At 40.1% G+C, this 134,981-nt stretch overlaps 6 protein-coding genes across 10 annotated transcripts; 3 read left to right on the forward strand and 3 right to left on the reverse strand.

The window, feature by feature from the left end:
* The first annotated feature begins 5,385 nt into the window (after nucleotides 1–5,385).
* On the forward strand, nucleotides 5,386–18,651 carry LOC125905546 (aquaporin-3-like). Its single transcript, XM_049603563.1, has 6 exons — nucleotides 5,386–5,493; nucleotides 8,546–8,672; nucleotides 11,216–11,353; nucleotides 14,143–14,261; nucleotides 17,432–17,649; nucleotides 18,245–18,651. The coding sequence occupies exons 1-6, from the start codon at nucleotides 5,386–5,388 to the stop codon at nucleotides 18,420–18,422; spliced, it is 888 nt and encodes a 295-aa protein (XP_049459520.1). The 3' UTR covers nucleotides 18,423–18,651.
* Nucleotides 18,652–45,421: 26,770 nt separating this feature from the next.
* On the forward strand, nucleotides 45,422–51,378 carry arid6 (AT-rich interaction domain 6). The gene is made up of 6 exons (XM_049603562.1): nucleotides 45,422–45,610; nucleotides 46,464–46,620; nucleotides 47,092–47,144; nucleotides 47,368–47,465; nucleotides 47,549–47,705; nucleotides 49,694–51,378. The coding sequence occupies exons 1-6, from the start codon at nucleotides 45,599–45,601 to the stop codon at nucleotides 51,047–51,049; spliced, it is 1,833 nt and encodes a 610-aa protein (XP_049459519.1). The 5' UTR covers nucleotides 45,422–45,598; the 3' UTR covers nucleotides 51,050–51,378.
* Nucleotides 51,379–55,432: 4,054 nt separating this feature from the next.
* On the reverse strand, nucleotides 55,433–74,509 carry rtknb (rhotekin b). The gene is made up of 12 exons (XM_049603564.1): nucleotides 74,334–74,509; nucleotides 73,880–73,926; nucleotides 73,739–73,792; nucleotides 72,604–72,721; nucleotides 72,264–72,503; nucleotides 72,075–72,169; nucleotides 71,861–71,967; nucleotides 71,640–71,768; nucleotides 70,247–70,409; nucleotides 63,091–63,189; nucleotides 60,149–60,236; nucleotides 55,433–55,839 (listed from the first exon to the last, which is right to left on the reverse strand). The coding sequence occupies exons 1-12, from the start codon at nucleotides 74,492–74,494 to the stop codon at nucleotides 55,833–55,835; spliced, it is 1,308 nt and encodes a 435-aa protein (XP_049459521.1). The 5' UTR covers nucleotides 74,495–74,509; the 3' UTR covers nucleotides 55,433–55,832.
* A 4,926-nt stretch (nucleotides 74,510–79,435) lies between these two features.
* Nucleotides 79,436–97,753, reverse strand: zgc:162472 (uncharacterized protein LOC553495 homolog). Of its 3 annotated transcripts, none has more exons than XM_049604235.1 (29): nucleotides 97,642–97,753; nucleotides 95,607–95,809; nucleotides 94,880–95,528; nucleotides 94,651–94,754; nucleotides 94,433–94,498; nucleotides 93,872–94,039; nucleotides 93,472–93,605; nucleotides 93,265–93,359; nucleotides 93,088–93,142; nucleotides 92,835–92,969; nucleotides 92,438–92,674; nucleotides 90,342–90,405; nucleotides 90,053–90,254; nucleotides 89,869–89,966; nucleotides 89,356–89,740; nucleotides 89,024–89,158; nucleotides 88,480–88,516; nucleotides 88,263–88,376; nucleotides 84,188–88,166; nucleotides 83,942–84,096; nucleotides 83,560–83,795; nucleotides 82,139–82,202; nucleotides 81,887–82,040; nucleotides 81,651–81,786; nucleotides 81,531–81,564; nucleotides 81,335–81,436; nucleotides 80,955–81,249; nucleotides 80,545–80,842; nucleotides 79,436–80,449 (listed from the first exon to the last, which is right to left on the reverse strand). In XM_049604235.1, exons 2-29 carry the CDS (start codon nucleotides 95,801–95,803, stop codon nucleotides 80,342–80,344), a joined length of 8,436 nt encoding a protein of 2,811 aa, XP_049460192.1. In that variant the 5' UTR covers nucleotides 95,804–95,809; nucleotides 97,642–97,753; the 3' UTR covers nucleotides 79,436–80,341. The 3 variants fall into 3 exon arrangements, with proteins under 3 accessions (XP_049460192.1, XP_049460191.1, XP_049460193.1); XM_049604234.1 differs by having other exon boundaries at nucleotides 84,188–88,172; XM_049604236.1 differs by lacking the exon at nucleotides 89,024–89,158 and having other exon boundaries at nucleotides 84,188–88,172.
* Nucleotides 97,754–99,318: 1,565 nt separating this feature from the next.
* LOC125905573 (disabled homolog 2-like) lies at nucleotides 99,319–111,400 on the reverse strand. Of its 3 annotated transcripts, none has more exons than XM_049603611.1 (15): nucleotides 111,152–111,400; nucleotides 107,322–107,594; nucleotides 107,071–107,210; nucleotides 106,764–106,862; nucleotides 106,539–106,670; nucleotides 105,346–105,429; nucleotides 105,029–105,055; nucleotides 104,910–104,951; nucleotides 104,739–104,801; nucleotides 102,494–103,117; nucleotides 100,890–101,019; nucleotides 100,178–100,780; nucleotides 99,926–100,071; nucleotides 99,742–99,834; nucleotides 99,319–99,649 (listed from the first exon to the last, which is right to left on the reverse strand). In XM_049603611.1, the coding sequence occupies exons 2-14, from the start codon at nucleotides 107,461–107,463 to the stop codon at nucleotides 99,760–99,762; spliced, it is 2,307 nt and encodes a 768-aa protein (XP_049459568.1). In that variant the 5' UTR covers nucleotides 107,464–107,594; nucleotides 111,152–111,400; the 3' UTR covers nucleotides 99,319–99,649; nucleotides 99,742–99,759. The 3 variants fall into 3 exon arrangements, with proteins under 3 accessions (XP_049459568.1, XP_049459569.1, XP_049459570.1); XM_049603612.1 differs by lacking the exon at nucleotides 111,152–111,400 and adding an exon at nucleotides 109,392–109,460; XM_049603613.1 differs by lacking the exon at nucleotides 102,494–103,117 and having other exon boundaries at nucleotides 111,152–111,398.
* An 8,956-nt stretch (nucleotides 111,401–120,356) lies between these two features.
* On the forward strand, nucleotides 120,357–128,992 carry c9 (complement component 9). Its single transcript, XM_049603614.1, has 11 exons — nucleotides 120,357–120,466; nucleotides 120,579–120,669; nucleotides 122,038–122,188; nucleotides 122,274–122,415; nucleotides 124,287–124,425; nucleotides 124,567–124,788; nucleotides 124,958–125,198; nucleotides 125,325–125,450; nucleotides 126,650–126,825; nucleotides 128,165–128,399; nucleotides 128,506–128,992. The coding sequence occupies exons 1-11, from the start codon at nucleotides 120,393–120,395 to the stop codon at nucleotides 128,661–128,663; spliced, it is 1,755 nt and encodes a 584-aa protein (XP_049459571.1). The 5' UTR covers nucleotides 120,357–120,392; the 3' UTR covers nucleotides 128,664–128,992.
* The last annotated feature ends 5,989 nt before the right edge of the window (nucleotides 128,993–134,981 follow it).

Consider the following 134,981-nt stretch of genomic DNA (forward strand, 5'->3'; position numbering starts at 1 on the left):
GAAATATGCAATAAGCAAGTCCTTTGTGGCAGTATATCAGAGCAAATCAGCAGCTCAGTTCCCGTTCTCAGCCAGAATCTGATGGCTGGCCACAGAAACGTAAGGGACAGTGTGTAAGATTTAGGGGGATTTAGTGGCATCTAGAGGTGAGGATTGCAGATTGCCACCAGCTGAAACTTCTGGTGGTTCTTTCAGTGCTCATTGTTCAGGAGGTAAAATATCAGCAGAGGTCTCCTCCTCTCCAAAACAATGACGAACAGCTAGCCTAACAGCTACTAATGTGTGCTCACCTTTTTCTCTGATAACTTAAGATCCTAATGTTCAGATGGTTTTAACCAGGAGCTGAATTATTGAATATGCCAAAATACAAATTGCTCTATCTGGAGCTAGTGCTTGGTTTGTCCATTTTGGGTTAATGTAGAAACATGGTGGTGCAACATGGCAGATGAGGATCTGCTCCCTATGCAGATATAAACACTAAAGAAAACATACTGATCATGTTATACAATATTTCTGCCAATATATACCCCTAAATCCTACACACCGAACCTTTGAGCCTGATTTTTGTGATATATTAAAAAAAGAAAGAAAAAAGAAACACTTTTGGATGTATGGGGGGAGGGACAAAAACTGGAATTTGGTTCTTTGGGTGTATATCAGCCATTTACTGACATTAATATTCGACCCCTTTTCCGTATGAAACGCATGAAAGAAGATGGCAGCAAAATAATAGCCCCTTCAATCACCACCACCACCACCACCTGCAATCACACTTGTGCTGTACTAGAACATGTTGCTGGAGCTCTTACATGATACACTACAAGATACATAACCACTGTACTACTCGCAACAACAGAGATAAAATGCACTCTCATTACAGTACATCCCCTTTTCCAGCCTTTGCTCATTTGTAATTAACCCTTGTGGACAGCAAGAGATGCGTTTTCATATTTCCCTAAAATTCCATTCGAGTGTGACTGCAGCATATATATACATGGCTGATTGGTGATATTACCAGATACCTGTATATTTTAGATTCTGAGTGCCACACTAATATGACAGTAGGAATACTGATTAGCTCGATTCAGGGGTGTATGCTCGACATTGATGTTATGCTAATGTGGTGCCACTCTCTCGACTGTGTCCACACACACTGAGCACCTTTAGCCATGAATTTTCATACAATTCACCGATAATGGAAACTAATTTTATTCAGAGGAAGCAGTGGAGGACACTATGCATAATCATGTCAATGTAAATAATAAGCATATACCCATTCATCTTTGTCTCTTACCATTTGCCTCTTCTAACTCATCCACATAAACATGCAGCGGTAGTTCCCCTGAAGCACATTACACGTTGTTTTACAGAGAGCAATGTATGATCTTTGATTTTGTACACAGAATGCAACTCAGTGCATTATGAAACCAGCTCAGGGGTATAAAATATAAATCAGCATGTGTGTTTAATTTTTAAAGTGCAAAGACAAGATTAACCCTGGCCTCACTGTGGTTGGTAGTGGAAGGTCAATATCGCAGAGTCAAACAATTGTAATCAGTGTGACAGAAGCCTCGCTGGGGTGAGCTGAGTGAGCATCACTGTGATTTTTATTTTAAAAATCAATTTATCTTGCACGCATGAGGCTCCAGCTAAACAAACCCAGCGTTTTAGTAGAAGTGACAGCCTGCTGGTTGGGACATGCTGCGTCTTATATGTTCTCATAGAGTGTCGTGTGTGTGTGTTTGTGTGTGTTTGACTGTATGCTTCTGTAAGTGAGCTCTTGTCTACTCTAGAATAGAGGATGCTATTCCATGATAATGACTTGCACTTTGAGTTTAAACTATTTATTTGATGCAAGTAACCAAACTTTAATCCACTTATGGATTTAATAATCTTTTATAAAGATTATATGTAAAAGTCATTAGAATGAAATATCATCCTGCCTAACATGCAACGTGCAAAGACATTTTGAAGGGCTGTGCACAAGCCCCCCCCCCCCCCCCCTCCCCCCATTTGCCTATCATCCATCAGCATGCGCAAAATACTGAACTAACCAAAAATCGATTTAAGTTGTTTTGAATTTTTGAGCTTAATGAAAAAAAAAAAGAAATGCACACTGTCATAGTCCATTTTTATTGCATTGATGCAGTGTTTCTAACTTAAGTGTTTTATCCCCTGCAAATGCAGGACCTTTTTTTTTTTTTTTTTTTTTTTTTTTTTTTTAAATGCTCTGTCAAGTGTTCATACCTGAATAAATTCTTCAAAGAACAACCACTAACACTCAATAACTGCTGGCAAAGCTCAGGAATTAGACTGATGTAGCTATATGCAGTTTTGTATGTAAAAATATGGGTAACACTTTACTTGAAGGTATCTACATAAGATTGACATGACACTGTCATGAACTTGTCATAAACATCATGTACATGTCATAAACATTTATGACTGCTGTCATTAAGTGTCATTCGGTTTTTGTAATGACAAGTTGACATTGTTTGACTTGTCTTGATTAGGACATCAAATCTGGGATGTCCTTATTATGACAACTTGACATTAACTAGGATGACATTACAAGAAGATTTGTTTGTATCAATCATTATGTCAGCTTGTCATAGACACAAAGAGAGGTGCATTTCTTGTTAATGTCAAGTTGTTATGACAAACACATCTTCTGGTAATGTCATCCTGGTTAATGTCAAGTTGTCATAATAAGGACATCCCAAACAAATTTAATGTCAACTTGTCATGACAAAGACATCTTCTGGTAATGTCACTTTGATTAATGTCAAATTGTCATAATCAAGACAACCCAAACAATGTTACCTTCTCATTACAAAAACCGAATGACACTTAATGACAGCAGTCATAAACGTTTATGACATGTACATAATGTTCATGACAGGTTCATGACCGTGTCATGTCATAGTTATGACAGTGTCATGTCACTCTTATGTGCATACCTTCAACTAAAGTGTTACCAAATATGTACTAGAATACAGAACCATTACAAAATGTCATGTAGGATTTCATCATATTTACTGGCCTTACCATCCCATATTTCACTATATCTATTAGATTACTTTATTAAAAAAATAAAAATTGGCCCATTTCCCATTCGATGAATTACACAGAATATGGTTGTTTGTTGACATTTTTACTCACCTGCTTGTAGTCTGAATCCAGCTCTCCCTTTAGCTGCCTCCCTCAGCTCTTTCTCTCTTTCCTAGTTAGCTAAGATTGGCTCATGTGAAAGTATAATATAAGGCAATACTGTGCAAAGTGATGCAAATGTGATGAGCTGCGCATTGTTTCGAAGCATATGGAGATTTTTATTCTCTTCTATTTATTTAAGGTTTCAGGTCTCATCAATTTTAGGAAAATATTCATATGCCACCTTTTACCTTCCATTCTCAGCAAGCTGGGTGTAGAACACAAGATACACACAAAGCAAAAATAAAGGCAGCAGCCTCATGAGAGGACATGCTGCGGTCGGGGAAAATCTTCGATAAATAGCCTGATCTGTAGCCTAAATGAATCAGTATATGAAAAACATGTTAATTGGGGTTATCATGAAGGTTGCTTTCTGCATTGTGCCAAAACAGCAAGTCAGTTTGATTTTAACTAACCTCCAAGATAAACCATCAAAGTTCTCTCCCCTGGCCATTCCCATCGCACTAATACGCTGAACCAAGCATGAGATGTGAACGTCTTAATTGTTGTGCACAGAGATAATGATACCACTTGCATTAGCCTGCTTGACACACACAAACACACACAAACACACACACACACACACACACACACACACTGGTGAATGGTTGAATGTTACAGCAAGGTGAAAACACCTTTGAGTAAACACCTCTTTGTGCTTTATTCCTGCTTTCTCCCCAGATTAACACTAACAAGGTAATTTGATAACTGAAGGTTCAACACTTTACTAATGAGTAGCCAGATCAACCTTCACCACCACTTGATTTTCTCCACTGATAACCTGACTGATATACATGACTGAATTATTTGCTATTGGGCTCTTATTGCTCTTATTTTAACTCCGATGACTTGTGACGTCCTCCAGTCCCAAAGATGAAAAAGTATGTTATTTAAAAAGTGTGCCGCGGATCAATTAATATCCTTCATTTCCTGAATCAACATTAACACTATTCTTTTCTAGCAAGGCAATGAATCCAATCAAGTTGCAGGAGACAACAGTGAACATCTAACATTTTATTATTGACATCCAACACGTACACGTATGGTGGTCAACAAAAACCAAATTGCGGTATGCAAAACATGTGGGTTTAAAATGGCAGACAAAGGCGCAACAACTTTTAAATAAACAACCATTTAAATGAAAATAAATGAATACAAATTTTAAAAGGCATTAAAGATTTTTTTAAAATCAGTATATTCTTATGTACTTAAAATGGTGTTAAACTTGGTGAGGAGCACACAGTGAATTGTTTTGGACTCGAAACTCAAAGTTTAAGACTTGGGTCCTGACTCATTCAAGACTTACCTCTAACTTGCGAAACAATGACTTTGTCCTCCCTCTGCATCATAGCACATTGTCAGTGTTTTGAAGATGTTTGTATTTACAGTGAAACAATGACTGGGCAAAATACACACTCATCTTTCTTGTCCAAAGAACTGGTTCTGCCTCATGAGGACACACAAAACAGTGAAACAGTCTCCTTTAAACTAACTTAATGCTTTAAGCCCACATTGGCTCTAAACGTCGTTAGCTGGAGAGGAATTAGTTCATTTAAAGTGAAACATTACACGATAGAGCTCTAACAGCTGCTGGAGCACACCATCTATCAGTATCCATGGTGACAAATGTTTCCTGTTCATGGTGGATAGTGTTATGTGCATCTTACAGTTTACTTGTTTGTTTTATACATTCCTCTATAATGTGAGGCATCTTCCATAGCTGTGAGTATGAGTTGTGATGTGTAGTAAGGCAGGATTGGTTTGAGAAAGGGTCTCCATCATGTCATGTCCCTCAGGATTAAGTCCTTTGCTTGATGGATGTGCGCAATTATGTACAAAAAGACTGTATTTTAATTGAGTATAATTTTAATGTAGGATGAAAGACCTTGAAACAACAACCATCAGTTAGCTTCTAGAGTAAATGGGCAACTTTATGGCTTTATTTGCATATTTGGCTGTGCTGCACAGAGAGAAATGCTAAAAGTAAGTCAGAGCACAAGTTCTGCAGCCACAGAAACTGTGAGGATGAGATGGGTGGAAATGTGTTTAGGAGTGGCAGGCAGTCCAAAGGGAGGGATCCTGTGGAGACCCCTAAAAGCTGATGCGCAGCTACTGACTCACATTCGATGTTAGACCACTGAGCCTACCTCAAGATAATCTTATAATAACTGCATCATGGGAAAACAGAGAGACATTTTGGAGAAACTGGCAGGGACCTTTCAAATTCGGCATGTGCTCCTCCGCCAGGCCCTGGCAGAGTGCCTGGGAACTCTTATTCTGGTGGTGAGTGAAGATTATTTTGCATCCCTCCTGCAGCGTACTGAGTGGATCATTTTGTTCAAGTAAACACGGATAATAAACTAAATTGCTAGATGTTTACTGTACTCAGTATAAACTAGTTTACTACATTTAAAACTGAAGGCATGAATTTCAGATTATCATCTGCTGCCATTCAGTAAATTCATGCTAAATTAAATGTACTTTTGGTTGTGCTTAAATAAGAATCTGAAATGGTTGGCTGTCATGACAAATCTCATGCCCCATATTTTTCTGTTTGCCATTTACTTTTTCTTTTGCTATTTCTTACTTAAATACTGTAGTGCCTTGAAATTTACCTTTTCATCACAGCTGAACATGCAGCTTTGTGTGGCTAGTTTTTGATATTCTGTATCCATAAATGTAAAACACTACCACCACAAAAAAAATCTTAACAAAATGTATGCATTTGTAGACAAACGAAGAGTAAATTTGAGTTGGGTTAAGTCTATTTTTAATTTTCACAGGTATGTAATAAAGTGTAAAATAGATTATTTCAATGTGTGAGCATGTTCAATGTTTTGTATATCTATGGGTTGGGGGGGTTATGATTTAAAGCTTTTTATAACTGTTCATTTCAGCGCCAAAACAGGGCTGTGCAAAACTGCAAATACCAAAAAAAAAAAAAAAAAAAAAAAAGAGCAAGGTATCTAAAAACCATGTAATCTATTTATTTTGTAACTTTCTCGCTTCATATTTCAAGCAGTCTGTTACTTCTAATTGGCCTGGGTGAAATGCTGTGATAATATAATAATAGTCCCAATGTCCTCAAATGAGTACTTCCTAATTAACAGCATCTTAGAGCCTTACTATTGCTAAAATCAGTCACAACTGTATGCCATATCAAACTACAAATGTTATTAAGTATAAATCAACAAGTTCGACCTTAAAATTTGATTTAGTAAAATTTTGTTTCCATAGCTACCTTGTCCACTGTTGTCAGTATCGGCTGTAGACTGACTTTGCAGAGATGACTGTGATCTTGTTTTTACATAGATTACTGTATTGTGCTTTTGCTTCCACTAAATGTGTGGACAAAAAATGACCAAAAACAAGGACTACAGGTCTAAGTTAAGAAGTATAAAGTGCAGCAATCCTAAAATGTAATGTCCTGACATGAGGACGCAGGGTTGTAGTAGGTTAAAATAACCATTTCACAAATCCGAAATGAAGCATCGGTTTTCTTATCTCCCTAACAAAGCACAGAACCCCAGCCAATGCCCAGAATGCTCTGAAAACCTATTCACTGTCTGATAGTAAGCATGTTCAACCTTCAGACAAGCAGCCACCAGTCCATTCATGACCTACACCATCTGTACATCCTGCACCCTTAACCTTATTTTTCCTGGATATCAAGATAGCGGCTGCAAACATGAAATTCGGAAGAGTACAGATGTGCCTTTTCCTCACCAGACATTTAGGACCATACATAAATAGATCAACAGAAGTGTTCTCCCAAACCCACAGTGACTCTAAAGACTTGAGCAAACCAGCTAACCTCGGACACTCAGTAAATAAATGTTCCAATAATTCTCCTGTGAACAGAACAGACAGCCCACCCCATGGCTAGGATCCAGGTGCGCTATCTGTCTGTTTGTAGTCATTACTCTATGTATTATCCCCCACTGGAGGTCAGTTTTCCACTTTTCAGTGGGCAGCAAATGTGTAGTACAGTGTAGCCTGTGGCATGGAGAGATGTGACAAAATGAAAATGAAAACTTTCCCACTGAATATGCCTAAGATCATGTCACAAATCTAAAAAAAGAATGTATATCATGTAAGTGCATGACAGCTGACAAAGATGCGAAAGAAGAGATGCGAGATGGTGAGCAAAACACATTATAATAAATGGTTAACAGGTTGCAAGATTTTCTGACTAAGAACATCTCCTGGAGCTTTCCACCAGCACTTTATTCAGCATGAAGTTCAACAGAAAAGAAAGACCTTTGAGATGATTCCCCCAAGAGATTCTGTCTCTTTCTCGTCCAACATGTTTGTGTAGAGAGAGAGGTGAGGGTGCGACCGTGTCTGGCAAGAGTTTAGTTGTTTGATGACAAAACAGCTGATAATTTGGTTTTTTGTTAGGGCCTCTAGGTGTCTTCTTTAAGACTGACTTGATGTTCAAAGGCGACTTTTACAGTCGTGCTAAAAGGTAAAGAACGTTTAACTGCTGCTCTACTTCTCATTAAATTGCTGCTTTCTTAGATGTCTATGAAGCAAAGAAACACTGAATAATTTCAACTGTTTTCACCGAGGAGTGCTGCTTTAATTATCCCCTGTCACGTCCTTCTTTGTATTTAAATTACACACACAAAACCACATTATTTCATATCCATATTCTTTGCTAATGGTAGAAGACAGCATGTGCAGTTCCCACTGTAAACTGTTTCAACACACTAGGAAGCCACAAGATTCTTTTAAATTAAAACAAAATGTTTTTTAGGCGGTACAAAACAACCTGGAATCCCTCTGTTTCTCATGGTAACCCACAGGCAACACAAATATCAGGAGAGGGCACCAACGGTGAAACGGCAGGCCATTTGTTATTCTGGTGCCCAGCTGTGACTGATCTGTTAATTCCAGGAGACCTTTCACTCTGCTGGCAGTCTGGTCCCCTTGGTGGTCACAGCTGGCCCTCCGCAGAGGAAGGCTCTGCAGGTGGACTCAGATTGTTGCTGGCATCAATAGTCCCACACAAAGCCCGACCATAACATACTCCTGACCTCTGAGGTCAGAGAGACACACCCTAGATATGACAAAAAGCAAGACTCAGCCAGACACCTGACTCGAGGTCAGACCACTGTGGAGCTTTATTATTCTCTTTGAAGTTTTTCTACTACTGTCTGTCTACAAAAATAACTTCATTTCAGGGTTTGTCTTTTTCAACTTCACTGCATATTTTTCACTGGTTGGATCTCAAATAAAGTGTGTGGTTAGGAAATGATAAAAAAGGCATAAAAAGGTAGATGTGTTCAGTAAATAACAGATTGTCTTAAGTATCTCCACCTCCTCTTTCCAGATGTTTGGTTGTGGAGCAGTAGCACAGGTGGTGCTAAGCAGAGGCTCCCATGGCACGTTCCTCACTGTCAACTTTGCTTTTGGTTTTGCTGTAACATTGGGCCTTCTTGTGAGTGGACAAATCTCAGGTAAGAACGCTGTACAGTATCTCAAAAGGTACAGGTGCTTCCCGGTCTCCCGGATGTTTTGTTTTGAGGTCCTGGTGACCCCAGGCCCTCTTTAGAGGCTAATAAAACATACTTAAACTTGTTTTATCACTTTTATACCTCACTTTACTTTATAATTGCCTATAAGCGCAGCATTAAAGTGATGACATGTTTCAGAAGTCCGTTACAGAAAATGACACATCATTGGAATCTCAAAAACTCCCGCGATAAAACATGGTTTAATATGATACATCCATATCTGTGATTGTGTTAACAGCGTTTTTAATGCAGCATTACTCATCCCAAATTCCAAATAAGTCTATTTTGTTGTCTCTTCTGGGAGTTTCATTGGAGTCTCTCTCAGTGAATGACTTTTCAGCACACAAAAGAAATATATTTTTGTTCTTACATAGCCTATAAAACCATAACAAATAAGAAATATTTCTTTATGTGCTTTGTGGTCAATTCTGTATTTTGTCACCTTCATTAAAGGGGACCTATTATGCTTTTCCTTATTATCTGTCTTGAATATAATGTAACAGCGCTGGATGTCCATGTTAAACATGGTTAGATAAATTCAAATAATTCAAATAATGAGGTAAACATATGTAAGAGTAAACGGTGACAGCAAAAACCTCAGGCTTCAGACCGTTCTAAATTCAGTGTTTCCAACATTTTTTCTAGTTTTGAGACAAGCTGACCACAGCTCTTGATGGATGATCATCTGCTGCATGCACACAGATGTTTACATTACATAGCCTACAATGCTAAATGTAGCTACATGCTAACATGTCCTCTTGGTTGCCAGTGTTGTTCATATGTCCCCAGTTTTGGATCATATTCCTGCTGGAACAAGTCGGGTTGAGAAAATTTTGGTTTACAAGTGGTTGGTAGAAAGTGCCACTTTAAACAGTTACAGTCATTCCTTGGCTGCAAATATGTAGGTGTAGATGTACTTACATGATAATATCAGGGAAAGTTGTCATTTTGGTTGATGATTTCAGACCATATTCCCGCTGAGACATGTCAAGTTGTGAAGATTTGGGTCTGAAAGCTTTTATTGGTGATTTTTCACAAAAGAAAGTGCCACTATAGACTGTAATATACATTCCCTGGGTACAAGTACATTGCTACATGTAGCAACATGCTAACATCAGGAAAACATTTCATCTTGTTTGCCGATGTTTCTTTTCTCCCAGATTTTGGTTAAGAGGCTTTTATTCGTTATTGTCAATGGTAGAAAGTGCTGCTATTCTCAGTTACAATCATTACCCCAGCTGACCCAGAAATGCTGACCAATCAGAGCAGAGCAGGCTTGTTTGAGAGGGGGTTTAAAGAACCCTGATGTTATTACACTGCATGAGGAAAATAAGGTGTTGGAACACTGAAGCATGTAATATTTTTTTTGTAGAAACTCAAAATACAAATATGAATAGGAAAATGAGCATAATAGGTCCCCTGCAAAACCAGTTTGTTTGCCTTTCTATATATTTTTAGTGAGGTTAGGTGAAAAAAAGGCTATTTAAAGGAAAAATGGTTGGTTTTGCAACTGACATTATTATTATATATTTAGACATACAGCAACAACAATGAGGCAGTAAAGCCACTGTCAACAAAGGATGGATTTAGTAAACTTTTTTATCATCAGAAAAATCACATTTAGTTGAGCTACAGTCATTTGCATCACCGTCATGAAGTACCTGTCATTCAAAGAGTGTTTCCACAAGACTCAGCTTTTTCTCTCCAAATTCCATCATAACAGGGATTCATTATTATTGATGGCTTGACAGACACTAAATATCAGCAAAGGGTAAACTGGCAGTCATCTGAAGTGCAGTATTTACCACACTGATGTGTTTTGCCAGACGAATGACAGCTAGAGGCAGCAGGGGAAGCAGAACAGGAAGCAGTGGACAGAGGAATGCAAAATTTAAAAGAGACACACACAGACGGACAGAGCACTTACCCCTGAACTGAAAAACTATGTGGTCTGTAATTGAAAGGAAAGTGAGAGAGTCAATCCTCAATCCCTGTATCCTCTGTCAAAAGCAGCGACACTACAAAGGGTTCTGCAGTTCACTCATACTCACTTCTTCAATGCCTTTATAATGAGGCTGTCCCCCTCTAACACTCGTTGCAGCTGAGAAAATAAGCTCTTATAATTAGATAGCTCCTACCCTGACACGATTAAGGTGTGAATAGAAGCGAGGCACCCACACAAGTGTGCCATCAGAGCAGTTATTTCCCCCCTTCAAGGTTAGAAAAAAGGATACTTTTCTAAATCTTTTCATCCCTCCAATTTAATTTGTGTCGCTGAGACCTTCCATCCCAACAAGACTTTACTGAGACCACAATTACTGAATATACAGTTGGCTTACAACTCTCTTCTGTCTCACTGAGGAAAGGGGTGGGGGAATAAGGCAGCCTCCATGTGTTTGTTTACCTGTGTGTGAATCAGATAGAATGTGATAGTGGATATGATGTATGAAAATAAACCAAAGTTTCTATATTTTTTTCATCTTTAGGTGGTCATCTGAACCCAGCTGTGACCCTCTCACTGTGTTTACTCGGGAGGGAGCCATGGAGGAAGTTCCCATTGTTCTTTTTCTTCCAGACTCTCGGAGCCTTCCTGGGTGCAGCGATTGTATTTGGCATGTATTTTGGTATGTGAAACTGAAAAAGGACTAATCAGATTAATAACAGTGTTAAAGTTGAACAGGCCACACACCTGTAATAATTACACAAATCAAGATTGTTGTCGTCTATTCAGAGGTACACTTGGTTGTTTATACAAGTTGTAGGAGGGGACACAAGATGGATGGACCCCAAGGACAAGAACAATTTTGAACCTTTGATTTCCTTCAGTATACTGCAGCATAGTGGTGACAATACAAAAATAACTACCTGTTGTAAACTGCCTGCCTGACAGTTTGAACAAAACCAGATGGTTGCTTTCTCTATGTGCACACGTTCGTAAACAAATGAGCATCTACTGTTGCACCTTAGCTCTTGACAAATTTTGTGGCTGTCTCCCACTGAATCTCTCACCAAAGGAGTCAATTAACACACTTACAGGTTACCTTCCATGAGTTGTCTTTTCAAAGACTTTATGTTCTATTGCCTGGTGTATCTAACTGCATAAGATACTCCACGTGTCCAGGAAAGTTGCTGGACAGCAGCAAAATTGCATGATGATAACCTGTGAGAGAAGTGCAGGTGATTACTAAAGAGGTTTAACATACATTATTTAGTTTATACAAGCAGTAAACATCAGGCTGACAGTAAAGGGTGCCATCCTAAATCATTTGTGCTGGCCAGTATTGTACTGTTGAACAAACTGTAAAACAAAAACCGAATCTTTGTGTGACATGCTGCACCTTATTATATGTAGAGTACTTTAAAGGCATACTTCACCCCCCAAATGACTACCTGTATATCAGTTCCTCTTCCCAGTTTACGCTGTACATCTGTTAAGAAAACTTTTTATTTGTTTGTTTGTGTGCCTCCAGTAAATGAAGAATCCAAAAACAGAGACTTTTTTTTTTTTGATGAATTGAAGTCATAGGGGTCAACAGAAAAACTATATCAAAACATCTGTTTACAAATTCTGACACAACTTGTGCAGTATAATCCAAGGCTTATTTATCTAGTTGTATACCCAGTGCTTCCAAAACAGACAACCTTTTGTGACGGGGAGCTAAACTTAAGTTCATAGTAGTTTTATGTTATGGGATTGCTGACCTACCACTGCTTCAAGCAGAAGTTAGTCTGTGTTTCTGTGTTACTTTGGTGTTTTCAAGGGTTAGTTCAGATTCACCAAAGTCACACAATGACAAAAACAAACTACCAATCAAGCCAGTGGTATACCAGCAGCTTCTGTTGTCAGTGAGGTAAAGTTACTATGTTTGTCCATAGAGTATAGCTCTGAAAAGAGCATAGATAAAGTTTCACTATCTGTTCAGTTCCTCAAAGAAAGAGCTGTCTGTTTGGGAAGTATTGAGTGTATGACTAGATAGATTAGACAGGAGATGAGAGGGTTATACTGCACGAGTTGTGTGATAGTTTGTAAACAGATGTTTGATATAGTTTTGCTGTTGTAAAAGACGGACCCCTATAACATAAATTTGTCATGGATTTCCTTAGTTTCTAGATGCTTACTTCACGAGAGACATGCAAAACAAAGTTTCTTTACAAATTCAACATAACACAGGGTCGGTAATTGATACACAAATGTTCATTTTGGGGGTAAAGTATTGCTTTAGGGTAATCAGTATCAATTGGCAAGTACCCAAAACCAATTTTAGCTATTATGAGAAGAACAAACCAATTCACTGCATTTTAGAAAGATAGATAAATAAGAATTTCGAGGTAACATGAATGTCTATAACAAATTTCATGATAATTTGTCCAGTAGTTGTTGAGACATGTTGCTCAGTACTGTAAAAGCAGTGGGCTTGTAGTTTGAGAGGCTGATCAGGGGCTGCAGTCTCAGTGTTTCAGGTCAAACTGAGGATCTTTGTTGTTGTGTGAGCTGTGCAACAGTGAGTTTAATTGTATGAAAACTTACAGTTTGTGCATGTTGTGTTGTGTGCTTGCTTTGTATGCTTTCGATGTTATTCTGCATGCTTGAATGCAGCCATAGTTATCTATATGATTGTGCATCCTCAGCCCACATTCAGTGAGTGATTACATTTATGTAAGCAAGCAGAAAGTAAAAATGAAACTGAAATGCCAAGTGCACTTGTGTTTGCAGTTGCTGTCATCAGCTCTATCTCTGAAACGTACATCATTTCACCAATTTAACGGAAAATTTGCAGGCTATTTAAAGGTCCAGTGTGTAAGATTTAGGGGATATATTGGCAGATATTAGACAGAATAATCATAATTAACCTGTCTTTAGTGTATAATCATCTGAATATAAGAATTATGTTTTTGTTAGCTTAAAATGAGCCCTTCATATCTACATAAAGAGTAGGCTCTCTTCCATGGAGCCAGTCATGTTGCACTGCCATGTTTCCACTGTAGCCCAGAACAAACCAATCAAATGCTGGCTGTAAAGAGGGCCTTTCACATATTTATGTTGAAGTGTTTGCTTGAATTTGACGGAACAAATGCAACTAAGTAAGTACAGACGTACGCGATTTGAGACACAGCATAGGTTTTCCTCGAACTTGGAGAGAGGAGGGGCAGTCGGTTGGTTGCAGTCTGCAACCTCACCACTAGATGGCACAAAATCCCACAAACTGCTCCTTTAAATAATAAATTGATTTGAATATAAACTTTTAGTCAGTTTGGCAGAAAATAGAATGTCATATCCTCCTAAATCACCTGCAGTCCAGAAAAACAAAACAAAGTTTTCTTGAAATACATAAATAAATTTAAAATTTTAAAAATGGGTTTTATATTTTCTTAAAAAAGAAAATGTAATATGATTTGTATATTCTTCCACCAGATGCACTGTGGGACTTTAGCCAGGGGGAGCTGGTTGTGGTGGGGAAGAATGCCACGGCTGGGATTTTTGCCACATATCCATCCAAATATCTCTCACTGGTTAATGGATTCTTTGACCAGGTAGGAGTGACTTGGTTTCTGAAGTATTTCACTCTGAAATGGTGGATCCATCTAAAGCAGCATGCTACCTCTCACACTCCAGCCAAAGTACTGCACAAGTACTGTAGTACGTGTCATTTTCCGTCAGTGTGTATTGTATTGTTGTGTTAGGCAACAGCCTCAATTTCACATATTTAGGTAAAGAAAAAAACACTTGATGTCATAGTGACGCATGTTTGTTGGAGCTGAGACTGCAGTATTAACTCAAATTAAAGTTTCTCTTCCAAGAGACAGATGATTGAAAATGATGGCTGAGTCACATCAATTGTAGACATAGTATGGTGTAGGACATTTGTGGCTTCACTGCTGGAGTCCCAAATTTTTATTGTTCAGAAGTATTGCATGGAAATCTGGCACTCCAGTAATAGCTTAATAGCCAATCACATCACATCAGCTCCTCTCATCCTCTTTAACCTTTTAAAAGCAACAGACGGTGTAATGAGCAGGACAGTGTCACTATTCATTTGATCTGATTGTCTAAACTTGGGATCTATGTGGAACAGCTTGTAAGTGTGTGGAAAAGGAAGGTCAATTAGATCCCGCTTTGTCGGAAGAGTCGAATAATTAATGAAGGTACCCTGTGCGTAAAAATTACGCACTGTGCATAAAAAATCTGGACACTGCAGATACAGTGCCGCTGCTCATGTCTACATGTATTTATCTCAGGAAGAGCTTACATTCCTACAACAGGTGTGAGTGACATATTTTGGATTCTACTCTCAGTAGTTGTGTGAAAAAGCAGGCAAACAAAATCTATTGACAAAAGGAAAGATGCTTTTGCCTCCAGAGGCAAGTACAATGTGTTGAGAGGGCCATTATTAGCTATATGCTAGCCATGCCTAACAGTCATCAGCAAATAAGATAATATTAAATATCTGGCAATATACATTTTTAAATTTTCATAAACACTCACATATTTTCATTGAGACAACTGCACAACAAAACTGGTTGCTCTTTAGTAAGACATCAGAGATATTTCCAGCAGTGATAGTGCCACCAAAACTTGGTGATCTTAGCAAGACATCAGAGGCATTCCCAGCAGCCATTGTGCTAACAAAAGCAGGTATTTTAAGCCAAAACATGATATTTTCCAAACCAACCAAGTGGTCTTTGTGTCTAAACCATACCACGTTAACTGCAGCATTGTTGAAATGTAAAGTTTCAACATATCCGCTACATAATAAAATGTTACATATTCGTAGTCTACAGATACAATATATTCAATCATTTATTCTGACATTCATGTTTTATTTAGGCTCAGACATACTTACATCTGTGGTTCCCTTTGTCCAAAGAATGTGCGTCCACTCGCCTTAGACGTAGTTTCTCTCTAGACTACATGTACCAATAATTCTAAAGTCTTTTTTTTGTTGGTGTCAGACTTCCAGTGGTCTGTTTACTGAAGCCACTCATGTCCCCTGGGCAACTTATAGCGTTATGTCTGCTACAAACTCAATCCCGATGGCTTTATCCCCACAGTGGAAGTCCTTCATGTCCAAGATATTTTATGGAACTAAAAAGCAGCTCCAAAACGGTCCTGACAAATTTCTGGTCTTTCTCAGCCTGTTCAGCTTCTGTGAGCTATTGATTAACTCCTGCTAGAGCAAACCTCTCCCCAAGTTTAATGCTAGCTGACCCCTGACCTCTGTACTTTGCTCCATCATGATGATGTTGCTACATCAGATCGGAGAAATTAAACATCTTTTTTTCATATATTTTCCTGACAGGCACCTTATCATACACTGTTCAAAATTCAAAACAAATGTTAAGATAGCCCATAAGTTATGGTAAAATAGCCAACTATTTACAGACTTTGTTGTTTTACCCGTTGTCTATATGGGGTAATGCAGCACCCTCAACACCCACTGTACCGTGCCCATAGCTTCATTAGTCCAGTTAACTGACTATTGTTTTTGCAGTTTATCTTTATAAAAGACCCCTGTTGACATTGAAACAGCACTTCTTCTGTGCTGGTATCAGCAATGCAGTCATATAAAACTGCAGTAGACACAGTTTTGCACCTCTGTTACAGTAACTAGACCAGAAGTGTTGCCCCCGCTGGCCAGGGTGGCCACTAGCCAGTGCTGCTGCTGCATCACTCTTACAGATCCTGACGTATCCCAGCATGTGAAGTAATCCATAACATAGCTGCTGTGTGCATATACTGTGAAACTGATTGCTCTCAAGACCAGACCTGTAGTGATGCAACCATGCAATTTGAAGAAAACAACCCTATGTTCACCTAAGCTCTCCTTGTGATGCTCCTGCTATCCCTTGATGCCAGGATGCATCAGTGGAAGTTCCATGATATGCTGTTTTCTGATGAAAAAGTTGACCCAATGCTAGATTTCAAGTTTATTTTCTTCTTGAGAGAAGTTTTCAGTTTGACAGCTTTTCAACATCTTCAGAAAAAATCATGTGTGAATATTGTAACTTTTTAAAAGGTAATTAAACATACCTGAAATGAATTAAAAGGCAAATTAATTTTCAAAATGCAGGTTTGTGTAATTGAAAATAGTTTGTCTCCTCAAAGGAATATCTGAAAGGTATTTTAAATTGATTAAAAGACTCTTTTGATGCTTCAGCAGAACTATTTTATCTTACTATTGGAAATAATTTTGTGGAAATAAACAAATTTTTTGCTATGACTCATCAATATGAAGTAAGTAAGTTGTTTGCACAGTGTATTGGCTTTAGAATAATGACACCATCGGCATTCAGACCAGTTCCCTTTAAGCTTCACCTCACTATGCAATTACCAGATATGATCTCCTAGGAAAATGAAGGCTCGATTTATGGCACAAAGAAAGCATGTCAACCATTGTGCAACCAAATTAGGGAGAGAATAGTGCTTTTGTTTTCCCCAGTAGCTATCAGTAGCTATCCCCAGTTACCAAAGACTATCAGTGTAAGTTCTTTGCAGTTACTATCCCCAGAAATGGCAGATGGTAAAACAACCAGAAGAACTGCAGTTAAAAAAAAATGCAGTATTTCCTGTGTTGTTAGTTTGGTATTGAGGAAAACGGAAAATGATTCGGTTGTCTTTGCAACAGCGGTGGGGGTCGAAAAGTTGTTTGTTTCCAAATTAAACAAAAGCAGTCATTGATCATTCTCTCTGTACTGTCCTTCAGTTTATTGGAACAGCTGCATTGATCGTATGCATCCTCGCCATAGTTGATCCACACAACAATCCAGTCCCGAGAGGTCTGGAGCCCTTCACTGTAGGCTTTGTGGTGTTGGTCATTGGCCTGTCAATGGGCTTCAACTCTGGCTATGCCGTCAACCCAGCCAGGGACTTGGGACCACGCATCTTCACGGCTCTTGCAGGCTGGGGTAGAGAGGTTTTCACGTGAGTACAGAACTGTTTTTGAGTACTTTAAACCACTATGCCAGGTTGAACTGTAGGGAACAGTAATATCACCCATACAGCAGGTGGCACTGGAGATGAATAAAGATTGGATGCAAGTTATTCTGCTGCCAACCTTTTGTCAGTTACTGGAGGCAGTAAATACAAATTTGGGGGAAAAAATGGGTGGGGCTGACATTTCATTGTTTGAAACTAGAAATATTAAAGGAGTACTGCAGCAATTTCATATTGTGCTTCTATAAATCATGACAACTCGCAAGAGACAGTATTTTTAAAACATTGCCAATGAAGCAAAAGAGCCCACATAAACCACAGAGGGCACCATACAATTGTTTTCACAGGCTGAGTGGTATTCCATGTGATGAGTAAACTGATCTTCATGTTTCCCTTTAAACATATTAAAACTAAAATATCTCAGTATTAGCATGGCTCACATGCTTGCTGATCCGTAACACTGCATGTCTTTAACGTCCGTTATGCATTCATGTTTTATTTAGGCTTGCTACAGAGGGTAAACTGAATAAAAAATGTAAAATGACAACATGCATTACAGCTTTTTTAATTTATTCTCTTACAGAGCAAACACCTACTGGTTCTTTGTGCCCATCTGTGCACCCTTCTTGGGTGCAGTGGTGGGTGTGCTGATGTACCAGCTAATGATTGGATACCATTTAGAAGGAGAAGTGCGAGAGAAGCAGAAAGAGGAGGAGGAAAGGTTCAAACTTTCCAACATGACAACCGAGGAAGATGCATGAGCACTGCTGAATTTCTTTTTACTTTTATGTTGCAGTAGATAACATTCTTTCCTAACAACTAAATCTTTTGCTGTTTAGCTGTGAGGAAAACTCTTTTAGTTTTCACATTGTTTTCACCCTTTAGTAGTACTAGGTCAAGTAGTAAGTCATTTAAATGCATTTCTCTTAAGTCACTATCACTAAATGAGGTTACACAATGGCAGATTTTTATTTGTGTATGTAGGCTCTACACATGGCCTGCACCAGAGCCTACACAAGTGGCATGCTGTTGTTAGTATTTATACTTTTGTTGTGTTTCTATGTCCCTCTGCAATCACACCCCCAAAACACTAGTTGCTGGTGGGGTTTCTACGTCTGTAAAGTGCAAGAGTTTGATGGATTCAACTAACACACCTAAAACACACATGAAACATGGGTTAATATTGATAATATTAAACATAAGTACAAAATTTGGCTCCAGTAAGACTCACAGGGCTCACAGACAAAGCAGTTGTTTGCTAGACATTGTTTTCCTAGCAAAAATAACATGCTAACATTATTAGCATGCCCCTATGACATTTTATATTGCACAAACTAGCCTAGCAGCTGGCAGACTTCCCTCTACTCACATAAATCACACACAAAACTTCTATTGAGGAATTTATTGGGGACTTTATTGTCTTTACAATCTATTGTTTCTTATCTGTGAAATAAAAGTAGCCTAAATAAAAACTTTATTTCCACTGAGGTAACTGGTTTTAAGTTTACAAAAATAAACAGGACATGTTAGTTACATCTCTAGGGAGGTGCACATCATGCAGCATAGAAAAATCACAATTGGCACTCTTGCTTTTCAACCCACTTGCATGTAAAGCGGCACACTGTTTCTCCCAGTCTCTGCTAGCATTGCAAGTGGGCTAACTGGTTACTATGACTGAACAAACAAAGAAAAGACAACGGGCCTCATTCACAAACAGTGCATACGCACAAAGCTGTGCATAATCTGTTCATATGAACAGATTATGCACAAAGCTGTGCATAATCTGTTTATATGAACATTTTTCGCACAAATCTAGACTCAATATTTTCTTACCAGAATATGTATGTACTCTGCGAACAAATTTAAAATTGCTCTAGACCATGCATACACACAAATGATGAAGGCTCAGCTGTATTCGAAAATGTAAACACACCTTTTAACTCAGTGTATGTAGCTTATTAAAACTGTATTCAGATAGATAACAATATTTAAAGATTTTAATTTACTAATGGCACTTATTTAATGCCCTTTCATCCTCATGAATAATTGTCAGAAGTAAAATATTTGACTATGAAAGCTGAATGTCCCAGTCTTAGCTAAAAAGAGAATAAGAGAATGCCCATATTGAAATATAACAGTTTTGGTTTTCATTGCTTTTATTGAATCTGCCTGTAATCATTGCTATTCCCACCAAATTTTAGTGCCAAGAAGTTATTCTTATTATTAACAGGCATCCAGGGAAACCTATATAAAATATTCTAATTTACCTCCAAGCAGGTGTTAAGATGACACATAGCCTTGCTGGAAGATGCTGCAGCCCGTGCCTTCAGGAGAGAGCACATTTTCAGAGACTGACATAACATGTTTGAAGAGAGTGACTAAGGGCTTATCAGCTGTTTCCGACTGCCAAGACAGTCACAGACGCTCACCAACAGCCCGGCACTGGTGTTCCAGGACCTTAATATGTGCATATGGAAACAACTTCACTGCTTTCTCTGTGATTCAACACTTGACAAATATATTTCCTTATATAAAAAACTGGTGGCAGGGCAGTGTGCTGACTGAAAATAGCAGGTATGCACCTGTCAGTTCAAAATTATTCTGATTCACTAACATAGGCACAGTGGTATATAAAACCATTAGTTGTGAATGTGATTGTAATTTTTGCATGTACACCTTTTTATGTGCAGAGTAAGACTATTTCAATACTCATATTAGTGACTGATGCCCAATCAAATAAGACTTAACACAATTTTAACTAACACCTTTAATAACTTTAACTAACACCACATTTTGGATAGCATAAGCCATCAATCAATAATCATGAAGACATCTGCTCTCATGACATGTCATCACAGACAGGAACAGTTTCTCAGGAAATTATGACTCATGCTTTCTGAATTCATTTTCACTTAACTCCAGCCACCTTTTTCCATTTCTGCCTGAAGCACAAAACTATTCCCTTCATGCTGCATATCTGACAAAACAAATACATCCGCTCACAGAAAAAAAGCCTAAACAAAAGACAGTTTGAGTTGAAGAGGTATTTTTGAAAGGTGTCTTGTTCATTTCTGTTTGGAAGAGACCTTCGAATCACCATCAAATCAAAAACAGTCACACTCACAATGTTCTTATACGGTTTCCTTTATTTGTAAGAACTGTGTAGAATGCCACCAATGCGGGGCTCCTGAGCTAAAAAGGCATATCTTCTCACCCACACATCAAATACAAATACATCTTATGAATCCATACATTTGTGTCAGACTTTTGAAACTTGTCCTCGTGTGTTCTCACCATTTAACACATTGTTGCAAGTGTCTCCTGACATTCACTTAATTAAATCATCTGTAAAAAAAAAATAAATATCAAAACATGCAAGAGTGTGATCTTGTCTGTTCTTCTGATTTGCAATCAGAATATTTCCTTGTGCATTTCTTTCCACATTAATACCCAAAGTGACAGTGAGCAACTCTTCATTGGCGCTCTGCTGTGTAAAATCTACATAGATTCACTAAAAGGCACAATATGTGCCAGAAAAATGCCTATACACACTTATTTTAAGAGACATACAATATATTGTTTTACTGCAGGCTATATAACTACATATGTGTTCTTTATTATCTCATGAAACAAATGAAATATGTGCAACAGGCTTATAATCCACTAATTAGCTTTTTAATAACCTGGATTCCCACTCTTAAATGTCCAGTGTGTGGCATTCAGGGAAAACTAATGGCAGAAATGGAATATGATGTTCATAACTATGTTTTAATTGGTGTGTAATTATCTAAAAATAATAATCTCTGTGGTGTTTTAACGTAGAAGGAGCTGTTTCTATTCACATATGTAGTGGCTCATCTTCCATGGAGGCCACCATGTTCTTCTACAGCATAGGAGCTTAGAACAGACAAATCAAACACTGGCTTTAGACTGGGCCAATTATATTTCTGCATTTTTGTGTCAGCCACCATAGTTCTTCTACACTCTTGACATATGAAGTTTCAGTTCTGTAATGTCACTGCTAGATGCCACTAAATCCTACACACTGGAGCTTTCAGTGAAAACATTTTCCATGACAATTTATAGAGTATAAAGGCATGGTTCCACATTTTAGGAGATAGAATGGAAACTTTTTTTTTAACAGCACTGGAGACCCTTAAAGTTCATCTTGTATAAGGACATAATTATGCAAATTGATACAAAATAAGTGGGATTGCCTTTGGCCCAATCCATGTTTAGTAAGCTATTATTATGAGAAAACTATTCTTATGTCTTGATGTTGACAATTGTTGCTTCGCTTTTTGGCTTGCCAAGACTAGCTTTAACATAATTTGTCTCTGCCCATCGCTCTCCCCCTCTGGTGCTGAAACTCTCATCCATGCCTTCATCACATCCAGAATTGACTACTGTAACAGCATTCTTTATGGTACATCATCCAAAGTCCTACATACACTCCCCTGTCCTCCATACCCTCACTGGCTCCCTGTCCCACAGTGCATCCAATTCAAAGTCCTTCTCATCACTCACTAAGCCCTCCATAAACAGACCCCCTCCTACCTCACCAACCTGCTCAACAGCCACACTCCTCCCCGCAGTCTCCTCTCCTCTGACACCAACCTCCTGACTCCACCAAGCACCGGACCTGGGGTGACAGAGCCGTCGTCACAGCCGACCTCTCCTTCTGCAGCTATCTTCCCAAACACATTTGAGACTGCACCGACCTCTCCCAGTTCAAATCACTTATCAAAACTCATCTTTTCAAAAAACAACTTTTAATGTGTGTTTAATGTTGTGTGTATTTTACTGTATTCTATTTTATGATCCTTTTGAAAAATTATTATTAGTTTTAGGGGCAGCACGGTGGTGTAGTGGTTAGCACTGTTGCCTCACAGCATGAGGGTTCCTGGTTCAATTCCCAGAGGGAACCCTTCTTCTTGCTTGTTCTCCCCGTGTAAGCATGGGTTTACCCCCGGTACTCCGGCTTCCTCCCGCAGTCCAAAGACATTCAGGTTAATTGGTGACTCTAAATTGGCCGTAGGTGTGAATGTGAGTGTGAATAGTTGTTTGTCTCTATGTGTCAGCCCTGCGATAGTCTGGTGACCTGTCCAGGGTGTACCCTGCGTCTCGCCCAATGTCAGCTGGGATAGGCTCCAGCCCCCCCGCGACCCTCAAGAGGATAAGCGGTTAAGGAAATGGATGGATGGATTATTAGCTTTAGCTTTAGCTTTAGCTTAACTCTTACATGCTGATCAGGTCAAATTTGACCCGTTTTGACATTTGACAGCAGTAACAACATCCTAAATGCCTAAATCCTTTTTTACCTCAGATTTGATGACTCTCTCCAAAGTGACCCAAAAAAGTGCAAATATGAAAATATTTTAAAATGTTACACATTTGCAAAAGTGCAACACATTTTCGTACATTGAGGCTATTCTGGGTCAAGTTTGACAAGAAACTACTGAAATGGATTTTAGATCCACCAGCATGGGTCTTATCTAAGAAACGCTTGGTTTTAGTGAATCTTGAAACTGTGAAACTGCACATGCCATGGCTGTGTAAATGGGACAGTGGTGACAGAGTTTAAGGGGGACGTTGACACTGTCATGACAATTGCCTGTGGTCCCATCACATTTGCCCAGGCTCCCACTGACACAGGCACCTGTTGGTCTTTGATGTGTCATGTGGGAATCTCAAAGCAGTGGAAAGAGACACAGGCATGATCGCATATGGTGCACATAATGAACAGAGGTCATATGGTGCCTTGACACTGTTGTGAGATCTGCTACAAAATAAACAAATTAAAGCACATCAGTTCCCAGCTAACCAACAGAGATCAAAAGAGGAGCTGGGGAGGTCATACGGCTATAAAGGGAACTGAGCTGCGATTTCAGTGACTGAGATTATTGCAGCAAGACTTACTGTCTGAGAGGTCATTGATCTGTTCTTCCAAGATGAACAAGCAGACAGCGATTTGAGTTAACCTTAACCCAGCAAGGACAATGTTCGATAGTTCTAATGGTTATAAAAAGTTAGAAACCCCACAGTTCCAAAATGTTCTTGGTCTTTTCAGTTTCATTATGACTGCTATGTTTTCATCTCTTAGGTAAAATAGGACATGATATTGTGTGATAGTAGTTGATTCTTCTCCATAAACAAATGGTGCAAAACCTAAAAATACACTCTCCCTGCTCTTTGAAACATTAATTAAAGATTAATAATCTCTTAACGTTTGTCAGATAGACTATTTATGCATTCTAAATAGATATGTGGTTCAAAATGTGATACAGACACTTGTTATGAGGCTTGGTCAGTATTGTCTCGGACCATACTATGAAGGTAAAGAATATGGTATAGAAGGGTATACGCATGTGGCCTTGTTTTGTTTTTTAGATCCACATTTTTATCTGCTTCCACAAATTTCAAGAACACCTAATCTTACTTCTGGTGACAGTTCGTTCCAGGACAACTGGAACTCCAGGGAACTCTGCTCTGCTGTCACCACTTACCATATCTTGCCATGGATGCTGAGTGCTGTCTATGGGGGATTTCATTCATCTATGTGCAGAACATTTTCGACTTTGGCGCCCCTTCATGGTAGCATCAAAAGGACACTAGACAGCAATGCATGCGACAAAACTCACCCTTCTCCCTCTGAGACATTAGAAAAGTCTGAAACACAGACTGCACGCACTTTTACAAGAATTTTCACATGTATTTTTCAGAACAGTTATGATCAAAACTTTTATTTGGAACTTAACAGTGCATTCCTCTTAAAAAAAAAACAAATTGCTTCCTTGTTTCCCAGCATGCTTCTGGTGCACAAAGGTTGCGTTCTCCCTCCTGTAACCACACACTAGCTGGCTATTAATGGGCCTTATTTAAGATTTCTTTTCAGCCGCCTCCTAACACAGGATGATGTCATCACAACAGATGGTTCAAAACTGACATAAGATGGTCAACAACTATTAATCTGTGTTCAGTCATTTCTATCCAATGGATGACTGTATCTTTACCCCAATTAGGCAAGTCCTTAGAGATGATATTACCAACAAAAAAAGGATTGCTTTATTTTTGAGTGAAAAAGCTAAAAAGAGTTATTTTATTGCTGTGGTTGGTGAGCTGAAGCCTGCCTTAGAGACTCACTGGCATGCAAATAGTGACATTTGCTACATTGTAAATGTCCTCCAAACTGTTAATATGCCCCTTTTGGTTCATAGTGCCTCAGGTGGTTATCACTGTTAGAAATTCGATCTTGGTTTGAAAGGGCACTAAGGGCAAAAAAGGTCGGGGATATTTGCTCAAAATAATACTCCCACAACCACCGCACAACAAGGTACACACTTCACACATTGCACATACACACACATGTGCATCAGAAGTTCATATCCTCAACAGATTCTATCAGTGCTCAATTACCATTATCTGAGAAGCAAATGCATATTCTGCATCAAAAATATCAGTAATGACATTTTTGTCTGGAGTCTGGAAAATAATATCAATACGTCAGATCTTACAAAAAGCTTAAACTTCAGTGACGGAGGTTTGACATTTGGAGTCCCTCTTTGGCGTGACCTTTGCAGCAGTTCACCAAACATATCTATTGTCAATCTAACCATTTGCCTCTGAAATTATAATTTGCCTTCCTGTTGACTTGCAGAGGAGAAGCAAAGTAAGCAGCAGGATTTTGCTTTCATAGGTGTCACTGTGTAACAAAAGCAAGGTTCAACCATCTTTTTAGTGAAAAGGTTTCATTACAAATATAACAAGGTCTGTCGCTTTGAAAAGCCATAAGTGCAGAGTAAATCCGAATTCACTCTTCATTTCCTATGCATTGGAGTCAGTCTTGTATGGATGCTGGGGCAGAAACATGGCAGAAATGAAAAATGTTATCTATGACCAGAAAATAAAATCAGCAACATGAACAGCAAGAGTAATAAGAATCCTCTCCATGGTTGACACATTTGTTTGTTGCCTCCTTCAGATCACTGGCAGCATATGCAGGGCAATGTATTAAATATAAAAACATGTACACACCTGGGCATCAGGTTTTCATTTAAGATTAAACATGCAGAATATTAAATTCACCCTTACCTTTACGGCACATCACAGAGGCATTTGAATGCAGGGAAAAGCATTACGAAAGCTTGAGCCACAGCGCCACTGTGTGGTGAAGTGATGAACTTTAACCACTGAGTCGTGTTGTCAGGAACTCACACATAAAAACCTTTTGTAGATTAAAAGAGCTGAAGTACAATAAAGCATGTGTTTTACTGTACATGTGTTTCATCCAGTGCAGTGCAAATGTTTGTTTTCCCTGCATGGACTAAATTCTAATAACCAGAAAGTGTAATTCATGGTTACCTCAGGTTCCATGACTGACATGAGTAATGACAGTGTTATGCACACACCCTTAATCTTAACAAACATATGTCACCTTCTATTTAGTTTGGACTGAATCGTATTACAAAACTTGGAAACAAATTACAACTGACTGCACTGGTAGACGCATACACAGACAGTGATGTAAAGAAATGAAAAAACATTGTTTTCTTCATGTGATATGACTTTCAGTTCCTTGTCTCACAGTGCAGCAAGGCTATCATGTAGCACAGAGGGCGGCAGAATACATATTTTCATTATGCTACAACATGATCCTGTAATGGAATACTACTCCACTACACACATTACATGCACCAGGAAGACACGTGTTGCACATAATGCAGGTGATTACCCTGATTATCCCCTGCTGTGTGATTTCCTGTTTCTGTCTGATGTCACACTCAGTTGGATAATTCAGATGAAATTTGTTACATCCTTTTTAGCTTAGAGTGGCAGTAAGTGTGAGTCAGTTCTAGAAATATCTTAAGCGTACACTGACCCCAGCCAGGACTAAGGTATGATCTCATTTGTTGGACATTTGTTGTGGTTACCACATTCCTGCAATGGTTTCACACTGCCACACTGGTCTAAGGATGGCTCTGATGTGCAAAACAAAAAATGCAGCAATGCACCAGCAAAGGTAGGCAAGAAAAAGACTGCTAGCATGTAAACACTGATGCAAACAATGGTGGTTTCAGAGTCTTCAGAAAAATGGGCTTTGCAGGTGTTTCATGGGGAATGAATGCAAATGTATTCAACAATGTTAGATAGACATCAAGGACATGGTTTGGTGAGTAACACTGAATGTAAACAGATACTTTGGGGTTTTTTTTTTAGAAGAATCCTCCACAGGGCACCTTTAAAGTTCATCACAGATTACATGTTTGTTTGCACAATTAATCTATGAGGAGAAGTTACGTAGTTTTGATAATGTGTGTTTCACAATCCACAAATAAATACAAGTGTGTGTGATGATAAGTGAGTAATGTATGATGCATCTTCTATTTCACAACCAATATCAGTTTCAACAAATAAATACAACCTGAATAAATGTCAGTATTCTACATATATTGTATTAGTTGATTAAAAATTATCAATTTGTTTTAGGTTTTCATGATCAGGAAGCAATTTAAACTAACCAGGTGAGGTATTTGCTCAGCATCATTTCATTTCATGTGCGTGACACTGGGATTTAGAAGCAGTATACTGAATAAATGCCAGTGTAGAAACATCTATACCGGCATTAATTCAGGTTGGTTTGTATTAGTTTGTAAAATTGTTTTGCATTTTTTTCGGATTGGTTGCTTTTTGTTTGTAGAATGACAAAATGCATCACACACATTTGTGAATCTCGTTATATTTGTGGACCATGAAACATGCATTTGCCACCAGTATTGACACTAATTTCCCTTCATAGAAATCTGCTGTTATAAAGGAGCACCAATCCCAACAGCTGCTCAGTCTTTGTTTTCATAAACCCTTGAAACTGGTTGTATTCTCTGCAGAGCACTACTGCACATAGCCACTGATTTAGACACATCTGAATCTCTAAATCCCTTGGATGAGTGCCAATTTCAACATAACATACCAAACATCTTTGTACATTCTATGGTACACTGGTTTGTCATCTGATAAAGTTCTCAAATGCCTGAGTGCGCTTCATGTTCTTTTCTATACCCCACCCACATAAGCACGCCAGCATTTAAAATTGACACATGTATCGCTGAGAATGTCATCACCATTAACTCACAAAAAGAACAAGGCACAATGGATAAACGTATTAGGTCTAAAGAAGAAGACATACAGGGGCCACGCCTCAGACAGCTATGTCTGATAGGAGATAATGTGACAGTTCAGTTTACTTCCTGGCACTCATGAAACAGCAAATAAAATGCCGCTCAGTCTGAAGCTAAAAAACAAACAAACAAAAAAACTGGTTGGATAGCTATGGCAAGCTTAAATGCACCTGCTCATTTTCCACTAGCTGTTAGGTGTAATTGAAAAGTATTCATTTGGATGACCTGACATCTTTATTTCAGTTTGTTATTCCATATAACCAAAAGAGGCAGTAGCTAAATCCACTCATGATGGAGGAAAAAAAACCCTAGCTAAGCTCCTGCTAAAGGTAAGTAGCTTAGTAGAGTAGCAGTAACCACTGTCTCAGCTGTTGATTCCAGTGGAATTAATTTGAATGAGAATATTGGTAGTAGTTGGACAGACAGACACCCAGCAAAACACAGATACATTTAATACCTATAAACTGTAAATTTTCTTAGATAAATTTGTTAAATAGACAAGAAAGCTGAAATAGCCCATTTCGTTGTTATTGAGCTCATGTTGTTCCTAGATACTGCTTTTCTCCCTGCATTTACAATAAATGGCAAAATCATCTGAGGGTGAAAAATTCAACCTAAAAGTGCACAGAATGAAAACATGACAACCTCTGTGTCTGCAGTTTTCCCAGCCAGCCTGAAAACTTTAAAGATATAGGTTGGATTCTGGTAATGTGGGACACTGAGGCATATACCCAAAGATATAGGATGGATTCAGGTAATGTGGGACACTTTGGGTATATGCTTCAGTAGACTTACAAAAAAACTATTAATGCACTCAAGTGATGTTTCTTTAAAACATTTCAGGCTTTTAAAACATTTTTCTGTTGGAGTAAAATGGGGATACACCATTTCTTAGAAGCGACACACCTTCAAATATACCATGAACCCCTGTCTCACTCTGGCATTATGTTCAGGTAAAATGGGACAGCTTGTTTGCTGAAGTGGGACAGTCATTCTTAGATTATAAACAGGCTCCTTTGCTACTTAGTGAATGCAAAACTCTTTATTAAACAAGAAACAACTATGTAATTCAAAATGTTTGGGCACAACAGGCTATTTCAGTTTGACAATGTAATACGATTACAACACAATAATTGCATACACCTACATGTAACAGATAACAGTAATTATTTTTGATCAACATTTCATTTCAGTCTTGTCAAAATATTAATCATGTAATCAGAATAATAAAAACTCAACAGGATGAAGTAAAATAAAATTCTTTTCAGTCATGTAGCTTATTATTCACTCTTGTCCAAAAGTCGCTATCTTATGTCTCTATTTTTATCACCATTTTATTTCAGTCATTTCAATATTTTAATCATGTAATCAGGGATCAAGAAGTTTAGTCACTAATACCTAGGATATAACACTGAAAAATACTAACGCTGTTTGTCAAATTAGCCTAAATGATAGACCTGTTTGTATGTTCGTAAGATAGTCTAGATTTGGTCTAATGTCTTTGTCTGACTGGAGTTTGTAGACTACAATCAGATGTGCAAGGGTGGTGGTGGGTGGGGGACTTGTAGCAGGAATCAGGTGTGGGGTGTGACTTATTGGCATGCCTATAACAATTAATTATAGTTAGTTTTATAGCATCACTAAAACATAAATGGTGTCCCACTTTACCTGAACAATGCCCACCCATATGACCTAACATGCCAGTTGTATGATGTAGTGTGCTATGTAGTTTTCCAGGCCAGGTTTTCCAGTTGAGTAAATTAACAAAACAAAAAAAAAACAAAAACAAAAAAAAAAAGTGGTTACTGCTGACAGTAGTTGACTATTTAAAAGAGGCAGGTGTCTGCAGAATGTTCTGTGTCACACAAGTGACGATCCTCTCCATTCAGTCAGTGTTTAAACTCCACCTTCTAGTATCAGCTCAGCTTGCATGGAACCTTGACCAAAGTGATACAAGGAAAAGAAACATACCAGGTAACATGTACTATCTACAACTTTTAAAGGTCCAGTCTGTAGGATTTAGGGGGATATAGTGGCTGGAATGGAATATAATGTAATAACTATATTTTCTTCAGTCTATAATCACCAGAAAATAAGAGCTGTGTTTTCATTACCTTAGAATGGGTCATTACAGGGAGCAGGTCCTCGTCTACAGAGATGTAGAACATGTTGAGCCACCATGTTTCTACAGTAGCCCAGATTCAGGTTCACAGATTCACGTTTTCGCATCGGCCGCCGTAGCTGGTTGCAATCTACAGTCCTCGCCGCTAGATATCACTAAATCTACCGAAATCTTACACCTGTTCCTTTAATAGAAAACCAAATGAATGGTTTAAAGCAAGTCGAGTCAGGCCATGCTGTACCACGTAGTGGAAATGAGATATTGTAGGATGAAAGCACAGTATTTTAAGATGCCTGCATTTGAACACTAATAAAGCTATCCAGATGTTTAATTATCTAATTTCTCTTTCTCTTCACTGTGACAAATCCCCGATTTACTGTTCTGAAATACCATGCTCCCCATCCAAGATACAAAACGGAATTTGAGCAGGCCCACATCTGCAGAGAGACAGTCACACACGTTACACGTACGTGCTGTTTGTTTGTTTGTTTTTATTAGTGCAGTGAGTCATGCAAGTTCCAGTGTGTTGGATTTGAGCCTGAGTGACTCAACCTTTTTCAGGTAAATAGAACCTCCCGTCATTGGTATGTGTATCTCAGTTTCATAGATGATGATAGGCATCTGAATACATTATCAGCTATCCCATGGATGAAAGATAGCATATTTTACATACGTTGGAGCTGATAAGACAATTCATGCCCATTTCAGAACATAATGCATAATGTAATGTGGTTCATGCATTTAATGCGGGACTAATTTGGCACTGGTTTCAGGACAAGGTATAAATCAGCACAAATGAAGAGAGAGAAAATATATCTTTTTAAAAAGGTTATAAAAATTCTGGTTATAATTACATATATCATAATGTTTCAACCAAAGCAATTACAAATTACATGTTTTTTTTAAATCAGGAAATAACTTTTTCATTGACAAATTTCTGTCTAATTTATCATTAATCATATCATTAATCATTCATCATTACCAGATACATCATAAATTTGCTTCTCATCTCTCAGCACTAAACACAGCTGTCTTTTTTTTGACAGGTTAAATATGATGGAAAAAGAAAAATGTTTCATTCTGAGAATCAGACAGTTCCTTCATGAGCACTGGGAGTTAGAGAGAGGCATTGATGGACAAAGAGTGAAAGAAATGAACTGGATAACATTTAAAAGAGAAAAACAAAAAGAAGGAAATACACATTGCATTTCTACAAAGTTCACCGTTCATTTCCACTGAGAGTGCACGAGGAAGGGATATTTTAAAAGCCAGCAGGAACCGGAGGAGGAATGGAGGAATAGCCACAGCAAGCAAAACCTGTTTCAATGTTCATGTGGGCACGTGACTATTCTTTTAAGTCACACTGGTAATCCTTGTTATGTCCACCAAGAAGGTCATGTATGTGGTTCAATTTGTATGCTAGTCTGTTTGTGTATTTGTTTGTTTGTGAGGAGGATTACAAAACAAATACTGTTCCAGTTTTCCTTTAACTTGGTGGAAAGGTGTAGCATGGGCCAAGGAAAAACCAATTCAACTTTTGAGCAGATCTGAATCAAGGGGCGGATGAATGCATGTGGAATTACAACTTCCAGTTTTGTCATGTTATGCTATTGGTCCAAAAAAACTTTTCCAATAGACTTACATTGTGAAAGAGACTTCTGTCAATCAATCACTCAGTCTGACATCACAAGCAAGCGTGGAGGTTGCTGAGCCAAAATAGGAGCAACTATCTGTAGCATTGCAGTGCCAACAACAGCAACGTCAATGGGGGTGAGCTCAGTCATCAGGGTGACCTGGGAGGAAAGGGGGGCCGAAGGGTTGGTTTTACACTTCCTCAAAGAGGCCGTCCCACCACCATGGGTTGGAGTGAAGTTATCAGTGATGCTAACAGCCTAACTAGTGCATGCCAACAATGGCGACAGTGCTGACAGAGCTAGCAGTGGTATTATATATCATCCTGTACCCTTTCCTGTACTCGCCCAGCTTGGGTAGTGTGCAGTACAGAGCAATGGCAATTAACTAGCCAGTAGGGATATGAATAATAGTAGTTTTCTGCTAAATTAATGTCCTGAATGTCTTTTACTGCACCTCCAACATTGTGAGATAGCACATTTGGCCTTGGTAGAGGTCTGTGCTCTCTTAGTGCCCTTCTATTTTGTTGTGTGAATGATTTAGGTGAGATTGAAAACAAAATCTATTTCATATTTTATTGCCCATTATATGATGATGTGGTAAAATGTCCTTAATTTCCATTGACCTCTTTTGGTATGAAGCCACGTGTGTGTAACACCTGATCACCAGTGACTTACAGTGCATGTTGTGTCATGGCAAGATTTAAGGTTGGTCCAGTCAATTAGCCACCCGCTTATTACCTGGCCTGTGTTTTAGCTCCTTTCAGAACCCTTCTGTGTGGGTGGCAGAGTCAGACAGTGACTGCTGTGTTCCTGGAATAAGTACAGTGCAACCAAGTACAATGCAAATGGACTACTTGATGAGAAACCCCATGAGAAACACTGAACTGTTCTTTCAAAAAATGAAAGTCGGCTTTCTGGCTTGTTTGATTGATCTGTTGTAGGATGCGATGTCTGTATTTAATTAAAATTAAGTTTAAAGCTTGTCAATGAAAAACAACACAGCCACACCAGAGAACCAGTAAAGCTGAATCTTGATAAAATATTTATCCACTACTCAAATATTTATTTTAGTGATTCATGCACAATTAAATAAACAGATCTCTGAACATAATCAGTCTAGCTTAGACTGTTTGATCTCTTACTCATGCATCCTTACAGTGTTTAACAATGGTCATTTTTCTTTCTTGATTTCTAACCCTATGCATTATGATAAGAAAACATAATGTATTATAATTTTTTCAAGGGGTATGTTACCAAAATGAAAAAACATTTAACAATATTTTAGACAATACTCATGGAAAATATTCAAAAATCTTTCAGTTTAACATTTATGCCATCTGAAATTGAAAAACATTAAAAATTAACTCTTTTCTTAAGTTTGTTTGTCTGAATTTTACTCTCGGGCAACATTGCACCACTGTGGAACAGCCCATAGCAATGATTGTGTTTAAGAGTGTCAGTACTGTATATTTCAGCAAACTTTACATCAACAGTTTAATAAGCTAAACTATCATAACCCTTTTCAAAATAAAGTGGTGAGTTCTATTTCAATCATTGATTATTTATGTGCCTTTCCTGACATACTGTATGTTGCCACCATTTGTTGTGTTGCTGCTGGGTTGTTAGCAGCTTCTTGTCCTCCAAACTTCTAAATTCTAATTCATCCCTGCTAATATCAACTGGGAGTACTAATTTTACCCTCTTCCTTTTTGAAGAGTCGTCAAATAATATTGGATTTATTCTGTAAATGGAAGAAAAATGTTTGTAAAATATATAGTCTGCTCTGCAGAGAGGACTCACAAAGTTCACTGTTACAGTAGACTATACTGTGTCACAGGCTTAATTCAATTAAAACTTATATTATCAAATTTATCCAGGTTAATCTATAGAGATTAAAATAAATTATGATGAGTGTTATACGTTTCAATAATAACTGAAAACTGTCATGGTTGGATTCCATAATGGTACAATGTTGCTTCATGGCAACATTTGTATGTTAACCATTTTCTATGACTTACTTATCAAATAAAGTATATGGAATGATTAAAAATCAAATTTCATTCATCTATTATTGTAAATCCATTGCTTTCCAGATTGTAAGACCATTTTCGTAGAGAGAGTTCATGAAGTTGAACCATGTGAGGGAGGCCCCAAAAACAGGACTTGACATGACCCCCAGAGAGTTACGTGACAATGTTAACAATGCTGCTGGTTTCCTTAGGGTCCTGGCTCTTTGTTAAAGTACTGCAACATGGTTGAGGATGTGATGTGTGAGTGTAAACAGCCGATTGGTATGTTACCTACAAGCAACACAGTACCATAGAGGGTTGATGCTAAGATGAAATCTGAAGATGGAGTCTATTTTTTTCCTCTTGCATGGTCAGACCTTCAAAGATTTTTGAAAACAATGGCAAGATTGTAACTCTTGTTTTCAAATCCTTTTAAGGTCACAGACACAAACTTCTATACCTTCCCATCGAATCCACCAATTAGTGTTCTGTACCAAATACTTTTTGTAAGTACACCAATGATGATCATACAAGTATGTGATCATCAAACAGCTCTTGGATTGTTCCCAAAGATTCATAGTTAAATTTTGCCCCTCTTTAATAGTGAAAAATTACAACTATAAATGGATGGCAATTTTCTAGTTTAATCTGCTTTGCCACCAGAGGTATATAAGTATGTCTGGAAAACTGCAACTGGCCTATTTTCACTGCAGACCTTTTGACACAGCGTTGCAGGAAAAGCACAGGTGCAATTAGTTAACACTGATGTGCTAGTTCCAGAGAGGCCAAGTAATTAGACACACCTGCTGCTGAACCTGCATCAGTTAAAGTAACATCTACTGCTTTGCTTTGATGGATGAAGGTGATATGGTTGCAGTGCACAAATTATATTTTTTGTGACATGAAATAAATAAATGGATAAACACATTTTATGTGCCTGTAGGGAATATTTCTTTATGCCCATGACTATATATTTAGTATAAAAAGTAAAAGTAAAAGTATCAGTAAAATATCAGTAAAATTTTGAAATATTTAGATCGTGTGAAAAATAACACTTTTATCAGTGGTCAAAGTCAGGGTTTTTACAAAAGAGGAAAAATGCTACATCATGTCTATTAATGTCTCCACATGAAATATAGTTTCTTAGAAACAGCTGTTTTATGATCATAGCATGTTTAGTCTTTCGGCACATGGGACTGCTGTTTTTTTTCCCCCTAAAATACATAGAAGTGTATGGTAAACAGTACTCCCATGTGCCCAACTAGTATAGAAAATTGCTGTAAAAGTTCGACTGATTTTGAAAATATTTTCAGATTTGTGCCTTTAGGCAAGTCCAGAGCTCACTTCCTTCAAAAGATATTAAAACTATCAGTTAGTGGCACAAATGGAATAACGATGTACACAGCCTGTTCTCACTCCCAACTTGTCAAATACTGACACTTAGACACACAGTGGACCTTGGCGGCAGACACCGATGTACAGAGGCCCCCATAGCGGTGGTATGCTACGTACCGGCCAGCAGTCTCTGACGCTGAAAGCAAACACTGTAGTATGAACGGCAAGAAAACCTGGAGGTTATGAATATAACCAATGTTCCCTGAGGGAGGGAAACGAGGTACAACACATTAGTATGGGGATTGCGTCCTTGCGAGACCAACTTGAAGAAACTTTTTCAACACGCCTGTCAAGGCCAATGAGACTGTCGCAGGCAGGGGAAGTCCCGCCTTCCCTTGGGGCTATAAAATGCCCTGCACAGTCTCATTTCCTCAATCTAAACTGCACGTCACTGAGCCTAATGAAAAAGGCGGTGAGGGGCTAACTTGTGTTGTACCTCGTTTCCCTCCCTCAGGGAACATTGGTTATATTCATAACCTCCAGTTCCCTTTCGGTCGGTACACTCGGTACAACACATTAGTATGGGGATTTATCATCACGCCCCGAGACGCCCCTGCAGCTTGACTGAGGAGATCCAGCTCAGCAGCAACCGTGATGTCAGTTACATCACCTCCCTGCTGAGAGCACAGACTAAGTGAAATCCTGAGCTGTCACATCCAGACAATAAAATTTCATAAATGTATATGGAGAGACCCAGCTTGCTGCTAAACATACATCCTCCACTGAAACTCCTTTAAACGGAGCCCTTGGTATTCGTACACAGTGCCTTCGTAACCAAACACAGAAACTTTCGGCAGTATTGCTATGTGAATATATGCGTCCTCTAGGTCCACTGTGGTACACCAATCCCCCGGTCGGACGGATTGCATCACCTGACGTAAGGTGAGCATCCTGAATTTGAATTTCCTCAGGTGTCTGTTTAACTTCCTCAGATCAATAATCGGATGGAGGCCCCCATCCTTTTTTGGAATGACGAAGTAGCGGCTGTAAAATCCGCACTGAGTCTCGTGCAATGCCCTTATTGCTTGTTTCGCCAAAAGTGTGTGAATTTCCTCTCTCAGTATTTGGGCCGAGGACGGATGTATGGCTGATACCACAACACCTCTGAATAGTGGAGGACGTTTTCAGAATTGGAGTCTGTAGCCATGAACTACAGTTCCCATAATCCACTTCGATGCTGCGCATGCACGCCAGGGGGCCTGCCTTGCGGCCAGCCTGCCGAGCATAATCAATTGTGGTATAATAGCGCCCTCTGCTGGTAGGCCAGCGCACCAGCTGAGTGGTGTTCGAGAGAGTGATGTGGACGAGGTGTTGTCTCCTCGTTTATTTCCGACATATGAAGTTTTTGAGTGGGGCGACAACAGCCCTTTATTAACACACGGGTGCTCTGAACATTGTGAACACAAAAACATGTGACTGTTTCTTTGGTAACTGCACAAGGACAACATTTTCCTTTTGTGGTTTAAATAACAAATGACGATGTCTGCCCCGGTGACTCGGGATTTGTGAGTGCAGGGGGCTGTATGTGTGTGCTTGGGTGCAACTGTATGCTTAACCGGGGTTTTTTCAACACTGGAGCAAACTGTAAGTGAGGCATCTCTCAGTTTAGCCCTGTGGGTCGAGAGTCCATGAAATGCGGGGAGACAACGGGTGCCTGCTCGTCTCCCCCGCCATCCCAGGGAGAGCTAGGCGGAAGACTGCTTCCTCCCTGTCCCTGTGTAGGACGATTTTGGGGCCACTACCTGCCTCGGAACAAAACGTTGTTTAGTCCAAACTGATTGTTTCGGCTGGGGACGTGGCTCCGGTGTAGCTGATGGCTGTTGATGAGAGTAATCCTCCGGGGAGGGTCTCTTCTGAGCAGGGCGCCGAGTGAGGGAGTGTGACTGGGGACGAGGGCGTCTCTGGTCACTGCAAGGCTGCAGATGCGGCTGGACATACGCACGCCTGGGCATGCTCATTCGCAGAGCCTCCTCCTGCTTCTTCCTCTGGTCACAGTGAGTCTGAATTTTATCCAGAGCCTATTCAAACAGCCCGGTGGGTTCAACCACCTAGTGGAGAAATTCAGAGCGCTGCATCTCGGGGAGCTCAGTTAGCGTTAGCCACAGTTGACGCTGAGTTACCACCGTCTTGGCTATGCCCGTCCCCAGGGCCACGGCTGCCATGCTGGAGAGACGAAGAATGAAGTCGGCAGTCCTGCGCACCTCATCCAGCGCTCCGGCTGCATTCTCCTTCTTTACCAGAGCTTCATGCAGCTCCCCTAACATCTCAGCCTGGTATGCCTGCAGCATAGAGGCCGTATTCAGCGCACGAACGGTTAGCCCCTGGGCACGGTATATTTTCTCGAGCTGGGAGGCGGAGAATCTGCACTGTCGGCTGGGGAGAGTGGGCTTACTGGTCACTAAATAGGGCTTTGGCACCAGGTGCACTGCCAGCATTTCATCCATAGGAGGGATATTGGTTAGTCCAGCGGACTCCATTCCCTCCAAGTCCAGGAATTGGGAGAAAGGCAGGGAGAGCGGGGCCTTGGGGGACGCCCAGGTCCGCGATAGCTCGAGTGTAAAATCGGGGAAGACCGGTAGTTTGTGTCTCACCGTTGCCAGCTGCTGCTTCCTCCCTCTCCCTGTGATCAGCATCCTCTTCTCCCTCTCCCTCCACTTCGCCCTCTGTGAAGCCGCCCGAAGTGGCTAGAGAGAGCTCATCATCGGAGGGCACACGCAGAGGCGCATTATCCAGTGTGACGGTGAAATCAACCGCGTCCTCCTACATGCCCACATAGTTGGTGGTAGGGAGTATCTCGTCCACTTGGTCCACCCAGGACTGTCCCGCGCCACACTTGAAGTTCAGGCCGTCAAACTCCAACTCCGTGGGTGATTCGGTGACCTTGGACAGCATGGGGTCCCCGAGAGCGGTGGATTTTCCCAGTGCCTTCAACAGAAAATTTACGCGTCTCTCCGGGGTCGATTTCTGGAGCCGGCGACAGTGCGCACAGGACTCCGGGTTAGCAAGTGCCGCTTTCGCATGCAACATGCCAAGACACACTGGGCAGGTGTCGTGCGTATCCATCTCCGACAGGGAAAAACCACAAGCACTCGGGCATGGACGGTACTTGGACTTCCTAGCTGAGCTAGCCTTGCTAGACTCACTAGGAGAGTGCTGTTTCTTTACTGGAGCCATTCCGCTTCGCTAGTTAGCAAGCTAAACAGGCGAGTCATTAGCTGGAGCTAAACTTTTTGGAATGGGAATTTGTTAGCGTGGCTAAACAAACAGTCCTTAGCTAGACTAAATGGCAGAGGGACAGCTAGTTAGCAAGCTGAACACGCACGTCGAAACTGGTATTTGTTAGCACCGCTAAACAAATAACCGTTAGCCGGGCTAAATGAGAGAGCAGCAAGTTAGCAAGCTAAACAAGCGCAACGCAGACACAGCCTTGATAGCGACGCCCTGAGTAGGGAGCAAGCTCACCTCCTGTGGACAGTTAAATCGCTAGCAAGTGTTCTGCAGGACTCAGGTTATGCGAGGTGAAGTGCAATAAGATTGAGGAAATGAGACTGTGCAGGGTATTTTATAGTCCCAAGGGAAGGCGGGACTTCCCCTGCCTGCTACAGTCTCATTGGCCTTGACAGGCGTGTTGAAAAAGTTTCTTCAGGTTGGTCTCGCAAGGACGCAATCCCCATACTAATGTGTTGTACCGAGTGTACAACAACAACCGAAAGGGAACTGCCTAGGGCGAGTGGGAGATGAGGTAATGGGTCAAACAAACTCCAGAGTTTCACGCATGAGCCTGCTGTTTGAGTTATTTTAATGACAAGGCAGTTCTCTAGTTTGTGTAGCATACAATGTTAGTTATGTATGTCACATGACATATTTTACATGACGTTACATTAGGGTTAGTTACATTATTTATTTTAAGCCAAACCACGTTTTTTTCTAAACCCTAACCACATGCTTTTGTTGCCCACGTTCATGCGTATTCACATGCTTTCGCCAGTCTCGCATGCAAGCGCGCACAGGGGAGCACGGTCAAAGTCTGAAACTGATGCAAGAGGGTATGTAGTGCACTATATTTTGATGTGTAGGGCCACTGATATAGTGTTCGTGTTTGCCAAGTTGGGATGAGAGCATGTTGATATGCAGCAATAATATTTATGATAAAAATGTCTCTTATTATTATAGACTATAAAAATATGGACAGAGCTACCATGATGTCGCCCATTGGCTTATGGACTTGAGTTCAAGTTGCCATCTTGTTTTTTGGGGGGGTTTTTGGACCTAGAAGTGACCATATATGATCAAGAGGCTGGAGCTGTGGAGGAGTGAGAGGTGGATCTGACTGAAAAGCCAGGGACACTATCAGCAGACCTGTTCTTAATCATGCACAACTTCAAGCCTTAGTAAAATGTAAACAGGTGAGCTATATAAATTAACCCCCTGCACAGCTTTGATGAATGTTGAAATTAGCCACGGAGACAAAAACGTTTTTGCAGCAGGCTGTAAACACGTTTATTTATGTTGCAAAGTTGAGCATTTCAACATGGGGGTCTGTGGGGACTGACTGGCTTCTCAAGCCAGCCTCAAGTGGCTGTTCAAAGAATTGCACTTTTAGCACTTCCATGTTGGCTTCATTTTTCAGTCCAGAGGTGAACGCTTGGTTTTTATTAATGTGCTGTGAATATTCCACTAAAGTTATCTTATTCAGTAGAGTTTAGTAAATAGTATGAATAGGAAGTGTTACTTAAAGCCACAGTGTGTAGGAATTTCTCCCGTCTAACGTTGAAATTGTATATTGCATTCAAATGGATAGCGCACTATAGCGCCTCACCTTTTCAAACATGTATCGCAACTACGGTAGCTGGCGTGTACCAAAAAGCTAGGATAACATTGCTGAAACCATGTTATCCTTACGTTTCAGTGCCACCGGGCTCCTACACAGACATATGGGACGCGAGTTGACACACCCCCTCCTCACCATGCTGGCTGTGTTTACAACATAGGACTGTTGGGGCGGGTGTAAATTGAAACACACCAATCAAGTCTTGTCTTTGGACAACTGACCTCACACACCTCATCCCTCTCCTTGCATCGCTGTGCCGCTGACAGCGGCACTGGCCTGTGATTGAATCGGCCTGGCCTGCCTGTTGGGAACAAATATATGTTATAATATGACAGGCCAGCAGGCCAATCACAGGACAGCGCTTCGGGAATAGTCCCAGTTCTCCCTATGTGCAGTCCATGCCTGACTCTTAGCATGAATTAGGCCAAATGAAATGTTCCTTGAGACAAAAATTATAGACTACAGTACAGTTAGCCCGTCACTTACCACCGCTGTCTATGCGCTATAGGCCTACAAAGAAAACTACTGATGGAGGTAATGGGTATACAACCCTTATTCCGTCAATCTTGCACCAGCGAGGCTAGTGTGTTTTTCTACTGATATGCTGCCTATGGTGACGAATCACATAGGCTAACCAAGCCAATGAAAAAACCTAGCTGTAGGCTAATTTAGGCAGTAAAGTTTACTTACCTGTTGAGAAGAAAGCAGGCAACTTCAGCGTCCCTTTTAAAACCTTTCTCCTTCAGCAGCTCTCTCCACCTGGGAAAGGCTACCCCTGTTGACTCTCGTTTTTTGAATTCGCTGGTCACGTTGCCTTTTTGATTCCCTTTTGCACTTTCTTGGCAGCGAGGATTCGGTCTTCCATGATGCTGCATATGCATGATCCTGCATTATGCTCAAAGAGTGGGACTTTGTTATGCTGCAGTAGTGCCGGCTTTCAAATTTGCCGGGGTAGTAGCAAAGCGCCTCTTGCTCCTCTCCTTCAGCTTCTCAGCATGCTGGCCTGGCTCTCAACGAAAACACAGAAGACGGTGCTATTCCCTGGTAGTGCTATATGTCCCTTGCTGGCGGATGTGTTTTCAAGATGGCGAAGCATTATGGAACCCCCCAAACGACTTACCCGCACAATGTACAAACAAATCCGAAATTCTCCTTTTAAAAGAATAAGTCACATTATTGGTGTAGGTAATAATAAACCAATGATGACATATTTATGAATGCAGACATTGATTTTTGCCAATAAACAACTGAAAATGCTACACAATGTCCTTTTAAGCTTGTTGGTCAATCTTGAGCGGAACAAAGTCAGTAAACCTAACGGATCTCATTCCTTGTGAATAGCAATACACATTGTCTCACTACCAGAGTGATGATGTCGTGGGATTAATGACTCAGTAAACAAATGAGAGTGGATTATGTGTTTGTAGAAACAACTTTCCTTTTTTAAAGGATATAGTTGTCTATTTTTTGTAACACCACCATAAAAAATCAGCTTATGAAAAGACCTCTTTGCCATTTGTATCAAACACGCTGACAAGAACAAATCTCATCATGTTTTCTCTACAACATGGCTAATACCACAGAGGCAATAAAAGTAGTAACATATTGTTTTGTTAAAGTCCAGTTTTCACTCAGCAGTCATCCTTGAATTGCCTTGTAATGCAGAAGCCAATTCCAGGAAGTGTTTAGTTAATCTTGTCAAAGAGATTTTGTCATGAGCTGTCTTGTTCAGGAAATGTCAACACATTTTTTCCCCCAGTAAAGTTGCGTATAGTGATCCTGAAACATGATATCATAAAGCGAGCTGCCATTCTTTTACTTTTGCATTTTAACAGTGCAAAAACTGTGGTGTTTCACGTAACTGAATCTGTTGGTAGTCAGTTCATTTTGAAGCTGTGTCCGTACTAGTGGGAAGAAAAATCTCCAAAACAAACAAACAAACAAACAGCAATACATTTACCAAACATGTCCTATTATTATTCAGTAGAAATAGAGCAAACTGGGCTTGCATTTGGAGTCCTTTCTGGAAGTTCAGTATTTATCGCCATTTTAGCCCTGGGTGGATCAAAGAAAAATATCTTTCAGATACTCAAATGCCAACATACACTCACTGAAAGCTACTTTGCCAGTCATACATTTGGCTCTGTCATTTTGTTTTAGATTGGCATGATATGCTCTGGGTGTGGTTTTATACAAGTTATCATAGTCTGTCCTGAGATTCACAACAATGAGCAGGAAATGGCTCAATAATGGCAGCACCAGAGAATTTTTTCTCACTGGAAATAGTTCAGGGCTTAACTATTTATTGGTGGAGCTATGGAATTTGTAGTATATACAAAACAAGGTTAGCTGGGGACATGTGGGATTCTATTTTATCAATCAGCAAATGCTTCAATTTTTTTTTTAATTGAAATAATGATCTGACTGCTAGATAGGAGCCAAGGACAACTCTGGAAAACTCCTAAAACAGAATAAGAGAGAAACTGTAGAGCTAACTCCTCAACAAACACACAACACAAAGAGATGATGCAGACAAAAAAAGTTACTTATTTAGTGGCAGAATATTTTAGCTCTGAAGTTCACCTTACTATTTCTGATTTTTTTTTTTCAGGGATACTAATTAATCAGAGGACCCAATTTCTGAGTTTGTTTCTGAGGAGCTACTGAACACAGATGATCTCCACACGATCTCCTCCGCACCTCCTCTTGACTCTGTTTTCAGACTCCACACGATTTCCTCCGCACCTCCTCTTGACTCTGTTTTCAGACTTTAGAAAATCTAGCCCGTGATGGGAGACTTGGGCCAGTCACAGGTCATTTCAGAGAGAGGGCATTCCTGTTGGCTGTTTTACAAATGGAGATAGGTGTGCACGTTACTTCAGATTCAATGGAATCCTGCAGAGAAAGTTAGTCTAACAAAAAATGGTATAAAACAGATGTACACTGGGGAAGTGTCTCCTCAGACAGAGAGAGAAAAAATGTTGTTAATAGTCTAGTCATTTGCTAACTGGAGCTAAAGGCTCACCGATGTGCCTTCAAGTTCATGTTTATGAAGCTAACGTTACACAGAGCCTTGAATCAGAGTGTGTCTTTCACCTCACTCTCCACCGCTACAGACCACTTTACTAGGAGGGGCAGCAGCCCTGGAGCTGTACTACCCATAAGCAGCCACAGTAACCAGAATCCAACCAGAATAAACCCCAGTTCTGGCCTCACCTTCCCAAAAGATCAGCAAACTTTCTGTTGCTGTTGTTACACAGGTTAGATCCAGTTACGCCGCTGGCCACCAGCCTGCTGTGACACCCAGTGCTGGGAGGTTTGCTGGCTAGCTAAGCAGTCGAAATCGATGGGGAGCAAGGCGGAGGAACCACGGGGTGGCTAGCTAGCTAAGGAGGTGCTGGGCAAATGTTCTGCTTGCAAATCTATAATGAAATAGGGTTAAATAAATGAATGTATGGGAAACACTGGGTGACTGTATGAATTGCATGCATATGCCCGTCATCATCTGGTGAGGGGGCTTAGAACAGAGGGGAGAGCTGCATGAGAAGGGTGTACTTTTAAATTTTGACGTTTTTGTTTTTTCTTTTCCAGATTCCTGCTTACCCCAGCTTTATGTAAATACATCTTGCTTGACCTGATAAACATCAGTACAGACCGGGTATCCAGCGCACAGAAATTGTCATGGCACTTTGGAGCACCTTTGAAAACTGGCAGCTGAATGAAGTCAATCAGACTGTATGTCAAATTTTTGGCAATTTCCTGCTGGGGCTGAGCTAGCAGCACCTATGAGGCTTAAACCTGAGGAAAAAAATGAAGAATGACGATTGAATGCGCAGTATTGTAAAAGAGGTGCAGTCTTGTCAAGCTACTTGAATGTATTTCAGTCAATGTAAACAGTCTAAATGCACTGACACTAAAGTTGCCCCTCCCTGAATATACACACCACGTCCAGGTCCATTTTTTCAATCATTGTCAACAGATTTCCATCACTTTTTTTCCTCTACTTATAGACTGTTTTCTCCAGGCTGGAAACCATTTATGTTTTCTCTCTCTGGCTGGCTGACCACTTTAGCTCAACAGCAGTAACACAAGAAATTGTTTCTTCCAAGCTAAAGCCAAAACCAATGGCCTCTAAGCTCCAAGCATCAGTATCGACCCAAACTTCTACTAAGTGTTAGTTCAAATACAGAGATGTAAATGTGTTGCTATACAGTGTCAGCAGGAATTCTGTATGTGACAAGCTGAAATCAGATGAAACAGAATTGAGCAACTGGCAACAAAGAATTGTAGTCATCCAGAGCTTAAGAGGATAACATAACTTTCACACATTCATCTTCCTTCCAGTATCCAGGTCAGGCTTCTGCACATGCATTCTTGCAGGTTCAACACAATGAACTAACAGTTACATAATGTTCTGTTTTGATAGGGCCAGTGCCACTCCCAGAGAACTCCCCGGACCTGAACAACATTGCAGAGAGAATCAAATCAAAACACACTACTGTATCCGAGAAGTGATCATGAGAAGAAATTGCACATCATCGCTTAACAATCATCATAGTTCCTGTTTTATTGCATTCTCTGAGGCAACACCCTAATTTTTTCATTAACTTTAATCAGAATGTTGACAACAAAGTTGATGGATGGCAGTGTACCCACCCAAACTGGGTGGGTCAGTAAAGAATTCAATAATGTGGATTACTTTTTGTGCCATTTGGGTGGTTTCCCAATGAGAAGTTTGACTATACTCCTCTGAGAGGTACAATTAAAACGACAAACAAAAACTATTTTTCCAATTCAAATAATTATTTAATCATAGCTTTGTGACATAAGACTAGTAAAAGACGTTTTTGTTTTCAATGTGTGTTAAACAAAAGACTTGGTGGAGATGCGATTTTGGGTTTGCCTAATTATACCAATAAAACAGGAGACTGAAGGTTAAGGCAATTATATATCAATGGATGTCCTCAAAAAAAAAAAAAACTCGTCATAACTGGAAATTAAAAAAACGGTGCTTATTATGGCAATTAAAAGAGCATTCTGCAGGCGAACTCTAAAAACTGGCCCATCACTTTCATGCAATGTGTTGTAACCACTTGGTATAATTAGACAGCTTTACAAAACTCACATTTCCTGATTCCACATTAGTAATTACCTTACTCAATATGGTGCTCAAACACATGCCACAAATACATTGGTCAACATCCTAATGCAATATTAGAATGCGACTTAACTTTGATAAATTTAACACCCACAGCTACAGTGTTCTCAGTACAAAAATCTGTTATTCATACACTAATCTCCCAATTATGAAATGTTAAATAACAACTGATATGTTTTAAGGGCTCTCATTTGTCCTCTAGTGATTGTCAACCCATAGATACTCTAATCTGACGTCTTTGAATGACACTCGCTGTAACTTGAATATGATGAGCACACATTTCCACTCATAATTCTGCCAATATATGTGGAATATTACGCCACACTGTTTTGGGGAACTTGCTCAATAACTGGTTCAACTGGTCCAACGATAGCAATCTCAGCAGGAAGACGTTGGAGTAAACACCCCCTCCGTCAGTTACCCTCATTGTCACACAGATACTATAGGGACAGGTGTGTGACTGACGTGACTTGACATGACATTAATAACTAGCTGCACTGATTTTTTTTAGTCTCTTTTACCACACTGGAGGGAACACCAACCTGTGCGCCACAACAGCTTGTCCGTTCATCATCAGGGCCATGAGATAATATGATCCATCCTTAATCTCCCAATGGAAACACAGGTAAGGAACAATATTTCGGATAGAGTTGCCCTTTCATTTTATATAACTGATACTTTTCGTGTACTAGAATTTTTAAAAATTGACTATCCTGCATTTTTCACCTTTGCTGTAAAAGAATACGCTGGTGTCAGTTGTTTCTGGGTAGCATGCATTTTGACTTGCAGAAGCTTTTTTTTAAAACTAATATTCTGTTTAAAAAGAAAAAGCAGGGAGTGAAGTGTTTGCTTTATTTTGAAAAGCACTGTCATATTTACATCATTAAATCCATGTTTAAAAAACATGTATTTAATGATAGTAACATGATTATTGTAAATGAACAATAGTAAGTGATAAAAAACCATAACTATATGAAAGTAACACAAATTCTGAATTAAACCAAAAAACAACTGGCATAAATAGATATTGATTGAAACAGATATTTAAAGTGTGATACTGACATGCCAGTTTACATCATAACAATATTAGAAAATAATGGAAGCTAGGGAATAGGGAGTGCACTGATGCCGCTTTTGAGTCTCATATCAATGGTCTGTTGTCTCAAGGGACACAGTTGACTCTACTGAGGCAAGTACAAACATGTGATAAAATGCTGATATATGGTCAAAAACCTATATGTGTTTGACAATCATCAGTCAAGATGATGTGACCTCGAAACAGTGAGGCATTGTCACCAGAGAATCTTACGTCTTGCGGCATATTTGGTCAAGTAGAGCTGTGCATCATATTCCAGATTAAGTTAAAAAAAAAAAAGTTGTGATATGATCATGAAATACCTGAATATTACACATTAGTCTGGATAATCAGTTGAAAATCTCTCTCTTTTTTTTTTTTTTTGTTCTGTTCTTATTCTCAGGTACGTATGGAAATGGCACGCAGAGAGATCCGAGAAGAGAGAACCAAAGAGCCCGTGGAGGAGCTCACAGAGGAGCAGTTTCTTAAAGACCTCTACCTGTTCATGAAGAAGAGAGATACACCCATAGAGAGGATCCCAAATCTGGGCTTCAAACAAAGTAATTATAAATATGATTCATTTTATCACATTTTGAGACATAAGCTGTTTTAATGTATTGCACTTGTTTTATGCACCAAAAAGTCTATAATTTGAATATTTTACATTGTACAGTTCCATGGTATTATGCACTCTAATGTCTTGACATAAATTAGATATTCTAATTGTGGTCATAGTAATGATTTTAACCAATTAGTTGAATTATTCATAAGTTAATTAATGCAAAATAATCAATAATAATAATTCTCAAATGTGAGAATTTGCTGTCATTGTAAACTGAATATCTTTGGGTGTATTGACTGTTGGTCAGACACAACAAACTATTTGAAGAACTACTGTTTTGTGACATTTTATGGAACAATTAATCAATTAGTTGAGAAAATAATGTGTAGATTAATCAATAATGAAAATTCAAATAGCCCCACATTCTAATAAGTGTATGTGATTTTGTATGTATTTACTTGTTTTTCAGTTGACCTGTTTCTGATGTTCAAGGTTGTCAGAGACTTGGGTGGCTACCACCAGGTAATCAAATATTTCCACTTTACATATTATATCTCATACTGTAGGTATCATTACTATTGTTAATATTACTAACAGTATATTCAATTTTAATGACAGTGAAATGATTATTTAGTCATTTTTTTTCATTGTTGTTGTCAAAACTAATGCTATCACTCTACTTATAATATTGTAGATTATGAAGTCCCATTAGTAAAAGCCTTTGAAATACCATGCACTCTTCCAGGTGACAGCTCAGCAGCTGTGGAAACAAGTGTACAACACACTTGGAGGAAACCCACGAAGCACAAGTGCAGCCACGTGCACCCGCAGACACTATGAAAAGTGAGTTAAACAAACCATGTGGCTGACAGTGGGTTGTTAGTTTTCCTAACAGACTAATCTGATCCATGTGTTTCTTTGTGCAGGCTGCTCCTGCCATACGAATGCCACCTGACAGGCGTATTGGTGAATGTGTTGCCTCGTAATCCGCCAAAGCACTTCCACTTTGCCAACTACAGCAAAGAGCATGTTGATGGTCAGAGGCCAGCTAAACGCAGTATGCTATCAATACCTCTGCACCAGGTTGGTATTATTTTACACACATGCAAGATACAGAGGGCATAACAGAGTTGCTCAACACAAATTAAGACTGATGTGATAGTGTTTAAATAAATGTTCTTTATTACGATAAGCAGTAAATAATTACATCCTTAAATGGCTGTTTGGGTATTAAACACACATGAACTGGTATAATTTCAACACAATAATCATGATAAGCAGTTTATTCTCATAAATAGTCTGGTTCTATTGCAACAAAAAAAATCCCAATATTTGCATATTCCCAGTTAGTTAGACCTTTTTCTTTTATAGTGCATTGAACAATACATTAAAAAGAAATATGCTTAATTGATGAATATGTAGCTGGAGCCAGCATGTGATTAGCCTAGCTTAGCATAACAACTGGAAAGAGAGTGAAACAGCTAGCCATGCTATCAAAGGTAACAAATGCAGCTACAGGCACCCCTAAAGTTTAATAATTAACAGGGTTGGGGAGTGATGGAATACATTATAGGGGTGCTGAGTAGCTCACCTGGTAGAGCAGGCGCTCCATGTATAAAGTCTAAGTCCTTGCCACAGTGTCCACAGGCTTGATGCCGACCCACGGCCCCTTGCTGCATGTCATCCCCTGTCTCCCTCCCACCTTACACACCCATGAAGTAATCTTTAAAATACAAAATATGAACAACTAGTCAATGTCTTTAAAAGTAGATTACTTAAAGGGATTACTTTATTTGTTTTTGTTTAGTTGCTCTAACACCACTCCAGCAAGCATCAGCTTAACTGTATTATTTTGTACTGCAATGTTTTCACTGAATGTAAGTGACACAGCGCTGCCACTTTGAGCTGAACTTTTCCTGTGGCTCGTTTTGAGAGCTCCAAAAAACACAAACTCAGCTGATCCATTAAGTTGGAAAAAGCGGGATATAGATACATAACACCTCTTCATTTAAATACAAATCCTGAATGAGGTAGCAGCTGACTGGAGGTAGATTGTGAGGGAGTGGAAAGTTTCTGGTAAATGATAATCGCTGGTAACAACCTAGTTGTCATTTCCAGCATAAAATGTGTGTTTTCTAAAAAAAACAACAAAAAGTACAAACAGAAAGATAGCAGGTACTTGCTCATCTTTTAAATGGTTACAATTTCAGTCAAGTACTCAGCTGATGTTAGCAGTCTGATGGAACACATAATAAATTTAATTTTAGGGTATGTATTTAGTAATCTGTAGTTGGATAGGTTTTAAAAGTAACCCTTCCAACACATGTCACCATTCCAGCGTTGGAGGAGGGGCCCTGTTCTTTCCTATGAAAGTTGCATGAAGCCAAAAAGGTTCAACTGCCGCATATAGTATTACTCAGATGATCGGAACTGCTTTGGCACTGTGTGGCCCACAAAGCAGGCGCACTAGAGACTTCAACAGGCTGAGCCGGCTACTTCAGGTTTAGCACTCTACCTTGTATGGTGATAAAGTGATTCAGCTGTACAGCTCTTCTTGACTTTCCAAATGTGATCGGACCGATTGGATCAAATTCTGATAGTAAAACAAATCATTCCACAGGGGTTATGATGCTAAAAAAAAGTAGCTACTGATTTACTGAAGTCTCTTTTCCTATGTAAGTCTATGGGAAATGTCTTTTTGAGCCACAGGGCATTATGTGACGGATGTAATACATTGTTTGGCTGCTATGAAAATTGGCTTTCGATCCTGGAACACTTCCAGGGTCCCTAGTTGTATCTCTTTGTTTATTTTGTACAGTCTTAAAATCAGCAGTTCAACCTCCTGGGGTCTCTGCTGTTTGCATGACAACTGCTCCTTGGCAAGAAATAGTCGAGCACATAACCTCCTTTAAACCTACAACCTGCTGGCTGCAGTTTCATATTTAGCGTACAGACATGAGAGTGGTATCAATCTTTTTCTCAAACTCTCAGCAAAGAAAGCAAATAAGGATATTCCCCAAAATGTTTAACTGTTCCTTCAGCCTCTGACTGGTCACTTGTCTTTTCAACAGAACCACCATAACCTCCAGTCAGACCCACGTGAGAGTGTCTTCCCTCTGCAGCTCCACTACCCTCACTACTATCACCCAAGCCATGCAGTTCTGCCCCCACATGTCCCTATGTCCTCCTCAGTGCTGACACCGCATAGCCCCCCTGCCTCCAAACCCTGGTTCACAATCCCCCCATCTCATCTAAACCCAACAGACAGGGTTAAGGAGCCACTGGAGCAGCTGCGATTCCTGGCAGAACAGTACAAGACCACATCTGGATTGACTGAGCCTCTGAACCTCAGCATTAAAGCATCAAGGCGGGAAACCAACAGCAACCCCACCTCATCGTTCACCCCAACTTCATCCGGCAAGAACCCAAAGTTTTTAAATAAACCCTCTCCTCTGTACACTCCTCATCGATCACAGGTGATGACAGATGATGGATGTGAGACACAAGGTGGGGATTCTGGCTTAGGAGATGCAGGGTATCCTGCAAGAGCTAAGGAGGTATATATTGTCGATTGCAAAGCTCCAACACCCTCCAACAGCCCCACATATGACTCTGCTCAGACACTGAGAACAGAGAAAGGCGCCACCACAATGGCATTAAAACCCAGCTCTCCAAAAACAGACTTTACAATCCGGCCAGAAGATGAGAGAGAGGGGAGTCCAGAAGTCAGGGAGCTCAGTGTCAGTCACATCCTGCCCAGCCTCCCTCGAGAGAATGGAGGCAAGATGGAAATCGAGGTACCGCTGTCTGTGTTTCATAACTGGCTCAGGCTGTGTGGATCCTCAGCCTTGATGCATGAAGCTAAGCAGCTATCTGCACTTCCTCCTCAGGAGGAACACCCTGGGCAAAGAAATTGTTCTGACACAGACGTCCTCCCTACCAACCTGACATTTCACATCAATCATCACGACCAGAGCTCAGCCGCTGAAGATCTGCGGCTGACGCAAAGGAATTTGCCAAGCCCCATACCAACCAGCCAGTTTACCGGTTATCAACACAATACAAGCCAAAATAATATCTCCGCCTATAAGCCTTTGCCTTCAGGTGGTATTCTGAAAAGTGCAGCCAGCTGGGATGTCTATCCGGTTGATCAGCAGGATAATAATAACTCATACAGCCCCAGAGCCCCAAGTTGCTGGGATGCCTATGACAAAGAGTCCCAGACTTCCCTTATCCAAGTGAACATTAACTCAAGTTCCTGCTCAGTTCAGCAAGACTTTGATAATGAAGACACAGTCCAGGCAGAGAAGGAGAAGTCAGGCACGGGTCAATCAGCTGTACTAATGCTGAATCCCAGCTCCAACTCCCTGTTGCACTTCACAACTGAAGAGGTGATGAAGCTGAAGAAAATCATCTCCAGCTCATAGTGAAGATCAGTTCAGATAATCACACTGACACTCCAACACCACATTAAAGCTTACTCACGTTACATTGCTCTTTCATTTACTGTATGTTACTGAAGTTGTATGATCTGGTATATATTACATTCAGTTGTTACTCAATGCAAGTGTCAAATTAACAAAAATTCCAATCCAAAACAAACAGTTCATTCGCATCAGAAGCAGAGCTTGATGTAAGGAGAATGTTCACCGTTTTTGGTTTTGTTTTTAATCTTTTTCTGTACTGAAATATTACTTGTATATTACAGTAAATACTTTAATTGTAATGTAAATATAAATAAATTTAAAGTTTTGAAGTTTCATGACTCATTTGTTGATTGCATGATCCTTGGTGTCATGCTATGTGTTTTTATCATTCAAAAATAGCTTTTTATCCAGCTTATCTATCCATTCCTTTTGAGAGTTATCAGGTTGGTGAAGGTGTAACGAGCAAAACAGCAATTACTGCATTCGTATGCCTTGTTAAATAGAAAAATTACACCTTACACAGAGGTAGTGTTATTTAGGAGAAGGTGTGGTCGTTATTGTCGTAACATCTACGTAATTTTATTCACTCCTTTAAAGGCTGTGCACACCTGTGCAATTATACAGTTCCTTCACCAATCAAATGTCCAATAACAAACAAATAAACAGTGCTGCAATACTATTTATAGCTTCCTGTGTGGACTGAATGCTTTGTAAATATTTCATTTGCTGCTAGAAGGGAGCATTGTCAGATTTCTTTGTTAAAAAGCACGGAGACATTTTGCTTTTTGTTGTGGCCTTTTTCTCAGCATTCAATGACGTACATATTCGGTATGAGAAATCAGACACGAGAAAACAGTTACGTCAAATGGAGATACCTTAATTCTGCTTCAGTAAGCTTTGGTTTTATTTGTCTGTCATACCTGCGTGCTTGAAGCTTACATGTGCAGCCTACTGTTATGTTATTGTTATTGCTTTAATTATTATTCTCAGATTCTATGCGTAATGTGTGGAATCTTCAGTTGTGACAACAACAAATAGAACCACCACTCCCATCACTGTAACTATAGACACTGGTAATTGCGTGCAAATTGCTCATCACCAAACACCATTACAGTCCTGTGATAACTATTATGGTTCATTGTCCTGAAAATGCATTACATTTGAATAGGGCTTTAGACCATTCACAAAGGGAATCATGTTGAATGAGGCACCAGTTTACAGGTTAATTCCACTTTTGTCCTGGGTTTGTTTTGTTCACCTGTTAACCTGCTCTTTATTATGAGGTTTAAAAAAAAAAAGCAAGGAGGAAAAAGAGATAGTGGTGATTGTGGAAAATCCAGTGTGAACATGTTTAGGCAAGTGTTTAACTGTTGTTTCACTGCAGATTATTGCTTAACTCAAAAGCTTGTTTGTGTGGGCTGTTGATAAAAAAAAAAAAAAAAGAAAAGAAAATTAAAAGTGAAAGAAAAAAACCTGAGTTACACTATGCCTAAAGCATTTCAGTTCCACAAGTCAGTGAGAGGAATTTAATGAGCAGGTGTCTGGCCCCTATGTAGACCTAGGAAGCCCTCAGGCTTTGCACAGTATAGTGCTTGCGTGTTGCAAATATTGTCTATAAGGAATAATATTCCACTGGAATTCATGCTCTTAAAAGACCGAGGTCACAGACCAGCATTTCTAAGCATCATTAGATACGAGATCTGAATTACTGGCTCAAGTTTAAAATAAAGTTACTCAAATTGAGAATCATTCTCTAAAAATTTTGTAGCACTCCATATATGGCACTGTATGTCTATGGAGTTATTAGTAATTTGAAATACATAAGAAAATGAAAAACACTGGATTGTGTGTTCAACCTCTTCAATGTTTCTGCATTTTTGGTATTAAAAATGTCCCACAGTGGACTAGCTCTTTACTCGTGCAGGGCTGCTAGAGGGGTCATGGGAGTTTACCCATCCAGTCCACATGTGTTTTGTGGACTTGAAGACAGCTAATGACCGCGTCCCATTGGGAGTCTTGTGGGTATTGCTGGAATATGAGGCACTTGGGTTGTTGATACGAGCCATCTGGTCCTTGTGCAATAAAAGTGATAGCTGTGTCCACATACTCGGCAAAAAGTCACATACGTTTCCAGTGGGTGTTGGCCTCCACAAGAGTTGTCTCTCATCACCGTTTCTGTTTGTGATATTCATGGACAGGATCTCAAGGTGCAGCCAGGGGAAGGAAGGGGTCCAGTTTGGGAACCTCATAATTGCGTCTCTGCTTTTTGCAGATGATGTGGCTCTGTTGGCTTTATCACATTGTGACCTGCAGCATGCACTGGAGCAGTTTGCAGCTAAGTGTGAAGTGATTAGGATAAGAGTCAGCAACTCCAAGTCTGAGACCATTGAACTCTGCTGCAAAACGGTGGATTGCCCCCTCTGGGTTGGAAGAGTTACTGCCCAAAGCAAAAGAATTCAAGTATTTTTGGTCCTTGTTCACAAGGGTGAGGGTAAAATGAAGTGTGAGATGGACAGCTGGTTTGGTGCAGCATCAGCAGTGATGCAGGCACTGCGGCGGACCGTCGTGGTGAAGAGCAAGTTGGGCCAGAGGGAATAGTTTTCGATTTACTGGTCCATCTACATCCCAACCCTTACCTATGGCCTTAAGCTCTGGGTACTGACTCAAAGAGTTTGTGGATGAGATCGCGGACACAAGCAGCTGAAATGACTTTCCTCTGTAGGGTGGCTGGGCTCAGCCCTAGGGATAAAGTGAGGAGCTCAGGCATCTGGAGGGAGCTCAGAGTTTAGCCGCTACTCCTTCAAGTCCAAAGGGGCCAGTTGAGGTGGTTCAGACATCTGATCAGGATTCCTCCTGGGTGCCTCCTGTAAGAGGTTTTCCAGGCACGTCTGACTAGTTGGAGGCCCCAGGGAAGACCCAGAACATACTGGAGGGACTATATATCTCATCTGACCTGGGAACGCCTTGGGATCCCCTAGGAGGAGCTGTGAAGTGTACCTGGGGAGAGGGACGCCTGTAATACTTTGCTCAGCCTGCTTTTCCCGCAACCCCGGCCCTGGCTAAGCAGGTGAAAATGGATGGATGGATGGATGGTTGGATGGATGGATGGTTGGATGGATGGATGGATGGATGGATGGACTGATTTTCGGATCATTTTTTGAGTGTCACAACCCCTGTGAAATAACTGTTTCATTATCAGAATTTGATCCATTAAGTCCAATAACATTTCTAAAGTCTTGATGATCTGCACAATAACATAATTTTACCCCCATTCAGGTTAGGCTAAACTGAAAGTTAGCCACTTGGCAGAAGACTCTAGTGTGGTTGCTCTATGGGCCCCATGAGGCAAAGGATCTGGGTAATTTTATACCCAGAGAGGTGGAAGGTTTAGGGCTTCATGCGCCAGTGAGCAACACAACACTGTATCAGTGGTCTATACAGAGTACCCCTGATAACTGAACTCAAGCAATGTGTTGCTAGTGTACTGAATCTAGACATGGCAGTGTGCTGGTATTTCACTTTTATCCTTGTTATGGACTGAAGATTCAAAAGATTCATCAAACCTAAACCTATGTTGATGCTTTTTAAATCCTTCATCTTGCTTTACATATGCAGGGAAGTGTCTGTGTGTCAGATAAACCCCAGGAGGTTAGATATACCGTATCAAGTTTGTATAGTTTCCAGATGGCGTGGCCATAAGATAGTCAATGTCCACCATGTTGGCATAAACTTACTGGTGGACACTCAAAAGGGTGCTGTCAATTAAAATAAGGTTGTCTTGTGGGAACATTTGCCTCATGACTCACCACAGAGGCGCAAGTAGATCAAACTGCTTCTGTGGTTTCAGTCAAGCTGCAACCTGTGGTGCTGAAAGAAAGAAGCCAGGGTGCAAGTGCCAAAAACTGTACTTCCTGAAATGGCCGCTCAAGGCTGGCTTCAAGAGCGAGTCAGTTCCCATGGACTGTCATGTTAAAATGCCCAACTTTACAGCAGACATAAACATGTTCACAGCGTGGTGCAAAAATACTGTTTTGGTCTCTATAGCTAATTTCAACATTCATGGCAGCTGTGTACTTCACCCTTTCACATTTTATCAAGGCTTTAAAGTAACACATAATTAAGGGCAGGGTCACTTGAGTGACAGGCTGTCTGCTACCGAAAACATTAAAATACTTACATTTATAAGTTGTCTACTGTTTGTCCCTGTATTAAATGCATTTTCAATCAGTTTCAGAGAGAAAAGCATGTTGGCTTTTGTAGTGGCTTTATCACACACTCAAATAGCAACACATTACTGGCAGAATAATCTCTAATTTGTCAATGCAGATGTCTTCCAAACATTTGGCAAATTCAGCGAAAAATCATCACATCGGCATACTGGAACTGATTAAGAGTCAACAGAGTAACTGCTGGAGGCCTCTTAGTAGATGTACTGGTCTCTCTTTACATGTACAAAATATACAATATTGCTAGACAATAATACAGTGAGATTTTTATGCATTTAAAATGACCATACAGTCAGTTTGAGGTTGGTATATCAGACTTTCACTCTTTTTTGTTTTTATTATAATTGCTGGGTAAGTAAATAGTTAAAAGTCAGAGCAGCAGAGAGGTAGAAGAATGGAAAAATAACCAATATTAACACTAAGTTTGGAAATGTCCTCTGCAGATTTTGAAATAGCACCATTTATCATGTCCATGTCTGTTTCCATGACCAGGCGTGGTAACCACAAACAAAATAAGAAGAGTTTCTCACTCCTCCAGTGCAACCGTGGTAGGGTCATCAATAACTGAAAGAAAGAGAGAGAGAAACACAGAAAACTGTAGTACAGAGTTTAAAAAAGATGCAGGTGTTTTCAAATAGCATTGAATAAACCTTACTTTACCAGTTCTAATCTGTTTATGATTTGTAGCTAATTGCCCATGACAAATTAATTGCAAAGCAGATATATTGCAATGAAAATGGTTTCTGTGTGACACACCAGCATGTTTACGCCCAAATCAACATTCCAGCCTGACAGTTGAAACTATTTAAGCGTGTATCTGTTAAAACCACAGCTGAGCTGTGAGGCTGCCAACCTCATTTGGGCATTGGTTGGTATGAGGATATACTCTTCTTACTTACAGGAACTGACAAAAACATTACTTGTCAACTGACTGTGACAAGGATATTATTATACTGGTTGGCCTCATTTGCCTTCAGGCAGGAGGAAATGCAGTTCAGTATGTAGTTCACATTTGTTTTTGAGCATCTGCTCACTAACCAAACTTGTATACAACAATAGTGCCTTGATCACACAACATTTTATACAAGCTTCATTTAAAGAAAAAACGTGGCATGATTTGGCTGCTTGTACTCTCAAGAATTCATATAAACAATCTCTTAATCAATTTAAAATATCATTGCTTGTATTATCTCTGCAGAGTACATTTTAGTGTTCAAAAAAGGCCTATTATGCTCATTTTCACAGTCATAATTTTATTCAAAGTTTCTACTACAACATACTGTATGCTCATTCTTTAATATATAGCCCCTTTTACACTGCCAGATCTTCCGCGAATGTTGGGCCGTTTTACCGGCAAGCGAGCCGTTTAGACACACAGAACCGGATTGGCGAGTTGATCCGAGATGCCCAATTTTCTGCCTCGGAGGGTAGTCATATTGGCGGAAACCTTTTAGATTAAACAGACCAAGGCTGCCTTCTGCAACGGGAGGTGCTGTTGATGACTTGTGGGAGGAGCTGTTGATGACTCACTGGATGTGGGTCATCAACAGCATGTGCGACCCACTGGCATGTGCGACCAACTGGCAGTGGATAAGCAGGAAACAGCTGATAGCAGGAATTAGCGAGCAGCTAGTAGCAAGAGGGAAACGCAAACCTTACAGACACTGTAAAGATGAGCAACTGAGGAGACAAGGAATTGCGCGCCCTCCTTGTCCTCGCAAACGAAGAGGCCATTAACCATCAGATGATGGGGACGGTGAAAAACAGGCCAACTTATGAGAGAAACGCTGAAGGACTGACTAGCCGCATGGCTTCCCTCCCATGTCATTGGTTCCAGTATGTCCCTTCCACATACTGTCCCTCCCCTTCCCTCCCACGTCACTGGTTACGTCACACACTGAGCTACACGTTGTGTTACTTGCTCACACCCCCCATTGCCCCGAAAAAGGCGCATTCTGTATAAACAAAAGTAGGTAGGCGGCATTTTGCCGCACTCCCCGATTTTGTTTTTATACCGCCAATGCTGAAAAAAGACTGATTGGGCTTTCCTGCAAATTTGCACAATTCCTGTCTAAAAAGGGCTAATGTTTCTTATACTGGCTGTGCTGGAACGCCTGTATTCACCCTCTGTCTGAAAACACTCCATTTCAGCACTTGTGTCTTTAAGCTCCCGTCTCAAAATAAACCCAGTCTGCTCTGATTGGTCAGTGTTTCTGGGTCTTCCATATCTTGGCAGCTGTGCACCATCATGGCAGCCAAGGAAATGAATGTAATGGGGAAAAGCGGCACTTTTTATCATGAAAAATCACCAAAAAAACCTTTTGAACACAACCAGACATGTTCCTGATGATATGATCCAATATTGGGGAGAAACTAACATCAGCAACCTAGACTATATGTTTCCCTGACCTTAGCATGTAGCTACATCTACATTAGCAGTGTACTTGCAGTGGAGGAATGACTGTAACATAGAATAGTGGCACTTTCATGAAAAATTAGCAATGAAAGCTTTTGAAGACAACCAGATACGTTCCAGCAGGAATATAATCTGAAGCTAGAAAGTAAAAAACAACATCAGGAACCAAGACAGCATGTCTTCCTGATATTAGCATGTAGCTATGTTAGCAGTGCACTTGCTGGGGGGAAACAACTGTAAAGGTCTTTGCACACAGAGTCCCTTTTTTTTTCATATGCGTTTTTTTTTTTTAATTCGTCTTCCAGAAACAAATGTTTTTATTTGTTGTGGAAATTCACAATATGAGAAAAAATGTTTCTCTCCACTGGAGTTACCTATGTGGCTGTCACCACTCTCTCCCCGTGTCTCGCATTTGGCATTGCGGCAGAAGGGGCTGAGCTGTCCCTCCACACTGTCGCTCCCTAAGTCTGTGTGCGGTCCACATCCTCCTCCTCGCTATCATCATCCACTTGAATATTACTATCTGACCTACTGAAAGTAGGCTGTCTGAATTAAGAGATGGCACTGTGAGACCTGTTCCTCTGTCCTGTTGCCGATGTGTCCTGCAGCCAGATTTTTTTCACTGCTACTTGATCCAACAAGTACAGAAACCATGGATTACCAGAACCATCCGGAAACATGAAAGAATTATAAAGCGGCAGTCAACAATGTAGATACAGAAAAGGACTAAATTACATTGCACAGCTTAACTGGAGGTGTATCTTGTTTAAGTCCAGGTGATTGATTGATTGATTGATTGATTGATTGATTGATGCTTTTGATGGATGCGAAAGAAACAACAGAAAACCAAACCTGTTCTGAATGAGTGAGTGTGCAAACTTGACTGACACAACATGTGGTCGTATTTATCTTAAGGCGTGACAATTTTGGGCGAAATTGGCGAATTTCGGGTGTGAAATGGCCTCAACAGAGAATAGCTGCACTTTCTATTGTGAAAAATCACCAATAAAAGCATGGACATATTCCAGCAAGAATCTGATCCAAAGTCTAAGAAATTTATACACACTATGATAAAAAAAAAAAAATCTGTTGGAAACAGAGTATTTGGAACGGTCTGAGGCCTGAGGTTATTCCTACTTCAAGGCCTACATACGTTTACATCTATCTGAAATTTTGGCCTTGTTTAACAGGAATATCCTTCAGTGTAACATGAGTAACAAAATATGGAAAAGCATTATAGGTCCCCTTTAAATATTAATTCAATTTTTTTTAGATTCCAAAAAATAAGTTAACTAAGTTAACTTGTGGTTGGTTGTGCATACAATACAGAGAGCGGTCTGACTCATTACTAAAATAGTGGAAAAATACATTCCAGACTGCTGGAAATGCACACACGAAGCATTCAAAGTTACACAAAGCAAGCATTGTAAATGGCTTTGTCATCTTCTTAGCTTGTTACTTCACATATATCAACTATCAAAATCTCCAGTACAACCAGTTCTCCAGGACATCTTTTGACCAATCTCTGTTTTTTGTACACAAACCATCACACTCTCGAACAATATCTGTGGCATTTGACACCCGTGTGCATTATGCGCTGACTTAAACTTGTAACTTTCAGTGTTTGCCATTTTGAAGAAGTCAAATTGTCTGGAAAGCAGTCAGGGTTTGATGACACAGCTCACACTGTAGAAGAGGAGCATTATGTGTTTGAGTCAGAGGTATTTATCATGCTTAGCTGTGATGTCATGTCCCCGCTGACCTCAATAGGTGCACGGAAGAACAGGTAGTGACCTATGTCATTGTTCGTTATTGCTTTTTCCATTATGGTGAACAAACTTATCAAACAAGGAATAATAATATGTAATTACAACTTATAAAGCCTGAATCACTCTAGCACTCTAAAGTATTAAAAACGAACCTCCCACTGTAATTCAGCCATAATTGTGACATGACTTCACTGAGCTGTTAAGAAGTCATTGTACTACTACTATAAAACAGACAAAAATAGCAAGCAATATGTCAGATCTTACTATGAATTTATCTGTCACATATCGATCGTCTTTGGTGACATATTTGCCACTGATATGTTGACAGAAAAATATGCATAGAACAATGTACATGTTTGAAGTATGTAGGCAGGAATTTGTTTTTTTTTCACTCAGAATTTTCTTTTGTCTGTCAAATTCACAGAAGTTTTAGCTTGTCTGCTGTGAAGTCAGTGTTCATTTTCATGCCTTGGAAACAGTGTCCTATTAAGCGTCACGCTGCTTTCACTTACAATGCAAGCCCTGCTGGACTGTCAAAACAAACAAGTGATTACACGTGTCATGGAGAGTATTAGGAGAGGATCTTGTATTTAATACATCCAGGAGAGAGTAAATCATATAGGCAAATTCATGCAGAGGTGAAAATGTGAAGGGTGGAGGGAGTGCCCTGTGTGGCGAGAAAGCCTACCTTTCCTTGTAGTAGGAAGAGAGCAACGTGCGGATCTCAACGGATAAATCTGGAGCCACAAGACCCTCTCGAGGAGAGGGAGGTGACACTGAAAAAGAAGAGACAGAAATAAGACAAACAGAAATAAGACAAACAGAAATAGACGTCACTTTAATTTTCCACTCTAAAGATATCAAACTCTTGATCAAATATTTTGTGGTTGAAGGGGGAATTTCCAAGAGACATTCTTATTTCCTTCACTGCATTGCATTGTCTTCTCTTCCTTATCAGACTTTTGTTGTCGCAGCCAGTTGTAATGATAGGAATGCTCTTTACAAAAAAACATTTTGTTGTTCAAACAACATATTTTAGGTGCTAACATTTTGTTCCCCTTGGTTGGTATTATATGTATATTTTTGTGTTCTGTATATTTTCTGATCAGCATGACTGGTACTTTTGTCAGCAGGTGTTGGAGATAATGCGCCTATTCATGTCGTCGGTGTCTGGCTTATTGTTCCAGGCCATTGTTGGGCAGCATCATTTATCTCCTTTAGATCCTGCTATTTACTTAAACTTGTTTGTCTACTTTAAGGCACGGTGTCACTCCAGCTTTCTGCAGTAGAAGACACAGCATGTGCAAATGAGGCGTTACATTCCATTTCTTTATATTGTCAGAATGTCTGCATGAAAAGACAGATGTGCGCATGTAAGTAGGCCATGACAATCTGGTCCACCCATGGATATCTATGTTTGCAATTTTTAGCTCCTTAACTACGAATTGTTTAACAGTTTTGCATTTTTCATGCTGGCTGAGGTAGTCATTAGTTTCCTTTCATTTCTACATGATATGGAAATCAAATATAGACGAAAGCGGCAAAGCAGCAAGTGGCAATGTGTAGGTTTTGGGTTTCAAAAACCTGAGCAAAGTCAGCTCAGCTGGTTTAATTCTGTATAAAGGAGTAATACTAATCACAAACTTGTTTCACCATTAGAGTGTATGTAGCATTTCAGTGAGTGCGCACTCAAACTACCGCCTCATTCTCCTGCTTTACTGGATGTGCAGAAAACTTGTTCAGGACTTAGTGTAGGATGTCTGAGTTCAATCGGGTTTGTTAAGCCCTGTCCTTGGCAAGGTTTTTTTCAATTATTGTGGCCATGCTTTATAATTGATCTTGTCCATCTATGATCGAAACATGCATTTCTTTCCCACAAAGCTGTGTACCAAATTTGGCATTGATAGAGTCAAAATCCCAAAAAGTATTCACATTACTGTTTTTCACATTATGCAAATTAGCAAAAAAAAAAAGGTCATGGCAGATATCAGTGGTCCAATAGACTGTTTTGTAGAGCACACTGAGGTGTAGATGTGTTTCAAATTTTAAGTTAATCAGATTCACTGTGTGGGGGGCGTGGCATTTAAAAGTTTTAATTTTTGGGGCTGTTAATTATAACGCCAACATCAGGCAGATTGAGATCTAATTTCATGTGAATCATTGGAACATTATTTCCAGTTATGGTACCCAGTTTCATCTCTCTCACTCATTCCAGCTCACAGCAAATCTAGCAAACTTTGCTAGATTTATATAGAAATTGCTGTATTATGCCTTTAAGGCATAATACAGCAATGCTAAACAGGCCACGCCCACATTCACCATTTCACTTCCAGTCTTCCGATCCTTGTTAATGTTTGCTCCCAGAGTATGTGTGCCAAATATAGTTTTCTATCTGCTGGATTTATGATGATTGGACAAATCATTTATGAGTAATGGCTAATATCCTGCTAAGCCCCACCCCTTTGCAAAGACTTTTTGATTGATAGTAGCCATGTTTTTCGACTGCTCATACTTATTTAAGGTAGGATTGTGTATCTCAGTTATTCCCACAATGATCCAAATATGGTGGCAATGGAGTCCAAATCCAAAAAAGGTCTATTCATTTTACTGTTTTTCACATTCACAAACTGGCAAAAAGTCCATCATCATCATTGGCTGTTCATTACAGGGCCCCAAGGTCAATTACTGTCATATCACTGGGGAACATTTACACATTACTCCCAGTTACTGGACCAAGTTTCATGTTTCTAGATCATTCCAGCTCACTGCAATTTGAGCCGTGATGGAAGATGACAAATAATAAAGCTGTACCAACTCAACAGGGTTCTGTCAATTCAGGACTTGGACCCTAATTAGCATATTTAACGTCATCGTTTTGGTTTTATGGCCTGCAACTCTACTGTTTTGGTTTACTCTCACTGGTCTCATCAGTAGTTTTTGGCTGCATCAGGCAGCTGTTTTTGAGCAAATAAACTCCAACAAACAGCAGTCAGGCAAAATTAGCGACTACCTAGTGATTATTCAATAATAGTGGCTCATTCGACGGCTTAAGAGATGGATATTTCCCTCTGGGGTTATATATCTTATATTCATGAAGTGGATACAAACACAGCATCTAATGATCAAACGATTGCTAATGTAGCTTAGCATCTGCTGGATGAGTAACTAGGCAACCAGTACGCCATATCAACTTAAAAGGTGATTACATGCTTACAGCTTGTTTTTGCTACTCCCACGTAGCCAAAAAATCAGCTCTTGCAGGTTTATGAATTCATCAGTTATGCAGCAACATTTGACAAGTCTTCACTGCATTCTCTATGTAACTTTGACACAAATAAAAGCAGACTTGTTAGATTACACAACTAGCAAGATTCAGGTATCTGCAAATAGATTTTAATTTGTGCAGAGATTAATGAAAACAAATGAAGGGCCGGAATTGCAGAAAAAAAAATCACATTGAAATTATTTGCAGTATCCTTTTTTTTACAAAATGATGAGCTGTGAAAAGTGATTGGATATAAGCTAGCAAAACCACTGGTAAGGTTCTTAAAGGCTTCTGTTGACTGACATCACTGCGAGGTAGCAGTGTGTCTACAGTATATGTTTCAGGTGTCATTCTGCTTGTGTTACCTATTTCATGGTATAGTGATCCCTGCTTCACTGTGATGGCTTTCCTGGAGCTCGGCATTTCAATCTTCATGAGGTGATCACAACACTGCTTCCAATGGCCTGCAACAGATACACAAGCATCGATTTTCAAAGCATGTACACAACAAAGATTCTGTCCGTTAATTTACAATCAGCTTATGTTTCTCAGTAATTATGTTGTCAAATGATATTTATGAAGCCTGACAAGTTGGCAGTATCACAATACTCATGTCAGCCTGACAATACATACAGTATAGAGACAATGTCATACCTGTCGTACTACATACCAGGCAGCCTTAAACGCTGCTATGATAATGTGTACGGTATCTAAACACTGGTATGTATATTACAAACATAATCATCAGAAAAATCACTTGTATTTATCCTGTGCGGGTGTCTTCGAGTCAGATTTGTGCTCCTTTGACTTTGAGCCTAAGCAGACAGCCATAAAAATCAACAAGTCATCTTATTAAGACTATCAAGGATGAGAACAGACCAAAGCTCACATACACCAGAGAAATAACCCCTAAAATTGAAAATAAATTTAAATTAAGGAGCATTCTAATAGGGAGTGTACTGTCATACAAGATATGGATCTTAGCAGGAGGAGAATAACTAGCGAGGTGTAAATGTCTGAGGAAGGTCGCTGTACTTTGCAGTTTGCACTAAAGACATACAGATCATCTTCCCAAAGTAAAATGATAAGTGCGAAGACAGTTAAATGGGAAACAAAAGATTGTGAATAAACAAACACACCCAGACACACAGAGTCAAAATTAGAAGACTCTGAATTGTCACATTGACATGCCACGAGACACAATGTGCACAATTAGCTCTGTCTAGAACGTCATAATTACGTTTAGGTGCCACCATGTGGGAACAACACTCCTCCTAACCTTTGGCTCCTATATTATACTATATGTAGAACTGCCTGTACTATCCCACCTAATAAAGCGTCACATATTGCATGTCTATAAACTTGTACCTGGCGACAGATGCTGTAAATGCATACCTCAAAGTTTTTGTCATGTTAATACCACACAAGTATGTCACACATGCAGGTTAATGTGTGCGTTAACGTGAGAACTATGTAATTTCAAATGCAACAGTGCGAGGGCAGGGCAGGGCAGGGCAGGGCGATAGATAGATAGATAGATAGATAGATAGATAGATAGACCATCAACCTTTTCAACTGTCTTAAGATACATAGATTAATGCTTTTTGTTCATGTTCAGGAGAAGAGGAAGTACAGACCAGTAAACATCATACGATCTCAGTAAAGCATCAGACAAATATGTTCCTTTGTGACACGCGATTCATAAAATGACATGCACGTCTCACCAATGCCACGAATGTGTCAGTAAGGAATGTTGTTTTACAGGTATCAGCAGGTATCAGCAGATGCATTTTGCTTCCCAGACACACAAAACCTGATAAACATCCCCTCTAACCATTTCCAGGTATAGAGAGTTGGCAGAGTTGGAGTCGAGGCTGCTGTCAAGTGCAGTTTGTTTCTCCTGCTCCTTAGAGAAAGACTGAATAAAGACAGTGCTCAGCTGTGTTTTGGAGCTGCAAAAACAGTTGATCGCATCAGGAAAAATAGAGATGGTGCATGCTGTAACTTTACATGCAGTAGCAGTTGGATCTTGCAAAACTACTTGGAAAAACCCAGTTAAAATCACATGTAAACAAAAAAAGTCTGGCAACTGTAGTCTGTTGCACTTTTGATGACAATCAATAAGCATGTGCTTCCTGGTGCTTGCAGATCACAGTGGATCGAGGAACATATGTGGCATGCTAACAAGATTATTATCATTTCTTTAGACTTCAGATTATGCCACTCTGAAGGCTCTAATTCACATTTGAAAGTTAGTATTTTACAATGAAAAAGTCAGAGTCTGTATGCTAAACATGAAGCTGCAGCAAGCGGCCAATACGCTTCTCTTAGCATAAAGACTGGAAAGAGGAGGAACAGCTAGTCTGGCTCTGTACAAAGGTAACAGAAAAATCACATCACATTATTTCTCATTTGTTTAATCCATAAAAACACTTCAAATTGAGGAGTCTTTGCTAGTTGCTTGGCAACCCTCATGGTGACTACAAGTCTCCAGGAAGTCACTGCTCCCAACATTGAAATAGTTACACAGAATCACCACCAGTTTTATATATTACTTTAGCATGGATTAAACAAACAGAGGACATTGTTTTCAGTTCTTTTCTTTTTTTGTCTGTATATTTATCATTAATGATCTTTCAGAGATTTTAGTGAAATCTGGTAAAGAATCGGGTCATAAAGCAAGAACAGAACACGTGGTTTGGGTGTATGAATACCCGAAAATTATATATATATATATATATATATATATACAGTACAGGCCAAAAGTTTGGACACACCTTCTCATTCAATGCGTTTTCTTTATTTTCATGACTATTTACATTGTAGATTCTCACTGAAGGCATCAAAACTATGAATGAACACATGTGGAGTTATGTACTTAACAAAAAAAGGTGAAATAACTGAAAACATGTTTTATATTCTAGTTTCTTCAAAATAGCCACCCTTTGCTCTGATTACTGCTTTGCACACTCTTGGCATTCTCTCCATGAGCTTCAAGAGGTAGTCACCTGAAATGGTTTTCCAACAGTCTTGAAGGAGTTCCCAGAGGTGTTTAGCACTTGTTGGCCCCTTTGCCTTCACTCTGCGGTCCAGCTCACCCCAAACCATCTCCATTGGGTTCAGGTCCGGTGACTGTGGAGGCCAGGTCATCTGCCGCAGCACTCCATCACTCTCCTTCTTGGTCAAATAGCCCTTACACAGCCTGGAGGTGTGTTTGGGGTCATTGTCCTGTTGAAAAATAAATGATCGTCGTCAACTAAGCATAAACCGGATGGGATGGCATGTCGCTGCAGGATGCTGTGGTAGCCATGCTGGTTCAGTGTGCCTTCAATTTTGAATAAATCCCCAACAGTGTCACCAGCAAACACCCCACACCATCACACCTCCTCCTCCATGCTTCACAGTGGGAACCAGGCATGTGGAATCCATCCGTTCACCTTTTCTGCGTCTCACAAAGACACGGCGGTTGGAACCAAAGATCTCAAATTTGGACTCATCAGACCAAAGCACAGATTTCCACTGGTCTAATGTCCATTCCTTGTGTTTCTTGGCCCAAACAAATCTCTTCTGCTTGTTGCCTCTCCTTAGCAGTGGTTTCCTAGCAGCTATTTGACCATGAAGGCCTGATTCGCGCAGTCTCCTCTTAACAGTTGTTCCAGAGATGGGTCTGCTGCTAGAACTCTGTGTGGCATTCATCTGGTCTCTGATCTGAGCTGCTGTTAACTTGCGATTTCTGAGGCTGGTGACTCGGATGAACTTATCCTCAGAAGCAGAGGTGACTCTTGGTCTTCCTTTCCTGGGTCGGTCCTCATGTGTGCCAGTTTCATTGTAGCGCTTGATGGTTTTTGCGACTCCACTTGGGGACACATTTAAAGTTTTTGCAATTTTCCGGACTGACTGACCTTCATTTCTTAAAGTAATGATGGCCACTCGTTTTTCTTTACTTAGCTGATTGGTTCTTGCCATAATATGAATTTTAACAGTTGTCCAATAGGGCTGTCAGCTGTGTATTAACCTGACTTCTGCACAACACAACTGATGGTCCCAACCCCATTGATAAAGCAAGAAATTCCACTAATTAACCCTGATAAGGCACACCTGTGAAGTGGAAACCATTTCAGGTGACTACCTCTTGAAGCTCATGGAGAGAATGCCAAGAGTGTGCAAAGCAGTAATCAGAGCAAAGGGTGGCTATTTTGAAGAAACTAGAATATAAAACATGTTTGCAGTTATTAACTGCATTTTGAAGAAACTAGAATATAAAACATGTTTGCAGTTATTAACTGCAATAACTGAAAACATGTTTTATATTCTAGTTTCTTCAAAATAGCCACCCTTTGCTCTGATTACTGCTTTGCACACTCTTGGCATTCTCTCCATGAGCTTCAAGAGGTAGTCACCTGAAATGGTTTCCACTTCACAGGTGTGCCTTATCAGGGTTAATTAGTGGAATTTCTTGCTTTATCAATGGGGTTGGGACCATCAGTTGTGTTGTGCAGAAGTCAGGTTAATACACAGCTGACAGCCCTATTGGACAACTGTTAAAATTCATATTATGGCAAGAATCAATCAGCTAACTAAAGAAAAACGAGTGGCCATCATTACTTTAAGAAATGAAGGTCAGTCAGTCCGGAAAATTGCAAAAACTTTAAAAGTGTCCCCAAGTGGAGTCGCAAAAACCATCAAGCGCTACAACGAAACTGGCACACATGAGGACCGACCCAGGAAAGGAAGACCAAGAGTCACCTCTGCTTCTGAGGATAAGTTCATCCGAGTCACCAGCCTCAGAAATCGCAAGTTAACAGCAGCTCAGATCAGAGACCAGATGAATGCCACACAGAGTTCTAGCAGCAGACCCATCTCTAGAACAACTGTTAAGAGGAGACTGCAAATCAGGCCTTCATGGTCAAATAGCTGCTAGGAAACCACTGCTAAGGAGAGGCAACAAGCAGAAGAGATTTGTTTGGGCCAAGAAACACAAGGAATGGACATTAGACCAGTGGAAATCTGTGCTTTGGTCTGATGAGTCCAAATTTGAGATCTTTGGTTCCAACCGCCGTGTCTTTGTGAGACGCAGAAAAGATGAACGGATGGATTCCACATGCCTGGTTCCCACTGTGAAGCATGGAGGAGGAGGTGTGATGGTGTGGGGGTGTTTTGCTGGTGACACTGTTGGGGATTTATTCAAAATTGAAGGCACACTGAACCAGCATGGCTACCACAGCATCCTGCAGCGACATGCCATCCCATCCGGTTTGCGTTTAGTTGGACGATCATTTATTTTTCAACAGGACAATGACCCCAAACACACCTCCAGGCTGTGTAAGGGCTATTTGACCAAGAAGGAGAGTGATGGAGTGCTGTGGCAGATGACCTGGCCTCCACAGTCACCGGACCTGAACCCAATGGAGATGGTTTGGGGTGAGCTGGACCGCAGAGTGAAGGCAAAGGGGCCAACAAGTGCTAAACACCTCTGGGAACTCCTTCAAGACTGTTGGAAAACCATTTCAGGTGACTACCTCTTGAAGCTCATGGAGAGAATGCCAAGAGTGTGCAAAGCAGTAATCAGAGCAAAGGGTGGCTATTTTGAAGAAACTAAAATATAAAACATGTTTGCAGTTATTTCACCTTTTTTTGTTAAGTACATAACTCCACATGTGTTCATTCATAGTTTTGATGCCTTCAGTGAGAATCTACAATGTAAATAGTCATGAAAATAAAGAAAACGCATTGAATGAGAAGGTGTGTCCAAACTTTTGGCCTGTACTGTATATATATATATGACCTTTAAAACTCAAAAGCTGGGTGGGATCAAAACCTCTGACAGTTTATGACCCCTGCATTCAAGAAAACCAATAACTTATGTGATGATTAGACAGACGCTTCTTTGGCATCACTGTTGCTTCCTGTTTTGGAGAAGCGTCAATGGCTAAGTTAAAAGTATAAATCCAATTTGGTGATGTTTGGACAAACTGTCATTTATATATGGCCAAATATTGCAAAAGGCCAGTGCACTTCTTCACAACTGGTGGCTGCCCCATTAAGCAATTTCAAAATAATTTACACATGTGTTTCAAAAATAATCATTTAATGTATCCTGCAAATTTTGTAATTATTGAATTATGATTTGTGTTATTCCACACCTTTGTGGTGCCCCCTTGTAGAGATTTGAATGGAACTTTCAGGGCATGTTGCAAGTACATATGTGGACATATCCTGCAAGTTTTGTGATGATTGGCTCAATGGTTATGGAGTTAGGTCTATTTATGTGCTGAGCCACGCCCCCTCTAAAGTTCATTGCTCAATAGCTGCAAAATGCTGTGAGACATCAATAAGCTTTTAGAATTTTACATACTCGCTTCAACATTATTATTTGACATATATTCAGTTCTTGTGATGATTGGACAAACTATTTCTAATTTGTAGTCTGATTTTGGATATGTTGTGCCCTCTAGTGGTAGACTTAAATGACATTTTCAGGGTGTGTTGGTCGTACTTACGTTGACATGTCAAGTTTTTTGATAATTGGTGCAACAGTCTATTTTTGTGCTGAGCTACACCCCTCTACAGTACATTGGTCAATGCCTTAAACACGCAATAAGAAATCAACAGGCTTTTGATAATGTTTGATAAGCTTGGTCAGATGATGATCCACAAAAAAATCAGTATAAATCAGACCTATGGTTTAGGAGGAGATGTCAAAAATGTGTTTTTGAAAAATTTAAAATGGGGGAAAATCTAGTTGGGTGGACCTTAAAAGCTTGAGAGCAAAATAAGGCCAAAACTGCAACACAGCTATAAAATTTGGTGTGCTATTGGCATAAAATGAGGGGGCATTGCCTCTACTTCTTACCAACCTATTTCTGCCCCCTTGCTCAGACCACACCAATATTCGAACTTAGCCTTCAATTTTGATCTCAACTACACAGCTAGTTGCACAGTTGCTATGTTATCGCATCTATCGCAAAATCTGTCCACAGACACAGACAGACAGACAGACAGACAGACAGACAGACAGATAAACACCTGGCAAAATACTTAAACCTGTTTCTATCCCGCCACAATAGGTGTTACTAAGATCATATTTTGATATGATGACACACACACAAGTAAAGAACAATAGTGGCCATTGAGGTGTTGTCACGACTAGTTATAATAGTAACACATTTAGAAGACTATGCAACCTTAAACTCTGAGTGCTTTCTAGTAACAGAAAAGATGTTGATTATGTGCAAATGCTGTGATAGTAAGCAGTGCAAATAGAACTCACGGTTTGCTGAAGGTTTTTACTAATTAAGAGTGACACTTAAGCAGTCTCTTCTTTCTTGGCCCATGGCCTAAATTCACATGATTTCATAGAGAGAACATAGGGCAAACAAAACCTCCTTGTAATGTTTCACTGGGAAACCTAAATCCTGTCCTCAGGCTGCTGCAATATTGTCTCACCAGCTTTGCTAGTACAGTAGCTAGTGTTTGAGACGGGACTGCAAAAGTGCTTAGTTTTGTTCATTCAGGCCTCACTCATGTTAAAGACGTGCTGCCAGATGGCCTTGGTCCAGCGTTGCGTGTCTTCAGGTGTGTGCGTGGCCAGCGTGTAGGTTACATCTTCTCCTTGACACTGTGTGCTGATGTATATATTCTGGCAATGGACAGGGTCTCTCTCTGACACACAGACAAGGGTATCCTGACAGAAGAAACACACACTCATAATCATTTCCACATCTAATCACTGAAATAATCTAGTTGGAATTTAGTTGGAACACACACCAAGGCAATATCTTAATGCTACAATTTCCCCACTGAGATATTATTGGCTAACGTGTCCACTGACAAAACGATCCATGCATATATGCATGTGACAGAATCTTGTAATCTGCTGCTGACAAAAACACCCTTTCACATTCATATCGGCTGTGTGACTACATTTGAATATGACCCTACACTACACAACAGTTTGCTTTTTAACTTCTTTTTAAATTTCAATTACTTCATATATCATTAGTGAATCCAAGAGTTCTCAACCTAAGGGTCAGGCCCCCTCCAAAAGGCCACCAGAACTAGGTGTATTTTAGCAAGACACTGGCGGCATTTCCAACGGCGATTGTGCAACCAAAACTGGGTGTTTTTTCAAGAGACATCAGTGGCATTTCCAGCAGTGATTGTGCCCCCAAAACTAGGTGTTTTTTTGTTTTGTTTTGGCAAAAACATTGGCAGCATTTCCAGCTGCAATTGTGCCACCAAAACCTGTTGTTTTTTAGCAAGACATCGGCAGCATTTCCAGCAGGATTATTCCACCAAAAACGGAAGTTTTAAGATAAAACATGATATTTTTCTAACCATAACCAAGTAGCTTTTGTGCCAAAACATAACCACACATAAACCACAACAGTTGAAATGTAAAGTTTCAACAACATTTGCAACATGACAAAGTACAAATGTTACATATCCATGGTTTGATCAAAAAGTATAATGCCAACATTTATTAAGTTCATAAAAATAGTAGTAATGGTACTTAAATAGTTGCGTAAATGTACTTTGTAACATCCCTCCACTGGATTTTCACTATTGTTTTTATGTTTGTTATAAGGTGTAAGTCTAAAAAGTGATTAACTGCCTCTATAGCTGTACGAGTAGGGTAGTATGGGGATAAGATATATTTTGGGATTAACTGACATTTTTAAATAACTGACTATATATGTCTGAGAGTGGGACAGAAATCAATCAGGATAAAAAGTGAACAGAATATTCCAGTCTTCAGATTCTCAACATTAGAATAGGATCCCTCTCCTCGGAAAGTTTTCATTAAACCACCAGTGCAATCTGTTAGCCTCGGCATGTCATTGTAATCAATATGGACAAACCCGTAAATGAAACCATCTATTTATTCATGAGACTCTGCTCATTAAGAACCAACCTTTTTGATGGGGATAACAACAAATGGCTTGTCCTCAGACTCCAGGTCCTCTTGACTCTGATAGCAGAGGAGACTGTGGCCCCTGAGGATGCCGTAAGCATTTTCCCAACAATTAAGGTCCTCTCCAAGCTGAATGAGAGCAGGGAGTTATTTGATACAGTAAATGATAATGTCATAGAATATAAAAACAATCAAAAAGCAGGATGATATAATCAAGTCACCTTAACCTTAAGTTGGCCATTTATGATTGGCTGAATCATGCACAGAGGCTGAGCAACTAGACGGCAGCACATATTGCCATACAGAGGCAACCAGAATGGATTATCCTCTGAAAAAAAACAGAGATTAGGGATTAACTTTCAGGAGAGGAGAAAAGAAAAGGAGAGAGGACAGGAAATGAGAGAAGGCGTAAAGATGAGATGACTTGTAACTTACCTGTTGCTGCTAGTGACAAATCATGGGTCTTAAAACCTTCCTGGACATGTTGGATTTTCAGTGTTGTATGAGCCAGCAGGTTAAACTTAGGCCCCCTTCAAACAGAAAGCATTGAGCAAAATCAAGGTGACACTCAGTTCTAAAATATTTTCCTTTGGTGTGTGTTTCAGAGAGAATTGTCATCCTCACAGTGTAGACAGGTCAGGGGACGAGGGTGGCGACACACTTCCAGATCCTACATTTCCTCCACTGGACCCACAAACAGCAGCAGACTCAAACGCAGCACGGATCTTTTTCCCTGAGGAGCATCCCACTGAGCCCCCAAGACGGCTCCCTCTCCTGGGTCCTAGAGCCCCCGGGGAGAAATCCTCCACTGCACAACTGCTGTACAGCTCAACACGAAGCTGAAACTCTGGACCTACCTCATTGCTGTTTATACACAGTTATACAAGGACAAATAAAATGTCTTGAAAGTGGGATTATACATAAACTGAGCCTCAAAAAACACCTCTACAAAACAGAGACTTACAACGTGATGATGTCTTCAAAACAGATGTCAGTTAAAGTCCTGTCTACCATCACCAGATCAGTGTCATGGATCTCTGTGCCACACTGAAGCAGGCAAAACACAGCACAGCGCTGCAGCTCTAAAAGTAAAAGAGAGAGTCAAAACTGCAGTCAATTCTTAAGGTCTTATACATATTTATTTCCTGTAATATTTACCCAGGCAAGACAAAGACCAGAGAGGGTGGGCAGTAATTTGAGTATTTTCAGTTCACTCTTGAACCAAAATTAAAGGAATACTTCACTGACAAAATGACCATTTGTATTTCAATTACTCATCCTGTGTTACCTCGAATTTGTGAAGAAAATTTTGTTTTTCTTGCTTGCCTTCACGGTGAATTCAGAATCCAGAAAAATCAAACATTGTTCATAAATTGAAGTCATTGGGGACCACATTCAACAACAGCAAAACTATATCCAAACATCTGTTTACAAACTCTCTCACAACTCCAGCTGTATAATCTGACTCTCATTTATTCAGTCATCTCTTCAAACCTGTACATTTTTGCCAGAACCTAACTATTCAAAACACTTCCGCCCACAAGTAGCGCGCCCTGTCCACACCTGAGCATCTGCGGGCATATGAGCTCCACTTAAGCAGAGATAAAGTGCATGCATGTGACTAGGCATGCTGCTTGGCAGTGCATGAGACTCTTTTACTGATGCATTTGAAATCGCAAGGCTTTAGCAAAAATGCACATGTTTGGGAACAACTGAGCATACAAATGGATAAATGAGACTTGGATTATACTGCACGAGTTGTGTGAGAGTTTGTAAACACATGTTTTGATATAGTTTTGCTGTAACGGGTCCTGTTTACTTCAGTTTATGAAGAATGTTCATGGGAGGCATGGGAGACAAACAAGGTAATACGCAGGTAACACATTGATAACACACAGTGAGTAATTGATACACATGGTATAGATATAGTAATTGCAGGTGAAGTATTTCTTTATCAAACTAAACTTTATTAAAAATAAAAATTATATCTGGCACAAGCACCAGGCGTTATGATGAGGTCAGCAAGGTTCCCATGCAATCAAACTCCATTCATTTACAGAACTGCAATTAGTTCCTCTAATCACAACAGTCTGACTTACCTCCTTTGTTTTTGAAGTACTCTGAGTCTTTCCACATCAGCGGAATTCGCAAGTCTACAGATTGCAAATTACAAGATTGGAAATATAAAACCCAGGATCAAGTATTTTCATGAATTTGTGGCTAAGATATTTAACACTCACCTGAAAGGGATACTTTTCCCAAACATGGCATAACATCTTCAGATGGCCTGCAGCAAAAGAAAGTGATCATCTATCCAACTATTGTCAATTTATCATATTTCAATTTATTTATTGTAATTTCTTCACAAAATATTTACTTAATATTTAATATTTAGATTTGCCAATATTTGCTTCTGAGCCAAAACAGTTTGTACAGACTGAGTCTTGTTTATCTTACACATATGCATGATAAACACAACAAATCTGGTAAACCCACACATCAAAACAAAGGCTTAATTTGGGATGAAGGGACTCCAAGGATTAAAAATGTTAACTTGTCTGACCTCTAGTGGCTGTTAGCAGGCATAGCTCCGCAATACAACTCTAAAACATTCCTTTATCCCTCTCCACTGATAATGGATCTATATCTGTCTTTTTACCCATGCATACAATATATCCTTGCACTCCATCTGACCTGCGTCCCACTCTCTGTAGAATCTGAGCTTTCCTCATCTTCTGCAGTTGGCTGAGCAAAGCCAGAATGCGAGCATTGCAGGTTAGCAGGCTCTTGGAGGCCTCCAGGGCCTGCTCTCTCCTGGTACAAGCTGCCAGTAGCTTACTGGCCCCCTCCCGCATCCGTACCTCCCTCTCAATCTGCTTCAGCACCTCTTCGTCCTGTTGGAGATCAGTGGACAATATAGTATTCTTTTAATCAAAACTGTATTCATCCACTATATCTATATTCTTTAGACTAAAAAGAAAGAAAGATAAACAGCTTAGGGTGCTTGCAGGCTGATACTGACAATTATCTGATTACCAGGAACCAAGGAGTCAAGCAGTCAGAGCACTAGTAGGCCACAAACACACAGAAAGCACATTGGAGGTTGGAAAACGTGAGTTGCATCACACCGCCATTTTTTTAAATTTTTTTTTTGTAATTGAATGCCATTAGTAAAAACATGCTTGCTGCGCATTTTCATTTTTGCCAGGCAACAGACCCATCTCCTCTTTACCCTAGCCTTCCTGTGTAATCAATGTACCATTATTTTGGTGAGCTAAAACTACCTACTTATTTCCACAGTACATACTGTAGTAGCTAGTTATTAAAATGGGCAGGCAGAGGGTACTTGCTCTAGCTCTGGTTTAGGGTGCACTTATATGCTTCCACGCTTGCTGTTTTCTATTTAGGTCATGGTAACTGCGGTTTGTAAAGTCGTATAGCTCTGGGGATCCAGCAACCACCACCATTAGTTTCTCCTCCATTATTTACCAACTGTAAACTTGTTGTGACCACTACAGAAGGCCCGCCTCTCAAATCAACTGATTGGACAATGGGGGGAAAAGCAGAGATGATGTGGGCTGCTTCTCCGTTCTGAATTCAAGTTTTTTTTTTTCAGCTGAAGGAGTTCAGAGTGATCGGCAAAACCGCTAGGCGTGAGGTTTGTAGTAACGTAAAAAGAGCAAGCAAAAAGCTAAATTCTCATTAAACACATTTACAAAAAGCCGCCTCCAGCTGTTAAAAATGCTTTCTGTGTGACTACACTACACTTTCACTACATTTTTAGTCACACTGGCTGCTCTAGTGATGCGCTGTTGGTCTGTTGGTCCTCCGCTTTGGCTCACACTGAAATATCTCAGTATTGGATGGAATGCCATGAAATTGGTGCAGACATTCATGGTCCCCAGAGGATAAGGCCTGATTACTTTGATGATTCACTGACCAACCAGCAGGTCCAAATTTCCATTTATCCAGTGACAAAGATGGATTGGTGTGAACTAAATGATTTAACCTAAAGACTGAACTCCTGATATTTCCTCTAAAGCCCCTATGTGGTTTGACTGAAATATCTATTGAACATATTGGATGAAATTTGGTAGAAACATCCATGTTCCTCTTGGGATGAACTTAAACACTTTGGTGATCATGATCAGGTCAAAATTTGACTATGTTTAATACTTTGAGTTACCACCAAACATCTGCAAAACTAATGATGTTCTCGTCAGCCTCCACTGTACTTTGTATGCTTACCTACAAGCAAGACTGAGGTGGTGAACATGGCAAACATTACACCTGCTGAACATCAGAATGCTGAAATTATCACTGTAAGTATGCTGACGTTACCATGAAGCCCAAGGCACAACTGTGCCTTAGTGCAGCCTCGTGGAGCTGCTAGCAGGCTGGAGTCTCTGAGTCTTATTTGATGTGTCATAACAGGAGGAAGTGTGACTAGTAATTCCAATTCCCGGCTGTTGTTGATGATATACAGAAATAAACATGACTACCACATTATATCAGGTGGTAGTCACTATTATCAGCATTGTAACTTTTAAACACCCTGCTGATCCTTCTGGTAACAAGCTTCAAACACACTGGCCCAGGCTCATTACATAAGAGCCCAGACCCCATGGGGCGACAGCGTTAAATTAGTGCATCACATTAATCCCTGGATGTAGTCCAACTGTCAGAGCCCCAAGAGTGAGCAATGACAATGTGCATGCTGTTAGAATTTACCTCCTCGCAGTAGACAATGTTACCTTTGTCTTTGTCTAGAACAACAGATGCTGTTATTTTTTAATCGGTAAAAACAAACAAAAAAAAAAACTGTGAATGGAGCAGTGGGAAAACCCTTCTAAAGTCCACATGCGGTCGATGGAATTCCTTGATGGAATTCTTAATGTATAATCCACTTAGTGGCAGGTTTCCTAATGAGCTTTTTTTATGGAGAGTTGTGCAGTCTAAAACAAATTTAAGTGTATGTCTAATGGAGAGTTGATACACTTTAGGTGATTCTCCTATGACATAATATTTTCCCGTCATTAATGAGTGTTACATAAGATTTGAAGTCTTGTTTCTCAATTGACATCATTACGTAGCTTTACCAATTTGTTAACTGGGCACAGTCTTTGAGGGTTTACCACGCATTAACAAGACATACATATAAGTTGAAGTACAGCTTTAAGGATCAGGTGGTTGTTGCATAATTCAGTCATGTGTTATGAGCCTAAGCTGTGTTCATATGTTGGGATTTTGTTCTGTATAGATCCCAAATAATTACATAACCCATAGCTCACCTCAAAAGCCTTACAATTGTGCCATATTATAATACCTTTCAAATAAGGGCAAAATGGAAACTGATGATACTGCAGATTGACTGGGATCAACTACACTAGTTATAACAGGAGCACAGGATAGGGCTTCTATTAAGAAACTATGATGTTACAGTCCAACACACTCAAGATTTTTTCCAACATTTAAAATGACAAATACACCTAAAAAATTTTTTAAAGTGGTTATATTACCACAAATGAAAATCAATCATACACACTGTCGGTACTGAACCACAATATTAACGCCTGTAACGAATTATTCAGAAATACATAAACTACAAATATCCTCCTCTATCACTAACCTGGGTGTTATCACTCATGTTCCTTCTCTGCGGTGCCTCAGTGGTCTGCTCCAGTCGGTGTGCAGTCAGTCAGCAGGCAGTACAGTGGTGCAGTGACTAATCTCACAGCTGACTGAGTGTTAGAGTGGACCTGCGGACAGAGCAGTTAGTTACTCAACAGAGAGATCAAAACAGTCTTAAGCCTCTCGACAAGAGGTTGCAGCATTAGGGATTAGAAGGATCTCAAACCTTATAGTCTTATTTTCCGCTGTATCACATGCATCAATGAATGCCTAAGAATACAGTGATTCACAAGAGTACTATATCATGTCTACTGAATATTTATACTGTCTTAAAACACAGATGTATTAAAAGCAGACATTTATATAGGCTCAAAAGAACAATTAGGCAGCGGCGTATTTCAGAGGAGAGGACACAGAGGACATGTCACTTTTTCATAAGGTGGTATTGGATCCTCCACTTTTTACAATCCAAAAACGAACGTGGTAACAGTGTCTATTATAGTGAAGCTTGGACTATGTAGTTTAAGTGTAGTGAGAGGAGAGTCGTTTTGAAATCCTGAGCCCCACAGGATTCATAGATTTTCATAGAGTTAAAAAAAAGTTATTTTTGCTTACTTTATTACATATCATGAAAAATGCCTTTTACTACTCATTTTACACATTTTGTTTGTTGCAACACCTTTACTATGATTGTACAAAGCTTCTCAATCAATATGATGGCCTAGACTGTGTCCAACATACCATTGTGTATTAGCAAAAGCATATATATTAAGTTAAATTTATTATTATTATATTAGTAATGTGTGTAATTTCTACCTATACTAACTTGATTTATTCTTCACTTTTTTTGTCAATGGGTTGAGTTAATATATTGACCTTGGGGGTGCTACTCTGCAAGAGAGCAACTCCTGACACTGCTCTCCTTCTAACACTGTTCACACAACCACCCTGCTGTACCACCTTTCGGAGCTTCAGGTCCACCCGACACTTGTTTTATGAATAAAGAGTTTTTTGTACAGGACAGACCACAACAGGTGTTTATTAATGGTTTTAAATCCAGTAAGTTGATTTTAAACACAGGGCTCCCCCAAGGTTGTGTATCTCCCATTCTCTTTGTTTATACCAATAGCATTTCCTGTAGCAGTGAAGGAATGACACTTTTTAAGTATGCAGATGAAATGGCCCTGGTGGCTAACCTGACTGGCAACAATGCTTTGTACCAATACCAGCAGGCAGTCAACAATCGGGTGAAAACATCTGGAGAAAACATTTGAGCTCAACATCTAAAAGACCAAAGAGCTGTGCTGTGGGGGCAGAGAGAAATCACCATCATCACCTCTTTTCCAGCCGCTCACTATGTAGGGTCAGCTGGTAGAGCAGGTTCAGTCTTTGAAATACCTCAGAACAGAGAGAGACACCTGTCTGTCCTTTTCACAGCACACTGACTCTGTACAATAAAGCACAACAGTGCCTCTGCCTGCTGAGGAAACTCAAATCTTTTCATGTCAGCAAGGACATTTTTCACTCATCGAATCCACTCTCACCTTCAACACTCTATCTGAACTGTATAACCGCTCAGTGGTCAGCAAAGCCACCCTGATCACTGAGGACCCTTCTCACCCCCTCTACCACTCCTTCCAGTTACTGCCATCAGGCCGATGCTACAAAGTCTCACTGGCCCATATACAAGAAATCCTTCATTCCCTCTGCAATAACCACCCTGAACAATCTAAAATAGACACTGCACTTAAACCAACTTTTATCAGCTGCTGTTTATACAGTCCTTTTTTTATTAAGTTGTTTTATATGTATTTTGAATGTGAATCATGTGTTTTGTTAAGCCTTGTCAAAGGAAAATCTTTAACACTGTTGGGACAGACCAATTTCATCATTTTTTGCTGTATAAAATGATTTTATTAAGACCATCCATTTCATAAAGAGGACATATCAAATTTATGAAAAGCATCATTTTGATGGTATGTGCCTGTATTGTGTCACCCCACCCTTGTAATCAAAATTCCATCCAATCAAACATTAAGTTATAACTAGTTAATTGTAATAAAAATGATTTGCTTTTAACTCTACGGAAACATACAAAAGTTGGAGTTTATAGAGCTCATTTAAATCTGCCTGAAATCTGTATGAAAGACTCAATCAGACTGTGGTGGTGAAAGACTCCATTTTATTCAGATCTTACAGAATGCCATGTTTGACTATTAATGACTTCATGAAATGCTTAAGGAAGATTTCATGTTTTTGTTTCAAGTATCAAACATAACATGAATGCTGCAAATCTGTGCAAGGACCTCTAATTGACACTATATACAGTTTCACAAAATGTCTTAATGAAAGCTAGCTGGCAGAACATTTCCCTTAAATAAGGTCTGAGTACCTCTGCTCTGTATGGGGTGAAGTTGGGACAATGATGCAGTTTTATGAAGTGAAATTCTGTCTGTCGGTTTTCTAAAAGAAAAGGCAATATTAGAACATCCTTTGTCTGATACACCAAAATTAGAACGGATGATTATAAATTAGCACAAAAATACACAGAAGAGGCATTAAAAAAGGTAATACATTTAAACATACAGCTATACATGGTGTCTGGGTTATGTCTTTATGTCCTGAGACCAATGTAATGGCCTGTATTAGAAATGGAGCACATACAGAAAAGAAAAATGTCAAAAGCTCATTTCCTATTGTACAATATTTACATTTTCACAGGTGGTTCACCACATTGGGAAATCTGAGGCTTCATGAATATTTAAGGGAATGCTGCCACCTCCGATTCAGATTAGTGATTTACCAGTGTTTTGGTTAATGTGTACAATTTATTATTTATTTGAACTAGAGGCTTTTAAAAAGGCATTTCAGTAAATACAAACAACTGTACATATTCAAAGTGCTTGTGAAAGTAAAGTAAATTTAGCTTCACTTCATGACAACGGACAGCAAAAACAAAAACAGTCTTTCAGTCATAAATTAATCTTTACAGACATAACTTAACACAACAAAAAATTAAAAAGTCAAAGCCACCTGCAGGATTCTCCTCTCACTCCATCTTCCTACAGCTTTCATCCGTCTTCCACTTCTGTAAAAATGTCACTTAAGAAGTACTGAGACACACTGGTGGGCTCCTCCTCTATAGAGCTGCTCTCCAAACTTTGCTGAGAAGCTGAAACCTACAACAAGGGAGAAAAAAGGATCAGCTGTAATCAACTCATCCCACCAAATCAGGATGCCTCTCCATCCACCTCTGTCATTGTACCCTCCTTACCTCAGCTGGACACAGAGGAGTAATAGGAGCTGTGTCTGAGCATAGTCGGCTGTGCTCAGAAGTCTGTTCAAGGTGCACCTGTGTGTGTGTTGGTGATGCGGTAGAGGATGTTGAGTGGGTTTCCTCTGTCGGCTGTGTTGGTCTGGGTGTGGGAGCGACATCATATGATGTTGAGGCTACAGATGCTGGGGTAGATCGTTTTCTTGCTGCACGCTGAGTTTTGACCTTAGCACCCTTGGAGGCTGCTTTGCCAGGTGGAGAATCACTTGGGGCAGTGTCGTTTGTCTCTTTAGGTTTTCTGTGCGGTATTGAACAATAAAAATCAATTAACATTTTGTTACAATTGATAGACACCAACATGAAAACGGGGAGATTTATTCACATTTCAACAAAGGACCATTTTTCCTCACCTATTCCGACCAGTCGTCCCCCTTGTCCGTTTAATTAGTGCTCCTGAGCTGCTATTCTCGGGGTCCTCCCCACCTGTCAGAGTCTCCTTTTCAGCATGTACATGATCACCACTTCCTTTCTGTTGCTCAGTGACAATGTCATCAAAGGCTTTTGGCTGCACAGAGGGCCCGGGAAGCTCTGAGTGCAGGGTGGTGTTTGTTTGGATGGGGATTGGCTCTGCTTCCTTGGCAGCGAGGGCTTTGCTGGCTTCTTTCCTCTTTGTAGTATTGGGCTCTACCTGCAGTTTGGCTGGTCCTGAGAGGAACAGGTACATGATGAAAAAAATGTGTCCAATTTGCTGAGAGTGCATGTGATGAGAAAGTATTCATGTACTGCCTACCTCTTCCTCTAATGCTCATTAGTCTCTGCTTTGTAGGGGCGATTTCAGTCTCATTATTCTCTATGGTCTCTGGTAATTTAGATGGATGGACTGTTGTACTCTCTGTCCCATAAACACAAACAATACACATTTACTATCAGTAATACAACATTAATCATTAGTTTAAATGAGTAGCAGAATAATGCCATCGCTCTACCGTGTGGATCCACTGGATGCTCCATGATTGAACCCTGGTGTGAGTGAAAAATAAAAATGTGTCACAAATAAAGACATTTTAGCACACTGGCTACATGTGGTTTCTTGTAACTTCACTTACTATATATGCAGTTGGGTCAGGCCCAATATCTATGACATTGATGAGGCCTGTCTCCCCGCTCTCCGCCATGGACACAGGCACAGCAACATTAGAGAGAAGCTCGCCCCCTGCTGCTGCCAAACTTTCTCCAGGATTGCTGATAAGGGTTGAGGAGAGTTGTAGAATCAGACACCAAACAAAACCAGATCCACGCCTGCATGAACAGGGTGACCATCTGATAAAAGGCAAGCACTGACCTCTGTTGCTCTACTGATGCTTCTGTTACAGGAAGATAAGGGAGGGGCTCGGGCACACTGCCCAACACCTCTCCTGCTGAGCAGACTGGGATCTCAGTCAGCGAGAGGATGAAGAACGGTTCATCTGGATCTGAAGGCTCCTGCTGCGGCAGCACTGAGAGTGAGAGTGAGAAAAGTTTCAGACAAAAACATGCTGTATACTCTACTGTATAATATAATTCACAGGACAACATCAACCGAAAACTGACTCACTGTCTGGAAATATTGTGAGATTTGGATGACTCTGGGTGCCTCCTGTACTTGATGTTGATGCATCCTGGGATTGTTAAGAAAGTCAGAGAGACACATTTTAGGCATAATCCTTAAAGGGACAGTTCATCCCTAAATCAAACCTCTTACCTGTAGTGTTTATTTATCAGTCTAGATTGTTTTGATGTGAGTTGCCAAGCATTGGAAATCTTGGCCTAGAGATGTCTGCCTTCTCTCCAGTATGATGGAACTAGAGAGGGCTTGTGCTTGTGACAGCATGAGATATAAAAAATAATCGTCTCCTCCTCGGATGTACTGTAACATTAACTAGCTAAGTGTAGCTACGTGAGCTAGCAGCAGATGCATGCTTCTTTCTGTGCAGTGATATGGTTGGCGGCTGTAGTTCAGCAGAAAGGAAATAGTTTGTACATGAAATGCATAGAGGGCGGCACAGTGGTGTGGTGGTTAGCACTGTCGCCTCACAGCAAGAGGGTTGCCGGTTCGATCCCGGGTGTGCGGAGTTTGTATGTTCTCCCCGTGTCAGCGTGGGTTCTCTCCGGGCACTCCGGCTTCCTCCCACAGTCCAAAGACATGCAGATTGGGGACTAGGTTAATTGATAACTCTAAATTGTCCGTAGGTGTGAATGTGAGCGTGAATGGTTGTTTGTCTCTATGTGTCAGCCCTGTGATAGTCTGGCGACCTATCCAGGGTGTGCCCTGCCTCTCGCCCAATGTCAGCTGGGATAGGCTCCAGCCCGCCTGCGACCCTCAAGAGGATGAAGCGGTTAGAAGATGAATGAATGAATGAATGAATGAATGAAATGCATAGGACAACATCAGTGGATTACCTTGAGTAACTGGGTCATGACTTCTGGAAAGAGACATTACTATAGAGTTTTTCAAATGTTTTTTAGCACTTTGAGCACCACAAGCTGAGTGCCATCTAGTTCCATTTTATTGGAAAGAAGGCAGAAATCTCTACGGCCAATATCTTCAACACTCAGCAACTCATCCCGAAACTAAATAGTACTAAAGGCAGAAGGGAAACTATGTGGTTTTGGTTTTGGGGTGAACTGTTCCTTTAAATGTAGTAAAGAGATTCTTGACCAAGACCATGACCTACGCATGGTCAAAGGTTGTGTTGGTACTATACTGCAGTCCTTTTTTGCTACTCTACAGTGTTCTCACATATCCACTAGCAACTGCAGAAGTACCACCTGGTTGGGAATCACTGCTACATAATTCAAAATTAGTGGTTTGGTGACACATAGCAAATATATTATATTGTTCCAAGGTATTAGCATGTTATTACATATCTGGCCAAGGCCAACTATTTACAATTTCAACTAAAATTTCAGAACAAAATAACTGCAATCATATATGTAATGCTCACAAGTGTGCCTCCTCCTGCACATATATCTTACCTGAGAAAAACTGTCAGGTACTTGTTTCACACAACCAAGAGAGGATCCAGCAACATCTGGAGTGGAGTCATGTTGATTCAACTGTTCCATAACTTGTGTCAAGCAGCCTGGTGAGGATCCAGAATCATTTGGAGGGGAATTTGGGTCACTACATTGTTCAATAGCTCCCTCTGCTGGTTCCAGGATTTCAGGTTGGTGTTCAGACACAGGTTTGTAAACTGAAGCATCCATACCTTCTGATTGAGTACCAAAGCATGTGGAGGAAAAAAAAGAACCATTAATGATCAAAAAAGGTACTGCTGGGCCATAGATAGTAGTAGTCTTGGATATCTGGTCAGCGTTCTTTAAAGTCAGGAAATTTTCATGTTATAAGGTGTCAAACCTGCTTCTGCTTGTTTTGTATGCTGAACTTGCTGGGGTTGTCGAGGTCGACTGCTGCGGCCAAGGCTGGGTTTGGGTTTAATAAGCCGGCCTCTACGAGTCAGCGCAGGTTTTCTTGAAGGACAGTCCACTGGCTCTGACTGTCTGTTATCAGTGCTTTAAGTGGAAAACAAACTCTGTTAGAAGAAAAAAACTAATAATTCCATACATCTTTCTGAGAAAACAATCAGGAATATTCATATCTTACCTTTGTGCTGCTGTTTGATTAGTTTCAGAACACTGTTGGACTGAATCTTGACTTTGTGCCTCAGAATCATTCTCTGACTGTGGTAGCTGAGCGCCTTCTTTTGGATCCGTTGTGTACTGTGTATTAGTAGGGAGTGCAGATTCAATTTTTGACTCTGCTGAACCACCTTCTGAACACTGGATGTCTGAAACTGCAGTTGGATTATCTGTTGGTTGGGTATTTGTCTCTGTAGCTCTAATAGACGTGTCCTGTTGGCAGTCCCATTGTGAAGCAGGTCCGGCCTCCACCTTGTCATAATTTGACATTTTGTCCATTGTGGATTCCTCTTCAACTGTGGGTTTTTCGGTGCTCTCATTTTCAAGAACTGAGTCTGTCAGCACAGACTGATTTTCAGCAACCCAAGATGCTGTTATGATGTCAGAGGATGTATCTTTATCATTTTTGCTGTCAAGCGACTTCCCTGACTCTGCAGGTGCTAACATTGTTGAGCTCAGTTCTGAATGTAAGGTGCAATGTGTGCTTGTTAGGTGCTCGCTGTCTGTTGTCGGTTCCACTTCTGTTTGTGCATTGTTATTTTCCAGAGGCTGTTGTTCTGAGGTTAAAGAGGTACCTGTATGGCACTGTTCTGAGGGTTTAATGATATCATTTGACTGCAGTTTTGTGTGTGTAGTTCGCAGGGATGATCCTAAATTGGGTTTGGGTTTGATCTTGGGAAAGCGTTGCCTTCTTTGAGAAACATTTTGTTCTGAGCTCTCTGGCTCTAGTCTACACACAACATCTGTCTTTTGCTCCTCAGTTGAAAATAATTCATCTGTGGTTTTATGAGTTGAGCATACTTCCAATGATGGTAGTGACACTGAAGCAGTGTCAGTATTTTTAATTCGGCTTGGTGCTTCAGGAAGGATGGTGCTGCAAGTTGGCTTTGCTTCTACCTGTGCTGTTGTGTTGGCTGTGGACTCAGGCCCTGAAGTTGGACTGCAGGGTTTCTCTGCAAACTGCATAGGTGAAGCAGGATCTTTTGTGGTTTGAGGTTTAGAGCGCACAGTTCTTTGTGGTAAGTTGGGTTTGGGTTTGACTTTTTGTAATCTACCTCTCCTACTCTGGCAAGTAGATTCGACTTCACTCTTTTCTTTCTGACTGACAGGTAACGCTGGTGCAGGTGTTGCACATAGAGCAGGATGGCCACTGCTCCCTTGAATAGGGGCTGTGTCTGATGCTTGGCCAACTTGTGATTCTGAGAGTGCTGAGTCGGGCGTCAGTGGATCATTACAAATACTCTCAGTTATCCCAACATGAGACATCTGTTTTTCATGTGTGGACTCAGATATTGTCCTTGTCTCTGTGGTGGCCTGTTTACTACTGGATTCTAATTGGGCTTCAGAGGAGAAACAGTTTTCTGAGGTACTCTGAGCTGATGTTGCACCATCTGATGCTACCTGACCAACGACTTCAACATTTGTCTTTTTGTCCTCAATTGAAGACATCTCCTCTGTGGGTGGAAGAGTACACCCTACATCCAATGATGGTGTCAAATCTGAAGCAGGATCATGACTTTGACTTGGGTTTTCAGGAGAAGTGGTGCAAGTTGGTTCTGCTTCAACCTCTACAATTGTTTTTTCATGGACTTTGGGTTTTGGAGTTTGGTTGGAATCTTTCTCCAAAGTAACTTTTGTGGTTTCAGGTTTGGAACGTACAGTCCTTGATGTCTGCGCTAGGTTGGGTTTGACTTTCTGGAATCGACTCCTCCTGGTTTGGCAAGCAGATGCAACTTTACTCTCTTCTTTCTGACCAACAGGTAATTCTTCTACTGATGTAACACATGGAGCAGGATGGGCACTGCTCTCCTGGTTAGGGGCAGAGTCTCTCTTTGACCCTTGGCCAACTTGTGATTCCATGACTGCTGACTCAGATGTCAGTGGATCAATAAAACTATTCTCATTTGTCCCAAAATGAGACATCAGTTTTTCATCTGTGGACTCAGATGTTGGCCTTGTGTCTGTGGTGGCCTGTCCTCTACTGGGTTCAAACTGGGATTCAATTAAGTTCTGGTTTTCTGGGAAGCTTTGATCTGATGTTGCTGTAACTGGTCCTACCCGACCAGCGACTCCAACATTTGTCTTTTTGTCCTCAATTGAAGACATCTCCTCTGTGGGTGGAAGAGTACACCCTAAATCCAATGATGGTGTCAAATCTGAAGCAGGATCGTGACTTTGACTTGGGTTTTCAGGAGAAGTGGTGCAAGTTGGTTCTGCTTCAACCTCTACAATTGTTTTTTCATGGACTTTGGGTTTTGGAGTTTGGTTGGAATCTTTCTCCATAGTAGCTTTTGTGGTTTCAGGTTTGGAACGTACAGTCCTTGATGTCTGTGCTAGGTTGGGTCTGACTTTCTGGAATCGACTCCTCCTGGTTTGGCAAGTAGATGCAACTTTACTTTCTTCTTTCTGACTGACTGGTAATTCTTCTACAGGTGTAACACATGGTGCAGAATGGTCGCTGCTCTCTTGTGCAGGAACTGAGTCTCTGTTTAAACCTTGGCCAACTTGTGATTCTGTGGCTGCTGAGTCAGATGTCAGCGCATTTTTACAACTATTCTCAGTTGTCCCAAAATGAGACATCACTTTTTCATCTGTGGACTCAGATGTTGGCCTTGTGTCTGTGGTGGCCTGTTCCCTGCTGGGTTCAAACTGGGCTTCAGAGAGGTTCTGATTCCCTGAGGTACTCTGATCAGATGTTGCATCATCTGATTCTACCTGACACACAACTCCAACATTTGTCTTTTTGTCCTCAGTTGTAGACAGTTTGTCTGTAGATGGAAGAGTACACCCTAACTCTAATGATGGTGTCAAATCTGAAGCAGGATCGTGACTTTGACTTGGGTTTTCAGGAGAAGTGGTACAAGTTGGTTCTGCTTCAACCTCTACTATTGTTTTTTCATTGAATTTGGGTTTTGGAGTTTGGTTGGAATCTTTCTCCATAGTAGCTTTTGTGGTTTCAGGTTTGGAACGTACAGTCCTTGATGTCTGTGCTAGGTTGGGTCTGACTTTCTGGAATCGACTCCTCCTGGTTTGGCAAGCAGATGCAACTTTACTTTCTTCTTTCTGACTGACTGGTAATTCTTCTACAGGTGTAACACATGGTGCAGAATGGTCGCTGCTCTCTTGTGCAGGAACTGAGTCTCTGTTTAAACCTTGGCCAACTTGTGATTCTGTGGCTGCTGAGTCAGATGTCAGCGCATTTTTACAACTATTCTCAGTTGTCCCAAAATGAGACATCACTTTTTCATCTGTGGACTCAGATGTTGGCCTTGTGTCTGTGGTGGCCTGTTCCCTGCTGGGTTCAAACTGGGCTTCAGAGAGGTTCTGATTCCCTGAGGTACTCTGATCAGATGTTGCTGCACCTGATTTTACGTGATCACCAGACCTCGGCTGAATGCCAAATGGCTCTCCTGTAAGTTTAGCTTCAATACAAGAAGTATCTTTTAACAATTCTTGACTACACTCTGCTGTCTTAGGGGCTTCCTCTGTAGGTGATAGTGTCTCAGAGGCTTGAGAATGATCAGGAGCAACTGTGCAGCTCTCTTCAGCTGTCTGTACTGTTGATGTCTCTGGAATGGATTTTGACTGACCAGTCCTTGAAGCCTGGCCTAGGTTGGGTTTTGGTTTCACCTTAGGTAAGCATCCTTTCCTTGTCTGTGGAGATTTGTTTTTTGGGCCCTCTGGACTTGAGTGCAATTGATGTGAAGGGTCCATATCAGAACCAGCACTCTGATCACTGAATTTAATATTGGGAACATCATCGTTGTCTGCTGCACTGTTTTGTAGCTCCACAGTGGTAACATTTTCTGATGTTTCAGTGACTCCATGACCAAACATTTCTGACATAACAGGTATGGCGCTTTTTTCCTCTTGTGCAGCAGGCACTGACCCAATCTCTTCTTCTTGGTGTTGGCTGGTTTCATTCACACTTTCTGATGTTGTCCCTGCAACTGAACAAAATAGCACATTTTAAATTTACTGTAATTTAATCAAAAAGGAATGCAAGCCAATTTCAATGTAAGGAAAGTTTTCTCTCTAACCGGTTATGTGATCTTGTATGGTGATTTGATTCACAGCTGACTGAGACAGGTGTGTCAGATTCCCGATGGTCAACAGGGTTTGAGCAGCCTCGTTGTAGCTAGCGTCCTCAGATACTAAAACAAAAAGACCACCAAAAAATTTAAAACCATCTAAATATATACACCATATAGATACATGTTTTCTACTGGGAGAGCCTAGAGTACTTCTTCAACATACCTTCTGTGTGTTCTGAAGAAAGAAAGTCTATTACATCCTGCAAGGGAAACAAATACATAGTGAGTCACAACAAAAGTTTCCAATACAAGCCAGACTACTTTTGAAAGGATGTGATGGGTATGGACGTGTATTATGGTGGTCCCAGTTACACTTCTTTGACATTTTCATTTTTCATCTTTAAGGTGATTGCATCTGGACACAAAAAAGTTGCTTTAAGTTCATCCAGCTAAAGCATAAAGACTGCATGCAACATTGTTTAAACTCACTTATCTTGCTTTTTCCTAATTTAAAGTGTGCAAAAACTAAACTTGGCTGGAAATTTGGGATCAAACTGCAAACCAAATACACGCACTACAACTGGAAAGAGGGAGGAAGAAAATAAAGCTGTATCTTATCAACGTTGGCCAATTTTTAGATAACATTCTGCAGATGGTTACATCAGATCTTTAAAATTCAATCATAGAAATTATATTAAAATGAAAAGTGTAACTGGGGATAAATATTTAAAATTACTGGCAATGTATTTTAGGCATGGGACACTTACAACAAGCAGGTCCAGCTGATGTTCACACGGTTCAACTGTGCCTGTCTCATTTTGTGCCTGCTCGCAAGAGGCATCAGGGCACAGTGCATCTTGGGAGATGCCCAACACATCAGGCATATTGGCCAAGATATCAAGCTACATGTTTGATGGGGGAGTCAGAGTGGAGGGTTTGAATTATGAAATGGAAAACCATGCACAAAAAATAACTAATACAAAAAACAAAACACACACACACAAAAATGCTTGTTATAAGAATTATGTAAAAAATAACCAAATAAAAAATGGATGGTGTTGCATCTGTGCAAGGCATAACAGAAAACAGTTTCTCTTACCTCCTCCATTGTCTCTTCCACTTCTGAAATCACAGGATGTGGGGAGCGCAGGCTGGCTGGCACAAACACAGGGGCAGTGCTGTCCTTACTGTAGCTGCATGCAGGCTGCTCCTCTTCCTCCACCTCCTCTTCTTCTCGCTGCATTTCATCCTCGTCATCACTGTATTCTGACTGAGAAGCCCTGAGGGTGACCAGTTTGGGTCTTTTGGACTCTTGGGCTGATTGTGGCTTTGATGATCTTCCCCTCTTGGCTGTGCCTTTGGGTTTAGGCCTGGCAGCAGAGGCAGTGGACCCCGCTGGCGAGGCGGGAATGGTTTCAGAGGAGTGTGCAGCTTCTTTGGCTGGGTAATTCAAGGGCTTGGTTGGTTTGGGCACTCTCCCATACCTATTAAACACAATCACACACTGATGATCTGCTCCTATCCTATTATATCCTAAGTACTTTCTTTGGGAATAGGAATGTTTCTGGATACAATGTAAATATGGGAGTCATGAAAACATGAAGTAATGTACCTGGTGGGTCTCGGAGGTTGAACGGTTGCATCCTCTTCTTCAGAGGAAATGTCATCATTGGCGGACTTCCTCTTATTGGGTGATGCATCTTTATTTACCTAAAAGTTAGCATATCTTTAAGTAAGTCATAGTAACAATGTGTTAAAATATCCGATGATTCAAAACTGAAACTAAAAATAATAACCTGCTCCTCAGAGGCTCCATCAATCACACTCTCATCCCCTTTATCTGGTGCACTATCATTGGCCTTTGTGGAGGGTGGTGGAGGCTTTTTACCCCACTTCCGGCCAAGGGGCAGTAATGGTGTTGGTGCTCGGCCTCGTGAGAGTTTAGCTGGCTTGATTGTGGTGTTCTTGGCTGCATTCACATTCTCAGTCTTTTCAGCCCTGAATATTGGGACAAAACAGAGTACTGCAATACCAACTGATGATGGTAAGTCTCTATTTAAAAACATACTTTTAAAGTTTCATTACATGTCTGAATTTGGACGGTCCTCAGGAAGTGCTGCCTCAGTGTCTTCGGGTATGTAGGCCTCATCTGAGCATGCAAAAGCAAAACAACATTTAAGTGCAGGCAATCAACAAGGACCAAGCACTTGTGGAGAAACTCAGATAACTTTAAGGAAAAAAAGAGGAAGTCATCTTGACCAAATTTAGAATTTTAAATATTTCATTCATATTCTAGAAATCTTGTTACACCAGTTAGACAAAACAAAATTGTAGCTCCCGTGGATCTACATTCTACATTGCAATGTTTATGCATGTATGGCTATATATATACAGTACAGGCCAAAAGTTTGGACACACCTTCTCATTCAATGCATTTTCTTTATTTTCATGACTATTTACATTGTAGATTCTCACTGAAGGCATCAAAACTATGAATGAACCCATGTGGAGTTATGTACTTAACAAAAAAAGGTGAAATAACTGAAAACATGTTTTATATTCTAGTTTCTTCAAAATAGCCACCCTTTGCTCTGATTACTGCTTTGCACACTCTTGGCATTCTCTCCATGAGCTTCAAGAGGTAGTCACCTGAAATGGTTTTCCAACAGTCTTGAAGGAGTTCCCAGAGGTGTTTAGCACTTGTTGGCCCCTTTGCCTTCACTCTGCGGTCCAGCTCACCCCAAGCCATCTCGATTGGGTTCAGGTCCGGTGACTGTGGAGGCCAGGTCATCTGCCGCAGCACTCCATCACTCTCCTTCTTGGTCAAATAGCCCTTACACAGCCTGGAGGTGTGTTTGGGGTCATTGTCCTGTTGAAAAATAAATGATCGTCCAACTAAGCGCAAACCGGATGGGATGGCATGTCGCTGCAGGATGCTGTGGTAGCCATGCTGGTTCAGTGTGCCTTCAATTTTGAATAAATCCCCAACAGTGTCACCAGCAAAACACCCCCACACCATCACACCTCCTCCTCCATGCTTCACAGTGGGAACCAGGCATGTGGAATCCATCCGTTCACCTTTTCTGCGTCTCACAAAGACACGGCGGTTGGAACCAAAGATCTCAAATTTGGACTCATCAGACCAAAGCACAGATTTCCACTGGTCTAATGTCCATTCCTTGTGTTTCTTGGCCCAAACAAATCTCTTCTGTTTGCCTCTCCTTAGCAGTGGTTTCCTAGCAGCTATTTGACCATGAAGGCCTGATTCGCGCAGTCTCCTCTTAACAGTTGTTCCAGAGATGGGTCTGCTGCTAGAACTCTGTGTGGCATTCATCTGGTCTCTGATCTGAGCTGCTGTTAACTTGAGATTTCTGAGGCTGGTGACTCGGATGAACTTATCCTCAGAAGCAGAGGTGACTCTTGGTCTTCCTTTCCTGGGTCGGTCCTCATGTGTGCCAGTTTCGTTGTAGCGCTTGATGGTTTTTGCGACTCCACTTGGGGACACATTTAAAGTTTTTGCAATTTTCCGGACTGACTGACCTTCATTTCTTAAAGTAATGATGGCCACTCGTTTTTCTTTACTTAGCTGATTGGTTCTTGCCATAATATGAATTTTAACAGTTGTCCAATAAGGCTGTCGGCTGTGTATTAACCTGACTTCTGCACAACACAACTGATGGTCCCAACCCCATTGATAAAGCAAGAAATTCCACTAATTAACCCTGATAAGGCACACCTGTGAAGTGGAAACCATTTCAGGTGACTACCTCTTGAAGCTCATGGAGAGAATGCCAAGAGTGTGCAAAGCAGTAATCAGAGCAAAGGGTGGCTATTTTGAAGAAACTAGAATATAAAACATGTTTTCAGTTATTTCACCTTTTTTGTTAAGTACATAACTCCACATGTGTTCATTCATAGTTTTGATGCCTTCAGTGAGAATCTACAATGTAAATAGTCATGAAAATAGAAAAAGCATTGAATGAGAAGGTGTGTCCAAACTTTTGGCCTGTACTGTATATATATATATATATGTGTATATATATATATATATATATATATATATATGTATATATATATATATATATATATACGTATATATATATATTTTTTTTTTTTTTTACATCTACCAATTTTTATAACAATCAAGACCATTTTTATGAAAGAACAGAATGTTCCTTTACCTTGTTCATTGCTCTTTTGACCCGTTTTGTTTTTCTTGTCATTTGGTTCCTCTGTCGTGTCATCCTGCTTGCTCTTTCTTTTGCGTTTCTTCTTAGGCTTAGCAACAGTGGTTCCTCCCTCATTACAGAGGTCCTCATTCTCTTTCTCTCCCTCCTCCTCCTCCAAGTCAGGAATTTCATTCTGCTCTTCCTCATCTTCCTCCTCCACAACACTCAGCTTCCTTGCAGCTTTTTTGTCTTGAGAGAGAATTAGAACACACAAGGATTGCTGAATTGAGACAAGCTCAGGGAGAACAGTTGTTCAATGTGTACCCCAGATTAATAAAGTTATGTAGCAATAATGCACAACTCCCGGTGTATTACACATGATAAAAAAAGCATGAAGGGATAAAATTACCCTTTGCCTTTCTCTTGGGCTTCTTGGGGGACTTCTTCCCAGCAAGAGACTTGAGTTTCTTCCTGTTTTTCTGAACTTCCAGAATCTTTTCCAGCAGCTTAGAAAAATACTCTATGTCCAGTTTGCGCCTCTCTCCTACAAAACAATCAGCAGTAAATGTCACATTAGATTATATGCAGGAATTGCACAAGGAACATTAATCTTTTAATACTGTATTCATCCAGCTGAATATATTGTGCTACTGAATACTCACTGAAAGCTTTGTCAATTCTCCAGGCGTTCTCTCGCTCTTCTTTTTTGAATTTGTTCTGAAAGTTTTAAAAAATGTAATCAACACAAACATTTTATTGTTTATTTAATGAAGCAATGTCTTGCTCCTTCATTTCATGCACTACAAATATATGTTCGCATATCTGTATTTATTACTAACCTTTATTTCTGATCGTGCTCTGTGAGGAAACAGCTGGCAAATCATGGAAAAGTCTGTTCCCACCATGCTAATTGCCAGGAAGAACATGTCTGTCTCTGATGACAAAATAGCAAAACAATCATGACATTAAAAACAAATATGAACAAGGCATTAGAGCAAACGTGTGCAAAAAAGATGTTACAATTCAGGTATCTATATTAGTTCAACCTTCACTGGACCAGGGCTTCGAATAGGTCCCTTTTCTGAAGCTTGAGTAGGTCGTAGTGGAGCCCCGCTCAAAGATAGGGTCACGATCTTGTGCTGGATTTGGCCCTTTGGCTCGCTGGACCTCCACTGTCAAACTGAGACACAAGTTGAGAGAATATAATTAGCACTGCATTTGGTTCCAGCATCTTCAATATCACAATTTTTATATCAACAGGAAAAAAACACATCTCTGGAGGGTGTTGTAGATACATTTGCAGACATTGTTATACAGTTTATATCAAGTAAATAATGATAGTAATAAATAATTCAAGTGGTACAACATTGTATCTACAATAACAAAGGGAAGGGAAGTAGATAAACATGAAAGAATACATTTCACAGCCTCTAGAAGTCCACTGACCTCTCTTCATCAATGATCAATGAGCCATCCTCTGCTACTTTAACCTGAGGAACCATGATGCCATCATCCTCCTCTTCCTCTGCCTCTGCCTCTGGCTCCGCCTCTTCCTCCTCCCTTGGGCTCGCTATTTTAGGGGGGACCTCAGGTTGCTGCGCTCTCTCTGGTGACCTGCATCGCAAACATCGCAACATCGCAAACATCAGGCAGGGGGAGGAGGGTTGGTATCCAAGCAACCTGTATGTCTCATGATACAAACTACAGCCTTACAATGTCCACATATTAACCTGGCTAATGATAGAGATGTTGCAGAAACATTTAATTTATGATTTAAGTTTTTTTAATGGTACTTTAATTTCAATTTATATTTTAGTTCCAATTACTTCTCAATTTATCTTTTTATCAAAATCATGCTGTATTTAATTGGTCTCTGCAAGATAAATTCAAATAATCAGGAAACTTAACATAAAGAAATCAAATCCCTTTTAATACTCAAATATAGATACAGATCAGGAAATCAGAATGAAAACAAAAGATTTTCAAGAGATGATGGTCTGAACTTACTCCTCTCTTGCAGGAGAAGGTGGGACCACAGTCTCATTCTCTTGAGCTGACTCTTCTAAATTAGATCTGTAAAACAAATGCAAATTATTGCTACATAAGACAAAGAACCACAAAAAAACCTTCAAGTCAAATAAGAGCCAGAATAAACAATAGAAAACCTTATCTATGGAGGTTCAACTGTTACACAAGCTTGACCAAGTTGCAGATGAGACACTTACGTCATGGGGTTAGACAGCGGCAGATAGCGGATAAGGTCCCTCATGGTCATTTTGGCGGGATCTATGGTATATTCCTTTGTACGTGCCTTGGCTTTCTTCATTTTCTGCAACATCAATTGACACACTCTTTTCATGTAATATCTAACAGTATATATCTTATTAATGAAACTAAATGTAAAAAAATTAAGAGAATGAGGAGAAGTATGCCTGCTGGATAATCCCATCTTACCTTTTCTTTGTTCATCTCCTGTTTGAGCAACTCTCGGAGCTTTTGGGCCTTTGCAAGCCTCTGTAAGTCTGACGGGTCATTCAGGAGTCTACTCAAGGAGAACGCTGGTGCTGACACTGAAAGCCCACACTTAGATGACACCAAAGTCTTGGCTTTTTCTGATATCTCGATAGCTTCTTTGTCTGGTAGAGAGGGGGGCACTTTATCTGGTATTTTGGAAAGAACTTCTTTAACTTGACTGCCTGGTGTGCTTTCTAATTCTTTGCCACTGTCTGTCGGCAGATGGGGTTGTTCTGGAGAGTCCTCAGCTGTAGGAGGAGCTGAGGGTTCTGAACTGTCAGAAGGGATGAGGGTAGGTTTAGGTTGTATTTTGGGCTGTTTGCTCTCTTCTGAAGGCCTCCGTCGCCTTGGGGACTGGAGTCTTTGAGGGGCAGCTGTAGGCCCAGTTTGGCTGGACGTAGTTGACTTGTCGAGGTCTGAGACAGGGACTTCAGTAGAAGTTTCAGACACTGCCTTGACAGGGGATTTTTGTGCCCGCGCAAGGGTGGAGGGGCGACCTGGTGCCACTTTAGGCTTGATGGAAAACCGCTTCCTTCTCTGGAGTGCTGCTGAAGAGCTGGTACCTTCTCCATTCTGGTCATTACCATCCCTAAACAGTAGTAAGAATTAGTATTTTTGTCATACATAACAAAAGTAGTAAATACGCCATTTAATGCTTGTCACTTACCCTGAGGCTGTAGGTTTTTCTGACGGGGTCACAACAGACTTGTTATCAGCCACAGCAGTAGCAGTGCTGCTCTCACTGACATCTTTGGGGTTCTCACTGGCCTCCTGATTTGCTGAAGGGGCTTCCTGAGGTGTTGCTGCTGTTCTCCCCGCCGTACCGACATTGGGCCGAATACTAAATCTTGACCGACGAAACATTTTTACCTGAAAAACACAGGGAGTCAAAGCTGCATCAGTATTCAAACAGCAAAACCAGCTGAAAGTGAAATATAACTTGAAGGTATATTATGCAGGAATTGTCAGTTGTTACTGTTGTTACTATCTGTAAGTAGTATCACCAGCATAAGTGAAAGTGTAGGCAACCTCAGATTCACTCTCTTTTGCTATACTGGTGTTTTTTTCGACACTGTGTCAGCGATTTTCGTAAATTCCTCTTGGATGCGAGCTTCTTACAGTCTGGCACTCAGCTGCCACTTTTATATAAAGTCCCAATCTCACCTGCGCACTGTATCTGGGAATGTCCTAACCACATCAAAATAAGAAGAAAATAAAGGCAGAGGGCAACGTCTCTGCAGATAAACACACACTCCTACTGGATAATTAAAAGAGATTACTTTTGAATGACTCTCTGCATTGTTTTTTTTATAAAGATCCTATATCTTTGAGAAAATTACTCCAGGAACCAGAGCTACTGTGGAAAAGCAGAGGTATGGCCTATGTGCTTTGTGTAAAACAACTGATACATGGACAGATTTAAGTGCATCAATTAATGAGTCACTTTTCCTCAGGTCAGATACTTGCAGAAACTCATGAACTGGAAAGGATGCAGAACAAAAAACACACAAATCCTCTCCCGGAATTTAGTTTGACAGCAATTAGGACTGCACTTCATCTCAGTATTTTTCTTGAATGCAAAGTGCCAAACTAACTCAGTAAATTCTTCCCTTCAAATCTAAAATGATGCATTTGACAGACAAAGTGCAGAAACTCAATCATATGCTCAGTTTTCAGACTACAGACACCTCATGTCAGCACAAGTATCACTGCTCTTTACTCAGCTTTCAAGTTACTGAATCAATGCAACATTGCTTACCAACCACACATTTGAAATGTATGGCAGTAGTGGAGAAAAGACAAACAGGAAATGCAGTTACTTTCCTTTTATTACTGTGTTGAAATGTTGCAATGTATTGAGTGTCTGCTACAATAGTGAAAATAACGGTTTAATGTTGTGCTTTCAGGCATCACAGTGGAGCCAGGTTCAACCTTTCTGACAGATGACTATAGCTGTAGTTTACTGTATTTTAGATTATTTACTTTGAGGGGATTACTGTGAAATATATATGGTTTGGTGAAAAGCACACTTTATAGTGAAAACATAATACAAAACGTTAACCGATGTCCATAAGTACGGTTACAATCATTATTTTGCTTTGTATGAATGTATGATTTATTGGTTATATCATCTAGATGTACATTTATCATTTGAAGTATTGACTTCTGCATGAATGTGCACATTTTTGGGCTGCCATTTGTGTGATCTCCAGGAACTGACAGCCGCAGACTCTGTTTCAGTAAGAGTACTGTTGATACTGTTAAAATGTATCGTTAGCAACATAGTTCTTCACCTTAGCAGTGCAGTGAAACATTACTTACTGCTGTAGCACTAGTAAATATTGCTTTTTTTCAATGCAGTTTGCTGTTTTGCAAAGCTCAGCTAAACACGTTCAGCTGACAGAACTGGTAATGTTGACAGGGGAGAAGCCGTTAAGTCTGACCGTTAAGAAATACCGCCAGAGGTTTAATAACCAAACACACATTAACACACCTAAATAATGAATTCTAGATGTCACCAAACGTGTCAATGATGGACAAAACAGTTCGAAAAGTGGATAAAGCTGGGTTAAAACTAGTATGAAAACACTTTTAGTATGTGTGTGTGACATGTACCATCCTGTTGCTTATTTTAAGAAGCTGAGACAGTCACATTTTTTTAAATTACGTCCACAGATGTTATTTATCTTGTAACAACGTACCTGTTCAAGAATATGTCGTTTTCTGGGAGAAATAAGCGTTCATTTATCGACGACGGGTGGCAAATAGCAAAACCCATGCACACACTAATCCGCCATGTTTTACATGACGCGATATTTTCGTAAGTGAAAGGGGTTGTGGGAAATGTAGTCACGTCGCTGCAAAGAGGCGGATGAGGCAAGATCAGGCAGTCTATAGGTAAGCACCTTCCTCAAGGAACGTGAGCTTTCGATGATTATTCTTGTGAAATGAACCATACACCAAACTAAAAACACTCAATCAAAGTAAATGCGTATCTATAAGGAAACGCATTAAAACAGTAAAATGCTGAACTAGTCATAAATCTACATATAACCAGGATTTTGATGTTGTAGTTGGTCAAGGCGGAACTAATTGTGATTACTTGATATAGGCTTTGTTGCTGTTAAAATATTCTTTGTCAAAGAACATACACTAAAGTCAGATATCACTGTAGTGGAGTAAGAGTTTAAAGGGGATTAAAAAATGTAAGTACTCAAGTATTAAAATACCTACACAATCCTCAATATTGTAGGCTATGTCAGTACAGTACTTGAGTAAACAGGTTTACTTACTTTGCACAACTGTTGACACATCTAATAATTATTATTTTGTTTATTAAAGCTAGTAAGACCTGATTTTTTCCATGTATGTATCAATGCAAGGACTTTAATTTCTGTTTTTAAACATCTTCTCCTGTGTATTTTGTGTGGGATTGTATAAAATGACCAGTGGTGCAATTTAAGTGAGTGCAAATTACTCAAGTAGGCTGCTATTAAATACCTGAAATTTTGATTTAATGTAGATATTGTTCTATTTACTCTATAAATTCCATTTGATAGATAGTTGCTTTGTGGATTAAAATTGTTCATTCAAAATAGATGATGAGTTTAAAGGTCTACTATGCAGGATTTAGTGGCATCAATCGCCGAGGTTGCAGAGCTGATAGCATCCTGCGTGCCAAGCATGCTGGAGGACTACAGTGGCAGACACAAAACAGGCCAAAAAGTGAACAAAGCTGAGCTACTGTAGAAACAACATGGCAGAGTCCATGGGAGAGGAACTGCTCTTTTAAGGTAACAAAAACACAACAGTGCTCTTTTTTTAGGTGATTATAAACGAATGAAAACACAGTCATCAATATTTTCTACCATTTCTGCCAATAGATGCCCCTACATCTACACACTGGACCTTTAAGTTCTTAAAATCAGATCCACCTCAACAGATTACAAAAGTGATTCGAGCTTGCATGTCAATTTACTTGTATTAATTCATGCAGTAATATATACTGCAAGGAGCCATTCTTTAATGAGTGCTTTTACTTTGAAACTATAGTTTATTTTGCTGATAAAATTTTAATACTTATACTTAAGTACAATTTAGACTGCATGACTTGTAGCCTATATGAGACCATGTTTCCCCAGCCTAAAGTTCTGAATTTGTTCTTGTTCTTTGAATGTTTTTTATTTATACACTCCATTCTGTGACAACTAAGAATCTTTTTTTCATGTACTGTTTGATGATATGGAAGGAACTTAAGTCATCATATATGTTACATTTAGCAGAAACATCTATTATCTGTTTAACTGTCAAACCTCCAGTGGACTTCAAACATTTAATTAACTTAGTGTGAAGAATGAATGCATGGACTTGACAACATCTTGCATCATTATGATTGTATTATTTTATTTCTTTAACACAGACAGCATCAGCAGATAACCTCTTTGGACGTGCCTTCTCTCACACACACCACATTTCTTCCTTCAGCAGATCAGGACATAACATTTACTTCTTAGATCAGTGGTCTTTAGAAATAAGGGGAACTACTGATTGGATAGAAAAAACAACAACATCAGAGGTGGAGGTGTAAAAGACGGGTGGGTCAGGGACAAGAGTTGGAAAAGTTCATCATCTGGATTGTCTTGCACACATTGTAGCACTTTGTCCCAAAGATGTTTTTTCATGTCAAGATCTCCATTTTCTCCATTTCAACTGTGAGGGCAGAAAGAAGAGAGAAAAAAGTAGTGTTTATCCTGTGTGGATGAAGTCAGTTAAGGAATAAACAGACATAAACACATACTTACTTATGGACAAAGTCATGGTCAAGCGAAGGGATTCCCAAAAGGACCTCCAAAAGCAGCTGTTGAAGCTGAAGTCTGACCGACAGCAGCAGTCTGCTGTAAGATTTACGAAAAAAATGCCAAGATTACAAATTAATACTGTGATGCTAGATATGGTGTAAATATATGTCTGTGTGAATCTCTGTACCATGGCTACAGGGGCCCCAAATGCTTGATCAAACATGTCCTGATTAGGTCCCTGGGCTGAATTGTTTGCAACAGGTGCAGAAGAGAAGGCGGCATCAAGGAGGCCAGGGTTAAAGCTCGGGGCTGGGGCTGCAGCTGGAGCAGGAGCTGGTTTGGGAACACCCAAACAGGCAACAGAGGACACAATTAGTGACAAATCTCACAGTCACATACACTTCAACTTGCACAATTTTGATTGGCTTAGTATTAACACCTGCTGTAATTTGGTTGATATCAAAGTCATCGTGATCTGCCATATCCTGAGGCAGGCCCACTTTACTGTTAAAGTACTGATCGAATTTTCCAGCTTCGTTGCTGCTGGGAGCTGGAGCAGAGTTGGACACTAGCTCCCCTTTCCTCGCTGGGATGGCTGGTGGTTTGGCAATCTGGAAGTCCTTGAACATGTCCTTTCCAATCTTCTTCTCTTTATCTCCAAGGGGGTCCAAAGCTGTGAAGGCACTGTTCTCTACCTTTGGGGCCTCCTTAGCAGGTGGCCTCGGAGGGGGGCGCGACGGGCCAGACTGGAAAGGATTGGTCATGTTGGGCTGACCCCAACCTGGAGAAGCTTGTGGAGGCTGGGCCCAGTTGAGATGTGGTGGGGATAAGGGCGCAGGACTGAAATGAGGTGGCATCTGCTGGCCCCAGGCTGTGGGTGGTATGGGTAGGCCACCAAAGGCAGATGGCTGTGGGTAGGTTATCATAGGGCCTGGAGCGGTCCCACCTGGGATGGCGAACATGGAGGGTGCGGTGACTGAGGCTCCCCACATGCCTGCAGCAGGGATGCCTGTGGTAGCTGGGGGACCTAATTGAAGATTCCCTGAATATAAAGAAAAAGGAATATGAAGATTTTAAAGGGAATGAAATGTAAATCCAAAACAGTATTGTTACATGTGGATAAAACACAAAGTTCCCGTCGTGTGTATTACCCAGAGCAGCTATGGAGGAGGGAGTGGAGGTGGCAGGTGTACTGTTGAAAAGGTCCGCTGATGCAGATGAGCCTTCAGATTGACTGGGAGCAGCAAAGAAGTCTGCTCCAAACAGGTCACTTGCTGTGGACTATTCAGAGGATAAAACAAAAATATTATATATATGAAAAATGTAGAAGTGCTGTTGCACCTTATTGACATAATTTTATATATAACTCATTATGGCAAGCCCTTTTAACATTCCATCAGTAGCAGTAATAGCAATAGTAAATATTAACAATTTCTGTAAGAACTGACTGGTGAGAATTCCAAGGCAACATACCTATGATGTAATTTAAAAATATCTGCAATTAATTTATTAGTGAAAATGTTAATTCTTGATATCAGCAATTAGTTTCTTACTAATAGAAATGCTCACTGTAGATATGTATAAGTTATTTACAAGTCAACCGTTGACTTTTATTCAAATTCAGTTACAGATATCTATAATTAAATTTTAGATCTTAATTCTCAATAGTCAAAAGTACAAAATCTTGATAACAACACTTTATTGTAGATATCTACAATTGTTCTTACAGATATCAATAAATGAAATTCTAGCTACCTAAAATTAAATTCTGAGTATTCAAAATTAAATTGTTGACATGTCAGTTTGGAATTGATACTTGTAATAATTAATGGAATTGTCAGATATCTAGAATTGCATTTCAGGTATTTGAAATACAGCTGTAACTATTGGAATATATATATTTGAGATATTGGCAATTCATTTTAAAACTAGTCAGAATAGAATTTTTGATATCAAAAATCTATTTCCACTAGTCAAAACTGTAGCTATATTAAAGATGTACATACATATATCTACAATAATTATGCTAATTCGGGCTACATATCTGAAATCAATTAACTAATTTAAAAGTAAATCAATAGCTTTGTGGTACTTAAATAACATGATTCCCACATATTCAAAATGGTTTATGTTGTACAAATGGGAAATTCAATTGTTGATATCTGAAAGAGTTATTACTTTTCCACTAGTGAGAACAAAATTGCTGCTAGTCAGCCCTACTAACTGAATGTTAAAAACACTTGCCATAAACTATGCAGCACTTAAAAAATAATATTAAACCAACTTTAATAAATTATTTACAATAATTATGTAGTCAGAAATAAATACTACAGTATTACCTGAACATTCAACATATGCATGCTATGCCACTTACCAGTGCTTTTATCACTGAAGCATGAATGTTAGAAAACAGATTTAGAGCAGAGATGACAAAAGGTACAGTCGATTGTGAAGGCCCATAGTCAAAGTGTCATTTTCTTCAAGCTAGTTAGAGAAGCAGGTGACCACCAGTACATGCACAAAGACAGAGCAGATTCCAACAACAAGCTCCTAACTGAAGTAAATTACAGGCCATATATCTTATCTTAACTAAATGCAGCCTCCAGCAGATCCTGTCAGACATCAATGCATAACCCAAACGCTCAGAAAGGGAGAAGTTAGCAAACTAATTATACTCTGGGAAATGTGCATAACACCCATTTTTAGGCACCACACATGCAACTCTGCGATGATTCATCTAGCTATGGATTTTCACCTTTGCGCTCCTTCGACCTCGTCCAGCCTTAGAGCTCTGCGGAGGCGGGCTTATGACAACTGAATCCTTGCTATGAGACACTGAGGATTGTGGGTGATCAGTTACACCATTAGGGACGGGGGCAGTTTTCAAAGAAGAGTCAAAAAATGGGTTTTTGGTTGAGAGAACTGTTCTGGATTCATTTCCGTCCATCATGGTAATTGTGTTGCCCTGAGTTATTTTGCCCCCTAGTGGCCACTGTCCGTTACTGAGAGCAAGGATCATGTTCTTACTGGACAACCCATTTATCTGCTGACTGAGGTGTTCAGAGTCTCCATTCAAACCACCGTTAATAATTGTCGTACAAGTGTTGCCAGTGGCGTTGTTTAGGCGATTAGTGGCAGTGAGGGAGATCTGTGAATAATCAGGTTCCGACCAAGTGGGTGATTTAGAAAGGGGGTCATCTCTGAAAGGGTCACTGTCTGGGGTTGGAAAGTAGCCAAATGTTGAGGAGAAGGGATTCTCTGTCTGGGGACATGCCCTACGGTCAGGGGCACAGGAAGTTACAAAGGAGTTTCCCTTTATGCAATTCTGATTGCTGTCGACTTCAGCAGAAAAGTCCAGCAAGAGAATATCATTAGAGTCCTGGTTAACATGAGAGGGACAGTGGGAGAGAGAGAAAAAAAGATTTATGAATCAGTTCTGCAGAAAGAGAAAAACACGTGTTAACAAAATGACAAATGAATCATATGGTGAGAAGAGACAACTTAAAGCTGCTACCTGTAGAATATTTACCTCAAAATATCAGTCAAAACAAATTTCACGGTAAGGCAAAGTCTAGAGCAGGGGTGCCAAACAAAGGCCAGAACTGGCCCACCATATAATGGCAGTGAGTAGCACACTGACTTAATGTGGAAAAACTGAGGCATGATGTTGAAACTGCATTTTTTTTTCCCTTTAAAAAATCCAGGCTTTTCATCTGTTTGTAAATGGATGAACACTTGTGCTTCTTTTGACTAAAAGACAGTGAAAATGTATTTGGAGGTGTTGTTTTTTTATAAGTCATAATGCAAATGATTTAATGGCCTGGCCCACTTGAGATCAACTAGAGCTGTATGTGCCCCATGATCTAAAATGAGTTTGACACCTCTGGTCTAGAGTCCATCTTCCAACTTGAAAATTGTAGTCGTTACTAAATTCTTCCTTGTCTTGGACAACAGCAAGGTACAGAAATGTGCTGAAGTCAGCACTAGCTCACTGGCCTGAAACCAAGCTAGTGAACTGGCCTGGGATCAGTGATGTAAAACACTGCCAGTGTCTGACTCCAGGTGTCGCCAAAGCAAACAAAAAACAAAACATCTCTTTACGCTCTACTTGCAGCAGCTTTAAAGGTTTGATGAACAACAATGAGATTGGTATACAAGAAGCATAAACTCAATTCTCAAAAGTTCCTTTTGAAATCTAAAATCTACAATTTATTTAAAAAAGAAAAAAGAAAAATGTGATTCACTCCACCATTAAGTAAACATAAAAATCATGGCCTTTTCAGAATTGAGTTCAAATGCATGGAATGATCTGGGAGGTGCTGACTTTACTCAGTGGAGCCATTTGTTTCTAAATCAGATCCATGTTTCACAAAAGGCAGCATGTAGCAAGCTATACTGCAATGAATGCATCCATATTAAAGGCTCTCTAAGTCTTCCTAAGCTTGAAAAGTTTTTGTCACATACAGCAAACATCTCCTCACGATCCGCTACCTACACGTCCTCTGAATATGCTGTGAAAAAGTCCGGTCTCTGTGGGCAGCCCAGGCTCCGCAAATGGCAACAAAAACACTTCACTTCTGTTTACGTTCAACACAACGGAGCTAGCTCGCCTTTTAGCCTCATTGTAGCCTGTAGCTCTAACTGCCTCTCTGGGCACCGCATTCACATGAGTGCGCTTGTGCGAGACCGTGAAACATGGGCACCGCGTTCATGTGTGTGTGCTTGCTTTCGCTGGTCTCGCGCTGGCTGGTTGGTGCAGCCTGGACCACAGTGTTTTTGTTGCCATTTGCGGAGCCTGAGCTGACCACAGAGACCACAGTTTTCCACAACATATTCAGAGGCCATGTAGCTAGCTTTGGTGTTTTTTTTTTGCTTTTCAAAAAAAAAAATCTTACAATGGAGAAAAATATTGGATAAGTTTTCTACTGCCAACTATAATAGATTTTAAAAATATATGTATAATACTGCAAATAGGGAATACTTTATGGCACCACGCTTACATTTGGAGCCTGGATGTCTGGAGGGGTCGTTATGTCTCCAAAAAGGTCATGCTGCTCCACTGGCTGGAATTCAAAAAAGAAACAGAAACATACTGTTTTTATCCAGCTACTATAAATCAATGGTATGATATCAATGTTAAGCTGTAAGCACAAAAGAGAAGAAGTATTTACTTGAGCGGTTTTTGCTTCACCTTGCAAGGCATCACTTCCATTCTGAAAAGAAAAAGTAGAAGGTTAAGGGAGGAATCAGAGAATCTATTTGAAGAAAACAAGCACTCTGTAATGCTTACCTCAACTACAGTGCTGCCATTTTCACCCTGTAAACAGGAGGTAGGCTGTTAATGACTATACTTATTTTCTTAATTCACTGAGGCACATGTCATTTCACATTTTAATGGAATGTCTCAGGATGTGATTCATTGAAAGAACACAGAGAGGCAGTGTTGATATTCAGGAGGTACGTACAGTGTGTACCTTGTCAACCCTCCCACATGACCGCACCAAGTGCTTTTCTTTCAGAAAGAAAATGTTCTCACTGTCCCAGCTTTTGAAAAATAAAAAAAAAATCATTTTCCAGTTTTAAGTCAGCTGCCTCTGAACTTGTTACCTTCTGTGAGCTCTCTGCCTCTTTCTTCCTCATGTTAAAGATGACTTGGAAGAGATCTTTCAGATCGATGACCAGGGGCTCTGCCTGTATGGTGAAAGAAAGACACTGTCATTGTTGCCCATTTGTCTCTGTTGTTGATGCAGTTTTTGTTGTTTATGTAGTGTACACCTGTAGTGTGTGTCTGTTTCTATGTGTGTGTTAAAGGCTCATTTTTGCCAGACTTTAGTTACAGACACAGCCTTCCGTCCCTACTCTGTGTTCACGTCGTCCATATTTGTGCATGTTTTCTAAATGCTTACACATATGGATGAAATGGAGCAGTATCACCGAAAATCATGGGGGCAGCCAAGCATAGTTCAAGTGAGATATGACAGAAATTGCATAACAGAACGAACTGATAAAATACCAGGAAGAAATCCATCCACATGTTATGATGTATTTATAGACCTAAGACGACCACTGTCTACAAAGCTGCTCCCAGTAAAAGGTGCATTATTACGACCTTCTCCACCGTCACCTTATTTGTTATTGTCAGAAACTGTTGACTCTGCCCTCTAGTGTAATCTAGTGGATGTATCCGAGTCAACATGAGAAGAATATCAGGGCAATGACGGTTACAACCAAGCAGCAACCTCCAGGTATGAAAAATGAAGCCAACACAGACGTACCAAAAACTGCAGTTTCTCAAATGGACACTTGAGGGTGGCTCCAAAAGTGAGTCAATCCTCATAGACGTCAATGTTAAAACGCCTAATTTTACAGTATACATTACCATGTTTTTAGTTTGTTTTAAATTACCATGTTTTTTGTTAGTGCTTTTAGTTAAAGAAAGTTAATTATAATGTTTTTGTCCCCTAAAAAAGTCTTGTTCAGCTTTTGATTGTACTAAAAAACCCTCTCGGGAAACAAATGTTGTTGTACAAATGTTTGCTAGTGAAAATTAGCATTAGAATTGGAATTATCACAGTTAACTATAGCTCTAAATGCACCATGCTAACTAATCTAGCTGCTAATGTTGGGATTGTCGTCCAAATATGGCTAACTTCTGGCTCCAAAAAACCCAAATGGTGATGCTCAAAGGGCCAAACTCAGGGCTTCAAAAGAGGGGTCCACAAAGCAGTGGTTGATGTACAGTCTATGGTTACAACATTTGAAATGAACTAATCTTTTTTCTTATACAAATGAGCCCTTACCTGTTGTGCGGTCTTTATGGCGAAAAACTGATGCTGCCCTTCTGCTCCGCACACATATCCAAATGCCCTGTTGTCTGTTACATCTCTGGCGATGAAGGAGATCTTATTCACCACATGTTCGTGCTCAATCACCTGAGTTATAAGGAAGAAGGTTTTATTAGCAAAAAAATCTACTGAACTTTGCAGCATTATATGAGTGTAATGGAAGGAAATGTCAGAACTCACTCCCGATTTCTCATCAATGATCTTGATGCCCGACATGGAAATGTTGACCCAGATCCTCTGTTTGTGTTTGCCTTGGGACCGAGCAGCTACTGCCATACCCTGGTGTCAAATACATGGTACATTCTGTTAACATGACTTGTTATTTAAAGCTAATACATTTTGTGTACACTGTCGCCCTCTGCAGTGTTGCAGATGACCTGTAACAGCAACAAATGTGTGTCAGATACCAGCCTTAAAATGCCATCCACTTAATAATTTTAATGTATTATAAAAGATAGCAGGGCACAGTCCAAGGTCCATGCTGCACCTTAAGTTTCATCATGGAGTCCTGGCACATCTTGTCCCCTCTGGCCTCTGAGACATCATCGATGCCAATCAGCTTGGCCTTGTACCTCACACCATCCCCTTGAAATCTGCCCAGCAAGTACTCATCGGTCTTCTCTGGGACTGTAAAAAAGAACACAAGAAAACAATGATCTCAACCAGCTCAGACTAGTCGGTCTGATGTCTTAATCACTGCTTGATCAGAATTATGTCATTGCGTTTTCCATTTCTCACCTTTCTTCTTCTCTTTTTTGAATGGGACCTTGGATGTGGCCGTTGTGGGTGAGGCGGACGGGTCATTAGTTGAGGTTGTCGATGGGGATGCAATGCTGGGATCAGCAGGGACAGGCGCGCTGTTCTCCACTTCTGCAGACATGGTGTGGAGTGAGCCTCAATGGACAAGTGGACAGTCGGTGGTAAAGCAGGCGGCAGCTCCGCGTTCAGGGGCAGCGAGGTCAACTGAACAGATGACTCCTAACACCCACGCATGCTTTTCTTGTTATTTGCCTGCAGCAGAAAAAAGTGAAGTGCGTGTGGCGAGAGACAAAAAAGGAGAAGGCGATTTGAGATTAATGCACATTCTTTCTTAGTGAAACTGCAAACAAAATATTACACTGTAAATGGATACAATTAAAATACTTTGCTGCTGCTAAAAAGGTTTTGTATGTAGCTGCTGAAAAGACTTTTTGCACATCATAAACAATTAAATATGTTAACAATCCACAGTAAACATTTACAACCACAGAAACACCCTCAAGACAGACAGAGAGGCATAGCAAGACATATGACCCATAAAACATCATGGTCTCGTAAGGACGAGAACACAGAAAAAAAAACACACTTTAACCCTGCTTTACACATGCTGTGTCAGTTGATCAGCCCTGTAAAGGAGAAAATTATCGTAAAGATAAAGAGGGTCCTACACACACTCACCTCTTTACAAATACATTGTTCTCTAGCAATCAAACTTATTAAGAAGCAACTGAAGTATTTTTCAACCTGGACCCTATTTTTCCATATTTTCATGTCTGAGTCACGAATGGAAACAATTTTTTTTTTAAATGTATCCAGTACTGAGCAAGAGCACTGCAGCTGACAGCTGACAAAAAAGGCTGCAGTGTAAGTTACTTGGCAATTGTGCACCATCAATTTACAGCCACTAAAAGTGCTTGTTTTTGCCACTAACAGGCTCAGATTGTTATCATAAGTGTCTGACAACATGGAGAGGATCTCTAAAAAGAATGACCTTTTAGTTAAAGAGTAAGAACCTTTTTGATTTACCCGAAACAGCACCGAAATCACTGTCATCATAACATTTTATCATCATAAAACACGCTTCATCTAAAGCTGACAGAATTGGATTGGATTGTCTTTCCACTGTTCCAACAATCACCAGCTCTAGTTTGGTCAAAATAAACAATTAATTCACCTGGTTAAATGTGAAAATATGCTGGCTGCATACATGCTAAAATTACTGTTTATGTAAATGGAGTCTGGTGGGCTTCTAGTAGTTATTTCTGGGATGTTTCTGGTTAAACAAAAAAGGATCTTACTTTTAGCAAAAGCTTTTTCTCTGCAGGAATCCTTTCCATAATGTTGTTGACACTTATAATAATCTGAGCCTGTCAGTGGCAAAAACAAGCACTTTTGGTGGATATAAACTGACAATGCGTAAATGCTCCAAGATTACAACCTGTTTGCTGCTGCTGGCTCTATCACTCTCACTTAGTACTGGACCAATTTTAAAAATTGTTGTTCCCCTCACTTTGATACAAAAGCATGGAAAATGGAGTCCAGGTTAAAAAATATATAGTCATCCTTTAAAAACGATTAACTAGGTACCACTATAACTGCACAGATGGACAAAACACATGTTGTAATCATCCTGCAACACCATGTGATTTGTCAGCCCATAAAAATCCTGTTAAAATCACTGAGTTGTGCTAACTGTGTCTCACAAGCAACATGCGGGTCAAATGTATCTGCACATTGACATTAACATCATCATCAATGTGTCTGCCAAAGCACTCCTCAAGAGGTCTGCACTGAGTGTGCAGGAAACACAAGGCACATGAGTCAAAAACATCACCGTGGATTGTAGCGGGCACCACAGCAGCTGAGATTCACCAACATCTCCTCAACTATGTCAGATGCAAGAAAACTTTTTTTTAAAATCATCATTTAATAAATCAAACAATCACAACACTCATTCAGCCAGGCAAAATAAGCCATAAACAACTCCTGCTCTTCGCGAACCATGGAATACAACCAACTCAAACATGGCTCTGTGTGGGACATACATACCTTTAGGACCAGCTCCAGAGGCTACACTGACACTACACCAGTGCAGAGAGGCTGTGAGTGCTGTAGGACGGACCAAAGGTTGGAAGTGGGCAAAGGTTGAGCAATTACCTGAGGTTAATCTTGCGCTAGCAAAGCAAAAGATCTCGTGATGCCCAGCTAAGCAACTACAAACGGAAATTGAAGCATTTTGGAATGATCATTTACCCAGCAAGGTCTATAAAAGCTACACTTAATATACTGATGATCTGGATTCAGGCTCAAAATGATCTCTCAAAAGGAGTACACACCAATGCACCTGTGTGTGATCATGCAAATTCAGAGTGTTTTCGCCTAAATACAGTTAAAATATAGAAATCCACAGTCCAGTCCAGAGGTGCTGTTTATGATGAAGTTAGTCAGGCAAGTAATTTGTTTGATCCATGAAGGAAATGAGAGCCATACAGGATGAGATAACAGATGGGAACTATCAGGTCATTGAGTGTGCTCCAGGTTTGTGCCAACTCTCCACGAATCACATCTGAATGTGCTTGGGACTGACAGAGAATCTGTGAAGGAACAACTATTCAAAAATCAAAGCTGGATCTGCAACTGAGTGTGTTTTCTTTTTCAAGAAATTATATGTATTGCTTTTTAAATCAGAGTTGCATCACAGGAGCTACTATGCAGTTGTAAAACAATACAAACTTCATTCTATACACCAGTATCAGTTTCAAAGTACAAGCAGGGTAAGTAAGTTAGCGCCTGTATGTTTGGTTCCCCATGGTGACATTTAAATTCCTGCAACTGCACAGAGACTGTTTTCTTGCTGTGCAAGGAAAAACAAGACATACATCTAAACACTTGTTGATGCTCCATTTACACAAGTGTGACACATGATTGCACTTGTCCAGTAACTCCAGTGGTGTCAGAGTCCCACTAGCTGGAGGACAGATTAATAAAAAGGGTGAAATGTCAGCAATTCATTGCAGATTTGAGTTAAAGGATTACATTTTAACAACTAACTCAGAGAGTATTGTCCCTCCTGCCAGATGATGAAAATAATGTGTAGCTTTACATCTGCCAGTGTCACGACACAAACAACACTTTGAGCCACAGAAGTTTAAATTCATATTTGTCAGCAGAATAACTGCAGCGAAAGGGCAGAAATGTCACAATCCTGGGCCGTCAGGAAACGTAAACTACTGCACATCTGGAGGAAATCAGGGAATGAGTCAGTCTGCAAGTGAATGAGATGGTGAAATACCACAGGCCCACTGTGAACACAAAGGCCATGCAAACACTTTCATAGCCACTAAATGAAAATAGTTTCACAGTAAAACTAGGAAAAAGATAAGTAAGTATGTGGATGGGAGATGCAACTTAAAAACAAAGTGAACAGCATATATTGTCTGAAGATGAAAAAGATGTTTGTTGACAGGGTTGCAGACAGAAGAGAATGTTCTGGGGAAAGGGCTTATTAGAGGGAGAAAAGTTTTTTATCCCAACAGCTGAGTCAGAAAAGGAAATGAGTAGGAATAAAAACATGGAATGAAGTTTTACCTCCCACAGGGATGTGAGGGAAAATCACAGTTAAGGGAAAAGCAATTGATTTTAGGTTTGTTTTAACTCTCACAAACCTACGACTACTTCTTAGTGTTGCTTTTACAGGCGAATTCATATACTAACATTTTTGTAGCTACTTTAAAACGTCTACCTGTGACGCTTTGCTGGATCCCTAATGAATGCACGGATGGAAAATGTTGACAACACAGGGGACCTACCTGTTTGAAAGCGCGTAGTGAGATGTTGAAACCCCGCTGTCGAAACGGTGACTTTCGTTCCCGTGATGCCTCCGCGGCTCCGGCGCAAAAAAATGAGTAGAACCCAAAACACAGCTCTCGGAAAACGAGCAGGAGTCAGATGTTTTCCGCTAAATGTCGTGGACAGAAAGGAGAGACTGCTGCAAACTCCCAGTTTAACCCTTCGCCGACTGACAGACAGACCTAACTCACTGCAGACTTAAAGTGAAAGAGGGGCGGTGTTTTTTACGTGGAAGATTGGTCATATAGCCTTCACAGTAAGTGGGTCATGAAAAGTGGTGTGTCATAAGAAAATAGATCTGATTTCATTAGACTTTTTTTAATACAACACACTATTAAACAATGCAGGCCTGTTTTCATCCACACTTCAGATTGTTTCACGTTTTTAAACATTAATTTTCATCAAGACAAAATGGTCTAATGACAAAAAATGATATGAAATGACCAATTTAAAGAGGCAACAAGAAATACAGTGTTTTTATAATGAGAGATTAAATGACTGTGTAGTGTGAAAGGGGTTGCTGCTCCAAATTTCCTCCCAGCCAGCTTTATAACATCTTTTATTTTAGTCATTATTGACTGTTCCCTTTCTTCAGGTATATCCCCTTCCTGTTTTAAACATGCCACTGTTTACCCCCTTTTAAAGAAGCCCTCTCTTGATCCCACTGTTTTAAGCAATTTTAGATCCATCTCCAAGCTACCATTTTTATCAAAGATTTTAGAGAAAATTGTCTCCACACAATTGATTTCCTTTATGAACAATAATCAAATCTTTGAGAAATTTCAGTCTGGCTTCTGCTCATTACACAGCACCAAGACTGCTTTGGTCAAGGTCTCCAATGACTTTCTGCTTGCAGCTGACTCAGGCCAGCACTCCATTTTAATTCTCCTTGACCTCAACTCAGCCTTTGACATAGTGGATCATGGTGTCTTGATCAGCCGTCTGAAAAATTATGTTGGTATCAGTGATGTGGCCCTGGATTGGTTCATTTCTTAACTGTCTGATAGGTCATTCTCTGTGGTGCTTGGAGATGCTTCTTCCTCCTGTGCTCCGCTCCTCTGTGGGGTCCCCCAGGGGTCTATTTTGGGACCCCTTCTATTCACCATATACATGCTACCTCTCGGACAAATCATGCATACATCATACACAACATTAATTTTCACTGTTACGCGGATGACACTCAATTATATGCCCCGTTAAAGCCTGGTTCCTCTGATGCTGTCTGTATTATGTCCTGTCTGGCTGAAATTAAATCCTGGATGTCCAAAAATTTTCTGCAGCTGAATGACTCTAAATCAGAAGTAATCATCATCACCCCCTCTGGCCCCAGCACTACCAGCAGTCTGGGTACACTGTCTATTAATGTCCGTACAGAGGCCCGCAACCTGGGTGTCATTTTTGACTGTGAGCTGTCTTTTGATGTCCAGGTGACCAAAGTACTACAGTCCTGCTCTGCCCAACTGAGACAGCTAACCAAAATCAGGTCATTCCTCTCTCCTGCAGATTTAGAAAAGGTCATCCATGCTTTTATCACTTCCAGACTCGACTACTGTAATGCACTTCATTCTGGTATTAGCAAACGAAACATTAAAAGAGTGCAGTTGGCACAAAGTGCTGCTGCCAGGCTTTTAACAGGTACTAAGAGAAGTGACCACATTACACCAATCCTTGCTAGCCCTTCACTGGTTACCCATGAGTTTTAGAATTGATTTTAAGATTTTACTGCTTGTTTTTAAAGCCCTAAATGGTCAGGCTCCTGCCTTTATCTGTGATCTGCTAACTCCTTATGAGCCTGATTGTTGCCTGAGATCCTCCAGCACAGCAGGGCCCTTCTATTAGTTCCAAAGTCTCGTCGTGTCACTAAAGGTGCGGGCCTTTGCTGTTCAGGCCCCTCAGCTCTGGAACTCCCTGCCTGGAGATCTCAGACAGGCTAACTCAGTGTCTTCTTTTAAATCTCTTCTTCAGACTCACTTTTATTGTATGGCCTTTTCTAAATTGATGGTAATTTTGTAACTGTTTTTAAATTATTTGATGTTTTATGTATTAATTGTCTTTATTATGTATTAATTGTTTTTATTGTTAAGCACTTTGTAACTCAGTTTTGAAAGGTGCTATACAAATAAAGTTATTATTATTGTTATTATTATTATTATTATTATTTTAGCTCATTGTTATGGTTTTAGGGCCTCCAACTTTAATGCTGCTGTTTTGGTTCACTCTCACCACTCTCATAGGCTATTCACTGCAAGCGTCAGGCTATTTGCATTGCAAGCAAACGTGAACCAAATCTGATTTTTTTTCCCCCCTCATGACACACGTCTGATTTTTTAGTAGTGTGGACACAGAAATCTGACTTTTTCCAATCTGTTCTGGGCTGCATAGCTGATTGCTGGCCAGGTGCCTACTGTGAGATCAGTCATATCAGACCTTAGTTGTGGTTTTCCCATACATCCATGGTTGTTCCACTAAATAATTAACACTGCAGGTGCAGATTACTCACCATACACTATCTGAGTGGTCTGTTAAAACTGCAGAAGGCTGCCATAATCATAACACTTTTGCAGTAAGCTGCCCCATTCGCCAGCCAATAGAGCTCAATTACTAAACGCTTTGGTGGGGACAGCTTGCTTACATGTTGTGGCAGCAGTGTCATGAGGTGCTGACAGAGATACTGGAATTTAGTCCTGAACATCCTAACGTTTTGGAGAAACTGTTTCCTCCACGAAACCCTCCACATCAAGGCCCCAACACTCTGAAGTCCTTTTCCACACCAACTCTGTCACCACAGAACTAAGAGCAAGTACAGCCAATAGAGCTATGACTTTAGTGTTCCTTCTTCTTCTCAGCGTCATGCCATTGTTCCAACGGTTCATTATTCAGAAGCCTCAGTGGTTCGAAAAAAGGCCCATTGGATTAAAAGCCCATTTGAATTCCCTTATCCTAAAAACGGAACAAAACAGACTCCCAAACAGAAGCACGTGGCTAATTACTATGCAGCATAACAAAGGTCAGATGACATCATTCTGCATAATAACTAGCTATGTGGTTATGTTGTTTGTTTGTAGTTTATGTTGTATATTTTCTGCAGAAGCAGACAGCTGTTTTCAACTAAAAAGCTCTAAAAACACACTGTACGCTACATGCCCAGCACCAAACAGCAGACATCAGACAAAGTTGGCCACTAACTTGGGAAATGGTGAAGCATTTAGCTGCTGAAGAGCCAGATATTTCCCTGTGGTTGGTAGACAACAAAAAGTTAAATGAGTTAAAAGTTTGCATCTTTTAACTCATGCATCAGTGCTTTGCATCTGCTGCATGTGTAAAAAGAACTGTTTGTAAATTTTGAAGGTCACAATATGTCAGTGTTGTTTCTGCAGCGCCCCCAAGTGGCAAGAAAATCATCACACAGCAGTGTTAATTTCACTGTAAGCCTGTATACTCCCAAGCCTTTAAGTAATGTCTAAAAATAGGGACAACTTAGCCTTTTGTTATTGTCATCCAAAACAGCCTAACTTGCTTTATAAGTCTTGATTTTAATGAAATCTGAAACATGTGATTTTAACCATAATTATGTTTCTATTGTGTAAAGGGGCAGAATGGGCAGAAAATGTCTTGTGCTTGGCTGAGATGAAGCAAGGATCCTTTGTTGCTCAACATTTGTGACATGAATTGCTTTAAACACTTCATGGTAACTGCAAAAACATGAATATATCCCACCTTCCTCTGCCAACACTGTTGGACCACAGCATTGGATGAGTTTCAAATTAAAAATCTCATCTAAATCTCATATAAACATTTTGAACACTGAGCATCATATCATTAAATGTAGAAGGAGTGAGGGGAAAGAGGAGTCCAAACCAGAGAGGAAAGCTCCGCTGTTGCTAACACAGCACTTTTTTTTAAAAGACCAGGCACTACATTTCCTCTGCCAGGCACAGTGTTATTGCAATTACAGTCAACCGATAGCTGAAAATGGGTCATCAACTTCCTCAGTATAAATGTCTGTTTTGCTTTTCGATACCATATAGTGATTCAGCCGTGTAATGACAGTTTTTATATTTGCTGTTCTAAGCACTGAGTGCCAGTTCTTACATTCCCAGGAAGAAAATCCTTAGATCACACAGTAGGTGTTTCGTCTCACATTTACAGAAGCATTATTAAATGTTTGTTTGGGATAATTAAGAGAAGAACCAGAGGTTTAGTATAAACAGGGGTAGCCAGCGTTTAAAAGACAAAAAGCTTCTTCAACAGAAAAACAAAGGAAATTGAAACAAATTATTGGGAAATGAATCTGTGTAGCTACAAAACTAGAGTACGCGTCAACACTGAGATCTGCACTAACGTGAGTAGTGATGTCAGTGTCGCTTTTTCCTGTGGACTGTTAGGTTTCACTTCTGTAAATGTGTTTTTCAATAAGTATAGTGTGCCAACTACCAGTGAATTATATTCCACATATCAGACAACATTTAAATGACTGATAGTAACTGACTGATGACTGATACTGTGAAGTGAGAGCTCAGTTGATGGCTTAACACTACTGTCGGGTTTGTGATATTGTTACTGATGTCAGTATGCTGGAGCTTATTGATTAAATGACAAAAAGCTTTTTCCGTTATGCTGATTCATTCTAATCCATTGGTGTTTAATGGAAATGGTCTTGAGGAGAGCAACAGTATTAATTTTATAAGATTCTATAAGAAATCTCAACACTTCTGCACTCATAATAAAAACTATTAGAATGGTCAGACACTACTTGGAGTGACAGTTTCTGTTTTGATTTACCCATTTAAAGGCATCACTGCACCAATTTGTAAATGTCTGTTAGTCTGGAACCACTCAGTTTATTTTCAATTTCCAAAGGCGATATCAACTGCCGAAGATCAAAATTCTTCTTGATCAAATTGGATAGACCTACAACCAATCAAATCAACAAAATGTGAAACAGCCCTGAACAATGGACAGACAGACAGATTGTGTAGCATCAATATGTTTGTGAACGAGTGTTGCTGTTTTTGCCACCAGAAAGTGAAAATAGTTCTTTAAGAGAAAGCATCTTGCAGTCATCTTGGTGGTTTTAAAAATGCCTCTACAATGCTCTTCTTTACTGAGCTAGGTTTATACTTGCTGTCATGTCCCCAGTGAGAGGGTGGATGAGCCAAAAATGACATCATCAAGACTCTGCAAGTTGTCAGTCATCGTATCAAACCTTCCCCTTATTAGATGAACAGTTGTGACTGGCCCAACCTAGGACAATTTGGCTGGAAATCTGTCTGAATGGGAAGTAATATTTTTTTCCTAAGCGGGCAAAGGCATGACCTACTCATGACCATCCCCACTCTGCTTTATGCTGCCTCTGGCTTACCCTGACATTCTTACCCTAAGGGTACGGTCACATATTAGTAAAATTAACATTGATGAATATTCACCTCCTGTTCACTTCCATTCAGTGCAAGCAGAGGAGCAAGTAAATTGCTCCTGGTGGCAAAGCAAATTTGCATCTTCGCATTGCGTGGAGTTAAACTTTGGGGAACTCTGACCAGCGAAGTCACAGCCTCAACCAATTAAGCAAAGGGGTGTGTATGGAGGGGACATTGACTGTTGCCATGTCTGACCAGCCATTATTGTTTGATACTGACTAGCTTTCCATGTCCATCACGTCAGGCCCTGCCTACATTCAGCACAAATATTGCTTCGGCAGGCGATAGTCACTCGCATGCATTTGCTCGTGTTTGACCGTGCACTAATCCTAACCACTCTCCCTACTTATATCTAAATCTAACCAGTCCAGCCAACAAAGGCAACAAATATGAACCAATCAGAGAGAGAGTAGGGCGGTTTATGTCCTTGCTCTTACAGGAAAAAAACAGGTGAACAGGAAGGGTACCAGTTGCATCAGCTGGAGCTAATAAAACATGACTTAGCAAAATCGCAGATTTGCTAGATAAATATATCATTATATCATAAATAGCAAGAGTCCTTCATAATACAAAGAAGCAATTTATTAGTTACCGCTCATATACAGGGATTTTGTGGTGTAAATGTGGCTTTCTCTGTAAAAATGGTCCATTGTGCCAAGTTGTCCACACACAATAAGACCATCCGATCTTCTCACCTCAGCCCAAGCGAAGTCGAACTAATAAATAAAATGTGATTTTTCAGAGGAAAGCCAAGTTATCTCACTGTGTTTAACTTTACATCTCTTAAATGAAAATGACAAGTCTGACCTCACCTCGTCCCTTTGTACAAGTAAAAAATATGTATATTGTTCACATGTGCATGTGTTTTTTATTTCACAGATAGCGAATCTGCCACCTTTTATAAACCTGCTGTGCTATAAGGACTGAAATCATCAGAGAGCCAACCAACTACCACATGATCCTACCTAGTCATTTATAGTCATACAGTTCTGACATCCCCAAAAACTCAAATATTTGGGAGAAAAAAAAACCAAATGATGCTGCCTGAGGTTTAAGAGACATACAGTATTCTGTATGTTGTAGGTTGCAAGCTGAGGGATGACAGACAGAGGGACAGAGGAAGGACGTCCTTCCTGCCTTTGTATCCTGTGTTCTGCTGACAGAAGCTGGTTTTTCGGAGATGAGCTCCTCAGAAACCAGATAACTGTCGAGCTGAGAGTGTGTTTTCCCCTGCAGTCACCAACCACTGGAATGATCTTTTTCATAACCTCTTATTAAACATTTAATATCATCAGACATTGTGTGGAATTTCACAAGCCCAGAATAAAATGCATGTATCTGTACAGCTGTTGCTGCATCACATCTGGCATTGAACATCTGCAGTCTTTATTGTGCTTTATCCCTTCGTATTAATGCACAAATGAACAAAATCCATGCACTTTACTTCATAAAATCAGGGATAGCAAAATATGTTGTCTCACAGGATTTTGAGGCTGTTAACCTTTCTCTTCAGTGACGTGTCAAGCATCACTCCCTGATGACGTTGAGTTAAAATGATGGTTCCTTGTTCTGCTGAATGTGATTCATTGTCTGTTTGGAGCAGTAGCACACCCACTGCAACCACACACTCACATACAGGAGGACATGTTGGATGCTACTTACTCATTTAAACTCTCTGGTAGGAAAAGGAAAAGTATGGGAGACCCTTTTCAAGAAAACAGATGGCACAAGTCAGCACATACACATTAGAGGATTTATTTTTATGATAGAATGCTGACAGAGAGAATCTAATGGGAAGTGTCCTTTCCTCAGTTTATTACAGGAAGGCCTCAATCCAAACATCCAGCATTTAGGGCGTGAATCCTGGAACCGGCTGCCACCACAGCCAGAACCTAAGATAGCCACTTATCTCCAGTCCATAATTGAGGGAGTCTTAGATTTTATCCTCTCTGATCTTTTAACTCTCAACTGCCTTCACTGCTCCTCTCCATTTCAGTCTAAAAATACAGCATAAGGCAGCAAGTGGCAATGCAGGAAGCAACGTCATCATATTTCGTCACACATAATGACTTATTTTATTGTATGTGTAAGGTGTAAATTTCAGTAAATTGGGCTGTTCCATTAATGTTTCCACACAGTTCCAACGTCCAACCTCCCCAAAAAACAGGAAGTCTTTCTAGTCAGGAGAAATATTGGCCAAGCACCTTACCTACCCTCTGGTTTCCTGAGAAAGCTGGGAGGAAACTGCCGAACGTCGTAAAAGTGGTGACCTCAGCACATATTTGTGCCTCTCCAGCGGGCCATGACCACATAGCCCCTAGACTACCCCAGCTCTGCTTGTAGATACATGGAAAGAACCCGGACAGGGCAGCCCCCAGATTGACTTTGGAGACATCGGGGAATAGTCCGAGTGTGTTTGTTTAAGTCAGCAGAAAATACTTGTCAGTGTGCTGAATACTACAGAATTTAATATCAGTATTATGGACAAAAGCAGTTGATTTGTCACTGCCAAACCTCCGTGTCCATGTATAATGATTCACCTGATCATGAATGATTAGCTTATTTGATTGAGTCCCCTTTAAAAATCAGTGCTGCTTTCATCTGTCTACACTGAGAAGTGTTCTGTTTTCCCTTTTTTGTGATTTATACACACTGCACTCCCTCCTTTTGAAGAACAGAGTACTGCAGAGTCAGCAAAAGCTACTCAGATCACATGACAGATCATTAGGTGCAACCGTTTCAAACTTCCTGTGCATTGTGCAAGGCTTGTTTTAACATATTCATTAAAGAAAACAGTGACTTATCAGAGAAGGAATTAGTACAAGTGCATTTACATACACTGTAATAGTACCCTTACTGGTGTGTTTCTTTGCTCTATGCATAAGTAGTTTGTGAGTGTAAGACATGGGCACAGCACTGAATACTGCTGTTATCTGTTTGGTGATGCCATCTTGTGGACAAAGAGTTGCATGTCAGAATCTGTGCAGTGAGGACCCATCAGTGCGCATGGCAGTTTCCCAAACATCTTTGCTGTTGGCAGTTACGGCGGGTGTGTACGTGGTTCAGTTTTGACAGTCTTGCTCGTCAGTTTCCCAATCTCAGATGGTGGCCAGCATGTTCTGTGGATGTCAGTCAAAAACTGTCTCTTTAAATATTTGCTCTGCTTTGCTTTGAACCTGCCTGAGCGATTGCATAATCCTGGAAACATTGACATTAACAAACTGTTTGTAGTTAGTACAAGCATTCTCAAAATAAAAACCAAAGCACAAAAATGTCCTTTGGCCTTGTGCATAAACAGTGTGTACGCACTTAAAGTGTTAAGAGTGTTTGCTATCTTTTACATGCTGTCCCTAAGTGTCTCCCTGTCATGAAGCTTCTGTGTGATTCTTTGCATTTTGTTGGCTTTTAGTAAATCATATTTCAACCAATGGATATAAATATAACTAAAGGAATAGTTCACAGTTATTTTACAGTTTTGTAAAAATGATGAGAAGAAGTTACTCATCACTTTCATTAATCACGTTTTTGGAGAGGCTTTGCTCACACTGTGCAGAACAGAATATACTGACTGGGTGAGTAACATGTTAACATTCAAACAAACACTGTAAACTCTGATTTGTGAGTTTCCCAGCAGTGAATCAATATTGCTGCCCCTGATATCCAAACTATTGACTTTGACGACATCATGGTCCTTTAGCAGTAAACTAATCATTGACAGAGGGGATGCTTAAAAGACTAAACAGGGACAAACACACAACACTATTTGTCTCTTCAAAGGTTCACTATGAGGATTGAGGTTGCTCTCCAGCTGGGTCTCTGTGGCCTCTGTCTAACGCTGGCGCTTCTTGGAGAAGGAATGTATGTATATTTCCTATTTCATTAACACAATAGCAAGGATCTTGTTTTTAATTTAATTAATTGATACTAGACCAATAAAAAAAAAAAAAAAGATTTCATATGTGTCTTTCAGGGGAGTGGAACTTCCTGACCCACCAGCAGTGAACTGTGTTTGGAGCCGCTGGTCAGAGTGGAGTTCTTGTGATCCTTGCACCAAAATCAGAGTGAGTCTATTAAAATAGCAACACTAACTTAAACGACTTAAACAACATTAACTTGTGCTTTTTGCAAACCACGGATATGTTACATTATACATTGTATACGTCACGTATGTATCATATCAAAATTACTAAAGTGACATACTATATGAGCTGACTTCGTCTTGGCAAAGTGGAGGGGATGGTGGATGGCGTGACATCTAAGCGAGACGCCTGCCAAGCTGCAGACCTCTGTTCAAGACAAACAGCAAAACAGGTTGTTTTTTTAGGGAGACATCCTGTGTTTACATTGGCTTTTGAGCAACCAAATATTGGTGTTTTTAAGGGAGTTATGCCTGTGTTTCCAGCACATTTATAGCTACCAAATATGGGTGCTTTTTAGCAAGTCTTCCCTGTGGAGCTAACTTTTTAGCACATTAGCTAACCTTAGCTTTGATAGCAAAACAAAACGGTGGACATCATTTAAGTGTTGTCCTCGTTTGTAAGATCGGCATAGTAATCAACCACAAAGCTGATTGAGAGCATATGGGTCAGTCTGGTCCCATTGGTTAGTTTTTACTTTTTTCAAGTAACACTCGCAGTCCCGGAGAGTGAGTAAACCTTACATGGTGCATTTGCAAATTCAATCTGACGCTCTATACTAAAATTAGAGCCCTGTTGGTCAAAGAAAGAGAGAGTTGCATTTTTACAAACCCTGTGTTTCCAACGATTTTTAAGCTACAAAATAAGTTTGATTTTTAGCATGTCATCCCTGTATTTCTGACTGCTTTTGAGCTTCCAAATATGGATGTTTTTTAGCCATCCATCACAGTGTTTCCACAGGGGATAGTGCCAAGAAAAGCAGTAGTTTTTCACTGAGACATCATTGCATTTCCAGCCAGGATAGTGCAATGAAAAGTTTTTTATTTTACCAAGCCATTGTTGCGTGTCCAGCTGGGATTGTGCCACCAAAGACAGCTATGTTTAGCCAAGACATGATCTTTTCTAATCATAACCAAGCTCTTTTGTGTCTAAACATAATGACACATTAACCACAGTGTTGTTAAACCGTAAGGAGACTAAAAGTTTGAGAAGCATACAGTTGCAGAAGCATACAATGTCAGCATTTATTCTGGCAATTGGTTTGCAAATTGACAAGATTGTTCATACAGTGTTATATCTAAATAGTCTTTAAAGTTTTAAGTAAGGTCTGTGACAATCAGCCAAAAAAGGCACATAAAGGTTTTTTTTACTTATAAATCTGTTACACAGTTTTGCCAAGAGCCTTATACGTTTAACCCTTTTCACTGTGTCTGCAGTAACTGCTGCCTTTGTGAGAAAGGTTTGTGAGAAAGTAGATGCTTAACAAAGTGTGATATCTTTTGCAATCCTCAGAGGCGCTCTCGCAGTGTAGAAGTGTTTGGCCAGTTCGGAGGTGATTCTTGTCAGGGATCAATGGGAGACAGGGAGTCCTGTGTCACAGATGCTGCATGTGAACTACCGCCTCCCCCTCAGTGTTCTGACTCAGAGTTCCAGTGTGAGTCAGGTAATTCAGCTTCTTTTATGTCACCTACAGTACATTAATCTTTGTCATGCTTAGCCCTGTTAGCTTAACCCTCATCTTTACACAGGTTCCTGCATCAAGAAGAGGTTATTGTGCAACGGTGACTATGACTGTGAGGATGGATCAGATGAGGACTGTGATCCCCTTCGTAAACCCTGTGGTTCCTCAGTCCTGGATAGCAATGAGCAAGGCAGGACGGCAGGATACGGGTAAGAGTGAGTTACCAAAGAGCAATTCAGATGGCATCAAGAGTCATTATATAGTAATATGACAGTGAAATGGGGGCTTTGTCACAGTGGAGAGCACTTACATTAGGACAGCACAGTGGCCCATTCATGGTGATCCTGTAACAAAAATTAAAGCTACACTTTTTTGTTTTATAACTGTCACTATATCTTAGTGCTCATGATGGCATTTCCGAGAATAATGAAAACAACCAATCAGGGACCGAGAAGTCTCTAAAGCAGAATTTATAATACTGCATTGAATTGACACCATGCCTGCACTGTAGGCTCTGTGTAGATGCATACTCTACACCATAGCCTGACATGCACCTCCCCAACCTGCTGTTAATTTTTGTTAGCTGAAAACCATTTCCCTCAGTATAAACAAACAGTTAAGAAACAATATAGACAATAAAAGACAATAAAGCCCCATAAAGTAGCATTTTAAGTCTTGAGTGTGATTTATCCCAGGAAAATCCGATAGCCACTATGCTAATTTAAGCAATTTAGAATGCCATAGACTCATGCTAATACCATTAGCATTCTGTATATGTGGAGCTGTTGTTCCCAGCTTCATATGAGTAAAGAAAAATTCTGCCAGCCCCAAGACTAATATATGCCATGTAAAATGTCATATGCCTAAATATGCTAAGCTAACAACATTAGCATATTGTTTTTTGTTTTTAGTTGGGGGGGGTTTATAGGCTAATGGTGTTTAATATTGTTGCTATTAAGTCATGTTTTATGTGTGTTTCTGGTGTGTTTATAATCAATAAAGTTAACTGCACTTCACAGAAACTTGACCCAGTGGCACAGAAACCCTACCACCGACCAGCCTTTTGGCGGTGTAAATTGCCAACCAACACAATCACACCAGCATACAACTACAAATTTGTACAATGTTGTAGCCCACTCCACACAGAGCCTAGCACAACTATGAATCAGCCTTAAGTCAGCTGTCAATCATGCCAGTCACTGCTTGTGAACTGCAATGAAACTGTTAAACTATGCAGCATTGATCAAGATTCTGTTACTGCATTGCCTATTTCTTGCCTCAAATGTTGTCACAAACATATGTAAGTGTAACTTAAAATATTAACTTTTGCTCCAGCTGGTGGGTGGTGCATCATGTTGAGTTTGCAACATGGCGGCCGGGTCACACACTTTCTCATTTTACAGATAAACAGTACACTAAAATGTGTCTCTAAAAACAGAATCTTGATTCATATTTGATCAGCACTGCCTAGTTTTACATTTTGACTACAGTTCATGAGCAGTGACTGACATGATTGACAGCTGCTCTTCCTGAAAATGGCCTGTGATTGGCCAAAGTTTCTCATAATGGGCTAGATTTTCCAAAGCATGAAAACAGAGTAAAGGTGAAATGTCTAGTGTTCTCTCTGACCACTTGAATTACAATATGGGTGATTTTTTTGCCCAGTGACACCAAAATTAAACTGCCTACCCCAGCTTTAATTAAAGCAATATTTACAGGAGATGCTTTCTTATTTATTTTGTATTATTATTAACTGAATTGTTTTTAAGGTTCTTTTTGAAGAATAGTTTGACATTTTGGGAACTATACTTATACTTTACTAGTTTCTGTCTTGAGATGAGAACATATATACCACTCATGTCTTTATGATCAAAAGTCAGAAAAGAAAGTCAGCTTAGATTAGTTCAGCATAAAGCCTGGAATCAGGGGTAAACAGGCTGGTGGTCCACAAGTTAAAAACATTTCCCAAAATATCAAACATGACTAGTATACTCGAGTACTCATCAAACTTTAGAATTTCAATGAAATACGCATTATTCTGTATATAGTCTTGAAAGTGGCTACTATGTCCATCCGCCAGAATCAACATATTGGGTGCAGATCCTCGAATGAACCCCTTCAACAATGATTACTTTAATGGGAGGTGTGATCGAGTGAGGAATCCAAACACTGGGAGGGATGACAGGCAACCCTGGAATGTTGGCGTGCTCAGCTATCAGGTTAGCCATAACCATTTCTCCTACTTTATACTGAGGATTCACTCACAAAGCATATCTGTATTTGTGTAAAATGGTGATGAATATGCAGTATGCCAATGAGGATTCCATAACATTCTGTTTATTGGCTCCCTGTCTTTCCAGACTCTAGTGGAAGAAACCTCTTCTAGAGAGATCTATGAAAACACACACAGCCTCCTCAGGGAAATGCTGAAAGAGATGAGTGTTAAAGTTGATGCTGGACTTTCCTTCAAATTCAGTCCAAGTGAGCCGTCTATGTCCAAGTCTGCTACAAAGGTGGATTTAGACTATCAATATGAGAAGAAAACAATGATTCGTGAGGTCTCAGAGTACTCCAACATTCAGGTAAATATCAGCCAGCGACAAATATATTTAAATAGTTCATAGCACACATAGCAACACTGACCAAATAAAAAAAGACACAATTGTGTGCTAATAATGTAATTGTGCTATCACAAACAGAAACAAACCATCTGCATGCGAATTTACTAATACTTCTCTCCTGCATGTTTAGAACAAGAGCTTTATGCGGGTGAAGGGCAAAGTACAGCTGAGCACCTACAGGATGCGCTCCCGTGAGCTCGTAACAGCAGAAGAATTCATAGCACATGTCAAATCATTGCCTGTGCAGTATGAGAAGGGTATTTATTTTGCCTTCCTGGAGGACTATGGAACTCACTACACCAAAAATGGGAAGACTGGCGGCGAATATGAGTTGGTCTATATCCTCAACCAGGACACCATCAAGGCAAAAAGTATGTGTATCCCAGCAAGTGACTCTTTTAAGACTACTTGTTATGATGAGAATTTTCTCAATTTAGAATACTGACTACATTGAAAAGTGATAAGCACTAAACCTCTATATCTCATGATTCTTGCAGATCTGACAGAGAGAAAGATTCAAGAATGTGTCAAAATAGGCATCACAGCAGACTTTGCAGACACCGATTTGACGAAGGCAAACTTCAAACGCGACGGCTGTGATGACGTAACAAAAAAAGATGATGGTGTGCTTTCCCTGTTTTACCAAATCACACTTAGAGAGACGATTTTTATCTGATACCTGCAGATTTCTCAAGTGTATCTTTATAAAATACTCAAGACATTAGGGACAAACTCCACACCTTATTCCATGCAAAATTGAATTCTAAAGTGAAGACAAGGCTAGTATGAGGCTTTAGCAGTCTGAATTAAGGCCCTGTCCGTGGCTGTACAGATATTTTTGAAAACAGATATTGTCTTCTACGTTTTGGCCTCTCATCCACACGCAAATAGAGTTGTAGGTCAATAAAATGGAGACTTTTGAAAACACGTTTTAGGGTGCAGATTTTCCAAAACTTTGGTTACTTTGTACTTGTGGATGTTTGAAAAGGAGTGTTTAGGAAACAATAACAACATCTCCTCAATTCACACATACCCACTGTTGCTTCGTGTAATGAGCATGCGCCAGAAACAATAACAACACTGACAGACCACTGGTTTGTTTCCGTTTTATTTACACTGCTTGGTCTTAAGACTACTTTACACTTAAACTTAGTATTGCTGCACCACATCACTGATAAATGGAGGCGTCTGATACATTCAGTGTTATTTGATCTAACTTAGGATTCTTAGTTCGTAGTCAACCGGAAACAACAGTTTTAGATCAGGCCCGGTGGAACCAGCAGACAGTGGGACAATTTTGGGAGTTTGATAGTTGTCAATGAGGAGTGGATGAAAAATGTTAAGTATAACCTTAAATCGAAGAGGAATCAACGGTGATGAGATCTCCAGTAGGTTTTTTTTAAAAAAGTAACGTTAGCCTATATACCTGACAAGGGGAGACTGCAGAGGACAGCTAATGCCAGCTGTTTGGAGTAGTTTTTGAGTTCTAGTGTTAATGGAGATACTTTATTTTTATTGTTTTCAACAGAGGTGGAAAATATCTGTTTTCCAATATATCTGTTTACATGTAGACATTGCCAGCTTATCCTGGCATTGCAACTACAAGGACATATCCCTCTGCTGTCGAGGAAACACAAAGACAGTGTGAAAAAATTAACTATTGAAGATTATATTAAGATAGACTTGCAAAAGTCCAAACCAAACCTCTCTTTTCTCATTGGATAACTTTTCTTTTACATTGTGCACAATTATTGTGAGGTGTACTGAGTAATGTATCAACTGTGCAAAGTCATTTTAAGTTTTTTCCCCTGTTGCTACACAGTTGATACTCATGGAAAAGCAGTGGTGGACAAGGTGATGACATCAGTCAAAGGAGGTACCCTGGAAAGTGCTGTTGCTATGAGGGCTCAATTGAATAAGGAAGGAGTGATGAACGTCGCTACATATCAGAACTGGGCCCGGACCATTGCTGACGCCCCTGCACTGCTCTCCAGTGAGGTAGCTATGACAGATTGGCAAACTGAAGCTATTACATCATTATAGGTGCCACGCTATGATGACAATGTTTTTGCCGTTAGCAAAGTCAGTCCACCACATATGTATCACAAGTATTGGATGGATTACCATGAAATTTTGGATTTCACAAGGATGTATCCTAATGACTTTGGTGATCCTCTGACTTTTCATCTAGCACCACCAGCAGGTTGTGGTTTCAATTACACTCTAGAGTATCTTTACTTGATGAACTGGCACACAGTTGGTACTTGTACTTACAGCTCCCACACGATGAATCTTAATGACTTTATTGACCGTCTGACTTTCTGGCTAGTGCAACCTTGAGGTCCACATTTGGTCAATTTAGTGAAATTTCTCAACGGCTAGTGGATGGGTTATCATAAAATTTGGCACAGGCATTCATGTTCCCCTAGGATGATTTGTAATAATGTTGGTGACTCTAACTTAACACCATTACGGTCAAAAGTTGGTCATTCGTCCAATACTTTGATTTAAGTACCTGCAAAACTTATCGCATTCCCATCAGCCCCAGCTGTACTTTGTTTACTGCTAATTATCAAATGTTAGCATGCTAACACGCCAAATAAAGATGAAGAACCTAGTAAAAATCTGTATTTGAGCATTTTGCGCATGTTTGCATCCTGCTGTTAGCATGTAGCTCAAAACATTGCTATTCCTAGTACCCTTTTCCCACCAAAATAAACATATTAATGTGGGTATTTTTAAATGTAGGAAAACCTGCTAAAAGTAGGTGAAAGACTCTTTTCCCATTGCAAGTAGACCTGAGCTGTGTACAGGGCTCTGCAGTAGACAAGTATACCTTTGTTTTCTTGCTGGTGTGTCACGTTCAACATCACAAATACACTGGAAAACAGGGTTAGTATACAGCATAAAAGCCAGTAAAAAAAGTAACGGTGATTGTCTCTATTTTATAGCTGTTACTTGTTACGGGGATGGACAGTAGTTTGTGACGGCGCATCATTACTTTATGCTGAAAAAGTGGCAAAAATTAGCGCATCCACCCAGGTATCATATTTCCATCACTGCCGATCAAAGTCAATTGAAGCTGAGGCCAATAAATACCCATGACTAGTTCAGAGTCATTTGTACCAGGATTTGTGCAGATTGTAACCTTTCCCATGAAATACAAAAGCCACATGTCAGCGAGTGTTAGTGGGTTTTTTGTCCAGTAGGAAAGGTGCTTAAATACAGCCTCACAGAGCCGCTAGCATGGCTGTGGCAAATGAAAGATACAATATCATTTTTCTGTTATTATATTCTGGCAAGTGAAATAGTGCACATGTTCTGTTGCTTCTGACAGCCGGAGCCCATCTATAATTTAATTCCATTGGAAATGCCAGACGCCAACGCCAGGATATCCAACCTGAAACAGGCCACAGCGGACTACGTGGCAGAGTACAACGTGTGCAAATGTAAGCCCTGTCAGAACGGAGGCACTCTTGCTCTGCTGGATGGGAAGTGTATGTGTCTGTGCTCTCACCTGTTTGAAGGCATGGCCTGCCAGAATTTTAAAGGTGATAAAGCTAAACACCCAGGTAAGAGATACATCCAAACATACAGTATCCCAGCTTACCAACAAGGCCATTCACATCAGTGTAGGTCCTTTGTCTTTTCTGTGTTAATTTGGACAATGTTTTGCAGGTACAAGACCGACTGTTAATCAGGAGGGTAACTGGTCATGCTGGTCTAGCTGGTCCAGCTGTAGTGGAGGGAAACGCACCAGGGCACGCGGTTGTAACACAGATGGGCTCCTTGGAGCTACGTGCAGAGGAGACACCAGCAGTGAAGAATACTGCTAAGCAGATAGATTATCACTGAACAATCTCTCTTGTTCTTTCTCACTATGTACACACACAACCTACGTCTAAAAGATAAAAATCAAAAGACCTTAAGTCATGAACATTGTTGTCTTTACATGCTTGGTTAGGAGAACAGAGCCATCTTGAGGTTGGTAATGGATAGTGCAGTTCATAAAATTATAGTTTTTTAATGTGCATGTAGATAGATTTTTTTATTCTCTGATTTAAATATATGGAGTTTGAGTATACAGTGTCAATTGTAAATATGGACTCATATGAATTTAGTAGAAAATATGCTCTGAAAATAAAGGACCCATTGTACACCAGCACTCAAGTCTATGAGAATTTATTTTTGTACAAGTGAAACAAATCAAATGAACATCAAAAGCTACAAAACAAGTATAAAGCATATGTGTATCATTTTAATGAAGATGTGGTGCCACATTTCTCCACTGTATACTGTACACTTTGATGTTTGCATTGTGTCGACACCAGGGCTAATTTAAGTGCCTGAGCCCAAAAAGTTCTCTTTATTTGTCACAACTTATTGTTGCTCCATTATGAGATAATAAGTCAGATTAAAAGCTCCTACTCAAATCTTTTCATTCAAAAGTCTTAACTGTCTTTTACAGCACCCTGTTAAAAAAACATGTCCCATTTAATCATTAATCAGTCTTACATGTACAAAAGAACTTGAGGTTTTTGACCACAAACACTGTGTCTTTTCACTTTAGTTGAGTTAAAATAGTGTTGGCTGAAGTATGTATTAATGGGCTAATAACTCATCTTTAAAAGCATGAACACATTCCAGCTGGCTGTGCTGTGCAAATGAAAACCAGATGAGTAAAAGCAGGGTGGAGAGAGAAGAGATTAAGGTGCTGGACACGAACGCAACATAAAGGAAGACGTTTTATGTGCATTCTATTTTTATTTAATGTTCCTGAAACCTCTTTCACATATGTCCATTAACCCATAAATGTTATGATTTGCCATACTGGCGTAATGTCCGAACAGTTGGAGATTTTTCTTTTTGTGGAGACGCCTTAGCAGGTTTGGAACTCTTCAAGTGGAAACAAAAGTAGCACCACTATAGAATGTTCTTTCGCAAGGCTATCCACTAGTGTCAGTGCAAATTTGTTCTCCTCAAATACAAATTATGTACTATATACCAGCTTTAAAGGGACAGTTCACCCAAAAATGAAAAATACATATTTTTCTTCTTACTTGTAGTGCTGTTTATATATTGAGATTGTTTTGGTGTGAGTTGCTGAGTGTTGGAGATATTGGCCTCAGAGATGTTTGTTTTCTTTCCAATATAATGGAGTTAGATGGCACTCAGCATATTTCATACATATAGGAACTATTTTCTCTCTATTGAACTACACATGCCAGCCACATTACAGCGCAGAACGAAACATGCATGTACTGCTAGCTCAATTAGCACCACTGAGCTAGCTAATGCCAGTTCAGCTGAATAGGACAACATCATGTTTACATCTAATGCTGTCACAAGCACAAGTCTCTCATTCTTGAGTAGATGCACTTTTCCTTCTGTCTGTTGAGATGGTTGGCAGGTGTATTTCAGTAGAAAGAAAATCGTCCTACATATAATTGCTCACAACAAGGTCTGTGGATTATCTTGAGTGACAGGGTCATGATTTCTGGGAAGAGACATTGCTGTTGCGTTTTTCGAATGTATTTTTTAGCCAATTTGAGCACCACAAGCAGAGTGCCATCTAGTTCCATTATATTAGAGAGAAGGCAGACATCTCTGTGGCCGATATCTCTAACACTGCACCTTGCACCTTAAGAATTTTGATTGATAAATATCACTACAGGTAAGAGGAAAAATATGTATTTTGGAGTTTGGCATGAATTGTCTCTATAAATGAACTGTATTTCGGTGATGGTTAATGTATGAGTGGACAAACCATTTGAGTCATTAAAAATTTCCAGCAAGAAGCTGAGATGAAGATGATAGAACAGTATATATTTTACATGTAAGTATGTCTTGAATTTACACTGACAGACAAATACCAAATGACAGGCCTTTTGAGGTATCACAGGAAAAGCACAGATGTAAGTAATAAAATGTGTGCTGAGAAAAGGCTCTATTAAAATCGTTACTGCTGGGTTATTGCTTTCATGCTGGTGGATTTTCTCTCACAATGGGCAAAAAGGATCACTGTCATATTTGCTTAGCTTAACAGTCTTTGATTTCCATGTTTGCTCATGGATTTAGTCATTTAGTGCCAACACTGCAGGCATGACTGGAGATCCTCGTGCCCGAGGAGGCCTTGTTAAGCAAACAGCAGTGAGCGTGTCTGCTACAGCCTTGCATAATATTTAGGAATGTGTGCACAGACCTGTAAAAGGGAAATTTGCTTTCAATAAGTTTCTTTTCACACTATTTTAGAGGAAAGTAAAGTGAATTATTTTCAGCCCTATTAAATGTGTCAAACAGTGGTAAAAAGCAAATAACTGATATTGGGCCCTAAATATAATTATGTAAAACCCTTCATATTTTAGTATAAAAGAGTCCTGGAAGGAAACAAAGCACATAATAACAACTATTACATTGAATATTAGAGTTTTGAATATAGAGTAGTGCTATCATTTAGTTTTAAATGACATGAGCAGCCCTGGTCATTCTGATCTCACATTATTTATTGTCTCTACTTCCTCTTTTCTGTGAATATCACCTCCTGTCATCATTTAAAAAGAGGAGTTTAAGCCCAAAAGATTGTATGTGAATGTATGTGTGTGAATGTGTGTGTGAGTGTGTGTGTGTGTAGTGGGGGGTGATGAATGCATACTTGAGAGGTAACCACTGGGGGTGGTACCCCCTGGCCTTTAGGATGTCAGCATAATGGAGTAAAACTTTGGGACCTTATTGAGCTCCAGGGAGACCCCATTCACTCCGGACAGCAACCCAGCCTCAGGCCATTATCTTAGGCTAAAATGTTTTGTTCTGTCTTTAGCCTTCAACAGAACAGTTAGCACAAAATAATGAACCCATCTCCATCGATAGACTGCCGATTCTCTTTTTACTTATATTTACTCATACTATAAACTGAGTGGCAAGAAAACATTTGAAACAACATTTGCTAAACTTATGATACTTGCATATAAATGGTTCTATTTCAAATATACTCCATCAAATTGGAGAAATAAATTTGCCCTTTTTTCATTCAAAGGGGAAAAACAGCAATCTCAAAAAATATCATTTTGCACTTATTATGAGTGGAGACACCGTCATGGCCAAATGAAAACATCTCAGCCTTAACAACATTAAAAAATACTCTAGTCACTTTTCAAAGCTTATCAGTCAGGTTCCAGGAAAAATATGTTGACAAACACAGAACATGCAGTCCATTTTAAATTCTAAAAACTTAACGTAAATCCCAAAATTCTTTACTTCTTCACACAACTTGTTGCTCTAATGCTAAAAAATTATTCAAGGTTTGCTTTCAAAATGTGAACCATTGTTGTCTCATCTCATAAACATATAGTCCCTGCTTACAATGAAGATGAGGTAAAGGATTTTTTTTAACAAAAGCCCTTAAAAGGGTGTAAATGGAGCCCCCTCACACTCCTTAACGCCTGGACACAGTTGGAGGTGCCCCCTCCCCACTTCCCTGGGTCACTAAAGGCATTGAAGTTTTAGAGGGCTGCTACGGCAGATTACTCCACACAGCTGTCCCAGCACCGTGGAAATGAAGTTATGCCTCTTGTCAGCTATGTTTTGTGTCCCCCCTTCCTCCTCCTGTTCTTCTCTCACTCCTTCAAACTTTGCACCACTGCTCTTTAGCTACAGGGGAGAATCAGGGGAGGAAACTAAAGGACAATTCCTACCCAGCCGTGGCAGATAGAGAAACCCTATCTGATTGGTTGATTAAATATTCCCTCTTTGCATTATTATTCTGAGAGGCTTGAAATCCCTGACATTCAACCCAGCACAGCCCCTCTCCCATAGCATTCCCTTCCCCCATTAACGCTCAATCATAAATCAACCCCTCCTCCACCTTTCCCACCTCTCTAACAGCCCAGGGTACTGCCTTCCTCACTACCCCCCAAACTCCAATTACTGTGGGTCACTGGGGTTTATTCACTTCACTTTGCTTCTGCTAAGTTTGTTTATTTTTGGTCAAACTGAACTGTAACCAAACCTAGAAAGATGACATTAAGTTTAAAATGAGAATATATCATAACATAATCCCCTTTTAAAAAATAAAAGTTGGATTCCGAAGCAGTTAAACCCACCCCTGCTGAAATCACTGTTCTCAGAGGTTTTGATCCTACAGCTTGACTTGTTCTGTTACGATGAGCTTATGGTGGCTACCGTTAGCTATTTTTAGATATGTCTGTGTAACTGACATAAATTGAACAGTTTGCTGACTTAACAACAATTTTTACTACTTATATGTTTTAACATCTTAGACGTTTCAGTGACTCTTTTCAAAAAATGACAGGAAATTTATTCAGTAGGCTCTCTGGCGGCCACAGTGGTCACTGCTCAGCAGAAGTTACAGTCACAGTGTATTACACTAGCCAAATATCTGGGTTTTTTTTTTCTTTTACAGAAAGTTTAGATCTTGTAGAGCTACAACACATTATTTTCATTACCAAATATTTGATCTTTTTAAACAAAAAAAAAGTAGATTAATCACTTAATCTATAAAATACAAAAATAAAGAATAATGCTCATGACAAGTTCGAAGGGGATGTCTTCAAATGGTTTGCTTTGTTGACCAACAGTCCAAAGCCCAAAAGTTTTTAATTTAAAATCATATGAAACAGAAAAACAGAAAGATTCTTACATTTGACTGAGATCAGCAAATGTTTGAAATTTTTTCCTTATGGAATAATTCAGACGAGTAATATATAATCATAACTATTGATGGACTAATTTAGTAATTGTTTCAGCAGCTTGTTTGAACACAGAGAAAGAAATCCAAAGCTTCGGTCGTATGTCACAAGACCTGAATATTTGTTGAATTATTACTCTGCCATTTGTATGAAAGTATATGTTGTATCTGTTGTGTTCAATGCTTCACTCACTTGGGAGAGTGGACAGTTTCAGTTTTGACTTAAATTGAAAGAACAATATCAACACAGGGTCCATTGTAGCTGTTTCCAACATCAAGCATGAATTGAGCGCCTCATGTATAAGGTTTCCAATTCATGATTACTTGCTAGTTTAGTAGAAAACCAACTATCACCTTCAATATGCCCTAATTAAAAGGCTAACTTCTGTATTTTTCAACCTGGAACAATTGAATTAAATTAATTAAATTAAAACTGATCCAGTATTGAGCAAGACCACTGCAGATTGCAGGGGAAAGAGGCTTCAATGTAACTACTCGGGGCATTTGTGCACCATCAATTTACGTCAACTAAAAGTGCTTGTATTCGCCACTGACAGGCTCAGACTGTTATTCAGAGTGCTTGACAACATTATGGAAAGGATCCCTACAGCGATAAACCTTTTTGTCAAAGAGTAAGATCCTTTTGTTTAAGCAGAAACAGCCCAGAAATAGTTGTCGCTAAGCACACCAGAGTCCATATAAAAAAAACAGAAAATTTATAATTGTAAAAATACTTTATTCAAAGTCGACAGAAATAAAATAAAACTCACAAAAGCTCACTTGGTTCATCTTTTCACCGTTCCAAACATCACCAACCCTGGTTCAGTTGAAATAAACCCTTACTATACCTTCTTAGATGTGAAAATATGCTGTTTATTTATTTTCTAAAAAGCTTTTTTTTAAGTCTGGTGGGTTTGGTGATGGCAATTTTGGGAATGTTTCTGGTTAACAAAAAGTATCTTACCCTGTAACAAAAAGGTTTATCTATGTAGGGATCATTTCCATAATGTTGTCAGACACTTAGGGCGCTTCGCCAACTGGGTGTGGCCAGGCGGATTTTGCAAGTTTGGCACACTGTGCGCGCTGGCGCAGCTACTCCTCTTTCTCACCTCCGTCCCTCCACCTATGCAAGTCTGAAAGAGGGAGGAGAGAAGGCGTGGACTGGGTTTTACACACATCGCACCAATCAAATGAGCCCCTCTCCTCGCCCTTAAATGCGCTGCGCAAAGGCGTAATGAGAGTTTACTCAATTCCCCATGGCAGAAGAGAGCAGCAGCGTCAGACGGCCAAACTTCTCCCAGGAGGAAAGTGATGTTTTGGTCCGGGAGGTCCAAGCTCGCAGTGTCCGAATATACGGAACTGTGAGCAGACCTCCACGGGCTGATGATGCAAAGGTAGCCTGGGAGGAGGTCACCACAATTGTAAATCAATGTTGCGTTTCTCTCGTGCA

Source organism: Epinephelus fuscoguttatus, linkage group LG18 (genome assembly GCF_011397635.1).
Source record: "Epinephelus fuscoguttatus linkage group LG18, E.fuscoguttatus.final_Chr_v1".
Classification (NCBI taxonomy): Eukaryota; Metazoa; Chordata; class Actinopteri; order Perciformes; family Serranidae; genus Epinephelus; species Epinephelus fuscoguttatus.

What these genes read in the sequence shown, in the direction of transcription:
- LOC125905546 (XM_049603563.1), top strand. Translation starts at nt 5,386, where the DNA reads ATGGGAAAACAGAGAGACATTTTGGAGAAACTGGCAGGGACCTTTCAA. An exon ending in TGGGAACTCTTATTCTGGTG is followed by an intron (nt 5,494 to 8,545) that starts GTGAGTGAAGAT and finishes TCCTCTTTCCAG; the next exon opens with ATGTTTGGTTGTGGAGCAGT. An exon ending in TGTGAGTGGACAAATCTCAG is followed by an intron (nt 8,673 to 11,215) that starts GTAAGAACGCTG and finishes TTTCATCTTTAG; the next exon opens with GTGGTCATCTGAACCCAGCT.
- arid6 (XM_049603562.1), top strand. An exon ending in AAATCTGGGCTTCAAACAAA is followed by an intron (nt 46,621 to 47,091) that starts GTAATTATAAAT and finishes CTTGTTTTTCAG; the next exon opens with TTGACCTGTTTCTGATGTTC. An exon ending in TATCAATACCTCTGCACCAG is followed by an intron (nt 47,706 to 49,693) that starts GTTGGTATTATT and finishes TCTTTTCAACAG; the next exon opens with AACCACCATAACCTCCAGTC.
- rtknb (XM_049603564.1), bottom strand. Translation starts at nt 74,494, where the DNA reads ATGCGGGAGGGGGCCAGTAAGCTACTGGCAGCTTGTACCAGGAGAGAG. An exon ending in CTACAGAGAGTGGGACGCAG is followed by an intron (nt 73,927 to 74,333) that starts GTCAGATGGAGT and finishes CTTTTGCTGCAG; the next exon opens with GCCATCTGAAGATGTTATGC. An exon ending in ATGGCCAACTTAAGGTTAAG is followed by an intron (nt 71,769 to 71,860) that starts GTGACTTGATTA and finishes GCTCTCATTCAG; the next exon opens with CTTGGAGAGGACCTTAATTG.
- zgc:162472 (XM_049604234.1), bottom strand. Translation starts at nt 95,803, where the DNA reads ATGTTTCGTCGGTCAAGATTTAGTATTCGGCCCAATGTCGGTACGGCG. An exon ending in ATGGAGCCTCTGAGGAGCAG is followed by an intron (nt 89,967 to 90,052) that starts GTTATTATTTTT and finishes GCTAACTTTTAG; the next exon opens with GTAAATAAAGATGCATCACC. An exon ending in CTCCTCTGTGTCCAGCTGAG is followed by an intron (nt 80,450 to 80,544) that starts GTAAGGAGGGTA and finishes CCCTTGTTGTAG; the next exon opens with GTTTCAGCTTCTCAGCAAAG.
- LOC125905573 (XM_049603611.1), bottom strand. Translation starts at nt 107,463, where the DNA reads ATGTCTGCAGAAGTGGAGAACAGCGCGCCTGTCCCTGCTGATCCCAGC. An exon ending in CCATAAAGACCGCACAACAG is followed by an intron (nt 105,430 to 106,538) that starts GTAAGGGCTCAT and finishes TTCACCATACAG; the next exon opens with GCAGAGCCCCTGGTCATCGA. An exon ending in GAGGTCGAAGGAGCGCAAAG is followed by an intron (nt 101,020 to 102,493) that starts GTGAAAATCCAT and finishes TCCTCTGAATAG; the next exon opens with TCCACAGCAAGTGACCTGTT.
- c9 (XM_049603614.1), top strand. Translation starts at nt 120,393, where the DNA reads ATGAGGATTGAGGTTGCTCTCCAGCTGGGTCTCTGTGGCCTCTGTCTA. An exon ending in AGAGTTCCAGTGTGAGTCAG is followed by an intron (nt 122,189 to 122,273) that starts GTAATTCAGCTT and finishes ATCTTTACACAG; the next exon opens with GTTCCTGCATCAAGAAGAGG. An exon ending in GGACACCATCAAGGCAAAAA is followed by an intron (nt 125,199 to 125,324) that starts GTATGTGTATCC and finishes TGATTCTTGCAG; the next exon opens with ATCTGACAGAGAGAAAGATT.